The following is a 144179-nucleotide window of genomic DNA, read 5'->3' on the forward strand; positions in this document are numbered from 1 at the left end:
GGAACGATAAACAAAGTGCGAGTTACAGTGACATAATATACATAGATTGCAAAAATCTAGCTGCTCAGCTGGCTAGACTTTGCAGTAAAAATGGATACTTATTACTCCAGCTCTGGAAGTATTCGCTCTGACGAAACAAAATATTGTTTTATGTGGGTAAAGGATACAGAGTCCATAAGCGCTGAAAGCGACGACAAATAAATTTATGTGTTATGCAAAATTTTAAAATGTGTTACAAATACTAAACTTCAACATTAATGATTTGACGTGAACAATTTATGTTGATTACCTTTTATTTATTAACTATAATTAACCTTTGGTAAAGGCCATAATGAGGATGTTTTGGCATATACTTATATTTATGTATACATAAACATAAAACTGCGGATAGTTAGTGTAATAATTTCAGCTTTCGGTTCACCACTTCTCTGCTCGCTGCTCGCCAAGCGAAAAACTTATATGTGAAACCAGCAACAATTCGCATTAGCGATGACCAAGCGATTTTGGGTAAAGCTGTTCAGCTCAAGTATTAGTAGCCATATTCTTTTATTATATTTTGCATACTTTACATGCCATGCTTTGGGAAGCAATGGTTGTTGTTGTAGTTGTAGCATCATTAACATTTCCCATGCATTTACGGGGAATGCTGCTGGAGTGAGTCTTTGGCTGGATGTAAATTCGGGTTGTTCCGGTAACGTAGAACTGACTGTCGTGGGTCATATGGTCATTAAAATACATAGGTAGCCCTCACGTTCATATGGATAATTCAAAGGTTTTAGATTAATAATAACAGATTTTGTATGCGGTTTTTATTTCATAGATTAATATAACAAATATGTATAAATAACAATTCAAGGATTTTTTAAAACTTGAACAAGTGACAGTAGGAAAAACGGAAATATTCATGTGGTCAATAAAATATGTACGAAATACTATAGAAATAAATACGATACAAAAATAACTTAGTGATTTTATTAAAAATGCTGTTTAAATTAACTCTGTTTAATCAATAACCACTGTGTCCACCCTGATTGTCAATGACTTTTTGTATTCGATTTGGCATAGAATTAGTAATCCTACGCCACGTTTCTATGGAGTGGAATTACATAGTTCTTTGATTTTGCCATAAATTCCTTCTTTTTTTGAATATTTCTTTCCCGATTCGCTTCTTCAAATCCCCCAAAGATTTTCGATGGGCTTGGCTAATTATATTATTATTTTTTTTTGTGTAAAAATCATTCCCGTACGAACGTTTTGGGTCTTTATCTTGCATAAAAAGCCACCGAAGTATCATATTCTGTACCATAAAACGCATGTCTTTGTAAATAATCGTGTAAATTTTATTGATTATGAGGTGAATAGGTCCTACTCCATACCAAGATAAACATTCCAAACCATTATATTGTCGCCACCGTGCTTGACTGTTTTTCTTTGTGTACCGCGAGTAGAACTCTTGTTCTTCAGGGCGTCAGACACTTCCTCCAGCATTATTTCCTAATATTTTTTTTGTTTCATCGCCCAAAGTATATTACAAAATGTTTTCTCTTTCCTAAATTTATACCTTGCCATACGACATGTATAGTATATTTGTATATGTCCTGCACTGGATTATTTTTGTTTTGACACAACTTTTACAGTGAGTGTTTGAGAAGTCTGTCTATATTACGTCGGGTCCAGTGGTTATTTAATAAATACTCGTTAGAGTATTTTGAAGGAAATGAATTCTGATGTGCCTAGGAGGTTCGAAAATATGGGTGGTAAACGCTCGGGAAGCCCGTAGTCGAACTGTTAGATAATGCATTCACTGTTTCCATTATATGCCCAAACTTCAAAATAAGATCATGGGCAAACTACATGCGGTCAAGGGCCATTTGCAATGTGTGGGATGAATTATTGTGAGTCGATTCACATAACTTGGAAAATGTAAATTGACATTTTCATGTACTCACCAGTACTTTTTATTTATTTTAGCTCGCAATGGTTCATTGGACGCCACAATATACTGCGACAACTCGATGGACTTTGTCGGAGCAGAGAAAAAGCTGAGGGAGCTCCAGAAAGCCTTTTGGAGTAGAAGAAGATTCTTGATTATGCCACCGACGAAGGATTCACCTTTCCCTTCATACCTTCGTTCGCGAAGAAAACGTGTCACCTCAGCAGTGAATCCTGGGTCGAATATTATATACAACAATTTCCGGAGCGGACTGCAGAATTCGAAATAGGTCTAGAAAATTGAGACGACTTTTACACTAATTCGCTGTGCTGCCGGGGGAATGCAAAAATTGAAACTTTGAAACTTAGAAATCTAGGAAGTAAGAATTGGAGATCTCATTAAAATCTCGTAGTGTTCTTTCAATAGGAGCATTACGAGCATAATTTGTATTTGTAAATAAGTTATTAAGATAAAAAGGAAGAGTGTTACGAAGAATTCTTTGAGGTGTAAGAAAATCAACACTTTGAAGCATGGATGATTGCCTATTTGCCTATTAGTATATACAATTGAAAACAAACGAGAGAGCAAGAAACGAAATTCTACTTCAAGACATCTTTTAAAATTGAGGGCTTGATCAATAGCAAGCGGAATTTGTAAGATGGGATGGGATCAGCAAACTTTAATTTAGGAAATTTTAGTACTACAGGGCCCGCCATCTATCGTTACGGATTTGAACTAGGTATTATTTGAAGAATGGTAACACTTAGGGGGCGTCCATAAATTACGTGAGATGTTTAAGGGGGGGAGGGGGTCGAGTCAAATCTCATCTAATCTTACGTTGGAGAGAGGGGGGCTCTCGGCAAATATCACGCAATTTTTTTTCTGATTGAAACAAAAAAATTGTACATGCTTAAGATTTAATCTCAAGCGTAATCGTAGTATGATTAAGATCATTCACTAATTCGTTCGAAAGAAAATAATTTCATTCATACTTCGACGTTATACATTACTACTGTCAAACCACCATATTTGTTTTATACCAAATAGCTCAATTTAATCTAAATTTGCGGTACAGTGTAGCCCGTCGGTTGTTTTCGCGCCACTATGAGCCGAACGCCCTATCACTCAGGTTGACGTTTGACAATTCCGGACTTTAAAGAACATGACGGAAAATCATTTGCTCCATTTCTAATACGCGTACCGATTCAACCGCTGAATGCCTTCATCAGCACGCCTATTGATCTCTATTGCCCAAGTATACGTGATGATTTAGAGAAAATATGCTGCAGTACATGCGGTATTTACAACACAAGAGCTGCAGAGCACAGGAGAGCAGCTCACATTGCACCAGCTAAGCAAGCGCGTATGTACCGCAAAGTGCGACCCTCACGGATTGTCACAAGACGAGCTAATGAGTTACTGTGCGCAAGCGTCAACGGCTTAGAGTGGCTAGATTAGAACGAAGTTGAAGGAGCACATGATTTTACTGAAAATCATATGGACATGTTGGTTCCAATAGTCTCTCTTGAAACCGCGCATGATTCTCCATGGACTGAATTAGAGTAGATATTCTTTTTTTAATCGCAGTAGTTACGATTTAAGTCTTCTATTGTTAAATTTTTATTACACTTATAACTCTCAGCAATATTGATTACTAGTCTTAACTAGTCGTAAATAAAAGCACGAAGCAAATTTTTTTTCTTTTTACAATAACAATCCAATGCGTTTACATAAAAAACCCACATTTTGAAAAATCTCACGTGAGATTGGGGGATGGGGGAGGGGGGTTGAATGAAATCTCACGACATCTCACCATCAGAAAATTGAAAAAAACACCTCACGTAATTTATGGACGCCCCCTTAGCTGTCATCTGATTTGACAGAAAATTAGTTTTATTCTTCCGCTGAACGAAAATGGTTGTGTATACGCTCAAAGAACGACTTGGGATCGACTTGAAGAAGATGAAGACTTTTACCGAAAAATCATCTTTTCGGATGAAGCTCATTTCCATCTCGGCGGGTATGTTAACAAGCAAAATTGCCGCATTTGGGGCTCAGAAAACCCACACGCACTCGAAGAAAAGCCGATGCATTCACAACGTTTCACTGTTTGGTGCGGATTTTGGTCTAGAGGTCCATTTTTCTTCGAAATTGAGCGAGGAGTGGCCGTAACCGTCAATGGAGAGCGTTACCGGGCCATGTTGAACGAATTTTTGTTCCGAGAAATTGAAGAGGAGGATATTGGTGGCATTTGGTTCCAACAAGATGGCGCTACTTGCCACACAGCGAATGCTACGATCAATCTTTTGCGCACTGTCTTCGAAGATCGCATTATCAGCCGAAATTCTGATATCGTTTGGCCGCCTCGGAGCTGCGATTTGACGCCGTTGGATTATTATCTTTGGGGTGGTGTCAAAGACCAGTGTTATGCCAACAAACCAGCAACAATTGATGCACTGAAGACTAACATACGCGATGTCATAGCTGAAATACAGCCGCATACAATCGAAAATGTGTTGAAAAATTGGGCCGATGGTATGGGATGGTGCATGGCTAGCCGAGGCAGCCATATGAATGAAGTTGTGTTCCATCATTAACCGGAAGGATTGTACTTCAAAATAAAAAAAAAAACAGTTTAATTCCATAAAGTTATATGGCGGACCCTGTATTTCAGATAAATATTGCGCACACGTTCAATCCGATTAATTACAAATGTGCAGTATGGCATTCAAATAAATGCGGCATATTTCAATCTATATCGCACGAATAGGGTAAACAGGGTAAAAATAATTGGTGCTACTTCATTTGTTAGGTATTTGGCTGAGCTCCTCCTCCAATTTCTGGTGTATAACTTGATGTTATTTCACAAATCTAGAGACCTACAGCTTTAAACCGACTTCGGTTATTTCTGTGATTTTATTGATATTTTCGATATTATTGACATTTTCTTTAACGTCAAAAATGCCTAAAGGGAATCGACGAAGCCAAAATTGCACGTAATTTGCTGTTATAGTATCCGCATCATAAACACCATTCACAATTTCAGCGGTCTGACTTGCAATTTCCCCTTTATCAAAGGGGACCTCCATTGCTAACAGGCTGTAACTCACAACTGAATGGAACAAACAAAAAAACAGCAAAATAACTTTTTTAGTGTGAAATGCTACCTTGACGAGTTCGCAAAGAGCATAAACTTTAAATTGTCTGATCCATATTTTACGAGATATCGATTACTACAGGCATCTACCGAGAAAATAATGAATTTCTCTTCTCCTAAACTAATATAATATATATACAAACATACATATATATATATATATATATATATATATATCCTCCTCTTATTTGTGGTGTGTGTTTTGAAGTTTTTCCACAAATGGGGGGACCTACAGTCGGAGATTTGCTATTGCCTGTAGAGAGAGACGACCGCTATTAGAAAAAACCGTGTCTATCATTTGGTGTGCATGCACGGTGATTCGAAATTGTACACTTCTGATTAAAAGCACTTTTATTTTCTTGGCCGCAGCTGTAAGTGGGTGTGTGTGTATGCTTACAAATGCGAATATATACATACATACACACATGTGTGCACATCGTATACAAATATACAGTTTTAATAACTGAATAATGTGAACAAAGTAATAAACTGACGAACTCAACAATATAAAGAAAATACAACTTTTAATAATAAAAATTTCGATAATGTTGGACTCTCGACTCTTGAATCTACGTATGTACCTAATTGGCATTTTACTTGTTGTTTTCAATTTCATTACTGTTAACAGTTGTTGATCGACGATCGCCAACACTGGAACACCCCGCGCCCCATTTTTATTACTCTACTCCTACGAATGGCGCAAGCTTTTGTTCTATGACAGCTGTTACTATCAGCTGATAATATGCATACTCACATACATATAACGCGACGATTGGCACAAGAAGATGTGTGTGTGTGTTAATGAGCTTGCGTTTGTAGAACGCTTCCGCGGCCGCTGCCACCACTTTTACTGCTACAATAATTATGTTTGTGTTGCCGATCAGTTTTTGTTACTATTATTATTGTTGCTTAACCACTTTTGTTCAACTCAGTATTTGCCGATGTTGTTGTTCTTGCTTCCAACTTATTCACACTTGCTTGACAGCAATTCGATCGCTAAGCTGCTTCATCGCCTCATTGCCGCTTTGGTTCGACAAGAATAGCCAAAGTGTTAACTGCGCTCGATCGGAGTGGTTGAGTGTTTGAATTTTTGTTCGCTTTTCGATTTGTAATAAGGACAACAAACAAACGCGTTCGCTTGTATTGAGCAAATAAAACGTAATCGGGAATGTAAAGTGATATTAGAAAAGAAAGAAATAAGAATTTATTCTATCGGCTACATTACAAATGTAAGTCCAAAGAAATTAAAAATATTACAAAAATATACTTAAATATGTGAATATCTAAAACCGGGGAAAATCCATATGTACAAACTTATGTCTATGTTCGCACTCGCTCGTTGTTTGCTTTAAGCGATCTGTGTTTTTAATGTTTTGCAAGATTTTTTTGCAGTGTTTGAGCAGTTTATGCGAACGCATGCGCATTCTACAACTACTGAAATTGAAAGTTATTGCAATCTCTCACAGTTGTTATTTAAGTTGTAGTGAAACCCACGCTTAGTCTGTACTTATTTTACGTTACTTAACTTAACTTAATATTTTGCTCGACCTTTTACAAGGAAAGTTGTGTTAGTGGTTAATTAAAATTAAAAAAAAAAAATTAAAAAAAACAATTAATTCAATTTTATAATTCTTCAAAATAATTTATTTTGTATGCAACTAGAAATGGTTTTGAAAGTAACTTATTTGATGTGTTATTATAGCAGGCGAACTGTTAAACAGATGTACAAGTAATCGAAGACAAAAAACAACAAAAATATTGGCCTCGTGTGCACCCGTTTTCAAATTGTGTTTTTCTTAAGTCAAGTTAAGTGTACGCTAACTGAGATTTTATTCACTGTGATTGCAGCTGTGTTGAGGCTTGCAGGGCGAATTTACCAAATAGCAGCTTCCCGTGCAGTTTGCTTAACAATGCAAGAAGAAGTTGAAAAGCTATGCAGATATGTCTCTTGTCTGGTCTGTGGCCTGGGAGTATGTGCGAGTGTGGTGGATGTGATATATGTATTTCGCACAAATATTGCGCACATACGTACTTGCACACATACATGCCTATAAATGCTTCCTATACGCTTTCAAAATCACTGGTAGAAAAGAAGTTATGAACAAGTTTTCGTTGTACGGAGTAAAAGTGTTGTTATTGTTATTCTGTCCTCTTTTGGCAGTAAGCGAAATGTTGGCGAATAATTTTTTCTAGATCTACTGAGATTGATTTCTACCAGACACTTTTCGAAACTCCACCTGCCCCATTAAATTCGTGAATACTTCGATTGTTTATTTTTTTCTTCTTTATTTACATACGTATACATACATATGTATGCATTACTTGGTTTTTTCGCTTGTGAATACTAAACAAATACAAATTCTACACATCTCCGTAAATATGTACATTTGAACACATACACACATACGTGCATATATGAGATTAAATGCCGCGCTTTTTAACTGTAGTTTGCTTTATTTTGGTTTGCTTTAATTTTTGCTTTCATTCGTACTTATTTACATAAAAGCATATGTATGTAAGTAAAGAGTAAATTCATACATATGTATGTATGCATATATTTGTATTCAAATGTATTCGAGCTTTGCTATTAAAAAGAAAACCATTCAATTTTTTATTTAAACCGCTCAAATATTTATGTTACGCCCCCAAAGTCATCTCTATAGTAATAAATACACTTTATAAAGCTATATAAACCTCAAATAGTCGCGTCCGTGTATTGTCATGCTGAGGAATTCGCAATTTCAGCATATTCTTCTTACTTTTATTTTTTGCTGCTTTTTCTTCGCTCACTTAAATTCTATAGAGCTAGGGAGCGATCAACGAGAAAGTCACTAGATCTTCGGCCAATTGGAGAAAGAAAAGCGGGACGCCCGAGGAAACGGTGGCTAGAAGATGTGGAAGCTGATCTTAGGAAAACGCGAGTGCAATGTTGGAGGGAAGTGGCTGTAAATCGAGATCGATAGCAAGAAGCTGTGAAGGAAGCAATGGTTCACCAAGGACTGTGACGCTAAGAAGAAGAAGAAGGTTAGGTTGACAGTGCCCGTTAGTACCCCCATCGTGTTTCTCATATCCTGCCTCCTAAGATTCAGTAGCGATTTTGTGCGGCCGTGGTTTCATGCTGACCAAGTGTGCCTACTCATTTGGCAAAAAGGTGATTGACTCCAACGTGCATTCGCAACATTGATAGAGTGTCAATCTATTAATAATTTGCACGTAGCAAAGGAAATAGGTATCAATACATTATCTGGGTGAATGTTTAGTGTTGCACCTTTTCTTGCAAGGTCATCTGCTTTGCAATTACCTTCTGTGTTTCTATGGCCTGGCACCCAGATCAGGTTTATTTTTAAATATTGCGATACTTCGCGTAATAATTTGTAGTTTTGTGACTCTAACGATTTCTGAGCTGCCTGACTATTCGAGTAGATATATACATAAGTATACTCCCCTCGTAGTTAGGGGTCTCTTCTTTAAAAAGCAATAAGGCCTCTCTTAAGGCGATAACTTCCGCCTGAAAGACACTACAGTCACTAGGCAAGCGAAAGGATGTACTGGTGCTTAGCTTTTAAGAGTAAAATTCTCCACCAACCTGTTTATCAAGCTTAGATTTGTCCCAGTCCTCTTTTGAAGCGAATTTTGTGGTAAAGAGTTTATGAAAATAAAGCCTTACAGTGTTACAAAAAACTGTTGTAGCTGGAATAGTGGACAATTTTTTTAATATAGTCTCAGTATTGACTTGGCAGCTAGTTGTTTACCATATAAGTCATAATAAGTGGTTCTAAGAGCTCCACTTATACATCAGCTTGCTGCTCTGCTACAGAGCTATTCACAGAAAACCCTAAGCAATGGTATGGAAAGCGATTATGCAGAACTTATCTTATAAGTGATACGTAAGCAATTGGTAGATATACAAATTATAAAAAACATTTTTTGATTTTTGATTGCATTTAAATGAGAAATTCTGGGAAATTTTTGAACAGATATGACGCGATGATGAACAATTTCTATAACAACATTTTTTTGTCAGTCAGCCGGAAGCAAGACCACTTCATGCAAGGTGATGTTACTGGAGTAGCTGAGTTGTTTTTTTTTTTTTCTTTCGTTTTGGTGGTTTGAATTGCAAAGTGATATTTTGCGTTTGCTTCTGATTGAAATTCGTTCAATTCAAAAGTGATCAGCTGATGCTGACATTGAAACCACAAAATTGAATACATATAATTTTGATGTTATACTACTACTACCACCTTGTGCGAATTCGCCCTTGTCGGAAGAGTCGTGTTTATAATATAATTTTTTGTTCGGATTTTAAATTCACAAATGCACATTTTACGAGTATAAGTATTAAGGGTCTTTCAAAAGAGACGCCTAGATATCAGTAGTGAATAATTCATAGATGGTATCTTTTTTATGTCATCTTTGACATAAGATGTAAAATTTTATACGATAGAACAACGCGTTAAAATATTGAAACTTATTATGAAAATGGTCGATCTTTCAGAACAGCATACCGCAAAATTCGTGATTTATTTTGGTAGAAATAATCGACCGAATAAGTCAATTCTAAGGTTGATTCTATCGAGAATAGAAATAAAACTACCAGACCAGACTGCGGTGTTTTGAAAAGTAAATTCTATGTTAATAAGCCAACAACACATACTTTCATAGTTGTAAACAACCGGAGAAAAAGGAAACAATCTTCCATTTCCTCTGTGAATGCCCTGACCTATGGAAAGACAGAATGTTAACCCTGGGTAAACCGCTGTTCGAGAGTCTCGAGCAACTATCTGGCTTAGACTTCAACAACCTGATAAGGTTCCTGAACCCCACAGACTGGATATAGTCTTGCTGTAAATAACTGTTAAACAAGTTGGTAACAAGGATGTGGCAACAAAATGGTGCGGAAGCGCTAGGGGATTCTGAATGAATCACCACTCTAACCAACCAACCAACCAAAGCCAACAACAACTCCAGAACTGAAAAAGAGCATACAGATTGCAGTTCTCAATGCGATAATGGGTGAGCAAATTCTTGAAAACTTTAATTTTCGTATAACAGCCTGTAGACATGCACATGGAGGACATTTAAATGGCAAATTTTCACATTTAGCAATTCTAAGAGCCGTATTTTGAATAAAAATTGTGAGCCCTGAAAGAATCTATAATAAATTTTCACGATTTATTTTAAAACTAGGCATTAGGGCACGTTTTTGAAATACCATTTATTTCGTTTTTGGAATTCAGTAATTTGAATGTCAAAATTCCAATCAGAATGTAAGCAAACAAACAAACCAAAAATAGTAATATGACCTGGTATAGGTTCATCTGCGGCTGATATGGCCGAATGAGTTGATGCGTGATTACCATTCGGAAGTGCATAGATTCGACATCTAGGCACGAAACACCGACTGATACAAAATGTTTTTTCTAATAGCGGTCGCCCCTCGGCAGGCAATGGCAAGCTTCTGACTGTATATCTGCCATGAAAAAGCTCTTCTTAAAAACCATCTATGCGGAGGCGGCGTAAATCTTCTATTTGTGGAAAGGAATCAAGACGCACACCACAAATTGGAGGAGAAGTTCGAACATACACGCAAAAAGGGTTTAAGCGCCAATTGGTTTGTTTGGATGAATTCTTTCTTGACGAACGGCCTGACTGAAAGAAAGCGTTCTGCTAAGCCACTTGAGGTGGAAACAGAAAATTTTACATGAAGCCGACCTGCGAAATAATGCTTATTATTTCTAATAATTCCTAATTGGATTGTTTTTTCATTACCCTTATACAAACTCGCCTAGAACGACAGAACCTTGCATCACGACAACATGCAGGCACCTTCCTCATTCATTGATCAAGAGTTTTTTGATGAAAAACGGAATTTCCAAAGTTGATGCTCCATCCTACAACTCAAATGTCGATGTCTGGGTTTTTTCTTATTCTTCAACGATGAAGTTGTCTCTAAAGGGCACTCATCACGGCGGCGTGCAGCACATTAAGGAAATGTAAACGCGGTGCTGAATGCGTTAATTTCGAATGATTACCAAGGTTGTTTCCAATTATCGGAGCAATGGCAGAATGATTGTGTTGAGTTAGAATTAGAGCTTTAGAGAAAAGGTCGATAAAAAATCTTTGTTCGTAACTTAGTTTTTATTGACAATTCCTTCAAATGTTACTGCCAAGCCTAGTAGTGGATCAGCGCAAACACGTTATAATAAATAAGAAAAGTATATTCATTTCTATGTTTTTCAGATAATAATAGAGAACAATTAAATATAATCAAAAGTAATTAAGAATAATCAAATTAGATTACAGTTAATTGTTTTCTAATCTTAACTGAATAGGATATGCTTTTGTTTTTTATTGTAACGTTGTTTTCTTGTTTTTGTAAAATGTTAAAGATAATAAAAAAACTCTAGTAATATTTTTTTATTATTTCTAATTATAATCGAATACTATTCGTTGATTATTAAGAAAGAACATTCACTTATTATGATTAATAAAGCACCTTCAGCGTAATCTGAATTTAACAACTCCGGCATAAAGATTTATTTAGGTGCAACAGCTCGTCCAATAGTGTATTTAACTCTTTCATGTTCACTCGTACTCTGAAAAATATTTCATTCCCACACAATATAAATCTTTTGCGTCGCATTTATTCGTTTATCTAATCAAATTGACATCTGTACGACAAATGCGAGTACCGACACTATTTCGTGATTAATATTTCGAAGCTCATTTTCACATCGGTGGCTACGTCAATAAGCAAAATTGTCGGATTTGGGGCTCAGAAAATGCACTCGTTACTGTAGAGAAGCAAATGCGTCCACAACGGCATCATCTGGCCATTTTTTTTCGAAAATGAGCGAGAAGCCGCGGTTACAGTAAATGGCCAGCGTTACCGTGACATGCTCAACGAGTTGTTTCCAAAAATTGAAGAGGATGACCTGGACGACATTTGGTTTCAACAGGACGGTGCAACTTGTCATACTGCCAAAGTTACACTCGAACTTTTGGATACCGTTTTTGAAAACCGAATAATCAGCCGAAATTCCGATATCAATTGGACGCCTCGGAGCTGTGATTTAAGCCCGTTGGACTATTTTTTGTGGGGAGCCGTTAAGGACAAATGCTATGCGAACCATCCCGAGACGATTGATGCTTTAAAACACGAAATCGAAGATGCCATTCATGAAATTGGAGCCCAAACAATCGAAAATGCGCTTAAAAATTGGGTTGATCGAATGGCCTACTGTAAAGCCAGTCGTGACAGTCATTTGACGATATTATTTTTCATGCATAAATGACAAGTTCAATCTTCAAAATAAAAAAAAAAGTTTGAAAAAATAAAAATAATTTTGCGTCACCCTTTGTATGTATAATATGTATGCGTGTAGCTAGATACGTACGCATGTATTTAACTACAAACATCTTCTGACAGCCAGAGTAGTTTATTTCCGTTGAGCTCACTATGAAACGTGTCTCCCGAATTTCTTCTAAAAAATAATGATGGCGATTGTCGATGTCTACATCAAAACTTATTAATTAAAATACAGAACTGTAATTTGAAAAAAAACTTGTAAAATCTTCGAATACTTTTTTGATGGAGATGCTTAAGTATGAATTCATAAGATTTTGTAGTTTTACATGCATACACACATACATACATAATCTTTTCTATAATCTCATCTTATAATATTTTATTTTTTATTTTTTATATTTATTTAATATACCGAAAACAACAATAAATTATTATTTTAAAATAAAAGAAAAGCGATTATTTTTGGACTAGAAAACTTAAGTTAAAGCAGACAGTTTTTATTATTGTTATGATTGGTTGTTTGTGCACTGCGCTTGAAGAGATCTATTGTGCAGCCACGTGGCCTACTTAAACAGTTTTAGTGCTTAATTTCTAATAGGAGGTTTGGATTTGTAGCTCCATTTCCCAGGTAATTTAGTCTGCGTCGTGCTACTGCTGGGCAGTCGCATAGGAAATATTCTGTCGTTTCTTATGTCTCTTTGCAGAGTCTACAAGAATCGTTTTCTATCGCACCTATCTTTTTGTGATAATTAAGTTTACAGTGTCCTGTTAGTAGTTCAGTGTAAAGTTGTATGTCCTTTCTGCTTAGGTTAAGGATTGCTTCTGCCTTTATCCGTTCTGGATCTCCAGTAGTCGATTAGGCCTCGTTGTTTCTGCTCACGCATTATTTAAACCGCAGAAAGGTTCAGAGCCTATAAAGGGAGTGTTTGCCCCCTTTTTCGCTAAGGTGTCCGCAACTTCATTCCCTTCGTGCCCACTATGTCCCGGAACCCATATGAAGGAAACAAAGTTTCTGTGCCGGAGACACTTTCTGGCACACAGCTCTAAGGTGTGAACCTCCGCCTAGAAAATGGAAGTGGTTTTTCCTATTGTTGTTTTGAAACGTGGTCCGACAATTCCAGCCCCGGTACTACCGTCTTCCATTTTGAACCCATCAGTAAATCACACCTGTGCGCCCTGTTTTAAAGAAATTAAATCAGACAGTTAATTTTCTGGTAAAAGGCTACTAAGCCCTACCGACCCATCAATTAATAGAGAGCTTAGGTAATAGTGGAAGTAAATAGATATATAGATAGATTACTTTCCTTAAATATGTAAATATACATAAATATCTTAAAAACTATTTATAACGTCCCCGACTATTTGGGCCGGAAAAACACAATTATATTGATATTGAAAACCACATTTATACCAAATAAAATGTGGAAAGCTTAATTATATTGGTGAACTGTCTATATTTTAAAGCACTAGCGACAAACCAAACTAGATTATTCCATACATCTGAACCAATTCCATTCAATCTATTATTAACTTCATCTTGGCCTAAGTGGAATTGCCCAAAGTGCTGATATCTGATTTGTTTCAAAGTAGGGCAGATTCCTAAGAATTGTGTAACATATATAAAAAAAATATAAAAAAATTAATACACCCTTTTTAGGTGTATGGCCGAGCTGCTTCTCTTATTTGTGGTGGGAGCCTTGATGTGGTTCCACAAATGGAAGGACCTACATTTTCAAGCCGATTCCGAACGGCAGATATTTTTATGAGGACGTTTTTCATGGCAGAAATACACTCGGAGGTTTGCCATTGCCTACCGAGGGGCGACCGCTATTACAAAAAACTTTTTCTTAATTTTGGTGTTTCACTGAGATGCGAACCTATACATACTCGTATATCGTTCAAATAGCTTTTACCAATATTACGTTTTATAATTTTGTATATGCGAGTACTTTTCAAAGCTCTTTCCCACAATCTGTTTTTGTTCCTCTAGCTCACAGTTGAAAGAAGTATAAGTACATCTACTATATGTTAGTATAATATTTCACAGCCTCCTATCTGAAATGTCGCAGTCAGATATAGATTTAATTTTCTTTCTAAGCCCTGAACTGCTTTTGCCCAAAAGATTTGTCTTTGTAGGATAATTTTTGAGTATTTATGTGGCAATCCATTAGCATCATAGTCAAATAAGGTCTTACATATGTATGAATATTTCTTAGGTGAAATTGTAATGTATTATATATAAATGACAATTCGGAAAGCGAGTTTCTAAAAGGATGCAATGAAACGATGCATTTGGAGGCAAGTTCAAAATTCTTTTTAAAAAATACAACTGAGTTTTATTTACTTCATCAAATAGGTCAAGACCCCAAACTTGAGCGGCATAACTTTGTATTTTCTTGTTACTGCCAAAAAGATATTCTATTTTGTTGATAGTTTTATTTTGTCTTTGGCCAGAAAAGTTCGCCATGTAGCGTTTATACTATTTTTTGCATCTATTTAAAACATGGTTTTTAAAGCTTAACTTTGGAGTCAATTTCACACCTTGATAATTATATTCTGTCGATATTGGAATTTGTTCTTCTTTGAACGTCCATTTCTTACTCTTTGCTAGCCTTCCTTCTTGACGGAAACCCCTTACTAAATTTATTTGTAAATATATGCCATATGCTACAATACAATAATTTTCAAGATTATACGAGTAAATCATTTAAGTTAATGTAAGAAGTAAATTCATAGGATATACGGAAGCTTATTTATATACATACATAGATATTTAAGTAAAGAAACTTGTGGCTTAATTCAGTTTTCTCAGATCCGCTCTGATCAGTAACCAGTCATTTTTTAAATGCTATACTGGGAAGTAGTATTTCGTATTTCCGTTGGAAGATGGTTGTCGAAACTTATTTTCCTGAGATTGATAACTATACTAATCAATGGAAATACATACATAGGTACATACATATCGTCACATGAAATCAAAAAATCCCTAAGTTACATTTTAAAAATTTTACAGGAGAAGCAAAAAACCGTTTAAAATGAAAATGTTTTATTCACCGTCACCGTCACCGGCTTTTCGAATTTTGTTTATACCAACGTCATTATTGGTTGTTGGATTATAAAATTTTAAAGGAACATGTATAATGATACGGTGCATAATAATCAACTAAAAAGTCGATTTTGAATTTTTTGTAACTTAGGGCTTTTTTGAATTCATATGACGATATGTATGTAAAAAATATTCAGCCTTGTTTATATTTTGCCCAGATGAAACGATACGTTTTAAGGGCTCCATTAATTTACATACATATGTAAGTGCAACGTCCGCTTGGACTTTGGAATCCTATACTCGTCTCTGGCATAGGGGCTTAAAAATGCATGTGCAGAGCTTTTTATGGGTCTACCATATTATCTTATTACATATACGACATCTTGTCATACAAATATGTATGAGAACTTCCGTTTTATCAAAGCATTGGGCTTTCGAAAAAGGGCAGACGAACTTCTCTTTCGTATGTGTTAGAGCACACACACATAGGTACATATGTATGTATGAACATCCCCTTGCCACAATTCTGTTACTTCATTTCACTATCAAACGAATATATGTAGGAACATATGTACACATGTATGTATGTGGATATGTAGACATGTAGACTAAAGCCTACAAATTTTGAACAAATTTTTTTTTAAGAAATTAATTGCTTGCTGTCAAAACAAAGAAATATCAAAAATATAAAATAACGCATTAAAATTATTTACTTTTGTATTTACATACATACGTCCATATATGGGTATATGTATAAATGTAAATATAGTATTTACTCATATTATTTGTGCACATTAAAAATACATATGCACATACATACATACTCGTATTAGTCTTTCGTATGATATATGCACATACTATATGGTATATGTATGTAAATGTGTTCGACTAACAGAAAAACATTTAACACTTCAAAGTAGAAATACATACGTAAATTGATAACACGGAAAAAAATCTAAAATTTCACACTCAGCAAATTTGGACTTTGGCACTATGATTACGAAGCTAAAGAAGAAATAAATTATGCGCGCATATACAGTAGCACCCTATGAAATCCGGACACTTGTGTAGCGATCAATTATAGTTTAATTTTGACAGCGTCTAGTAGGTTAGGTACATATATCTGACTGATCTGAATAGATCTCACATAAACCACAGCAGCCCATAGTGTTACTAGTGTTGTTGGAGTCGTTTTAAACATGAGTTTTAATAAATAGTTGAAACTTTTGTCAGCAATACCCTTCAGAGATGAAAAGTATTCCAATACCAGGCTGTTGTAACGAGTTCTGCTTGGAGCAGGATAGTGGCAAAGGAGGTGTTCTAACGTACTCCTTTCTTCTTCGCATAAGTTACACGCGTCATTCTGGACCAATCCCATTTTAGCTGCTTGATATGGAGTCAGACAATGTCCCGTCAGTACTCGAATCAATGTTTTACATTCCTTTCGTGGTAGTAATGGAATACAATTTTCGTGTTGCAAGTTCGTAACATTATTTTGGCAATATTGTGGGACTGTATTTCCAGAGTTAGTTCCTCGTCTAGTTCCGTCTTCAAAACTCAGAATGAGGAATATATAAGTATATTATGTTCGATGTACCCATCCTAGGCAAGCGGGGGCCTGCCTTAGCAAGCTCGTCAACTTTCTCTCTATTCCCTTGAGCCCTGGTACTCAGTAAATTGTAACCCATCTTTTCTCGCTTCATTAGTATTGCACGCATTACGAGCTAGTCATTACAGCCTTTATTGATTAAATAGTAGCTTTACTATCGATGAAGATGTTTGTGCGAGTGTCGAGGAGAGTATATTCCAACGCTAATTGAGCTCCTGTGGTTACAGCATAGATCTCAGCTTGAAATATGCTACAGTGATTGGGAAGCCTGAAAGACTTTTGGATATCAAACTAGGGGCAGAAAACAGCCAATTCTACTTCTTCCGTAATTTTGGATCCATCAGCAAAGAAATTGTATGCGTGGTAATGGGATTCTAAACCCTTTTGCCAGCCATTCTGTTCTGTTACAAAACCAGGCCTTTTGACAAAGTTTACAGGTGGAATAACGTAGTCTGACCTTCCGCTTATGTCCTGTATGCTATTGTGACCAAAAGGCCTTTGTGAGAATTGTCCCGTCATTGTCAGTCTTAGTGCAGATCTTTTACCTGTGATTCTAACTACCAATTTGATTGGATGCCAGTCGAGAAATCTTTCTATTGCCGCTGTTGGAGTTGTGCGTGTAGTAGGTTTGGCATTTTTGTTGTTTGCCACTTAGTTTGCATATCTTTGTTTTATCATTATTTGAATGTGCGATTGTTAAGTTGTGAAAAAAGATAAAAATGCGGAACCATAAACATAACAGCAGCGAGTGTAATAAACCTAAAATTTCAACTCTCCATCGCGAAAATTACCGCCTACGCGAAATTAGTACTAAAGTTGGATTTAGTGAGATTATAATTTTTTCTCAAACTAATTTCAACTTTCAAATAGTAAAAATATTACTTTCAAAAATACTCGAATTGCTGGTTATTAAACACTTTGAAAATTCATTCAATTAATAAATTACAATTTTTCCACACGCTCTAATTTTTTTTTTTAATTTTTGTATTAAATCAGCGAAGGTATTTGTATAGATATCAATTTTTAACTTTTAACCCATTAATACCCGAATTAATACAGCATTGAAAAAAATTGTTTCACGATGGAAATTACTTTATTTAATATAATTATCAATAAGACATATCAAAAGAAAAATAATAGACAAGTTTTATATTTGGTTTTTTTTACGGAACTATATACAAAAACTAGTTCAAAGTATAGAAAACAGTTCAAAAGCGGAAAAAGTATTATCCGTATAGAAAGCTGAGTACATCGACTTCATGAAAATATTTTGTTTTTGTCATAAATTACTGTTTTTTTTTTGTCGGGACAGACTAGCAAGTGCAGCACTCAGACACAATTAAATCCATTGTACCGCACTCGGATTCCCTTTTTACTTTTCTTTAAATCTACTCAATATCCGAAGAAATCTGAGTAGATGGTGGAATGCCTAGGTGCGAAGGTGGTCGCTTCTTAACACATCAGTCCCAAAGACCTCAAGCCTGATTCGAGCGAAGGCGGAGCAGCCGCACAGAAAGTGGTTCGCCGTCTCATCCTCCCCTCTACATGCTGGGCAAAGTGCAAAGGGCATAAATTACTTACGTTTTACTCTGTTAACGTTTTCGGAAAATTAATCACTCGCACTTCAATTCTGCTTTTTCACGAACTTGTACAAAAGTGAGGTTAGTTTGAAATGTCATAAAATCTTAGACAATTTTTTTGCATTTTATTATTGATAAATATATATTGGATGCATTAAAATAGTTAGATTTTTTTTATAATATTTAATTTGGAAACAAAATTGATTCAAAACTATTGTACAATACCATATATGAGCCTATATGCGGCAAAGGGATAAAATTAACTTCAGCATAGGTTTGGGTTGTCAAAATATATTATATAAAATGAAAATTATGTTGATTTTCGGATGCCCGGATTTCAGTGTGCGCTACTGTATGTACTCAATGTAGATATTGTGAATGTACATAAGTATGTAGGTATGTATGTTGTTAAGCATAGTTGAATTGATCGCTGGCTAATGCAGAAAAGCAAAAGTACAACTTTAGCCATGAGTCATGTGCCGCGTGAGGCTTGATGATAGGGTGCAATATACGATATGTATGCATATATAAGCAACTCAGGAGCAAAGTAATATCACCCCTAGGTCTGTATATCTACATATATTATAGAGTCCAAAATTCGCAAATAAATAGTTTACAAGTCAATTTAACATTTACTACACACTGTTATGTGAAGTTCTCTACCTAACATATTTTAATGATACCTAATTCTCTCCGAATCTACATATGTATTTCCATAAGTTCAATTCATACATTTTGGAAGAGATCGGTGCTATATATATATATCTTTTGATAATACTGGAACTGTCGAGTATATTTGTAAACATATGTACGTACATATGTAGGTGTAATCACATGGAAATGCGCGCCTGGGTTCATTAGCAAAACTTGTTTTCCCACCATATTAATGAACCATAGAAATTCAAATTTTGTAACCGAAAATAGAAGAAATAATTTTAAAATGCTTTATTTTCGCCTCGCTCACCATAGATTAAGGCTGTCAAATGTTGCGATAATATTTTTCTTAGTTAAGCAAAAGTCCAATATACAACTGTAACTGTTTTTTGCGGGGCTTACAATTGTAAAATCTAAATGTATATATGTACATATGTATGTGTATGTAGGTGCATAAGCGAATATTACAGATATGCCGTACGTATAACCTGAACTAGTGAAACTCGTTCCTAGTTTGGTACCGATACTATTTCATCAATGGGGCCTGCTTTGCTACTCATGTAGCGGGTTCTGATGTAATAAGCTGCTGGCTCGAGTCGATATAAGAGATTATGTGCTTTTTTTTTAATTATGTAATAAATATGAGTTAATGTCCTCATTTAATTATAAAATATAAATGGTTAAACTTACAAGTATATATGCAATCAAATTAGAATGCTTACTCGTGGATATAATATAAGTACTAAACAAATATCGGGTGTTTTTTTAAGAGCTTGAGAGCATAAAATGATAATACAAAACATAAATATTGTTGGAATAAATTTTTGGTTTTATTATAATCTGGTAGATAATATAATGGCATTTATTTTTGGAACATGATATCCGGTACGACAATCGAGAAGTCAAATTCTTGACTGCTTTTTATCATAAATCTGACCGTATTGGGGCTTAAATATTGCAATATGTAAATCGATTGCTAAGCAGGCTGTATGGCAAGTTGTGTCGTCTTGTTGGAACCAAATGTCGTCGATGTTTAGCTGATTAATTTTTGGAAACAAAATTCAGTAAACATAATGTAACGGCAGCTTCACCCTTATTTTTATTCTTTCGAAAGAAATAAGGACCGATGATGCCGCCAGCATATAAACCGCACGTAAAGTGGATGAAGCGCTCTATGAACTTCGCGAACAGATGTATTTTTTTTTTTTTTTTCTATTTGGAGCGTTGTTCTGGCGTTAAAACCTTATTGAGCAGAGATATTAACACAGTTTGCCATTCTCAGCTGTCAAACCATAGTTATCGATATCAATAGTTCTCATGCAAACCATAAAACGCTCTAATTTGGGTTTAATGCGATTTAGGTGAACCAAAAGATAAAAACGAAGTACTTCATCTAATCCGATTTAACATTTTTAATGTATGAGGCTGCCTTTTATATTTTGCGACCAATAATAAAAACACAGTAAAACAATAATAAAAATGGTCTTATTGTTTTTGTTTAATATTTTCTTGAAAGTCAATATACTTCTGCATTCGCTAGGACCAATTTTCAAACTACTTTTGCCATTCAGAAGCGAATACCTCCAAAATGAGCTGTTTAAAAACTTCGACAGCTTCTTCAGGCGTTGAATTCGAAATTTAGTTTTGTAATTCGATCTTTGGTGTGCTCAAAAGCTCCCTTGTGTTAGCCGGTACGTAAAAGCTCCCATTGACATGGTGAAAGGTTATTTGTCTTCGGCGGTTGGTTTTCCTTAGTTATCCAAAAGCTTCTGGTAAACTTCAATCATTTGTTTGCACTCAGAATTGACTGTTTTTTGTTTCTCTAGTGGTACAGTTGCAACATGACTAGACTTTGTAAAGAAACAGGCGGTCATTTTACCATTTGCTATGAAGTGTTTCTTCCGCGAACAACTTTTGATTAAGCACTTCTTGGAACACCTATACTATCAATTGCTGTTTTGTTTCCAGCTCATATGCATAGATCCAGGATTCGTCATCTGTCACGATGTCATAGATTTGCTTTGAATCACCCCGGCTGAGTTTCTTCAACAATTCGTTACATCAAACGACACGATTCTTTGTTTGGGCAATTATCAAATTATGCGGTATCCAACGAGAACAAATCTCTTTGAAGACCAAATGGTCATGTAATATTGAATGTATGCAGGTCTCACTAATGCGCAAGGGTGTCTCTATCTCGCGCTAAGATCTAAGACGATCTTGTTAGCAATTGCCACACAGCACTGATTGTTTGTGGCACAGCAACCGTTTTTTCACAAAATTCATCCTGCAAAAATTGACGGCCACTTTTTAACTCCTTGTACCAGCATTTCACACTGGCTATGTGTGGTGCTTTAACGCCAAAAGTCGAAACAAGTTCATCAACTCCTATTAATCTCGATAATCTATGCCGAAAATCGTTATAAATCATCGCACAAAAATTTTCACGAGCTAATTCCATCTTTTGAGCGAGATAAATTTTTCAACTCACTGAAAAAAAGAACAAATAAAGCTTACAAGTGCTAAAACTACCAAACTTTTCGGTAAGAAAATTAAATTACATCTCTTCACACGTAATGTTGCAAATGTGTAAAATATAAAATACAACCCTGGTACATATAAAGGCGCCGAATAGATTGGTACACCGACAGTTTTTTTATTGTTCGTTCAATAAACTTTTTTCTTTTGGTCGCAAAATCAAACATGTTTTTTGCGGTAACACGTAAAAAATACTCCTACGACAATTGTTCCGCATGCAATGAAGTTCATTTCATGCAATAGTTCATCTCAAATGAAGACGTGAGGTTATATCTGCTGATCTTGAAAAAAATCTTCAACAAAATCTGCAGCCGTTCACAATTAGTATGAGAAGGTATAGAGTACAGAGCAATTTTTACTTTTTAGTATAGTCGAAGACATAAACGTCCTTGCTATTTATTTTTAGATTTGTTTTCAACTCATGAAAATAATGTTAATATTATTGCGGGCTTAATTGGTCTTTGTCGGTTATCAATAGCGATGATATGCGGTGCAGAGCTGCACAGCCCAAGGCATATCTACATATGTAAGTACATATGTATGTATGCTGTGTAATTTCAAAAGTAGGACACATTTTCTGAATTGTTATTTGTAATTAATTGTACGAATACGCAAGGGTATTTCTTTGCTGACTTAGTTTAAAAATCTTTATTTAATCTTCTAAATTTATGCGTTTCTTTCACTGTAAATTAAGCTAATGCCAAGGTTTTTCCCCCATTCTCAAAACACTTGTTAGTTCAAACGGTTTTCAAATCACGTGGCCATTCACCTTGAATATGCACTCGAAACGATGGTCCTGAAGGAGTTTTTTTTTAGTTTATTGAATAGTCAGAAGTCACACGTAGCCAGTCAGGAGATAGTAATTGGAACTGTATAGGCTGAAGTTTTAGTTAAATGATCACTAGCGTTGAATTAATTTTAATAGAACCAATTATCGGAATTTACCATTCGGAATTCAGAGAGAATGTATGTTCGAATCTCGCTGAAAGACCAAAATGAAGAAAACGTTTTTACTAACAGCGGTTGTCCCTCGGCAGGCAATGGCAAACCTCCGAGTCTATTTCTGCCATGAAAAAGTTCCTCATATAAATATCTACCGTTCGGAGTCGGCTTGAAACTGTAGGTCCCTCCGTTTGTGGAACAACATCAAGACGCATACCACAAATAGAAGGAGGAGCTCGGCCAAACATATTTATATATAATTATCGTAATATACAATAGATCCTTAAAAATCGTGAAAAACTCATATAATAAAAAATAAAAAAAAGTATCAAGCCTTCGATTAAATTTTGAACTCCTTTAGAAATTTATTATGCCTTTTTATTGCTTGTTCACTCAAAATTCTCACATCTTTTTGCCGACTTTGTCAAATGATTTTTTACAAAGTCGATAATATTAGAGCTATTTAGAACCCCAGTTGGGTCGACAATAAAAAAATGCTATTGACTTGTGTGCAAATTATTCGCAGTTACCAAACTGTAAATAGTAATGTGAAATAAATAATTGCCGTTATTTATCAACGAAAGGAACTTTAATATTTTAGAGAAATAATAAAGGGGTTTCCAATAACAGGTGTTATTTAGATTAGATTAGAGATGATTAACCATTTTTTATGGCCGGAATTGGTATTGATCTGGACAAAGTTTGTTTTCAACAAGACGGCGCTGCGTGTCACACAAAGTTTCCGGACCGTGTTATCTCCCTAAGATGTGATCACAATTTTCCACCGCGATCCTGTGATTTAACACCTTATGACCTTTTTCTTTGGGGCCACGTGAAAGAGAAGGTCTACGCCAACAGCCCAGGGTCGATTCAAGACAAGAACAAGATGGAATTCGTGAGGCTATCGAGGACATAGGGTATCCACTTTGCAATTCGGTTATGGAAAATTTCACGAAAAGGATATTGTCCTGTAAGGCCGTGATGGTAATTTGTCGGATGTTATTTTCCACTATTAACATACCTTCCTCTTTATAATGAAATAAACATCCGATCATTTATATTAAAAAATAGCATTTTTCTTTAAATATCAAAATAACACCTCTGTTTGTTATACCATCTCATCGATCAACTCTTGCGACTGATTTTTTGACTGGAAATCGCAGTCCTGTGACTTCCACCTATTCGGAAAATCGCATTTGGCCATGAAAGGAAAACGTTTTGCGCCCCTAGAGGCCATCCAAAGTCAATGACCTGAAAGACTCTTTGGAAAACTTTTAGATCGCGTATCGAGACCAGTATATCAAGGCCAGAGGGAACTATTTTGAATAAATAAACTCGAAGTTATCAGAACAACGCTTTTGTCGTTTCTATTTTAGCTCAGTCTTGCTTATTTTGGACTTCACCTTGTATGTACTACTATTTATTTGCTATCAGCGCACTTCTTTATGGCTTTGCTTCCCCTGCGCATACATTTGTACAGTCTGGCTAATAGAAGCGTGACCGGCAAAATTCTGAGTTAGAGTTCGTTATAAAAATATTTACATGCTGCTAAATAGGCGTATCCTTGTCGTAATGCGCTTTGTGCAATTTGTTAATTTTATGAGAAATTTAGAAAGCGAATGTTGTTTTTACAAAGTGAGTTCCGCGTATGAAAAACGATTTGAAGCAGTGTTCCTATGCATAGTGCACACCCTAAAAGTGTATTATATTAAAATTCTGCTTGACTTCGTCAAATAGCAGCCAAAATTTTCATTGATCATTAAAAATATCAAATTTTCGCGTTCTAGCCGTACATTTGAGAAGAATATCACTTCGAGTGATATCAATTCTTACAAATGTATTTGCCGACAAAAGGAAAGCGAACAACTTCTTAAATAAATAAATCGGATTTACAAAAAAATTTAACCGACTTCCATATCCCACGAACTGGCGAGTATATTTCACATATGTATAGTACATAAGTTTGTACTTTCATGTCAATCACTTTGATAACCCTAAATTTGTCGCACAGTTACAGTATTTCAAAGTTATGATTTGATACTTAAACAAATAAAAACTTATGGAGTGAGCTAAATGCACAAGGCAACTTAAATTCGAATCAATTAGCCGACATGAAAATGATGCTGCTTTCGATTACAAGTTCATAATATATTTAAATGTGGTCACAAGTAATAACGGCTTAAGTAGAAAATCATATTTTCGCGAAAAGCCTCTCTTTATGCCCATATGAAATACCGAGGCCTATACGTTAATCCAATATGTTTTTATTAATAACTTTTTAAAAGACATTACCAGAAAGGTAGCGATTTTACATAGATATGGAGTTTTGTTGCGACGAATGAGTTGGCAGCCGGTAGGGCTCGGGTTCGACACGCTCGGGGGGCACGCAACACCAAATGATGGAATAGTTTTTTTTCTAATAGCGTTCACGCTTCGGCAGGCAATGGGAAACCTCCGAGTGTATTTCTGGCTTAAAAAAGCTCTTCATAAGAAAACATTTGCCATTCGGAGGTGGCATAAAACTGTGTGCTAGTCAATTCCCCGCTGGAAATCTTGACAGTAAAGCATTATCGTATCTCCGCGGAATGACAAGAATCGCTTTACTCTTGAACAGCTTTGGGGAATATTTCCAACGTTTTTTTTAATATCAATATACCCAAAAGTGCGCTTGTTGAAAAGAAGTCAAAATCATCTTTTCCGTCGAAGCGAATTTTCATCTCGGCGACTCTGTTAGCAAGCAACACTACCGCATCGTGTGATGAAAAAACCGGCTCGTGGACATTGAAAAGCCAATGCTTTCTCAGAAGATGACAGTTTGCTGTGGATTTTGGAGCGTTGACAATATTGGCCCATTTGTTCTTTGAAAATGGTACTGGAAACGAACTTTCGGCCAACAGTGAACACTGCAGAGGTATGTTAAACGTTTTTCTCGTTTTCGCGGCCGAAAGTTGGAAATATGAACTTGGATGATCTGTGGCCTCAGCAGGAGGCCATGCGGCACATGTCCCAATTGATCTTTGCGAGCCATTTCGGTATTCGTGTAATCAGCCGTCTCGTCGATGTGAACTGGCCACCTCAGAGATACGATTTGACGTTGTTATACCTTCTTTGTAGGCTGCCATGAAGGACCGATATAACGTGAATCATCTTTAACGATTGAAGCCCTTGAGATGGATATCGAGCAAGCCATTTGTGATATAGAGTCAGAAACCGTCACCAAAGTCTTTGAAAATTGGGTTAACAGGAAGCGAGCCAATCAAGATAGCTACTTGAAGGAAATTGTGCTGCATAAACGAGGGGTGTGTTTGCTATTTCGAATAAGCTAACAATATATCGGGAAAATTATATTTTTGTTAGTTTTTTGGGATTTTAAAAAGAATCCACTACATAGACAACCCCGCAATTTTCTTTTCGAATAACTTTTTACTATATAAAAAAATCATTTTGAGTGATGGAAATCTTTGCTTGTCTGTTTGTATACTGCAGCTGTCCAATTCACAAGTGTCAACTATGATTGAGGTACGACGCCATTTGCAAAAATTATAACTCTTCCAATAAGGTTATTAGTTTTGCGCCACCTTGAACATATGCATAGAATTTTATTAGTAGAATCTGGTAGACGCAATTATTTCCTAAGTTAACTTAGGTGATTACTGCCTGCAGAATCAAATGTAATAAGGAGACAAAATGCTAGCGTTCGCAGAATTTCTATTGAAAAAATTTCATTTGAAGGCAGACACTGCAAAAAGTACGATCCTAACTAAATAAGCTGGCGATCTCTAACCTTAATGAAGGGTGTCAATGGACCCAGGCAGTTATCAGCACGAATTTGAAATTATTGAACTATTATATACATATATGTAATAGATATAATATATAAATTTAGAAATCTTAATGAATATGCCCACCAATGGTAATGCAATAAATGATCCTATCGCTTCACTTGTTCACAAATCGTAGATAGACAGTTTGCTTTTATAAATATAAATAAATTAGTTTGACGATCAGCTGACAAATTTTTATGGCTTTATGCTTCGCCAGCCGTGATAGTAGCTAATAAATTTCGTGTATTTTCAAATGCCATGTGAAGATCGTGTGATTCTGTCTATTATTTTGTTTTATTATGATAATAAAAAATCAGACTATTTTAATAGTCGCATTGTGGCTGACGTTCTCTTGCCGGTAGGTAATTTAATGCGCGAATTGATTGACTAAATGCTTCTTAAACAAATAAGTGTTCATGGGAATAGAATACTCGACTCATATTGAAATGCACATAATCATAAACATACATATACATTTTGGTTTAATAGAAAAAATCGAATTCTGGTAGCATAAGCAATGTTGGTACTGGTTAGAAGTGAAAAAGGAGTTTGGCTATTTGACCGCAAAAACAATAAATTTCGTAAAACAATATCATACAGGTTTTCACCTCGGTTCTTAAGCCTTCCGCACGCCGTTGAGCTTTCTTATAAAGGGTCGTTTTAGCTGCATAAGAACTAACGATATCGATAACTATAGCTCGACAGCTGAGAATGGCAAACTGTGTTGACCTTTCTGTTGAGTAAGGTTTGGCAAGTCATCATGAATCGTTTAACGTCAGCACAATGCTTCCAAATTGTCGAAGTATTGAAGAAAACGCCGTAATGTCGATTAGTTGTCGTTTTTAACTTGTCCTTCGATTACGTGGAAAATTTTATGTAAAGATTTTGGCGTACATGCCTATCGTGCAAGAATTGAAGCCAAATTACCATCGTTTGCGTCGCATTTTTGCTGACTGGATTCATTTGGATTTATCAGTAAGATTTATTGGAAAAAGTAGTCAAAAATTGGAATGGCAAGTCAAGCTCTTAGAAAACGCCCGATATAATTTTCGGACACTTTTCTTACTGGCGTCCATCTGTAGCTCTTCGAACACGTTTGCTTCGATTTCCCTTTTGTTCTTTCAGAAAACATAATTCGTTTTCTTTTTCAACTTCTGATCACGGTTGCCATTTTGGTCCGAATGCACCAAATTTAGGAACGGTCATGGGAACAAGTAAGCTTGATTAAGAATGTTCTACTTCCCTATTCTCTCCAGTTGATCTGCAACTACAAATAATTTTATGGATGAGTGGAATTACTTTTCTCCCCAGAAAGAGGGGAGGCATTGTTTTAGTGGCCACACCACTCAACGCAGTAGCTCTAATTGCGAAGGCATTTTGAATCCTACCTCACTCACCAAAACCACAAATTTTTAAAAACGGATATAAGAATGATTTGAGTAATTATAGGCCTATTTCTAAGCTTTCGACTACCTCTAAGTTATTTGAATGCATTGTGAAAGATGAGAAGTTGTTTACGGTTAAGCTCAATTTGCCCCAAACAGAGCGGCTTCATCCCTTGTAGATCGACTGTTTTCTCAGAAGATTGCATATCAGCTTTTCGGAAAGGGTTACAGGTTAATGTTGTATATAAGGATTTCTCTAAGGCTTTTGACAAATTTTCGCATTCAATTTTTGTTAAGAAATTAGCATGGCTTGGCTTCTATTACATATTTCTCCGTTAGTTGGAGTCCTACCTCTTGAATTGTAGATGTGTGGTTTCGTTGACAATCATCAGTAATTTTCTTTTATTGTATCAGTAGTATTTTGGGTCGGCGACCGCCGTAGCCGAACGAGTTGGTGCGTGATTACCATTCGGATTTCGGAGAGAACGTAGGTTCGAATCTCCGTGCATGAACATCACTCTATTTGTGGAACAACTTCAAGGCACACGCCACAAATAGTAGGAGGAGCTCGGCCAAACATCTAACAGAAGTATACCCGCCAAATATTTTAGTATTTTGGGTCTTATGAAAAACTTTACTTTATATGCCAAGATTTTGCTCAAGATTAAAATTATGCCAAGTTTCTGCTCAAGATTAAAACTAGAATTGATTGTATCCAAAAAGTTTATATTGGTTTTGCTCTACGTTGCCTTCTCTTTTATGACCCATTAAATTGAAATTGATATTTGAAAAAGGCGAGCCAAGAAGCCCCTAGAGAATAGGGCTAAAAAAAGCCCATTGTTTTCAAAGCTCGCTAAATTAGAAGTATCTACACTTCACGTCAAGGAGGGAAGGAGAGAAGTGACAGAGAGAAAGAGATAGGATAGATTAGAGACAGATCTAGCTAGTCCCGTGAGAATTTTCTGGATTCTTTGGTAAATCTGAAAATAACTTCCAGTTTGAGAGAACGAATTTGACTCATTCTCATGACATCGGAACCCACAATTCGTAGTCTTGCAAAGACAGGACACTCACAGAGAAAGTGCTCAGTGCTAAGCTCAACCTCACATATGGGCACTCAAGCATCCTCAGAAACGTTGAGTTCATCCCCTCGTCTACGGACCAGTGTGTGCCTTCGCTAAGTCCAAGCGGAACTTTCTCCACCTATATTCCACCAAGGGAGGAGTGGAGCGGAGGCAACACCTGGGGACAGGGCCTCGTTAACCTGTTCACGGATGGCTCGAAGTTGGATGGTAGGGTTGGAGGAGGAGTATTCTGCAAAGAGCTCCCCATCAAACTCAAATTCAGGCTACCGGATCACTGTAGTGTGTTCCAAGCAGAGGTGGCCGCAATTAAAGAAGCAGCTGACTGGCTACTTACTTGCGTAATAACTGCTAAAAAGGTAAATATTTACTCCGATAGCCAAGTGGCCATTAGGGCTCTAGGCTCTATTATGGTGCATTCGAAGCTGGTCAGGGAATGCCTGGTCTCACTCTCGATTGCATCAGAATTCTTCGATATTAAGATAATTTGGGTACCTGGTCACAGTGACATTGCAGGAAACTGCGAAGCCGACGAGCTGGCCAGACAGGGGACCTGTGAGGCAATGTGTCCGCGAAAGGAGAGGATCGGGATCCCCTTGACAACCTGCGCTCTACTCCTGGAAGGATGGGCTATGCACCAACTCAGCGAACGTTGGGCAAGTACACGAACGTGTAGGGTCGCGAAGTCCTTCTGGCCACGTTTGGATAGGAGGCGCTCGAGGGATATCCTGGGGATGACAAAATGTCATCTCTCAAATTTCGTGGGCATCATCACGGGGCACTGTCCGCGAGGTACACATGCCGGGAGACTCGGAATTACTTCGAGTCCTTTTTGCGTCAGCTGTATGGAGGATGAGGTGGAATCATCTCAGCACCTGCTCCTAAGCTGCCCAGCCTTCGCAGGACTAAGATTCAAATATCTTGGTTCTCACTTCTTTTCTGCGCCTGCTGATATAGCAGGTGTTGATAACAAAAATCTGATGAACTACATCAGCAGCATAATGAGGTTAACACAACCGCGGACTAGTCACCGTTCGTAGTCCACAAACACTCACCACTCCCCATCCCTTCCTTTCCTCCCCCCTCTTTGTCCTTCAATGGTATCACAAAGGACGAACCAAACTATTTCGTCCAAGTGGGCCCTACCCTCTGGGCAACCATTACAACCTACCTACCTACCTATCCGGCTCCTCTAAGCAAAAGGGTTCTCAATGATTCCAAAGGTGGTCATATGCTGACCCTCCCTTCTTGAGTGAAAATATCGAGTTTTTAAAAAGTTTTATTTTTCAAAAAGAATATTAAATTAATAGAGTTTCAGGAAATATTTGTTTTTCATGCATCAATATTGTTTCTTGTATATATGTACATATATATGTATTGACTTAGAGATAATTGTACATATGTAATTGAAATTACGCATGCGATTGTCGCACTTAAGGGGTCTGGGCGACAATAACAATTTACTCGTTATATTCGTGTGAAGGTAAACTACATTAGTAGTGAGCAGATTAAATGAGTTGCAGTATTTTATTTATTAATTTCTTATTATTGTAAAAGTTTTAAATAATGGAAATAGAATTTATTAAATAAAGGCATACAAATGTTTATACAGAATGTGCTCATGCACATTCATACATACATATGTATATATGTGTATTTACATTTGCCTCATTGTTTGCTGATTGACGCACTTCGATACTTTACTCTATATATTTATACTTTTTAAAAGTTCTCATTACAATCGTACTTTACAATCAATTATTGTTGTATAATAAATATTATCGTTAATAAACACATTACATGCACACATAGTACATAGACATAAACATGTTCACATACTAGACAACGTATTTGCTGATATTTATTACAAGTATTTAATTAATATATAATTTTTCATTACTTCAGTTCCAAAGTTGGCGAAGATCACTAGAATCTATCGGACGTATCAATTTAAGTGAAACGTGCATAAATGCTATCGGCTCGAGAACAGTTTTTCACGTCTTCCACTATGCCGACATCGGCATTGGGGCTGGGCATTGAAGTCGTTGATGAACAACGGACAACTCCTGTATATAACTCAACAACAGTGCCAATGGCCAATGTGAATGGTTGGAGAAATGGCGGAAGTGGGTTTGCTTCTACGGTTCCCACCAATACTGCCTCACAAACGCCCGAGACCCGTATGGAACAACACCAGATGAAATCGCTGCCGCCGAAAGGCAATAACAGTAATGGTTGTAATGGAATTGAGAAACACAGTGATGAACCTTTTTCGAATTTGCCTTCACGCCAGCCTGTCGATATAGAATTTAAAGAGCTCTCACTCACCGTACAAATGGGCTTCGGAAAAGGTAAAAGGGGGGAAAAACTAGATATTAAGTGTAAGTGAAACAGAAAACTGAAAGAAAAATCTCTTAAACAATATTTCTTTTGAAAGTGGAGTAGAGTGGTTCATTTACAAAATTTTTGTTAATATGCACATGAAAATCAATACATCGCGGAATATGTCTGTAGTGAAACACACCACGAAACTAAGAACATTTTGAGCAGAGAAGCGTTCGTATACTTCAGTGATTACTGTACTCTATATAAGAAATGTTGAAGGATCCATTTTTGGTACCTTTGTTTAAAAATGTATATAATAATTATTTAAATACGTCATACTAAAATATTTAAACTCCTTTTTTGAGTGTACCGTTCGCCCGATTTCAATGTAACATGCACCGATTTCAAAGAAACAACATCCTTTAGTGCAGAAATTTTAACCCCAATATGTAGGTGACATGGCATCTGACATCTGACACCAAAAGGTGAAAATCGATATAACTCTAAAACCAATTAAGCTAAGAATCTGAAACTTGGCACGAATGTATGAATTATGTGTATTTATATTGGAAAAAGGGGCGTGGAACATTCCATACAAAGTGAAATTTCCAAATCGCTTTTCTCCGGCACCACAGTCACGCAAATAATCAATACCTGTCTTATGGTCAAAAGTGACAGTTATTGGAGAAGGGGACGTAACACCCTCCATGGCAAGTGAAACCTTCATATATAATAGTGCATAGCTTTTCTCTGGTACTAAAATTGTATACAGTTACATAAATTACGAATGCTGTATTTAAGGCGAAAAGCATTAGGCATTGGAAAAGGGGGCGTATCACCTCCCATACAAGCTTAAATCTCTATAAAATAATTTAATCAAAGGAAATTTCAAAATCTTCAAACAATTTTATGGAAAAAATTTATATACATATTTTATAACAGGAAAAATTAGGAAAACGCGTTTTGAGCTTAGGAATATCAAACAAACTCTCTCCCATACCGAGTTTCTTGGTATTTGCCAAAATAATCATTATAATTACATAGTATAGTTCAATTGAAATTGGATAAAAAAACTACTACTTAGAGAATTATTATTAGTGAAATTTTGACCACGGGCGATACTAGTATATTTTACACATATGTATACTCAACGAAGCTAAAAAATTTGCAACTATTTTTTAAAATACCTTTTGAAATTTATCGGAATTTCCTAATGATCCAACATTCAAATATTCAAAAATAGCCCTAACAAATTATACATAAGTAACCCTTAAAGTGTAATAGAATGGCGATATTAAATTCATATTATTTCACGGCGAATTCATTAAAGGTAGTGACATTAGACCAACAACAATGTTTTTCACGTTACAATATCACGACAAACTTCTTCTTCTTAATTGGCGCGATAACCGCTTACGCGATTTTGGCCGAGTTCAACAAAGCGCGCCAGTCGTTTCTTTCTCGTGCTAACCGGCGCCAATTGGACACACCAAGTGAACCCAAGCCCTTCTCCACCTGATCTTTCCAACGCAGAGGAGGCCTTCCTCTACTACCACCAGCTGGTACCGCATCGAATACTTTCAGAGCCGGAGCGTTTGTATCCATTCGGACGACAAACGCAAATAGAAAATAGAAAGAATATTGGACAGCCGACATGCAGTTGGAGCTAGAAGCATACGACGATGGTGCGAATGGAACGGCTTTTCGTCATGCCATTTTGTGCTGACATCCTGGTGCCCGCGGAAAAAGAAATGAAGCAAATCAGTAAATCTTTTTTGTTTGTCACCCATCGTCACCTCAGTTTGACTTAACGATAAAACATCAAATTGAAGGAATAAAAAACGAAAAAATAGGAGAAGTGTGTATATTTATAGAAAACGTATCAAAATATATTACATTGTAAAATAAGTAGGCCAGTTGATTTGTTTTTTTTTTCTGTCGCCGTGTACATTCGGATGTCAGCACAAAACAATGACATGACGAAAAGCCGTTCCATTCGCACCATCGTCTATGCTTCTAGTACTTTGTAATTTGTAATTTGAAAATTCTAATTTTTTCATGCATTTAAATTCAAATTTTGTAGTGAAATTAAATTCAAAGGTTATTAAAAACATTTTATAATTTTTCCAACATGACAAATAAATTGATTTGTTTTCTACTTTGGTGTGACATTCCATCAAATGTTTTTATTGCCCTAGTGCCACCATCTTCAATGAACTTGCTTTGCCATTACATTTTTCATACAAAATTTAGTAATGCTGTGGTCAATTGAGACAAGAAACTGATGCATGTGAATAATACTCGCAATATGATTTTTTAATCTTTAGGGAATCATTGGTTATTTTTCATTTGAATATAATCGGTCGATTGCCAAGAATTCGAATTTTACCTTATAAAGCCATAAAATGTAATTTTTAAGAGTTAGTATTTTTTTATTGACTTCACAAACCCAAAGAGAAGAATTTCTAAAGAATGATTTACAAATTTCACAAAAGTAATAATGGCTTTGTTCTCCGAAACGGTTTTTATAAGTAGTGTGTTACAGCTTTTGAAAAAAAGGTACAAAACCCCAAATCTCTTGCACGCGCTCCACGATTTTGCATTTAATATTAGTATGATTACCGGATTTCTAGTGATTGTCCTTCGCTTCTGAGTAACATTCAATTTAATTATTATTCGGAGAATCTTCGACCGTATGAAACCTTGAAAATTGACTTCTTGAGAACCAATGTTGGAGTGAATGCTTTGATTTCTAGGGCATGTGCATCGTTTTTTCTTAGAATTTATTATACTATTACACCTTAGCTTATCATAGTCTGTAAGAATGTATCCATTCAAAGACCTTCTATACCAATCAAAAAATACATCTTATAATCTGTTTATAATGGCTATTGCAAAAATTTTAAAAGCAAACTTATCGAAAAGTGATTCTTCCATTTGTTGATACTTCGAATATTGAAAGGTTTCTTTTTCTATATTTTAGTCTTGTCTAAGCATTTACCTATGTTTTACAAGTTTCTACAATTCTCCAACTCCAATATTTGCTTCTCCACTTCCAAAAAATCATTAGAGCGTTTAAAATTAAAGTTTTTCCTGCATATGTCAGTGATACGGATATTGCACACATACATCCAAAATGCGAAAATTACTTTTGTATCAAATCACCCTGTATCAATCAAAAAGACTGATGGCTTATCAAATGATTTAACTCTTACTATAATAAGTGTGAAACTGAAAATTTCTATACTTTCTATAAAACCTGAAACTATTAAAAACTCGACGAAAATTGAGAGAATTTTCTTACCTTCAAATAATCTTAGAAAAATCTTTGAAATTTTGTTTTGTTGATTTGATTGTTTTGTATGTATTTGAAAATAACTTCAAATCTGAAACAAACTAGCAGCCGGGGCTTGAGCTATATTGCAAGTTGTAAGTCTCCAGCACATTAATAAGTTACATAAAACTCAATTGCAAAGCCACTACTGAAATCTCAGACAAGGTAGGTAGGTAGGTACGTAGAAGTGGCAGTCGTTACCGATCCATTGTGATATCACAGTAGCGGCTTACCTGCTATTCCTCGTTAAACCACTTTGAGTTAAGTGCAAACCCATTGACCTGGTTGACATTTACATCCCTAAAGTCATCAGAGCTAAAGTATCTAAAAGTAAACCTAGAGGCATGCCACGCAGGACAGTGACAGAGAAGATGTCTGACAGACTCCTCTTCCGCCTCATTATTGCAGCTTCTGTAATAGTCGAAATGAGGTTCACTTTTTGAGCATGTTGACCTAGAGACAGTGGTCTGTGATCAAAGTAACTAACTTAGAGACGTTTTTCCTAGACCGATTGAGGAGCGCATTTGAGCGCCTGATGTCCCATGCTGGCCAAATAATTTTTGTAGCATTACATGTTGGACTATCAATCCTTCTCTTGTTGTCTGAAGTATTTTGTAGTTGTATCACGCAGTTTGCCAGTTGAGAGGGCTAAGGACCATATTCATATCAAGAGGGAGGCGAGTGATAGTGCCCTCTCTAGCTAATGCGTCTGCCTTACAATTTCCTTGTTTGTTACTATGCCCTAGCATCCATATCAAATGGATGCGTAAATATTCTGCCATCTTGTTAAGAGATGTCAGGCATTTGCGAGCAATGATGGAAACAACTCCCCCAAGAGATTTAATCGCTGCTTGGCTATCAGAATAAATGTAGATTTCTTTAATGCTAGTCATACTTTTGACTAACTAGACATCTACCCCATTAATGGCAAGAATTACAGCCTGAAATACGCTGCAGTGATTAGGAAGTCGGCACGTCTTCAAACGCTTACTTTTAGCTTCTTACAGTAGACGACAAAGCCAACTTGATCGCCAAGCTTTGAGCCATCAGTAAAGAGCCGTAAGGAATTTTATCCGACCAGATATACTGTAAAGCTACTCACATCTAGCTGGAATTCTAGTACTAAATAACGGTTTAAAATATGTTCACCCAAACAAATCTCGAATAAACACGGCGATCTGATATAAACTTGGAAAAAAGAAAAGTCAATACATTCTTCAGTAAGAAGATGAAAGAGAAGAGTCGAAGCAGGTGGCTGAGAAAAAAGTTCACTGTTTATGAATCTAATATATCATAGTATGAAATGCAACACCAAAGCAGTGCCCCCAAAGATTCCCTTCTAACGGGTGATTTTTTAGCTATTATCTTTTTAAACAGTTGGCTTAAACAGCACGTTTCGTGTTTTGTTTCACTGTCAAATCTTGATAAAATCATCAAAATCGTAAAGTCGGACCGGCATGAGCGATTTCTTCTATTTGATCCTATTGGCAGTAGAAAGGTGAAAACATTCTATGCTAAATTTGTTGTTGTGCTTTTCACGTATTTAAAAGTGTTTGTGCATATTTGTATAAACATACGTACATATACTATATGCACTTAATTGAGCTCCAATAATAAAATATGAGCAAAGCTATAATTTTCAAAAACAATAAATTCAGGCACATAAACGTATGTGGGCAAATAAATATGAATTACATATGTTTATATGTATATATGGGGACCCGTACATACTTATTATCGCAGGTGAATACTTCATAACTTTGATGTGATCTGAACTTTGAAACCAATTAATCGCCTGTCTTACTATCCGTAAACTGCAAGATTTCGATTACTTACTTTAATGTATACTTTCGCTTGCAATTATTAAAATTTTTTCAAACGCAGCACTTATTTCTGAATGCAAGTGGTTGTATAGTTTATAAATACCTATGCAGTGAAAATCTGAACTAGGAAACCTGAAACTAAAAAACTAAATTTTAGTGACGCACTTTGAATATAAATACATACAAGTGGCTTAGATAGCTTCTTGCCATGGGATCTATTTATAATCTTATTTTTAAACTAACTTACAATTACAATTTGTTTTGTAAACTTGTTTGAAAATTTAATTCATCTGTTTATCGCTTCTGAACATAGAGGGGTATGTAAAACTTAGATTACACATGTCGACCTCGACGTTTAATTCCACATGGCCCTGTTAGAAATTTAAAAAAGTAAGACATTTATTTTATAACATTTATTTATACTTTATAGTTAACTTACATTCATAGTTATTGTTTTAAATCAATGAATTTTAAAAAATGGACCTTTGTTAGCAACTAGTCGTGGAAAAGAGGAGCAAATACCTCGCACGCTTTTTGGGTAAATTTCCTTAAGGCTGTTTCACCTTTTGTGTCCTCCAGCCATTATTGTAAAAATAACTTTTAAGTTCACCTAAAAAATCTGAAATTAGTCGGCATTGTGGTAAAGTTAGGTTAGATTAAAGCGGCTGTTCACTATGGACACACTCAGGCTCATAGCCCATTGTAATGCCGCGTGGTGAACTTCCCCTTAGCATTTCTAAAACCATTGGGTTTTTTTTCTAATTTAGAATATCGCTGATTTCCACAGTACCGAGATCTCCCAATTCATAAAAATGGTTTACCTAAAATGGTAAATCTACACCTGAATAGAGCAGGACAATGGCACAGGAGGTACGGGATCGTCTCTTCTTCTTTCTCATCTAGATAATCTCTGCAGAAGTGACTTAGTTGCAGGCCCATACTCTGAGCGTGTCTGCCTATTAGGTAGTGCTCTATTATAACGGAAATCAGTGTGCTAATACTGCTTGTTTTGGCTTAGCAAAGGTTCTGTGCGTATTAGCATTGAAAGTCGGCCACAATTATTGGGCGATTCTGCTTTCCTCAAAAATAATTTGCTTACAGACCTGTAAGGGTATGCTTATGCCCTTGTCTGCATACTGATGAGTCAACTTGGTGCCAAGCGAGACAGTTCATCGGTCCTGGAAATACCCTCAAAGTCACATTGGCCAGGAACCCATGTTACGTTTAGGCTAAATGACTCATTTCCAAATATTTCTAGTTAATTAAATGAGTACATTTCTTGATTTGTATATTTTTAGGAGAGAAAGAGATTTTACACAATGTTTGTGGAAAGTTTCCCGGCAGTCAGCTAATTGCGATTATGGGCCCCTCCGGTGCGGGAAAATCAACATTACTTGATGCATTATCCGGCTTTAAAACAACAGGCGTTGATGGTTCTATCCTCCTTAATGGCCGGCGTCGAGACTTGCGTAAGTAAACATTACAATTATCCATACTTTTTTCAACGAATCAATTACCTTCTTGTTCTTCAGCTTCATTTCGCCGTATGTCCTGTTATATTACACAAGATGATCGTCTGCAGCCGCTATTAACAGTGAATGAGAATATGCACATAGCGGCGGATTTGAAATTGGGCCCAAATGTAACCTATGAGCAGAAGGAAGGCAGGGTTAGTTGAGCGCAAAAAAAAAAATAAGAAGATTAAATATTTTTGTATATTTTATGAACTCTCATTTGCATACGTAGATCGAGGACATTTTGCTATTGCTCGGCTTGTATGAACATGACCAAACAATGACAATGCGACTCTCAGGTGGGCAGAAAAAGAGGCTCTCTATTGCAATGGAATTGATAAACAATCCGACAGTGATGTTCCTTGATGAACCTACAACGTAAGCGAAATACTTTACTGATGCAACGTGCATACTTATCTTTGTATTTTTTTTTTGTTTGTATAGTGGTTTGGACAGCAGTTCCTGTACAAAGGTGTTGGAGTTATGCAAGAAGTTGGCACAACAGGGAAGGACCATCATTTGTACAATCCATCAACCAACAGCCAAACTTTTCCAGATCTTCGATCAAGTTTACGTACTATCGGCTGGTAATTGCGTATACCAGGGAGGCGCAGAGAGATTAGTGCCATTTCTACAAAATGTTGACTTGCCATGCCCTGTATACCACAACCCCGCTGATTACAGTAAGTTTTGATTCACTTAATAAAAACACTGAACAGAATCACAGACTTATAACAAATACTGCCCAAAAAATTTGGAGTTCCCAATGCCGCACAAAGGGGGTTTTTACACAAATTTTGTACAAAATTCCTAGAATAAAAGTAAATGATTTATTTGGAAATCTAAGTACTTGCCGTGAAATTTCGTCAAACCTTTAATTTTCTTAGAGAAGTACGCCATCGTGACGCTACCACAAAAAACTTTACATACCCCGCGCAAATAATGCGTTCAGAAAAGAATAGCCTTCATTTAAAAAAATGAACACACCAACGAAATACTAAAAAACACAAATATTTATTCCGATAATAAAATTTAAAATTAAGTATTTTGAAGTTATATAAAAAATGAAAAAAGTATAGGAACACAGAAAATCACGCAAACTCTATAAAAGAAATTACTTAAAAATTACTTACAATTACTTTTTTATAATAAATTGAAATGATTCAGCTAGTCTCTGCTAGGGCCTTGCCTCTGCTATTGCCCTTAACTGATTTTGCATGAAAAAAATAGTTTTTGTGTAGTTTCGGTTGTTATTTGGTACCATTCGCGTTGCAGACCACACTTCAGTTCCTGTTTGTTGTTACACGCTATTTTGCATTTACGGCATTTTAATGCAGTACACCCTATAGAACTTTTATAGGGTTGAGGTCCGGTGATTGGACTGGCGAATAGAGCTCTATTGGCACTTTATAAAGCAAATATTCTTTTACTATATGGAATGTTTGCTTGTTATTCTCCTGTTGGAAATATAATTAGCCACTCAGGCTTAATTTGCTTGCTGATTATTGCAAATTTCTTTTCCCAATTCCCAGTCTATAGTTGTATCTACAAACTCCAATTACCCCATTCACACGTACCCCATTCGCTGATGTACAGCCCCATCTCTTTACCGAACCACCGCCTTGTTTGACAATTGGCATACAATTTTTCAGTTGCTGCGCTTCATTCGCTTTGCACGTTCGCGTTTTTCGATGAGGAGACAGCCACGTTTGTATTATTTTTAGTGCTGGAATCTGGTGCTGCAGACTACCATCTTTCAAGCTCCAGCGAAGTCGATCAGCCTTAGTCGGTTACGGAATGTTTCATTGTGCAGGCTGAATTTCCCGACTGTGGGACTAAAAGTCCCCTCCTTACCTTATTATTAGGCTAATATATCTTGAAGCGGCTCCAGGTTTGTCGGTATTATTAGCGAATTCGCAAACACTATAGTTACTTTACTGTTACTGTTAGTTTTCTGTCCATCTCCATTTTATCAAAAAATGTAATCAACTTCTGAGTCTTTAAGCAAAAATTACGTTAATAAACAATCATTTTTAGTTATTGAACTGGCTTGTGGCGAATATGGAAACGACAAAGTTGACATTCTTAAAACAGCGGTAGAGAACGGAAGTAGCCTAGCATGGTTTGAAGATCCCAGCTCCATTCTACGTGCCGAAGCGCTGATGCGCAAATACCCTATTCCAAAGAAATCGCAAAAACGTTCATTGGAGGATACGAGCTACATCAATCAATTATCCGTGTTGATGCGTCGCGGATATATAAAGGCGAGACGCGACACAACGTTAACACATTTACGTATCGCGGTTAACGTATTTGTGGCCATTATTCTGGGTTCATTATATACTGGTTCAGGCCGTGAGGGCTCCAGAGTCTTGGACAATTATAATTTGCTGTTTGCCATACTAATTCATCATTCAATGACAACGATGATGTTGACTGTATTAACATGTAAGTATATTTGTACATATGTATTTATATATTGAAAAAAAAAATAATAATAATGTTGATGTTTGCACTTTTCATTATTTCTATTCAGTCCCAATAGAGATGTCGATTTTGCTGAAAGAGCACTTCAATCGTTGGTATTCTCTAAAGGCTTATTATACGTCAATTACATTGATCGATCTGCCCATATCTGTAAGAAAAAGATTTTTTAATTAAAAAAGTTATGGCAATATTATTTAATTCCACCGCTTTTTTCAGATTATTGGTTGTCTGCTTTTTACCATTATAATATATTTATGGAGTTATCAACCAATGGAGTGGATGCGTTTTTGGATGTTCTTTGCTATGAGTTTGCTGACTGTTTTTGTTGGTCAAAGTTTTGGATTGATGATTGGTGCTTGGTTTAGTGTTGTGGTGAGTATAAGGCAATTATAGAAAGAGAGGGCTTTTAGCATTTTTCTACATTTTTGATGTCTCAACCGTAAAAGTCAAATATATTAAGGCCCATCAGCCCCTTTAAATTCAATTCCAATTCAAATGCAAGCAATTTTAAACCAATGCACTTCATTCGATAACCGATAGCTTGTAAAGGGTCTTTCAAAACTTGCGCATAGAAGTTGTTTTAAAATAGAACATGTAAAATTTAGATTCTTTCAGGTTTCCGCTTTTTTTGTTCAAGATGTGGCTCTGAACAATTTTACTTGAAACATTATTATTGTTTCCTATGGGAGAGAGAAACAAAGGGCCAAAACAAATACTTTCCATTCAGATTTGTTCTGCGCCAGTCTCTTAACTTCATTCCAGGCTAAATTCATGGTGCACGTTTCCAAATCCAACAATCGCTTCCAAATGTTCGTTGGCCTTTCTCGTCTATTGTGGGATTCCACTCAATAGCGGCTCTTGTTAAGTCGACATATTGTCTACGAAGGACCTGACCAATCCAACCCCATTTTTTTCTGCAAATCTCAAGGAGTATTGGGGTTTGCTGGGTTGTTCTCCACAGATCAGCATTCAAGATTGTGTTTAGCTAGAAGATTTTCAGGATTTTGCGCAGGCATCGATTAGTGAAAACTTGCAGAACATTTTTATCGGCCGCTATTGCATTCGACGCTTCACAGGCATAGAGTAAAGATGATCTGACATTAGCATCAAAGATCCTCAGCTTTGTGGCTGAAAAATTACATCATTTAAAAATCCACAGGTAAAATCCGCCAGTCGATTCTTAAAGCAGCAGCAATATTCTCAACAGAACGTCCAGGTGTTGGTCTGCCAGTTTCATGAAATTTTTCACCAATAAATGATTCGTCAACTCATTCGGAAGGCTATTTCCACCACAAAAATAATGAATTTTTCGATATGCTGTTCTGAAAGACCGACCATTTTCATTATAAGTTTCAATAATTTTAACGCGTTGTTCTATCGTGTAAAACTTTACATCTGTGTACTTGACAAATGTGAAAGATTATATAAAAAAAGCTACGGTCTAGGAATTATTCACTAATGGCATCTAAGCGTCACTTTTGAAATACCCTTTACATATAATTATCAAAAATTAGCACTTAGTACAAAATTAGTAGCACTTCATATTGATACATAAAAAGGGCGATATATACTTATATAAACTTAGCAGTACATCTTATCTCAAGACAAGCACTTCTAAGTTTCTTTAAGATAACTCCATTATTGTCGGGGTTCACGCTTATATAGCCGGAAGGACTATAATTTTAAATTCACATTAAAATTGCACCAAAAGAAATGCGTGTATAAATTTCAGGTATACGTTTTTGAAGTAAGTCCATATAAACAATTTCCCTAAAGTGACGGAAAACTCGAGAAGAGATAGCCACCTCAATTTCCAACACATTGCTTGCGCAACATCTTTCAAAGTAATGCCGCATAATTTTCGGACTAATAAAATAGTTTTGTTGTAAAATTTAAATAGGCGTTTATATACGATAATTCTCGTAAAAATGGAAAAAGTGAGATTCGTGTGCTCATTAACATTGTTTCTATCAAAGCGTCAAAAAGAAACCTTTCAAATTGTATCTTAATATTATTCTCTAACTGTGATCATATTCTCTCAATTCATATTTTGACTTTTTATATAAGAACTCTAAAATTTATTTGGCAGTATAATTTTCATTCAGCTGATGCTAGATTCGAATATATGTACGTACCTGAAATAAATATTTCTACCTCGGGGAGTCTTTTTGATACCTCAACGATTTTACAACATTTTCAAATTTTAAAAAACCTTAATATTGAAAGTACTGGCAGCACCATTTCGATTCCAACTTATAGACAAACTTACACTATAATTCTAGGAAAATAGGGCAATTTTCGTTAAGAAAATCGAGGAATTAATTAATATAATTTATATATTCGGTTGCTGTTTGCAATATTGCATTTTACTGCAGATCATTGATAAGTGATAAGTTCTTGAAATAATTGTATTAAGTAGTTTTTGAGTTTTGCTGTGTTTTCGCAGTGACTTCAATTCAGATACAGTTGTGTAGAATTTCTTGAAAGTATAATTTCAGGTGTGTAAATAGGAGTTGTAATTTATATCTAATCCCAAGCTTGTCCGGAATTTCAAAAATTAGGAAGCTTGTTTGCAGATTGATGAAGGCCCACAATCTGAAACAGATGATATGTCTGAGTTTACCGAAAGTGACCATGAAATTTATAGCGAATATAAAAATGAGTCGTCGAACATTGAACAAGTAGAGAAAAATATTTTGAATGCAAGTAGGAGGCGAAAAAGAATGAGGTTGATAACAGAAGTTTATTAAGTCAAAATTTTGCAATGGATATTTCCGCAGTTATTTGCATTCAAATTCAAAGGTGTCAAAAGACACGTTTTGGTTAAATACATTTTTTGCGGTCATTTTCAAACTAGTCTTTTATAAGACCAAATCCAATGCTCTATTTGATAAAGTGGTTTTGAGACGGTACCGCAAGCACTAGTGAAAATCGCATTAGTTGATTTCAATTTAAATTTTCGTTTTCTGGAAAGTGAGTGTTGGTTGAGATATCACAATTTTTGCTGGAGTTATCCTCAGATAATGAAAAGTTAAATGGTCAGACTGGCTAAACTCAATTCCACTCATTAATATGAATATATGCATGTATGCATGTCTAAATCGTTTCCGTTAGGCTTTTACAAATACGAATTAATGTAAACAAAATTATGATCACTTAGGTACGGATTTAGACGGTATTTTTCCAGCCCTCCTCTTACGAGGGATAGAAATACTAATAAAACCACTTGTTGCTATTTTTAGGAATAGCTTTAGTATGGAACACATACCAAACGTTTGGCGTAAGGTCAACGTGATATTTATTCAAAAAACGGGCAAGAGGTCCAGTGAACTTCCAAAGTCATATAGACCTATTAGTTTAACTTTGTTTCTCCTAAAAACAATGGAAAGATTGGTGGATCTTCACATTAGAGAAAATCTAGAAAAGAACACACCTTTGCATAAATCGCAATACGCATATAATAAAGGGAAATCTACAGAAGGAGCTCTTCACTTTCTCGTATCAAAGATAGAGAAAGCTCATTATTCTAAGGAAATCGCCTTATGCGCATTTTTAGATATCGAGGGTGCATTTGATAATACAGATTATCGCTCGATTGATAGAGCATTACAAAATAAAAACATTGACAAGCCGACAAGGGTGGGTAAAGGCAATGCTGGAAAGCAGAGAAATCAGCTCATCTCTAGGAGATGTATCAGTCTCAGTCAAAGCATTAAAAGGATGCCCCCAAGGTGGTGTTTTGTCACCTTTATTATGGTCCTTGGTTATTGACGACCTCCTAGTCAAACTAAGTGAGTTAGGCTTGGAGGTAATTGGCTATGCTGACGATATTGCAGTGATTATTCCTGGCAAATTCGACAGAACAATATCCAGCATTATGAATCAAACATTAAATTTCATTCTAAACTGGTGTCGTGCAGAAGGACTTTCTATAAATCCCAGCAAGACTATTATTGTACCTTTCACAAACAGATATAAGTTGGACCTTGGTCCAACTACTGTCGAAGGAACAAATATAAACTATTCCAAGGAGGTCAAATATTTAGGAGTTGTTCTGGATAAAAGATTAAATTGGAACTCTCACCTTAAATCGGTGATAGATAAAGCCACCAGAGCCATATGGGCATGTCGCAGTCTCCTGGGGAGAACATGGGGTATTGACTCCAAAATGATTCATTGGATGTATACAATGATGATTCGACCAATCATTACCTATGCGTCCCTTGTTTGGTGGCCCAAAACCACACAAGAAACAGCCAAGAAATTACTGGCAAGTCTTCAAAGGCAGGCCTGTTTGTCTATAACAGGTGCCATGCGAAGTTGTCCTACAACTGCAATTGAAGCGATAGTAGGATTATCCCCACTGCATATATTCATATGGAAATGTGCAGCTAGAAATGCACTAAAAATGCAAATCTTGTCAAATAAGGAATACAATGACTTTGGTCATATGAGTATTCTAAGAAAAATACCGGATAGGGATATTAGCTGTTCAGTAACAGACTACATGATTCCGAAACGGGTCTTCAATAGAAATTATGAGATAATTATCTCAGACCGTGATGAATGGGAAATTGGAGGACCTTGGGTTAACCCAAAAAGTCTGAAATGGTTCACTGATGGTTCAAAAACAAATACTGGAGTTGGTGCCGGGATCTTTGGACCCAACACAAAAATTTCAGAACCCATGGGCAAATGGCCCAGTGTCTTCCAGGCCGAAATCCAAGCGATTTCGATCTGTGCACTGACAAATCTAAAAAGGGGTATCAAAGGGGCCCACATAACTATATATTCGGACAGCCAAGCGGCACTGAAAGCACTAATGTCTCATTCTTTGGAGTCGAGACTAGTGGAAGAATGTGTAAACAATCTTCAAAAATTAAGTACAAAAAATACGGTTGTACTTTGCTGGGTTCCAGGTCACTCTGGAATCGAGGGTAACGAAATTGCTGATGAACTGGCAAGGGCTGGATCGACATCAGACCTTATAGGACCAGAACCATATTGTGGTATCAACTGGGCGGAAGCTAAATCTAGGGTAGACCAGTGGGAACATACTCTCAGAATAGCTTACTGGGAAGATAATCTGAAACTTCGTCAAGCCAAGAGGTTGGTTAGACCTTTTACCTACAAAAAGGAACTGATTAACTTACGGAAAGTAGATATCAGGAAAATAGTAGGCTTTCTTACGGGCCACTACTATCTAAACTATCATCTTAACAGAATTCAACTTCTCAGGGACACTGAGTGTAGACTCTGTTTTGAGGATGATGAAACAACGGAGCACTTATTGTGCGAGTGCGTTGCACTGGCTAGAACCAGAATGCAAACTTTCCACCGTGATCAACTGGATCCGGAAGAAATAAAGAAAGCTCCTATTACAGATATACTAAGGTTTATACGTATAGCAGAAAAATTGTTGGAAGAACATGGCTTTCAACCAACTCCTTTCCAAAGGCAGAGAACAACTAGGCAAACTAGAACCTGATGTAGTGGTCGGGTAACTTTCGCGGATGATCAGAAGGATCATCCATACTAAATTAGGTAGCTTGACACAAAAGATCTTTTAGGTCGCAGTGTCGGTCATTGGACCACCTACTAGGATAAATTATTATTAGGTACGGATTTATTTGAGAAAATATTTGCAAGTGGTACCGACTTCATTTTGGATTACTTGGAGTAGCATGCAAAAACAGTACATTTAACATAAGAATTAATTTATTTCTAAAATATTAAAATATTAGAGATATTAGTGATTGGTGCATATTAAATATTGTCTAAACTCAAATTACGTCTTAGACACGTCAACCACTACTAGGGCAAATAGGTAAATTCATGACGTGTCTCAGGCGTCAAATGTACCCAAGGTGATAATAAGGTAAAAATATAGCGTTTTGAAAAGTTACGGGTAAACTAGGCCACCTAATGGTACTTCAAGCGACTATACCACATGCCGAATACCTTCATTTGTTTTCATGTTGATACTCAACACTTATCATGTTGATACTCAATACTTTTCTCCGTAGAATGGCACTTTCCTGGCACCTGTACTCACTATTCCCATGATGATGTTCGCCGGATTCGGAGTTACTCTTCGTGATTTACCCAGCTATTTGAAATGGGGCAGTCATATCTCCTATCTGCGATATGGTCTGGAAGGGTTTGTTGGCGCAATTTATGGAGAAGGCCGCGGTGTATTAGATTGCAATGAAGCTCCCTATTGCCATTATAGGTAAGTACTCTATTACATTAATGCAAGTGTACAATCCATTCTAAATGACGTTTATATTTTTCTGCAGATATCCAAAGAAATTCCTTGAAGAAATTACAATGCGTGGTGATCAATTCTGGAACGATTTTATTGCTCTGTGTGTTATTACTTTTGTTTTTAGAATAGTGGCTTTTGTCGTCCTTAAAGCGAAGATACATTCTGTAAAATAAGATTGTTTTTTTCCACATTGTTGTTTTTATTCCTTTTATATATAGTATTTAATTTCATAAGTAAGAAAAAAATACGAGAACGAAAGTATTTCAAAAAAATACGACTATGTTTTACAGTAAACATTTTGACTATTGTTTGTATTCCTGAAATATTGTATGTGAATATGTGTGTTATCATAAGACTTTTTAAGCGATCAAATATCATACATTTTATTTAAAACGGTAATTAGCTCTAGAAGAGTAATTGAATAGGTGATTTAAATGCCATTTTGTAGTTTTAAAATAAAAAATTTTAAAAATCATCAAAGTCAGAAAAAATGTTTCCTTATGGCGGCGCCCTACGTAAGCAAGCAATGATAACTTGCAGAGTGTATTTCTGCCTTCTTATGAGAACCATTTGCTCTGCAGAAGCTTTTTAATGCTATTGGGACAGAGCAACTTATTTATGTGTGCACTTTATAATATATTAGAACGAATAATGTATTTTTCTAATAAGTGTAAGATGATTGCGATTAAACTTTTTTAAAACTGCTCGCTTAGTTGCCAAAGCAAGCCTGACACAATGTTGCAAGTACTGCTTGATGTGGCAAAGAAACTGCTTTCAACAAAGTAATAAAGCTGCGAATTTCGAAGTACTTTTAGCTAGTAACTTTTTATTTTCAAAATTGCTTTGAGGTTTAATTTTCTGAAACTATTTTTTGACTGTTCACATTGGGATAAAATCATGAATCAATAAGTATTATAAAGGTGATGTAAGGTGTGTTCACCCTGTGTCGGCCATCTTGAGCTACTTAATAAATAAAACAATGCCCTCTTGGAAAAACTTTATTTGGGAGCAAGTTCTAAAGAAAAAGTACCCAAAAGCAGGAAAATGAAAACTTTTGGTAAAAAACTTAGCAGCCAATACTGTTTTTGTTGTGCTACAAAACGTGGGCAAAAGAGGGCGTTAAGTTTTTTGTCATTGAAACCAGGCGAAAGCCTCGCGTGTATCGCTTTTCGGCAATGAATCTGGAGGTCAGGCCAGATCGGAAGAGGGCGAAATTGTCTAGTGAAGTTATAGAAATTTTGCATGAACCCGAGACGGAACATCCCTCGATTGACACAATTCTTTGTCAAGCTACGAGATTTTGTATTTAGGATATTCATCTTTCTAAAGCCTGAAAAAAGCATAGCAAATTTCGAAACATTACTAAATCAAAGCTTTATAAACAAAAATACCATTAAATATAGTATATAAATAGCTTGGTAACTAGGCATGCATTGTCAATATACAGTCACTCAGACCTATTTTGATACAGTTACGATGTTCGTATTGGCTTCGTGCTATAACACATGGGCTGAAAAGTCCCGGGCCTAACACATAGATGCCACTAGTTTTATTGCATTCACCTCTTTTTCAGTTAGTACAAACCTTAAAACGACATCTGTTAAAATTTCAAGATTTCTATTCATTAGTTTGTTGAATTATTGTGTTAAGAGTGACGCTATTTTTGTTATTTTCACAACAATGGATCAAAAAGAATTTCGAGTTTTAATTTTGCACTGCTTCTAGATGGGGAAAAATATCGTTCAGGCGAAGCAATGGCTTGAAAAGTGTTATGGGGACTCCGCTCCATCAGAAACAACAATAAAACGATGGTTTGCTGACTTCAAACGTCGTCGTAGAGACAAACGAGGCGGTAAAACCAGAAAACATAAAAAACTCCACAAAATCGTTTTGAATGATCGAAAAGTGAAGTTGCGTGATGCCTGCTACGTAAAGATATCAAAAGAACGTGTTGGTTTTATATTGCATGAAAACATTTGGCTATGAGAAAGCTCTGTTCAAAGTGGGTGCCGCGTTTGCTCACTTTCAAGACTACGCACCGTGTCACAAGCCAATCAAAACAATGGCAAAACGACTTCGACTTGCTCACACATCCATCGTATTCGCCAGATTTGACTCCCAGGGACTACTGGCTGTTCGCACGCCTAAAAAAATGCCGGTAAGTAATTTCGTTCGAATGAAGAGATTATCGCTCAACCTGAGGCGTATTTCGAGGCAAAAGATAAATTGTTCTACAAAAGTGGTATTGAAATATGAGAGTGGAGTTGGAATGGTTTCGTTTCTTTTATGGAAATTGCATTGACAAATAAAGCTAATTTTGCACAAAAAAAGGTGTTTTCTTCATTAGGCTCGTGAGTTTTCAGCCCATATGTTCTGAAAGATCTGTCATCTGGTCCAAATAAGTTAATTTGTACCTCGTCTGCAACAAGTGCGGTCCTCCAAAATACTGGGGCTCCTTCTATTTAGATGATCACGCGCAAACTGTAATCTTTTACTTCTATTCCTTAATAATAATAATAATTGGCGCGTACACCCTTTTTTGGGTGTTTGGCCGAGCTCCTCCTATTTGTGGCGTGCGTCTTGATGTTGTTCCACAAATGGAGGGACCTACATTTTCAAGCCAACTCCGAACGGCAGATATTTTTTTCGAAAAAATATCCTCATAAAAATGTCTGCCTTTCGGAGTCGGCTTGAAACTGTAGATCCCTCCATTTGTGGAACAACATCAAGACGCACACCACAAATAGGAGGAGGAGCTCGGCTAAACACCCAAAAAGGGTGTACGCGCCAAAAAAATGGATATATATATAACTGTAAATTTCTAAAGTATTATATAATAAGTACCATTTGTGATAAAATACTTACACGTTTTAATTTTTATGACAAGCAACACGCTATTAATTTTGCCGTTTCTAAAGCAATATCAATTTTTTAAATGTTTAGTAGAGTCGTTAAAAAGCTAAACTAAAGTTACGAATTTGTTTAAAGATGATTTGGTTAAAGGTGGGGTTCTTGGTGATAAATTTCTTGTTTCATTTCATTCATTTATTTAACAGTTCATTATAAACTGAACTTTTATGGATTACGAGAAATTATCTTTCACAAAATCGGCTCGCTTGAATAATCTGATTGTACCTAAATAATAGGTCTATTTATAAGTTCGTGCGGTTTTACAACAGATGGCGTAACTTGATTATTATTCCATCGATCCACATTTCCAAACATTCATTGGAGAGCTACTGTCGTAAGGCACAAACGTCAGTATAAGTTTTTTATTTGAAGCGTAAACAACAATATTTTTACCACACTTGAAAATGTCGAATTTCGTGCCAAATAATGTGTTTTTGCGGGGAATTCTTCTTCATTATTTTAATATGAAGAAAAAAGCAGCCGAAAGTCATCGTATCTTGGTGGAAGTTTATGGTGAGCATGCTCTATCTGAGCGAACGTGCCAGAAGTGGTTTGCACGCTTTAAAAGTGGTGATTTTGGCTTGGAAGACGAAGAACGCGAGGGTGCGCCGCCAAAGTTCATGGATACCGAATTGGAGGAATTGCTCGATCAAGATCCGGCTCAAACGCAAGAAGAGGTTGCAAAAACTTTGGGAGTTGATCAATCAACCATTTCCAAACGTTTAAAAGCCATGGGAATGATCCGAAAGGTAGGCCATTGGGTGCCGTATGAATTGAAGCCAAGAGACGTTGAACGCCGTTTTATGGCATGCGAACAACTGCTTCAACGGCACAAAAGAAAGGGTTTTTTGCATCGAATTGTGACTGGCGATGAAAAGTGGGTCCATTACGACAATCCAAAACGTCGGGCAACGTATGGATACCCTGGCCATGCTTCAACATCGACGTCGGCGCAGAATATTCATGGCCTGAAGGTTATGCTGTGTATCTGGTGGGACCAGCTGGGTGTTGTGTATTATGAGCTACTGAAACCGAATGAAACGATTACGGGGGATGTCTACCGACGACAATTGATGCGTTTGAGCCGAGCACTGCGAGAAAAACGGCCGCAATACGCCGATAGACACGACAAAGTTATTTTGCAACATGACAATGCTCGGCCACATGTTGCACAAGTGGTCAAAACATACTTAGAAACGCTCAAATGGGATGTCCTACCCCACCCGCCGTATAGTCCAGACCTTGCGCCATCCGATTACTATCTCTTCCGATCGATGCAACATGGCCTGGCTGACCAGCACTTCCGTAATTACGATGAAGTCAAAAAATGGATCGATTCGTGGATTGCGGCAAAACCGACCGAATTTTTCACAAAGGGAATCCGTGAATTGCCAGAAAGATGGGAAAAAGTAGTAGTAAGCGATGGACAATATTTTGAATATTAAATTTGTAACCATTTTACGTCAATAAAGTTTCAAATTTCGAAAAAAAACCGCACGAACTTGTTCATAGTCCATTACAAATAAGTATTTATCCTCTGCAATAAAACAACTTCAACTGTTCTATTAATGCATACTTTCGTTAGCTCATACATTGTATTGTACTACCACTACATACTTAAATATGTCCTAGTCTACGAGTAGTATGCAACCATTATTTGCTTGCTATTGTTTTCACTTGCATTCGCGTACAAATGCGTGTCGAATTTTATAAAAAGATGCATAGAGTGAGATCTGTGGTTTGCACTACAGATTCGTTGAATTGTAAGTTTTTGAATTGTTACGGTGGTCATGTTGTTACAGCAGGTGATATGTTACTATATTGCAGTTTTGACTGAAATCATAGTAAACCATTTTTAGAGGTCTAAGTGAGATCTGTTTACAGATCAGCCAGCACTACCGAAGCCATTTTTAGTGTGGGCAAAGAAAAAACTTCTCAATAATACGCATGATGTATTGAATACAAAGGTAGGTATTGAATACGCCACCCCGTATCGCTATTCACATCCCAGTGCATTTATTATACCGAAAATACAATAGAATACCAGAAATATTTCGAGAGCTGAATCAAACGCTGACAAAAGTGCGTGGCAGTTAATGGGGAGTACTTTGAATGCAATAATATTGAGGAATAAACTTGTATTTCGAATTTTCTGAATATAATCCGGGAACTTTTTGTTCAGGGTAATATATATACATATATATATGAATATATGTGAATACAAATATGCACGTGTGAATGTATATGAATATATATGCAAATATATTTGTATGTATCCACATTTTTGATACTGCTAATTTTTTGTATACACATATTTATGATGAACTCGTATCAAGGCAGACGCTGATAAGCGCAGTTGAACAATGTTCGAATGATACGTCCATATACTTGTTTATTAAGTATACTCTTATACAAAGGGTCTTCAATTTAAAGGTATCGGATTTTATATTAAAAAAAACAACGAAAACTCAAATTTACTGGGCAAACTTTATTATTTTTGAGTAGAACCATTCATGGCATTTATTTTTTAAAGATAATCGCTTTCTAATGTTGGCCGCAACTGCGTAGCCATCCGTAGGCACTAATGTTGAATAGCTCGCTGGAGGACTTTGGCCGGTATCTCATGAATAACTTTAAAAATGTTGGCTTCCAATTCCTTAATCGATGCCACAAAGCAATCAGACTTTACATACCTCCACAAATAAAAGTCCAAAGCTGTGATATCACACGATCTTGGTCAACGAAACGACGACGCAATAAATAGTAGCACATACATTGTTTCACGGCCTGTATAACAAGTAGCCCCGTCATGATGGAATAAAATATTGTGGAGATCACGGGCTTCAATTTCCTGCAGTACCAAACGGTTGTTTTCAATGGATGTAATGGCGACCGCCATAGCCGAATGGGTTAGTGCGCGACTACCATTCGGAATTCAGAGAGAACGTAGGTTCAAATTTCGGTGAAAGACCAAAATGAAGAAAACGTTTTTTCTAATAGCGGTTGCCCCTCGGCAGGCTATGGCAAACCTCCGAGTGTATTTCTGTTATGAAAAAGCTCCTCATAAAAAACAATATCTGGCTTGAAACTGTAGGTCCCTCCATTTGTGGAACAACATCAAGACGTACACAACAAACAGAAGGAGGAGTTCGGTCAAACCCCCAAAAAGGGTGTACGGGCGCATGCTTTTTGAACCACCTATTTTTTTGAGAATGGTAACTCAAATTACATGTCAAATGTGTTCATAATTTACTTAAAGGTTTGACATTTACGAAATGGGACGCTATACGCTTCAACCAAATTGGGAAATATTGAAAACCTATTTCTAAAGTGGTGAGTCTTCTTCTTCTTCCGCGGTTACAGTAAATGGCGAGCGTTGCCGTGACATGCTCAACGAGACGGTGCAACTTGTCACACTGCTAAAGTTACACTCGAACTTTTGGCTACCGTTTTTGAATTCCGATATCGATTGGCCGCCTCGGAGCTGTGATTTAAGCCCGTTGGACTATTTTTTTTGGGAAGCCGTTAAGGACAAATGCTATGCGGACCATCCAGAGACGATTGATGCTTTAAAACACGAAATAGAAGTTGCCATTCAAGAAATTGGAAATGTGCTTAAAAATTGAGTTGATCGAATGGCCTACTGTAAAGCCAGTCGTGGCAGTCATTTGAACGATATTATTTTTCATTCATAAATGACAATGTTCAATCTTCAAAATAAAAAAAAAGTTTGAAAAAATATTGATTAGTTTTTTTTATAGCCGATTTAAAAAGCAAATTTTACATGGCCCACCCTATATATATATACATATAATGGCTATTCTTAAATGGCCTCGGGTTGCTCTTCAGCCCAAATACGGCAATTTTACAATTTTGACGTGGCCATTAGCCAAAAATGGTCTCATCGTTGTACACCATAACACTTTTCACAGAGCGTCAATTTTCGTAATATTACAATTGTACGATTTGTAAACGTTGTTGAGGCGTAAGCTTTTCCATAATGAAATGTCAATGAATACTGAAAAAAATTACATATTTAGTTTGACAATAGTCACGCGTAAACCGTCAAAAGAACTCTATAGGAAAAAGTTCCTCCAATTTGATCACCCTTTGCATGGCTTGATTTCGGCGAGTCATAATAGATTAACGACGATCATAAAAAATACAATGTTGGCTAAATTCGCTCATTACTTAAAATATTGATCAGCATTGCCACTGATAGATGTATTTATGTCCAACCGTTTTTTTCGTTTACGTACCACCGTTTATTTCTTAGAAAATTTAAATATATAGGAATGTATTTTAATTTCAATACAAGAATTTTAAATAAAATAAAGAAATCCCACAAATCCTCTCTCTCCAAACGAAAATATATGTCGATAAATGGTTTTAGAAAATCCGAAAATTAGAAAACCCCACATCTGCCACCACTGCTCTTTTATTGCCTTGTGTAACCGAACAGTTTTTAACGTTGCTTCTTTTTCCTAGTCTGTTTCCGAAGCTCATAATGTCTTTTTATCTCGTGTTTGAGATTTCGATTCATCCATCATATTCGAAAGAATATGAGAATTTAAATCGATTCAACTCTCGCTGAAATGCTTGAACAATGTGTGAAAATGTTTAGAATGATGTGAAAATGGTAGAACGAAGATTGGAGGTTCACAACGAATACAAATCATTGCAACTATCGCCACTATTTTAATTTTAAAAGTAAAAATTTATCGGTGTCAAAATGCTGATGTTGACGTTCTTAAAAATCTAAATGAATACTGAAACTGATTTCAGCCAAGAGCTGTCATTGCTTGCATGAATTTATTTATTTACATATATGGAAGTAGGGCTCCTTATACGAGTATACACTTGTGTTCACATAATTAAGTCTCTTAAGCATTTTACAATACTCACCATATTTTTCATGTCAATCATTTTCATTAATGTTTTATAAAAATAAATTTTATTGCACAATAAAAATCTTATATAATAAATTAACGTTCCGATAAATTTAAATAAGAATTTTTATAAAACTTTTAGACATGCAGTTTTGTAAGCCATTAAATTTCAGTATATTAAGATGAAAGTTTGAAGTCACTGAAAAAATGCGTTCATTTTTGACAATTTTTTTGCCATACAATGTTGATTATTTTCATCCGAATGGTGGCAATGGAATTGGTGCGAAAATTCTCAAACTTTGTTCTTTGAGTTAAATCCGCGAAGAATGTAAGTAGGTAGTAAATGGGTTAATAGAAGATGTACATGGTGAAGCAGTACATTTGATGTGAAAATATAATTCTTAGAATAAATCAGCAACATTAAATTTAATTAGGGAATTCAAACCTGATTATGTTATGTTACGAAGCAGGTAAACCGCAAATGTGTCTCTGGAGATAGTGACCACAGGAGTAGTGGCTCAATTCTGGATCGGCAATATTTATTTTGAAGCTGTACGATCACAAAAAATAGGAAATCTACCGGTACTGACAATATTCTAGCTGTGTGCCTAAATGCTTATGCGAATACCGCAGCTGAAATATTATACTCCCTTGTTTGAGGCATCCGAAATTCGGAAATAATCTCACCCGAACGGAAGGAAGCGATATTGGTAAAGTTGCCCAAAAAGGGTAACTTGTCGGATTACAACTGGAAGGGTATTGCACTGTTGCCGGAAATTGCTACGTAAGCTACGTAAACAACATGCTGAATTCCGGCAAAACCTCTTTTGCATTGATAACATCAACACTATGCGAGTGATTATTGAGCAGGGCATTGAACATAATACTTCCCGATATACTTTACAACATTCGTTGACTAAGAAAAATCATTTTTCTCTGTCAAAATAGAATGCATATGGGAAGCCTTAGAGAGAATGGATATTCCGAGGAAAATCATAAATTTAATTAGAAATAATAATTATATAAATAATTAGAAATGGCGCGAATTGTAGAGTTTTTTACAATGGAAAGCTCAGTGAAGCGTTTGTCTCCACTACTGGACTCCGACAAGGATATGTCTTGCCCCTTCTGTTATTTATCATTTAAGTGGACTGTTAATCGTAGAATTATATTTAGAATGAACACCAGTCCCGAAAATCTGGAGTATGCAGATGCACATTGCAGGTGAAATTAAACTTGTTTTATCAAGAGTCCACAAAAGCAGTGCTCAAAATTAATATTAAAAAGACGGAATTTATGCGTAACAAACCTAACAACGCCGCGCTGTTAACAATTGATGAAGAAACCATTGCTGACCATTTGCTATTCGGCATGTATCATCTCCATAGAAGGTGGCTCAAAAAGTGACCTTCATAACCAATATTTGGCGCTTCAACATCAAAACTTGCACAAAGCCTAAAATTTTTAAAACATGCGTTAAATCCGATATGGTGGCCAAGAGTAATAACAAACGTAGAGCCCTGGAGAATTACATGCTAAAATAGCATCAACAACGAAAAAAAAGAAGAAAAAATATGGAGGGATATCTGATGCCGCATGCCGCCTTGACTTGGAACTCGTAAGGAACGAGAAGAAGAGGCAGACCTCTGATGACTTGGCAATAAAATTCGAAAATCGTTTAACTCTCAAATAAAAATGTTTGGATAACTTTTATTGAATCCTTAAGCTCCTAAAGGAGTATGGAAAAAATAATAATAATAGTAATAATATATACTTTAATTTATCTGGATTTCAATGGCACTTGGGGCGTCTATTCTGTAAAATTATTATTATTGTTTATTATTTTTTGTATATCCGAATAGGAATTAAGCTGAATCTGCTTCTGCGCCACTTAGCGGGTCTACTTTTTGTAAAAAATTATTGAAGTTCATAAATTTGGAATATGACCCAAATCGGATCACAAATACGATTTTAATAAATATCTAGCACATTCAAGTAAGCTTACAAACCATCCCTGAATGAATGGTGTAGCAATGCACAAAGAGCAAACAGACATACATATGTATACTTGGTTTAATTAGGTATTATAATGGTTCTACGGAAATACAAAAATTCCCAATTGCATTTGGCAAATAATTTTAAAATTATAATATGAACCTTTTTTGGCATTATTTCAATTTGGACTAAAAATATGTACTTGCACATACTAAATATATTATAGAGTTTTGATGAGAATGATTTTAGAATTCTTATGGTTTCATATGAAGTACATATTTAAGGTTTATCTGTGAAACTGCAGTGTTTTCCAGGCGGATGTAACTGCGACCAAAGAAGCGGTCGATTGACTGCGGGGAAACTGTCGGGCTTATGAGTTGGGAAGGTTACGTTTAGGTCAGACTCGTAATTTATAAAGATGATAACATATGTCCATTCAATAAGTAGACGTGTTTAATATTTTATTTTATTAATTTTAATTATTTTGATTTAAAAAAATATTTAAATAATATCGTGTCGAAGCCGCGGACGGCCGGGGCCTGCTACTACAAATAAAAATTTGCAAAACAAAATGCCAAACGACCGGCACTTGAGTGAACGAAGACTTTATGCAGCGTTAGTCCATTTTTTTACACATTCGCGCAAAGTGGTATACTTCTTAGCATGAGCGGCATGCCATATACTCGTATGTACATATTTAGTTATGTATAAATGCATAGATGCTGTATGTTGTCGGAGGTAAACAAGTTCTAAATATCAAATAGGAGTTGTTAACTAATTCGTGGGCATAATTGCAACTTGCAAAGTTATCGCAATTTTTGTACATAAAAACCAAAAATAAAAACAAAAAAAGCCAAACTACGAAATAAAGTGCGCCGCACCGTAGTTTTATTTAAATATACAAACATATTTTTAAAGGTGAAATTAGTTGTTTTGTCGTGTACCGAATTTTAATTTCAAAATTGTTTGATAAAAGTACAAACCTATCGAAGTGCTCAATATTTGAATACATCCACAACAAACAAACGTACAGAACGTGCTGGCAAGAGTAAGATACATACACACATACATACATACATATGTACATACAAATGCTTGAATTGTTTATTATAAATTTTTAACTATGCGATTTAGATTTTTAAAAAGCAATGCATGATCACATTGAAAATTCAGCAGCTTTTGTATCAAAAAGTTTGCAAGAAATTGCCTTGAATGCCGCCCAAGAGGAGTATAATTTAGTACCTGAGCCCGTCAGTATAGAATTCGAAGACTTATCATATACAGTTGTTTGGGGAAGCATCAGGAAAAGTTAGTGCAATATATAATAAAATATAATAAAGGGTCTTTCAAAATGACGTCCAGATGCTAGTAGTGAATAATTCCTAGGCGGTACCTTTTTTTTAAGTCATCTTTGACACTTGTCAAGCAGATATGTAGATGTACAATTTTAGTATGATATTCACACGATACGCGCTTTAAAATTAATTCGTTTTATTATGAAAATGGTCGATCTCTAAGAATAAAAAAATTCGCGATTTTTTAGTGGAAATAATCGTCCGAATGCGAGTCGACAATTCAGAGGCTGGTGAAAAAAATTCAAGAAACTGGCTCTGTCGACGCTAGGAAAAAGACTGGCAGAGCAAAAACTGTACTTTCTGCTGAGAATATTGCTGCTGTAGCGCAAAGTGTTGCTGAACAAACTTACCTGTAGGCGTCCACCTATTATGGTGGACATTTAAACGATGCCATTTTCCACATATAATTGCTAAGAGCCGCATCTTGAATAAAAATAGTGAAACTGAAAAATAGTGAAGAATTTAACTGTTTTATTATAAAACAACATCCAGGCGTGCATTTTGAAAGACCCTTAACAGATTAAATAATATTGTAACAAATAAAGCAATACGTCGCTTGTTTTTATAGAACGCAAAGAAATTCTTCATGGATTAAGCGGAAAAATACCAAGCAGTCAATTAGTTGGCATTATGGGGCCATCAGGTGCTGGAAAGTCAAGGCTTATAGATGTGATTTCCGGGTTTACAACTAAAGGCATAACTGGATCTATTTTAGTGAATGGCACATTGCGTAACTCAGGTATTCAAATTATTTATTGTGCATTTAATTTCTTTCAAACTTCAATTTTATACCACCTCCTTAATTTAAACGTTCGTGCGACAGTCAAGTCAATGACAGTCGATTGTCACTCTTAGTGTTACAAAAACAACAAAATAATGATGTTTATGCGTTATTCATGCATAGCTTCGGTACATCAAACTATATTTTTCCACAGCAGATGTCAAATAAAAGGGCGCGGCCCAACGTTATTACCACAGCAATTTGTATCGTACCGGCTTTATTGAAACTGAGTGACATTCGAAAGGAGGTGCAAGTTTGTTAGAAAAAACTTTTTCTAATATTGCAAATTTTGATATTTCAATCGCCTCGCGGTAGAAATGCCCCATCTTTCTTTCCTCTCAAATATTTTCACTCCAGCAGCATTTCACCAACATTTTTAGGGAATATTTTGCGTTCATCCAATGATAACGTGAGTAGGCGTATTATCCGATATTACTGAAATTACAAATCGTATTGAAATTTTTTACATTACCTGAAAATGTAATCGCTTTAGTTGGTTGGCTGATTTAAGAGGTAGTTCATTCAGAATCCAACTAGCGCTTATGTACCATTTTGTTGCCACATTCCGCTACCAACTTGTTTATCGGTTAATCCCAGCATAACTACCATATGTATATCCAGTCTGTGCTGTTTGAGAACCTTATTAGGCTGTTGACATCTAAGCCAGACAGTTGTTCGAGACTTTCGAACAGTGGTTTGCCCAGGGTTGACATTCTCCCATTCCATTTCGTTTTCTCCGGTTGTTTACAACTCTGCCAGTGTGTGTTGTGAGAGATGCCCATTTTGGCTGCTTATTCTCCGATAGACCAAAAGCCTGTTATGACTGGCATTAGTCTCCAGGCGACCCGTCGATCCACGTTGATGAGTATTAACGTTTATGATTCGCGATTTGTAGATATTTTAAGGAGATGGAAAGTAGGTGGCGAAATTGCTGTAGAATGTCATCGTTGGGATGATGTAATCAGTCCTCTCCGAGGTGAACTGAGCTTGTCGCAATAATAGACTGGCATATCCATAAGTTGTTTCCCTCCAGCGACCCGCTTCATTTAACCTAAATGCACTCATGGTAGCCATCTTCTTGATATGGAGATCTATGGAATAACATGTGTCCGTGCATTGAGAGCCTCCCTAGGACATGATGTATATGCACCGACCGTAATTGCATAGGCTGATCTTTGTATTCTGCTAAATAGCTTGATATTGTAATCTCAAGCCGCGATCAAGGCTCTGACGACACCATGGTGCAGAACGAAACTAGTAAACTCCTGTAAGGAGGAGATCAAATCTCTTGGGAATGCAGGTAACATTTCTCTGATCTGGATTCCAGGACATAGGAACAAAGAAGGAAATGAAATTGCTGATGAGCTTGCCAGGAAGGGGACTGAATGGGTTTTAACCCTCGAGAACACGCGCCTCGTAAGATAGCACGGATTCTTGCGCATGAGCATTTTGCTCACTTCGTGTAAGCATGTAACTTTTTAATGGATTACGATTTTTAAACATTTCCTTTTTAACATAGTTATAATACCAAGTCATTTTTTTGCAATTATGTGTTTATTTAAGAAATTCACACTGTAAAATTATATAGATTCATTCAATCAAGACATAACCAAAAATTTTACATTCATACTTTAGTATATTAACAAAAAAAACTCCTTGTAACAAAATAAATAAATAAAAGACAAAAATCAGTCTTCGGTAAGATTGACATTTACGTTGCTTTCGAAGCAAGATGGGCACATATACTTAACGTGTTCCGTGCGAAGTAATTTTCCACATAAAGTGCAGCCTTTTTTCGAACGTCTGTTTTTACTCCTGGGGCAAAGCTCGCAAAAGCCCGGTTGTAGGTGTTGGCTTTCAGGTTCTTTTGCTGGTACAATGCGATCCATAGTATTTCTTAAATCACGAGGTAAAGTTTTTATGGCTTGCCGATTAGAAATATGTGGCTTTATTAGCTCCAGGGCAATTTCCTTTAGAAACGTCCTCCTCTGGGTTAAATTGCCTGTATTTGATTTGTAAATAATTTGTGCGTTTATGCCAGTAATGTCAATAAGCGTGAAAAAGAGGCGCATTGGCCACCTGCAGGTTATCCTGGAAACTGAATATGTGCCTTTCATTTGATCAACAGGGTCTACACCCCCTTTCGTCTGGTTGTAAAAGGTTATTACTTCGAGTTTGTTCTCAGATGTTTCATCATTAGCTTGGCCATAGGCATGAAGTGATGATAGCATAAGTACAACTTTTTTCGTTTTTTTCACTGGAATGTAAGAGACAAGAACCTTGTTTTGCGGCCTTTCTTTTGCTGAAATAAATTGAGGTGGAATTTCCTTTTTATTTTTTCTTATTGTACCCACAATGGTCGTTTCTATATTGTTTGTATAGTTCATCTGCTAAAGGTATTGAAGTAAAATAATTATCCATGGTAATGTTTCTGCCACTATTCAAAATTGGGGCAGCAACCTTTTTCACAACCCGAGGTTTTCAACAAAAAAGATAAATCAAGAAATACTTACATTGTTTCTCGCGCAATGAGCAAAATGCCGCTCTTCAAAATCAACCGTGTGCCTACACGTCCGATCGTGCACTAATCGAAAGAAATGCTCGTCAAAGTACGATGCACAACTACTAGCGAAGGTACTTACCACAATTAGTGCCAGAATTATATAGAATATAAAAATTTCGCGAAATGAAAATTTGCTTGAGCAAAATGCTCATAGCGCGTGTTCTCGAGGGTTAAAGACCTCCTACCTGAACGTAGACATTCCCCCTGACATTTGCTAAAGGGGAACTGCACAAATTATTTCTCAGTAAAGCACAGAAAAGATGAAGCTCCATTTCTTTGGCCCCAGTACAATATACGGAGGACTCAGAAAGTCTTTTGGACTCCTCGCCCATAAATTTCCAAGCTCGTAGCTGTGTTTACCGGTCACTGGGCGATCGGCACACACGCGGAAAAGCTGGGGTTACCATTTAACTCCCATCGCAGAAGATGTGGGGACCTTTCAGAGAAAGACACTATTGAGCTTTTTCTCTGTAAATGTCCGGGTTTGGCAGCTAGATGATTAAGGTCAGTGAGTGCTCCTTTCTTCGACAGCGTGGGACAGTGCGCCAACCTAAATCCCATCAATCTCCATTATATCAACAAGTCTGGCTGGCTGTAGATATCTGCCTGTTGGAGGTCTCATAATGGTATCAAAACTAAAGCGCCGTTTCGCCGCACTTCAACCATTTCACCTACCTACCTACCTACCTAACATATGAAGATACATAAATTAATACAATATTTTTTTCGAAAGTAGCGAATTTTGTGCAACTATCAAACTCCGAATCGCGGATTGTAAATGGAGAGACCTCAAACAAATATCAACATTGATAAACTTAAAACGACGAACCTAGAGACTCATTGGCTTTTGGTCTATCGGGAAACAAGCAGCCAAAATGGGCATCGCTCTCAGCAGTCACTGTCACAGTTGTAAACGACCAGAGAAAAAGGAAACGAATTTTCTACTTTTAATACAAAAACTCTATTGGGAACAAATTTCAAATTTACGTCTACTATCTTTATCAGACATATCTGCGCAAATTATGTAGTCAATTTCGCGAGGTTGAACTTTGGTTGTTTGTCCTAAAAGTAAAATGGCAATGTGGTAAGCCCTATTTTTGCCACTCTATCGAGAGACTGGTGACTTTAACTTCGCTGAAAATGCTTTTTTTTGTAACTATGTGCATAAGTCTTTTCATTTGATTTTAATTTCCTGCCCATCGGGATTGCAAGTAAATATTCTAAATGAATCCGGGTAACCGCAATCGTCCACATAATTCATAGCATCCTGAGTTTTTTCTTGCATATATCGATGATCTAAAACAAGTTGCAGGACACAAAAGGCCTTTTAGGTAGAAGTGTCGGCCCTTGGGCACACTACAGGTATTAAATTATTAATTAATTGATTATCGAAGTATAATCTTTCGTCCAAAGTTTTCAGCATTTTTGTTGCAGTCGTGGCTTAATGCCTTTGCTTAAACCGGATGTAATTTAATCTTTTGGTTATCATCTTTGGCATATATCAACGAAATATTCATTGAGCAAACTTTTAATGAAGTGAAGATGATTCAAACTGTATCGCATACACACATTTTTTGGCTGATTGCGATTAGACATTGTTTTGTGTGCAATATTAAGGTGATATCCGTTATCTTCTGATGGAAACATTAAGGATTGTGCGCGCGATGTAATTCAGGAATTCGTTTAAAGTCACCACTGTTATACTGTCCGATTTCATCATTATTGGTTGGGCGATCAGCGTTTATAATCAAATGAAAGTCATCAGTTTCATTTAAAACTTGAAACCCGAAATGTGTCGAGCCTGATTGTTCAATACTTCTATAACTGATTCGATAAATTCTGCCCTCAGGATAGGTATCATCCGTAGTCGCGTCGAGAGTTGATCGGCCTCCGAAACAAAATAAAATTGCGAAAACTTGAGTCAATTATCATTGTGGTTGAATTTTAAATGTGGGCATAAAATTTCCTTCAACTATTTCATTTGCTTCAAAGGAGGCCATTTTACAATAAGGCACTTTATTATACAATATTTCCTAACGCTGCCTGGGAAATGCTTTGACAATTGTGCGATCCAAGAATCAAAGATATTATTCTTGTCAAAAAATAAAAAGAGAGGTTCGGTATATGAAAGTAACGAGTTGCAAGAAAATATAAGAACAAAGAAAGAACCCAATCATTACTTTTATGCAAAATATGGCACAGCCTTGCAGAATTTGCCACTCATTAATTGGCTTGCATCACTTGGATGTAATAAGAAATCATATTAAGTAGTATTCCACTGGCTCTGTTCACTTTCCTTAATTTGAAATATTTTTATACATTTACAAATAATGATAAAGAAATACATTTACCTCAGGAAGCGAAAAGCTTAGTTAATATTAAAGCATCTTAAGAGCATAGAAAAAATCAAAGCAAACGCATCAGCATATCTCTCTTGCATACATACATATACAACATATCTATAACTAAACACATAGGTACATACACGTATACACTGATTGGAAGTTAGCAGTTCAGTTAACATCAGATTATTATTTCTGTTATTGACAAAACTGTAATTTTGTTGATTACTAAGCTAGCGATGCTGTATGCATACAAGCAGGTAATGCAAAGTAAAAGAAAGTGAGTGCATGCGCATACATGCATATGTTTGGATGTGCATGCCTATATACGCATAATAATGTGCTTAGATGAATATATGCCCATAATACATAAATTCATAAGCAATTATAAATTAGCAATTTCAAGGCCAAGGTCATTGCGCTTATATTTTACCATATGTATACAACATACATAAGTGCCGGGTAGGGGTACAGTGGAGCGAAATACCTGCTAATTGCAGAACAGCGAAAGCGACGTAGGCAGAACGCATGCACTCGATAGCTTAGATTTAAGCAAGAAGTATTTGTCAATTTTAGTTTTTTGGAAGAACTCGAAACTTCGACAGCCACAGCTGTTGCTGCAACACATAACTAATGAATCAAAAATAGATTTGTTTTACTTATAAAGTGACACAAAATTAGTCATCGGTGATTTAAGCAAATATCTAATATCGGAAGATTTATACTAGGTTGTTCAATAAGTTTTGCGATTCAATAATAAAAACTCAATTTTATGCTTGGAAATACACTTTATTATTCAATATGGTCTCCCTGAACATCAATACATTTAATGAAAAACGCTTTCCATGCATTCATTTTTTTAGGTCTTGAAACAGATGAAAGCCGCCGGAGGCCAAATCTGGAGAATACGGCGGAGGCTCCAACAATTGGAACTTTAATTAATGGATTTCAGCCATTGTCAAAATGCTGGATGATTAATTTTGCGCCACTTTGTATATATAATTAGTCTCAGCTACGTTCAACAAATTTAGAGAACGGGTTCTTGTCCCTGAGTACCACGATAATTTTCAAATCACAACTAAACGAGACCAAAAGACCCGATCACCAAATTTTATTTTAAAGATCAACTTTCGTTGAGATATTTCAACTTTTGCTCTGGTTATTGCGTCCTCGTACAAACGGATGGCTAGAAATCAAAATTTTTTATATGGCAGAAGTGTGAAATGGGGCAATAATTTATAAGACATAGGCCCTTATTATGAGCAACATTCGATCTTCGACTGTAGTCGAAAGTGCTGATCGAACGAATTTTCATTTGGTATTATGGTGCTCATTCGTTGAAGAATAGGACTATTGTGAATTTCGATCGCTCGACGCATTTACAACAGATAATTTTTTCTCAACTGATACAGCAAATCAAAATAAAAGAAAAACCGATTGTGTTGAAATTCTTTGCTAACAACATTTTTAAAAGTAAAAAAAAAGTATTTTTTGTGAAAATGAGTACAACGGAGTTGTGGTTCGACGATTTATCGGGCGATGAAAGATTAGTGGAACTAGCTAGAAGTAGAAAACAGTTGAGGGGCGCATCCAACCCCCTAGAAATGGCTTAAACTGAGTACGTTTAGAATTTTCAAAATGTGTTAACGTACTTAATATTACATAAATTTCCTTACAGATTTTTAAAGAACTTTAGATTATCTAAAGAGGCGTTTATGAACCTACAGTCCAGTACAGAAAACCAGTTGCAGCAGTGCACCCGAGCCAAATCCATTCCAAATATTTTAAAGCTAGCCACAGTTATGCGATTTTATGCTCAGGAATCGTACCAATTGAGTATTGGTAATAAAGGTTTGCTAGGACTTGCTCAACCCACTGTGTCTGTTGTGCTATCGGAAATAATAGATGTCCTGGAAAATTATATTTGCCAAAGATGGATACAATTTAGTAGTACAGAGGCTGATCTGCAACAAAGAAAAGCACATTTTTATAGCAAATACAGCATAAGGGTGCGACCAGAGTGAGCGCTGAAAGCCGAGCCGAGATTGTCAGTGCGATAAAGATTGTCAGTGCGACAAAACTGATTACATACAAGTCAATACAAATAAGCTTGTGTATAACACAGTGAACGCCGACAAGAGCAGAGAGCAAAGCCGATGAGTGCGAGAAAACAGTTTCAAAGCGTTTCGCTCGCTTTTTTGGATTGTTGATGTTTACTTTTTAGAGTGCAGTTGTGTTTTTAACACACTTTTATTAGGTCGGGTTGTATGTATGTATGTATGTATGTATGTATGTAACGGAATCTTTGAGCTTAATTTTCACTGTCTTCTAAAAATCTGATCTACTTGAAATTTTGCACACCTATCAAGGACCGATGACAATGCAATAATTTGAAAAAAGTTTTCCATTGTCCTTATTAGGATTGCCAGGATTAATATTTTCTTTTTTTACCTGTGGGCAAAAAGTAAGATGAATTTGGTTGTAAAATGAAAAATCTTTAGTGTAATTGGATGTTTTCCAAACTCTTTTGTGCTAATAATTGCATTAATCACACTTCTCTTCTTCTTAATTGGCGCGATAACCGCTTACGCGATTTTGGCCGAGATTAACAAAGCGCGCCAGTCGTTTCTCTCTCGTGCTAACCGGCGCCAATTGGACACACCAAGTGAAGCCAAGTCCTTCTCCACCTGATCTTTCCAACGCAGAGGAGGCCTTCCTCTTCCTCTGCTACCACCAGCTGGTACCGCATCGAATACTTTCAAAGCCGGAGCGTTTGTATCCATTCGGACGACATGACCCAGCCAACGAAGCCGCTGGATCTTTATTCGCTGCGCTATGTCTATGTCGTCGTAAAGCTCATACAGCTCATCGTTCCATCGTCTACGATATTCGCCGTTGCCAACGTGCAAAGGTCCAAAAATCTTACGCAGAATCTTTCTCTCGAACACTCCAAGCGTCGCTTCATCGGATGTTGTCATCGTCCAAGCTTCTGCGCCATACGTTAGGACGGGCATGATGAGAGTCTTGTAGAGTGTTAGTTTTGTTCGTCGAGAGAGGACTTTACTGCTCAATTGCCTACTTAGTCCAAAGTAGCACTTGTTGGCAAGAGAGATTCTACGTTGGATTTCAAGGCTGACATTGTTATCGGTGTTAATGCTGGTTCCTAAATACACGAAGTCTTTTACAACCTCAAAATTATAACTGTCAACAGTGACGTGGGTGCCGATACGCGAGTGCGCCGACTGTTTGTTTGAAGACAGGAGGTACTTCGTTTTGTCCTCGTTCACCACCAAACCCATTCGCTTTGCCTCTTTATCCAGTTTGGAGAAGGCAGAACTAACAGCGCGGTTGTTAAGGCCGATGATGTCAATATCATCGGCATACGCCAGCAATTGTACGCTCACACTAGGAGAAGCAAAATACTCTTCATCAGATGAATCCATTACCGTGTACAGCAATTTTATAAACACAAATGAACAACAAAATTAAATGACATAAGAGTAAAACACATGGAATAAACAGAATTTCAGCGCTGATTCTCGCATTCACTGTGTTATATACAAATTTTCTTCTCGCATGAAAATAAGCGTCAATAAGCTCGGCTCGGCTCCGCTCGGCATCAGCGTTCACTCTGGTCGCACCCTAAGAAATGAAATTCTTAGAATATTATAGAAAAATCTAAAAAGTATTAAATAGAAACCTTTACGCCACACCTCTGTTTTATTTTTGTTATAAATTTTCTTTATTCAATTATTCGTCATTCGAAAAAAATATGTATTTCAGTTCCTCTACGTATTTCAGCCCATACCTGCCAAGGGAAAATAAAAATGTATTTCTATAAACATCACAAAGAAAAAAACCATTATTAACCTTAATCCATTTTGCTGCCGTTCAAACGGTGGTTCCAAGCAATTCAGCTCCGTTGTAAATTCTTCCCATTTTTTTGCTGCTTGAACTTTGGTGCAAATCCCTTTTGCGAATTGTGGATTCTCTTCCATTAATGAAACTAGCCTTTCTAATTGCTGTTTGGTACTCACGACTTTCGACCTGCATAAAATTAACAGAATTAGTATGTATTTATTATTTGGTTACTATAAAACCATAAATAATCGCAAACAACTTACATTTTAACAAGTTTTCCCACAATACGCTACACAATCGAAAGCAAAATTGCATTCGACTCTAAATTCGGTATACAGCGAAAATTTCGACAGGGCTGCACCGCTCATAATACCAAATTGACATTCGATTTTCGATCTTCGGCAACCAACGAATTTCGATGATCGAATCTAACTCATAATAGGGGCCATAATTTTCACATATTGGTGTATCTTTCTTTAAGATCATCCTGTTAACCGATTCACCCTTTTTAATAGCTTCCCTATGAAAGAATTAACGACGGACAGATAGAAATTAATCGATTTTGATAATGAATATTTTATTTATTTTACACATTTAATTTATTACCTGAATACTTGAATATCCCACATTGTAACATAATTTTCAGCACGTTTCAGATCCATGTCCTGTTACATAACACAAGATGACAGACTGCAAGAATTGCTGACTTTAGAAGAAAATATGAGTATTGCTGCTGAACTAAAGTTGGGGAAATCAAAAGGAGAAAAGCAAAAAAAATATATCGTAAGAACTTTTTTCTATACATCGAATGCTGGTAAAAATCAATTAGCTAGGAGTATTCACTTGCACGAAGATACTTTCAGGAAAATGTCGAGCTTATCATTCGAAGCACTAGCAATATTGGCTTTCTTTAAAGTTTTTGCTTTCCTTTTAGATCGACGAGATTACAAATGCACTGGGTTTATCGGAGCAACGCCACACAAAAACATCTGAATTGTCAGGTGGACAGCGGAAAAGACTCTCGATCGCTTTGGAGCTGCTCAACAACCCCACTATAATGTTCCTCGATGAACCAACCACGTAAATGCGATTTACAGATTTCATTTTTAAATCTTTGTGGCTTCTGAATTTGCATCAAACATATTTAATTATGTGAATAGTTAACGTTCAATACTTTATTTTAGCGGCTTGGACAACAGTTCATGTACAAAAGTGTTGGAGTTATGCAAACACTTGGCACAGCAAGGTCGAACTATTATTTGCACGATTCACCAGCCGAGTGCAAGACTTTTCCAGCTATTTGATCAGGTGTATATATTGGGGTCTGGAAAATGTGTGTACCAGGGCTGTCCAAATAAGTTAATGCCATTTCTAGAGTCCGTCAATTTACCATGCCCACTATATCACAATCCAGCCGATTTCAGTAAGTTATTTGAAAATTTGAACTATTGTACATACATAAATATGTCCATACTTATTTATTACACAATTATACATAGTTATCGAATTAGTGGTGGGGGAAAATAGCAAAGAAAACATTGATTACTTGAATTCGAACATTCAAAATGGCAAATGTACTGATTGGCTTCGAAATTGCTGCACGGATTCCTTTACATCAGTTGACAATCTACATAAGACGAGTGTTTCAGACGTCGAACCACCGAGAACTGAAATCGGCTATTACTATCAGTTACAGGTTCTTTTACGACGCGATCTAATCAAAATGAAACGAAATAAAATGCTGACGCACCTACGAATAGCCGCGAACGTTTTTGTTAGTATAATTTTGGGCGCTATATTTGTCAATGTGGGCAGCGAAGCTTCACGAATGCACCAAAATTTTAACTGCTTAGTTGTTGTAATGTTAAATAACGTAATGGGCACGGCACTATTGACCTCCGTAACATGTGAGTATCTATCAATATTCGTGCGTATGTGTGTATTTATTTAAGGTATGTTTGTGTGATCGGAATCTTCGTATTACTGCACTGAATTTAATTATTCAAACACCATTTTGAAACACTTTAAACATTGCACTCTGTACGAGTAATACAAGAAAGCAAAGCTTGAAGATGGCAGAACTGCGTCAACTTATCTGAGCTGAAGTAGAAATTTATGTGGCTTATACATATTTGAAATATGGAACTTCAGCTACTTTTTTTCGGTCATTCACAAACGAACATACTTACTGGTTGTAAGTTGGTCTGCTTGCCGCGGGGATGAGGCTTAAGTGTTGGTTTAACCCCAATATTAAAGGGTTAACTCACCTCGAACTAAGAGAGAAACATCATATGGGTATTGGCTAGCCACCCATCCGCAAAACGGCAACGGCCGCCAGTCAATCACCATGTGAAGATTACCGTACCGACAACGATCCCACTGTTACTCCCTAGCCTGGTATGACATCATCTTTTCTCCTAGGCCTCCTAATCCAGGTGGGACCTTGCCATAGTAGAAGGGACTGCCAATAAGAAAAACCACTCATGCAAGCGGAGTGGAACCTGTGGCTAAGCCAGGGCCTAATATCTCTCGCTCCGTCCCTTTAGTGACTGTCTCTACGGCAGCAAGGCGTTTTACTGGTAACAATTCCAACCCTGTCATAAGACAAGTTGGAGACGACATTCCCTCTACGTCTGGTGCCAGTAGTAGACCCCCCTCGCAGCTAGACTCTTGGGAAGCAAGAGCTACCGTGTCAGAAGACAAGCAGATCTTGCTGCCCCCGTCACTTCAGGTGGCACGGGAACTCCGGAAGGAGAAGCACCCATAGCAATGGCTCCTGGTGTTTGCCCTTATGGCACTATCACTGCCCCGGGTAGCACCCACCTCGGGAAGCATATAAGTGCTTAAGAAAGGTACTATCGTACCAAGCGATCGACTGTCAGAATCCTGAAGATACTGAAGGTCATTAGAGAAGAGGATCTGACGGAGAAACAGTCAGACTCCAAGGCGTAGGCTGAAGCCTTCATCACCGAACACCGGAAGAAGGCCAAAATAGACTCCGAGGCAAGCGCAAACGATCGAGAGAAGGGACATGGGCTGAAGCCAAAAGAACTACGGTGTCCGCCACTCAGACGACTAATGTCACGGTAAAGAAGTCTTTTACGGAAATAGCGAAAGAAAGGGCGGTGATTAATTAGAGAGCGTAGTAAAGCATATAAGAAATGGAAAAATGATAGAAACACTCACTTGTGGCAAAAATATCGTGTAGCAAGAAATAAAGTAACTGCAATCACTAGAGATGCCAAAAGGGCATATCTACAATGGAAGCTCAATGATAGTTTACCTCCGAAAGTCCTATGGAAAAACCTTAAAACCTTAGGTGTCTCAGGAGAGAATAAGCCCGTGTGCAGTTTGGACCCAGAAATCTTAAATACTCACTTTCTAGCATCTAACAGGCTCCACTCGACATACCTGTAAAAGTTCCTCTACGAGAGCATGTTGATGACGGTGAGTTTGAATTTGTGTCTGCAACAGAGATGGATTTGATACAGTGTATACATACTGTCAAATCCAATGCTATAGGGACCGACGGCATTTGCCTTAAATTTCTTAAAATTATTCTACCATTTGTAATACCATCACTTACGCACATAATTAACTTTTCAATCACCTCATCTACATTTCCATATCTTTGGAAGACAGCAAATATAATACCTGTGCCAAAAACAAAATGCTCTACCGCTCCTCAGCACTTCAGACCAATAAGCATTTTACCTGCCCTATCGAAAGTATTTGAAAAATTTTTGGCGCGACAAATTACCTGCTACTTGGACAAGAATAATCTGCTGAGTAATTTCCAGTCGGGTTTCAGAAGTCTGCATAGTTGCTCCACAGCTATGCTTAAAATTTTTGAAGATGTTCGCTCTGCTTATGATAAAAACTACCTAGCAGTGCTAGTATTACTCGATTTTTCAAAAGCATTTGATACTATTGATCACAACATTTTACTGAAAAAATTGTGCTATCACTATAAGTTTGGAGCATTTTCTCTGCAACTAATATAATAAAAAGTTACCTCTCGAATCGGCTACAACAAGTTAAGTGTGGCGATAACTACTCAAGTCTAAAACCAATTACGTCAGGTGTGCCGCAGGGCTCTATTTTAGGTCCAATTTTATTTTGCATTTTCATTAATGATATTGTTGAGTGTTGCCAAAATTCGTCGATTCACCTCTATGCTGATGACACCCAGATCTACCTGTCAAGGCCAATAGGTCTTATTGAAGATTTGATAGCAAGGCTTAATGAAGACCTCACACGTATTTCTAACTGGTCCAAATCTAACAACTTAAAATTAAATGAGTCAAAGACGAAGGCGATTGCTATTTCTCATTCAAAGTATGACCTTAGCTCTTTGCCGCGAATATTACTTAATGAAGTAAATATTAACTTTGATGACATAGTAACTAACCCGGGTTTCAGAATAAATTCAAGACTATCATGCGTTGACCATGTAAACTTTGTTGTAAACAAGGTATATATTATTCTTAGAAAGCTATATTGTACTGCCTACTTACTGCCACGGCAAACTAAATTAAAACTTGTTAGATCACTCATTGTTCCTCATGTATCATACGCTGAATTAGTATATTGCAGGCTTGATAATAATTCGAAACAAAAATTGCAAATCGCTTTAAATAATGCAGCGCGTTTCGTGTTTGAAAAAAGGAAATATGACCATATATCTGTCTACTCAAAACAGATTCTCGATCATAACCTCGACTCGTATCTCAAAATACGCTCTGTTTTGTTCCTGCATAAACTAATATACACACAAAAACCATTGTACCTGTATAAAAACATTAAACAATGCCAGTGCACCCGAACATTGAATCTAATTGTTCCGACTTACACTTACTTGGAATCAGAACGCATGTTCTTTGTCAGTGCCATTAAACTATGGAATTCTATACCAACTACAATAAAGCTTATAAAACAAGCGAGGTGTTTTAATACCCCTTTCCTTCTCTCATTCCCACCATCTTTCTCTTCTTCTCACTTACTACTCTAAGTTTTAGTCTATAAGTTTAATAGTTAAAATATTTTTAAATCTAAGTAGAATTTCTATGTATACCATCCTCGTATTCTAGAATTATAAGAAGATGTACTACCACAAGACTCTGTCTTACTATGTACAAAACAAATCAAATAAATTGAATTGAATTGAATTGAATTAATCGCTGTTCCCACGATGGAGCGATCCCGTAAACAAACTGGGATCTGATAATCAGGAGTCTTTGGAAAGTATACAGGGATATCCTGAAAGAAAATCCACGACCTCCCCCTAGTTGCTCGGATGCGGCATGCTTTCAATCCCGAGTTAAGCTAATAAGGTGCGCTGATCAATGATCTTTACAGCCTGGCGATTAATCCCATAGGAGAACTTTGGCCGAGGCCACGTTGTCGAAGGACAAAGGCCAACAAGTTGGTAACGACGACGAATTGACCTTTCGGAGTGGGGATACGGTACACTAGACAGGACTAGTTTACTGGGGCGGCAGCCATTGGTCGGGAAAAACACCAATCATTCCGGCAATGTAGAACTGGCTGTCATGGGAATGCAATGGGGCTTTTCGGAGTCTCCTTCAACAGTTCGCTCTATGAACTTCGTGAACATATTTTTTTTTTCAAAACAAATTTTCACAACTTGGAAGTGTTGTTCTTGCGTTACACTATTCATGATAACTTACCAAACCTTACTGCACAGAAATGTCAACACAGTTTGCCTTTCTCAGATGTCAAGCCATAGTTACCGGTATCGATATTTTTATGTATGTATCAAAACCGATATCAACACCGATAACAATGTCAGCCTTGAAATCAACATAGAATCTCTCTTGCCAACAAATGCTACTTTGAACTAAGTAGACAATTGAGTAGTAAAGTCCTCTCTCGACGAACAAAACTAACACTCTACAAGGCCCTCATCATGCCCGTCCTAACGTATGGCGCAGAAGCGTGGACGATGACAACATCCGATGAAGCGATGCTTGAAGTGCTTGAGAGAAAGATTCTGTGTAAGATTTTTGGACCTTTGCACGTTGGCAACGACGAATATCGCAGGCGATGGAACGATCGACGACATAGACATAGCGCAGCGAATAAAGATCCAGCGGCTACGTTGGCTGGATCATGTCGTCCGAATGGATACAAACGCTCCGGCTTTGGAAGTGTTCGATGCGGTACCAGCTGGGGGTATCAGAGGAAGAGGAAGGCCTCCTCTGCGTTGGAAAAATCAGGTGGAGAAGGACTTGGCTTCACTTGGTGTGTCCAATTAGCGCCGGTTAGCACGAGAAAGCAACGACTGGCGCGCTTTGTTAAACTCGGCCAAAATCGCGTAAGCGGTTATCGCGCCAATTAAGAAGAAGATGTATCAAAATTGTCAGAAAGATATTAGTAATCGGAGAAGATGTTGCATTTATTTGTGTTATTTATAAATTATTGAAATCGGACAGCACTCCACGCCAACTTTTAAGAGATAGAAAATATCATAATTCCCATTTTGCTCTAAATGCACTACATACATACACATGTAAAATTCGATTTCACACGAATGTACATGCGCCCATCTGTACATAGTACATACCTATAATATATTAACTTTTTTAAATATCTTTTTCAGTTCCACTTGAAATGTCTGTTTTACTTAAAGAACACTTTAATCGGTGGTATTCACTGAAAGCTTACTACACCGCCATTACATTGATGGATCTTCCAATAACGGTGAGTTCGGATTCGTTCGCAAATACGGTTATTTAGTGCACTGCCCCTTTAGCGTAGTGCAATAACAATGCGTTTGCGAACGAATCCCTTAATGTGCATACATATGTGCAAATGCACATATATATTTTATACAAACTAACAAATCATATAGTTTATTTGTTGCCTTTTGTTTTCCGTAATCGTCTATGTTTGGACTTGCCAACCAATGGAACTATCACGTTTTTCTATGTTCATGGCGGTGAACTTCTTATCGATTGTTGTTGGTCAAAGCTGTGGACTGCTATTGGGTGCATGGTTCAATGTGACTGTAAGCGAAAACATACCGATCGTTTGCTGGAAGAACGTCATTACTTACAAACAAAAACAAAAACACGGTTTCAAAGTTGGTTTTAGTTTACTAAGCCTCGTTAAAAATGACACTCTTGCGGCAAATAAGCGATGCATATTTATACATAAAATACTTTATTTAATTGTTTTATATAAATATTTTCAGAATGCTTTCTTCTTAACAACAAAACTGATGATAATAGCGCTAATATTTTGTGGTCAAAGCATTGTCCGTCGCGATATGCCTCCAATATTCCGCTGGGGTACAAGTCTTTCGTACTTTCGCTACTCCTTGGAAGGACTTATAAATTCTGTTTACGGACAAAATCGACACCGATTAAGTTGTAACGGGGCATTTTATTGTCACTATAAGTAAATAAGCCGATTGTGGGTTTTTCGTTACAATAATTACAATCTTTTAGATATCCAAAACAATTTATGGAGGTAATGGATATACCTGATCGATACTGGACTGATATTGCTGCACTATGTTTAATCTCTATGATTTTTAGGATAGCTGCATATTTTGTTTTAAAAGTTAAAATACAATCAACAAGATAAAACCTCGGGTAATAAATTATGGTGGATTGAATTAACTTTTTTTTTTGAACGTGTGTTGTAGCAGCATTATACAAGAGAACATTGATTTTATAGAGAAGGTTCGGGAACGAATGAGCATGTATCATAAATACCAAATGCTAACAAAACGCGGCAACGAAGTTTTTGTAATTCCAACACCTGAGAATATTAATGGTGAGAAATCGTCCATTAACATTCTCTGCTAACACGATTGGGAAAAAGTTAGCATACTGAGCATAATCAAGAGAATTATAGATGGTGCTTGCATTGAAATGTAAAATGCCGTGATTTGGTGTTAGGTGAAATAAAATAATGGCAGTTTAACATTTTAACTTCCTTTTTTCTAAATAAATATAACTCAAGTGCATTCAAACAGCAGAGAAGTGCATGTATCTCCGCAACTTCCAGCAGCAGAAATCGAGAAAGCCCATCGCGCAATATGCAAGTTGGTACAACGAGGACATTGCGGAAACGAACTCGCAGATTTGTCTGCGTCACGTAAGTTCACGAAGAAAAGTTCATTGTAAAGAGTGATCAATTTAGAGGTACTAGATTTTAAATTGAAATAAAGCAACGAAAATTCAATTTAATCAAGCAATCATTATTATTTTTGTGAAGATAAAGACAATCCCTTTCAATCCCTTTGGTCTCAACCGCGCCATAATTCAGCCATCCGTAAACACCAATTTTGAATGACTCGTTGGAGGACTTCGGTCGGTATCTCGTAAATACCTTTAGTAAAGTTGGTTTTCTATCCTTCAATCGAAGCTGGTTTGTCCAGAAATCAGTTAGACTTTACATATCCCCACAAATAAAAGCCCAAAGGTGTGATATCAAACGATCTTGGTGGCCAATCCACTGGTTCGAGACCAGAGATAAATTGCTCACCCATAGGCCGCACCAAACGGTCGTTTTCAATGGATGTAATGGCTGTTCTTGAAGAGCTTCGGATTGCTCTTCAGCCTAAAAACGGTGATTTTGAGGCCCAAAAATGGGCCCCATCGTTGTACATCATAAGGTGGCCTGAGCGCGGAATGGACACTTTTCACAGAGCGTCGGTTTTAGTAATACAATTGTACCATTTAGGGATATTAAGGAAGGCGTACAGAGAAAAGATGGGGCGTATTATTTACTCACGTGGTACTCCGGTGAGGATAAGAAGCGGCAATGGTACTAATTTTATCGGCGCTGAAAGGGAACTGGCAACACCTTCTGTGGTCTGTATCCGCACTGCCACAAAGCATCATATCGTGTGGATATGCAACTGTCCAGCAAAGCCAAGTTCCAGTGTTGCATCGCTTGATAAGAATAGTTAAATCGCTTAACAAAACCAGAAAGTAGTGAATGGGAGCACACATTACGCGTCCTTAAACTGACCTGCCTATATCACATGAGGAAGACGAACCGCTCACGCCGAACCTCTTTGTAATATAATAGAGTAGGTTAATTCTTCGGCATTGGCATAACTCGCTGTTATCCGTTTTAAAATAAAGGATTTTTCAATTGGCGCGGGTCGATTTTGGCGCCCTGTGGCTGCCATTTTGTTTTGGTGACATCTGTCAAATCTTTTGTGTATTATTCAGTTGTTTATGCCAAATCATCATGGCAAGTTACACGATTGAACAGCACGTTCAAATGATAAAACTTTATTATCAAAATGAGGTTCATTAACGCAAACGTCGCGCGCATTGCGGCCATTTTTCTGTAGACGTGGTGGCCCTTCCAATTTCTTATGGCCTATATTGAACCATATGGACCTAGACGACATGTGGTTCCAGCAGGACGGCGCTAGGTGCCACACAACAAACGCCATTTTATTTCATTTCAACATCTACCCGCCCTTATTGAAAAACCCTATATAAAGCCTCATGTTACGAAAAACGTTTGTATTAGATTTGCCGGCGTGCCAAAACAACATTCAACAAGCAAAAGTGTAAAATCAACCGGGTTAACATTAAAGTTGCATTTACTAATACCTGATCAAATTCACCGTTTTTATTTGACCAACAGTTTAAATCAACACGGCTGTTACTGCACATACGTTCAGCCTTCGGATGCCAAACTTTTAATATTGAAGAAATCTCTGAAGCATGTGTGAGTTGTATTCACAAACAGTAGTTTTCATTACAACAGGGACCAAAGCCGCAAATCGTTAAACCAAAATTCTTCACTCAACATGCACATTTTATTTCTAGAGTGACATGACTACATAATTTTCCTCTTAAATATTAAAATTTATAAATATATCAAATAATTATTGCGATATTGCAAACTGCAGGCCAATTTCCAAATTATCTGCTGTATCTAAACTTTTTGAATGTGTTGTCAAAGACAAGTTATATCTATTTTAGCGTTAAAGTCTGATTAGTCCTTGACAGAATGGTTTTGTAGTTGAGCATTTGATAGTTGTAGTTTGTAGCCTTTGATAAACTCCCTTAATATCTCTTATCATATCAATTATACATATCTTGCTTCGTTCGATGCAATAAAAGATTTAGGGGTTTTCTTTGATACAAATCTTAATTTTATCACGCACTTAAATTTTGCCTTTTCCAATTCACTTGCTATGTTCGCTTTTGTTAGACGTCACTCATCGCACCTCACTGACCCTTATATTCCTAAGATATTATACTCTGCGTTTGTTCGGTCCAAATTAGATTATTCTGCTTTTTTTTAGAGATCTTATCATGCAGTCCATATAAATCGAGTGGAGAGGGTTCAAAAAATGTATGTGCGTTACGCACTGCATTCAATCAATTTCTCAGACCCGAAACCATCATACAAGTCCCCCTGTCGTTTGATGAGTCTCTTTCCATTAAGCGACAGAGGTACTTTTCAGTGACTTTACTTTTTATCTTTGATCTCATTAAAGGCAAAATTGACTGCCCGGTCCTTCTAGAAAGAGTACAGTTTCATGTTCCTTGCAGAAATTTTCGCTGTTGAAGGATTTTTCGGGCATTATATAGTGTCAATTAGAACGTCAGACAATTATGTCTCCACCCTTTTGGATTTAGACTTTTCTAGAGCCAAACAACTATTTCAAATGCAATTAAAAAATTACTTTCTATGTAAGAAATCAAAATAATGCCTAATATATTTGTTATTTTAGTTTCATAATTATTAAATTCGTTACAATTCAATTGTAACTTGTATATATTTTTAGCAATTTAATGGTTTCTTATGTTGATAATCTAATTTTACTACACTTTTTTATTTTAAATATTGTTAATTTGTAATTTCATTCTGAATATATATCTTAAATGTCTGTTCTGAATTTTGTTAAACATGAATAAATAAATAAATAAATTATATACTACTTCATAGAAAACACCTAAAAAGCTGTACAAGTAAATTATAAAAAAAATGTTCTTGACGCTTAATGATTCACACTTTTGGGCACAATGTTGTAGGTATGAATGTGCGCTGGATTCCCTGAGCTTTTTTAGCGAATAGCCATATTGTTGGTGTGGCAAGTGCGCGCTGTCCCATGTGTGCCATATGCCATCTTGCTGTGTCTATGAAAATATTAATTTGATTTGTTTCTAACACAAATCAGGCTAATTATGGAATTGGCAAATTTATTTATTATTTAAATTTATGCTAATGCCCATTAGTGAAATGTATTGTAATATTTTTTTATTTATTTTTATTATTGTCATGAGATAAAAATTTCCTGAAATGAAATAAAAAATAAATAGAAACAAATTAAATAAATGTATATAATAAAAAAATGGTTTTTAAGCTCGAATTGCGAAATTGACTCCCATTCAATGACAATTTCTCACACGACTTCGATATTGACATCGATTACGTCAATGTAATTTACCTGATTTTTTAAACACTTCTCAATCCATCACCATTAAATGCAAAGCCAAGTGTTTTAAAAATCTAGGCTCAGGTAAATAAATACATAGTATATAAACCATAAAAAAAAAGTTGGTTTCACTTACCCTAAGGAACTGTGCACCCCCGTCACTGTTGATAGTTACGATTTCGAGGTTGTAAGACACTTCGTGTATCTAGGAACCAGCCAATGTCAGCCATGAAATCCAACGGAGAATATCTCTTGCCAGCAAATGCTACTTTGGATTAAGTAGGTAATTGAGTAGTAAAGTCCTCTCTCGACGAACACAACTAGCACTCTACAAGGCTCTCTTCATGCCTATCCTAACGTATGGCGAAGAAGCTTGGACGATGACAATATCTGATAAGGGGCCCCTTGTAGTGTTTGAGAGAACGTTTCTGAGGAAGATTTTCAGACCTTTACACGGTCGGTGAGTATCGCACGCGATGAAACAATGGGCCAAATGAGCTTTACGACGACGTAGACTGAGCGCAGCGAATAAAAATCCAACGGCTTCACTTGCTGGGTCTTATCATCCGAATGGATACAAACGTTCCGGCTCTAAAAGTATTCGATGCGGTACCAGCTGGTGGTAGCAGAGGAAGAGGAAGGTCTCCTCTGCGTAGGCTTCAATTGGTACGTCCAACTGGCGCCGGTTAGCACGAGAAAGAAATGACTGGCGCACATTGTTAAACTCGGCCAAAATCGCGTTAATCAAGAAGAAGAAGAAGTCGAAGGAACCGGGTTTCTCACTTTGTTGGACCCTGGCCTACAACATACGGCAACTTTTTTAATTTATCTTCACATTCCTGACACCTAACTTGGTTTTTTTCTTGTCGTAATAGCCATTTTGCATATTCGAAGAGAAGTACTTATATTAAACAGTCGAGTGGCTTTATGCGATGATCTTAACACTCGTCAGATATTGCAATTGGGGTTCTTGCTTTATAATTGGCAACATTACATTGCGAGTACTACCAGTATGAGCATATCTTGCGAAAAGCGGACGGTAACATATCACCTGAATGCGACACCCTGAATTCAGGTTCACAAGTCTGACGATTTGTCAGGTAAACAAAACCCTAAATCGTCGCGCATAAAAGAATATGCTTTAGGGGATATATAGTTTAATTGTTGTGCTAATGCCTTTTCGTCCTCATTATACCAATCTTTTTCGGTACTGACAATCATTTCCGCAAAAGTTAGCGCATCGCTGCTGCAACTTTCTCCCGCAATTATCGCACGTTTCAACAAATCTGAATATTTATTTTTAAGGTCATTATTTTCCTTTTCAAGTTCTTCTATTCGTTTATTTAATTTAGCCGTGTTGCTGTGATAGGGAGTAGACTGAGCAAATCCTTCGGTAGGGCTTGTGGATTCAAATTCCCGGCAGATCTCAATCCTATAACTAACCTGACTTTTTTCCTCTAATGTGGAACATTGTTCAAACTCTTCTAGATCCAAATCTTCTTCCTTAGCTACCGTACTATATGTTTCGGTGATGGGTGGGCTAACCCAATCAGAGCCAGCACTAGCTGACCGACTCCTATTAACTGGATCTAATCTTAAACAAGGAAAAGCCCCTTTCAAAAGTTTATATTTTCTTACTAATTTGGGTTCAAAATGGCGTTGACAAACAAAAACCCTGTCAGTTTTTGACACTTTCACGTTGCAAGCCAAGGCCCAACGCTTACGAGCATCTTCGTTCTTAGGAAACGCATACAGAATAGCTTTCTCCTTGGAAACGCAGCTCTCAATACAGCAGCTCCGTTTCTTTTTTTTCTCTGTCCACATGTTTGGGGGATCATCATCGTACCCTAATAAAAAATTTTTGTTTTATTTTTACAAAAAATATTTGTGTCAATTACTAAAGATCGCATATATGTACACATATACAATCAAAGCAGATTTATTAAAGGTGGCAGCAGTAGGCCAACTGATTTATTTTTTTCGTTCGCCGTGTCCATTCGAATGGCGCCACAAATTGTTTGAGATAAATAAATCACTTCTCTGTTTTCTATTTTGACGTGAAATTCTAATTGAATCCAACATCCATGCACACGAACATCAGCTTATGCATGTACATATATGCAGACGCAATAGCAAATGTATTTACTTACCCAAGTTACGGGTGGGAATTGCTCCTTTTTTTAGATATTTTGGACCCACAGCGTTATCCTCGAAGTGCTTAATACATAGAAATGCATTATGCACCGGCATGTGCGTTGAAGGCGGGATCCTCAAATTGTCCCTCCACAATTGCAATAATCGCGCATTTTTCGGGAAAGAGAAATAACGAACATTCACATCACTTAAACAACCGCGAGCGCGACACCTGGTAGCTTTTGGCATTTTTTTTTTAATAATTCAAACCTTTTCTTCCTTTTAAATTAATTCGTATTTCGCACACTCGTAATCGACACAATTTTCTCTCCGCATTCAAATTCAGTTCGATTGCATACGCACAATCGAGGCGAATTGAATACTGGAGGGGGCGTCTTCCCAAAAGAGTTACTAAAATTGCAATCCTTTATAATAAAACAAGGTGAAATAACAAAACAAACAAACAAAATTTCTACTTACATTCGCTATTATTTTATATTATATATAAGCCAAAACTGGCAACGGTAGTGATACTGTTGCTGTTTCTATTCAAGTTGAAGTGGAAAGTGAAAATGAAATGTTAGTGTTAAAGTACGTTCACATATGCATTAATCCCCTATAAATCCACCAAATTAATCAACCCGTTCACATATGACAGATTTACTGCAAAATTGACAATCAACTGTCAATACTGTGTTGAGAGGTTTCTCTTCATAGAAATTATTTTGGTGGAATATTTCGGTGTTTTTGGTTTCTTTAATTATTATTAACGATATGAAGAAAATACAACGAGGAGGAATAGTTTAATTAATTGCGCAATTGGCTGCTAATAATATACAGTTGGAGGAAATCCGTATGCGACGTTTACTGAGGTTACAAAAAATTATGGCAGCAATACACATGGGAAATTTTATATTACATTTTATAATAAGAGGACAAAACGTTTATGGACACGCGCTTTTTTCTGTAAAATGAATCCGTAATTAATAATATTTAACAAATATTTTTTTAGAATTATGTTGAAAGACCTGTTTTCTTTGCCGGCATCTATTTCACTTAGTTTTTATTTTGATGTTTGTCCTTACATTCGTAATAATAATTATCGATAACACAGAAACACATGGTTGTATGTCAAAAAGTATCGTTATTATCTAGGATTATTTTATAATCTCAGCTTTTGGGAGAGAAATGTTGTATGTGAAATCGCACTTTTTAATTAATTAATTATTTGAGTTAAGCGCGAAAAAGTAGATCATCTACTTATATGTGAACGTATTATTAGTCTGTCTTTTTTTATATTTTTATTTTCCAGTGCTGAAACTGCTAGCAAAATTGTAGTAAAACGAAAGTTTAAGGAGAAGTAGCTTCATATCTTCAATTGGCTGAAATAAACTAATGTCAATGCATATTGTACAGCTTGTGAGCGGAAAATTACTAATAATTTAAATCCATGATTCCAAGGGAAACGAGCTAGGTGCTACCGCCCAATATGCCTGCTAGACATACTAGGAAAGTTATTTGAGATAATCGTCTGCAACTTACGTCATTCGCTGAAGACAAGGGTATTCTCCTACCAACATACCAGTTTGATTTCATAAAGTCCCATTCAACAATAGACGTTTTTAGAGTGCATTGTAGACCTAGCATCAGAAGCTGTTGAGAATAAAAGATGGTGCGGTGGGAAAAAGAGTACTGCGCAGTAGCACATTTTGTCAAAAAAGAATTCTACTTTCATAAAATTAAATGCGCCACGCTACATCATCAGAATAGTTCAGAGCTACTTTACGGATCGCAGCTTATATTTAAAAAGTTTAAGCAGGCGTACCTCAAGGATCCAAAGTAGGCCTTCCCACACTGTCCACTGAGCATATTATGTTCGACGGTTATGTTCCCGCTATACTAAGGAGAAAACATTAGGTTCACAAGTTTTAGTCGATTCATAATTGATCTAAGTATTATTCCGGTAATAAGAACCGACTGTCGTGGGAACAAAATATTTAGTACGCAGGTGCAGCGGTATAACAGTAACAGTGTTCCTTCTTGACGGGCATCATACCAAAACCCGAAAAAGTCTATAACAATCGCTTCTGATAATGGAACAAATCTCGCTTCTGTAAAATTAAAAATTTTTCAGTCAGTGTTAATATCACAAATACTCAGCTGTGTATAATCTAGCAAACAACAGCCAAGCAGAGGACATCCTACACACAAACCGTGTTTCAATGGTCAATGATTGGGATCCTAAAGAATTATAGATTACAAGGTTTGGTCCTACGAAGCAAAACTGTAAGAGTAACTTCTGCTCCCACGTCAGAAGGGATTCGTCAACTGAATTGTTCCCGCTCATGCACACGTTTTCTTTTTCTCTCTTCAAATCAGTCGTGGTTCAGATCATAAACAAAATGCGAATCTTTTATGCTCGTTTTTGAAGAAATATATAAAATATTGCAATTTTTGAATATAAGAAAAAAAGGGTAATAAAACCAATTTGCAAAGCAACAAATAGAATTATTTAAAAAATAAAGATGAACATGAGAAAGAAATAATTTCACGCCTCTATTAGAATGTCTTGCACCAAGTTGCAAGTAACTCCTTGATAAAGTTCATCAGATTGTTCCAAAGCTTGAAAGCTACTATTTTCTTTCTATACTTCCACAATAGATATTCTGACTTGACTGAGGTCCGCCTGCAGAAAAAAAAAACTATTTAATACTTTTTTAATAAACAGTAAATTATACTCAAATCTATTTTAGTATTTATTTTCCATATTTACAATTACAATACCTATATGTACACATATTTCTCTGAGTGTTAAGCAACACATGAACATCACAAAATCGTTTAGCGTTTACACTTTTATTGATTGAGCCTTGGGAACATCATCGGCCTCGACATTGGATAACAAATATTCTAAATTATTTTCGTCATAGTCATCTGCTGCCAACTACATATAAAGAAACAGAATTTAAAAAAGATTATTGTATATTGCCCATACATATATACGTATACATATAAGAATAAATGCTTTTTCATACTTCAAATTTGTAACTACTTACGGTAGTAACCTTGTATCCCATCGCTTTTAATAAACGAATCTTAAGTCGCATTAGCCCAACGGGAGATTTGCTAAATTTCAGCTCTTGGTCTTCGGAAAGAAATTCAACAAACATCTTTGTATTAGCTGGTTCCTTATAACTCACTAATATGCTAGGTATGTTTATTCCATTAATAGGGCAAACAAGTTTAGCAAAATCAACAATAGGGGATTCGCCAATTTTGTTTGTTATTTTCTCCAAATCGCTACGGTTCTTTAGTAAATACGACGGTGCGGGTGTATCGAAGTTTTGTAATGTAGGTGTTTTCAAATTTTTAAACCTCCACGTCGGTTCCTCTATGGCAATAGATGTAAGAAGAACTTGAAAACGACTTTCGACTTTAGGCAGATCCCTTTGGTAATTCTTATTACTAAATTGTGATCGCAATTTTATGTTCACAGCTGCCTCAATTAGATCGAACGACTTGTGTCCTAATATCCACAACGAAAGACAGCTTTCCACCAATTGGTCCACAAAATATCTAAACTCGTTCTGATCGACTTTATCCAGGAGGATTGACTCAATCCGTTTAAGATCACTAGCTGGTATTTTGCAGTTAAGTTGTGCGCAACACCATAAAAATTTAGCAAGATCTTTGCCACGCATGTGCTCACTAACCATATCGAACTTTTGCGATGGGACCAGGCGTCGTAAACAATGTTTCACCAATGGTTCTATAGTGCATTGCTCATCCCAAAGATTATCGGCAAAATAGGCAAACAAATGAGTACAGCCACGGGTTTGTAGCTTTGCAATGATATCTTCACTACAGTATTCTTTCAAATATTCAAAAACTTCTTCCGAATATACGCGCTGTAGACGCAATGCTTTGACTAAAGTTACTAGAAGTGCGTCGTTGCTGGGTTCATTGGGGGAGAGTTTAAGTACTTCTTCTATTAAGCGTTGGTTATATGCATTGCTTTCTATACGAGTAGATGTTTTGAAAGCGGCATTGGCAACCATAACCAAATCTAGTGTACTTAATACAGGAAGATATGCATCTAAACGCGTATTTAGCAATTTATAAAATAATTCGCCATTTTGTGCTCCACGGTTTTTCTCTAAACCCAAATAGAAGCATATTTGAACAAATCGTTCCTTAGACAAGTTCTCGGAAATTTCCTTTGCCAGTATACGCTCCATCGCCGCGTTATAAAAATCAATTCGCACTATCCAATTAGGCATGAGATAGAGGAAGGCATATAAAGTTCTTAATATGGTGTCAAGATCCATTTTAGGAAGTAATTTTATTGCTGTGGCATCCAACTCATTCAGTAAAGTAGCGTATTTATTAGGATCAGCGCTGGGTCGATATGTGAATGCGAAAACAATTAATGCTGGTAATTGGTCTGGTGATATTCCAGTCAATTCCTTCTGCAAGTAGCGCGTGTCAGTTATAGGAAAATAATCGGCATACCTTATCACTGTGGGAACAATTGGAGCATGGTTTTGCAATTCCAACGCAACATGCTTCGCGAAACGTGTGAGTAAAGTACCGGCCTCATCGGAGGTTTCTTGCAAGATGTGTCGTGCCGTAAAAGAGGCTAACCGATGTACAACTCTTTCGATCTGAGAGATCTGGCGTTCTTTTAACAAAGAAACGCATTTTGAACGTAGGAATGTGTTTATCATAATTAATAAAACCTTTATTTTTCTGTTTTATGTAATTCCGTAAATAACTTAACAAACCGAACACGCGCAAGAAGTAACTTTGGGCGAATTCATCTTAAGGATTCGCTCTGCAGTCATATGTTGCACAGGGCAACCCAAAGAAATGTTTTTATAAATAGTTTTTAGCGCAGACCTTCACTTGCATAAAGTGCTCACATGCTTGAAAAGAGATCAAAATCTTCCTCGTGCAGCCAACTAAATTGTACGAATTATGTTTTCTGTATATGACAGACATCGCACTGCTAATCGGAGTAGGTGACGCAAAAATTATATATATGAAAGACCGAGACTAGGATCTAAATAATGTTTATGTCAGATCTAACGGAAGACAATCTAATGTGTACCAGGTTTGGACGAGATTTATTAAGTCAACGAAATACACGGATTTATGCTAACTAAAAGTGGTCGTGTCAGCATCCATTTCCTCAAAACTTAGCTTGCGTTGAATGTATGAATTTTCACTCCATTTACAGCACTTGAAAATTACCATTAAGTGTGTACTGATATTACTTAATGACTTTGCGTCATTATAATGAAGGTGTGGTGATAACACCGATTTCCTAACTATTACCAACGATCTAAATTTTATTATTTCAATTATCATTATGATGGTATTTTATGTAATAATAATAAGTTTTCTAATGATTTATATTATGCTAATTTTTTTGGAGAATACAAAAATGCTTACACAAACTCGGTTACTTTGTCTTCTTCTATCAGTTTTTACAAGTGAACACAAACGTTTCGTTCACTTACTTTGTTACTTACAGCTCATTAAGAAAGAGTTTTCACTTACGCTCTGGATTTACATTGATGGCTAATTTTATTATTGAATACAACTATGTGTGGTACGCGAACATAGCTATTACAAAATATTCCGAACGAACTCTTATTGGGCAATCAGCTGTTCTTGTTTACGTTTTCTTGCCGCTGTATTTCCCAAAACATTCACTTTTACAATTTCCATTTTGACCACTTAACCATTCCAATGGCTAGACGTGCTGCAGGCTTGGTAATATTTCGGCGGGTTGCTCAACAGATTGAGTATCTGTTATTACGCGCATCTTATGGCGATTTCCATTGGAGTTCACCTAAGGGTCACGTCGATCCAGGCGAAGACGACTTAACAACAGCTTTACGGGAGACTAAAGAAGAAGCCGGGCAAGTGCTCTATGATATATTTTTAGCTATAATAATAATTGAACATACATATATATTTATTGGCTTTTTGCAGATATTCAGAGGAAGATTTAATAATTTTTAAGAATAAATCTAAAGTACTGAACTACACAGTAAAAGGGAAGCCAAAAGTAGTTGTCTATTGGCTAGCTCAATTAAAAAATCCCGCCCAAGAACCGAAATTATCCGATGAGCACACTGAAATGATGTGGCTACCGAAAGATGCCGCAAAAGATATTATTGGTTATAAAGAAAACCAGGAAATGATTGAAGAGTTTCACGAATTCATACTAGGGCTATAAAAATTTCCTCGATTTGACTGTTGTATGTATTTTATAGGCCTAAAGCAAAGCAAAATACAATATGTAACAGAAATACCCTATAAGCGATTAGCACGAACCCTCCAAAACAGTTTTTTATTTTAATTTTTTTTCCGGCCAGATTGACACGAAGGTTTTTTAGAATTTTACAAATACTAAAAACCTTCCAAATTTTTAATATTTCTGTATATAGGTATTGCGACTTGAGAAAAATATACATCGCCCTGGATAGTAAATATCAATATTTTGTGTGTAAATATGGAAATATTGCAACTTGAGAAAATATTTAATCTTGCATTTTACTACAGTAGAAACTCGATACTTACGATACAACTTTTTTTTCATTTTAGTACTTGCGACATGAGAAAATTTTTACCTCTTGCAACATTTTTTGTTTTGTATTTTTCTTTGCCTCTTTTTATGTAATATTTTTTAAAGTAAAGCTCGGGGAGGCCATTTTTTTAATTGAATCAGCTGAATGAATTTAGGGGAATTAGACGGTATAATTCATTTGCTGACGAAATGACAGTATTGCGTGGTGTGCCCTCATAATGGCAAAGAGAAAATTTACGCTGCTACAGCCCATGGATCAAAATGTTATAAGACTTACTAAATTGAATTATAATATAAAAAATTCCTCTTATGTCGCACTATTGCTTGTGGAGAAACTTTCGATGAGTCTCTGAGAAATATTGATCTGAAAAACTCAATATGCTTTTGAAATAGTGCATGGGATGTGTTACTGCAACTTCAATTCAGTCATCGTTTCAAAAACTGTTTGAAAAACGTTTCACTGGGTTTGGGACGATATCATTCCTCTTTCGGAGTTATGATTACAGATTGCTGATGGTGCAATGCAACTTTGTGCGGTAAGTAGAACCATTGCAGCAAGTCTCCCAATCTGAAATCGGGCAGTGGATTATTAAACCTGATTCCGAACGCACAACTGCAAATGAAGAATACTGAGAAGAATAGAAAAAAAAACGGATCAGTCGTCGAAGGAACTAACATCTTGATACTAAATGGGAATAAAATTGCATCGGAAGAGGCAATATATGCTTGGATTGGGCAGAGCAAAACAATGCTTGCTTAAACGTGCTCTAGGTTAACATTTGCTAATATATTTTTTCAACCTTTTGTGGTGACATCGTGGGTACCGCAAGATTGCATTCTAGGACGATTATTATTTGTTTTGTTGATGACTTTGGGTCCTGCTTTTTCTCTTCAAAAATTCTTTAAAACACAGTTAACCTTAAGATATACTCTGATATAAGCCATTTTGGAGACTCTGTAGCGGTTTAGTCTGAGTTTGAAAAATTTCATTCTTAGTGTACTCGGATACGTGTCTTTTTAAGTAATGAAAGGTATTATCATGGTACTTTCACTAGATAACTATGTATAGTGGGCTCACATATTGATTGTTGGGTATTTGGCCGAGCTGCTCCTCCAAATTGCTTCTCCATGGCATAAATTCACTCGGAGCTTAGTCAATACCAGCCGAGGAAGGACCGCTATTAGAAAAAACCTTGTCTATCATTTGTTGCTTCATGCCTACAGGGGATTTCGGACCAGGGCCCAATCGTATGGGACGCACAAACAAATCTATTCAATAGGGGCAACCGCAATTCCATAAACAAGTACTAAACAATTCAATTTTTCGCACTCAAAAAAGAGAAGCCTGGCGGAGCGGATAGATTGTTCAAAGTGATACAAGTCCAATGGCGTTTGCAACATTTTTTGCCACCGCGATATTTATTCTTATTTCATGATAACCTGTAAAATTGTGAATTGTTAATAACTATGAAATTGTTAAAATTTCAGTGGCAACTTTGGTAACCATCATAACTTTGGTTTGAAATTGGTTAAGCCGGCAGCACTGCTTAGGAGATGTAAACAAAACGTACCACGAAGCAATCACCGTCCGAATGAGCTATTGATTTCCTGTCATATATTTTCTTGAAATGGTATTGAAAATATCCTAAAAGTTCGAGTGTAAAATAAATAAAAATGCTGAGACAAGAAAATTTAGCTGCTAATTTTTGTGGTCTCTTGGCAGCGCAAGGATTCAAAGGTATGTCAATGTAGATATCCATTACATATCTCAACCACTAAATTGAAAAATGTTTAGAAAAAGCAGTTGAATGGCGCATACTTGGACAGGAACGCGATGGGTCTATGCTAACTTCTTGGATTTTTGAGGATTTAAATGTTGAAGTGCGGGAGTCATGCATTGGACTTTTTAACGCTAATGCAAAGACGTTGCGCATATTACATCGTTTTGAGAAAGTATGTCTCGAAATAATACAGGCTACCACCAATAGCAGTGGTACTTTATTGGTATATGTTGAGAAAAAACCGTGTTCTGTGGACAATGGAGAGATCCGTCCACTTTACCAAGCCCACATTGTTGAAACACGGTCCACCAATGGTTCTGCTAAGCCTTTACTCGATATCCCAACATATAGGCAAGTAATGGCGCAATTTTTATGGCGAACAGAAAAAGTTGCGGAAAAGCAACCTAGTCAAGAGAAGTTTCTGCTACTTATTCATGAGACTTGTAAGTATTGGTGAACAATTTTTGAAGGTTATAACTTACCAACATTTATTCTCAACAGCAATTAAGCAATTTGTCTGCAACCTAAAACAGCGTGAAGTTAGTGAAGCAAATCAAAACAGTTCAATGGAAGGTGAACTTTTAGATAACTGGTATTTGGACACCAGCATGCTTGTTTCAGAGACTATTGCTAAGAATTTCAGTTGGTCTCAGTGGGACTCGGATAACCAGGCATTATATTATATTCACCTAAAGCCTAAAGCAAAAAGTTTGAGCCTTATGGAACGCGATGAAACTGAGAAAACCAAAGAAAATGAATTAAGTCCCACACTATCGGCTTTTCAGTTTAATGAGAAATTACCCACAGAGACGGTGGTATGTTCTACAATTTTTAAATATTTAAATTATGTTCTTTATTTGCTTTCATTTATTCCAGCTTAATATCCCACTAAATTTGCCAAAATTGCCCCAAGGCTCATTCGAGGGTGAACCTGTTTATGAAGACGATGCGGTTCCCTTAAGAGTGCACGATTCCTCGCTGAATCTAATTATATTGACTAATGGCTCCGGTATGCTTTTTGTGTGCCACTATTACCTGTATCAACCTATACAGCCGAAAAATGTAGACGACACACCTGCAGATGGTGCGGATACCTCTCAAAAGGTTAATGTGCACTTCGCCTATTCAGTAACACTTCTACATCATGGATGCGTTGTACACTGTGTAATGCCCGGTGTACCGTGGGAAAAGGCTCGTCTACTGAAACCAACATTCGCGTTACATGGTTCCCATCATTTGCTAGTTTTTCAGCCGGACTTGTTCGTACATTTGCTTGATGTGGGTTCGACCCACGAGCCATGTTGCCATATAGTCTGTCCGGCGCATAATCGCAATCCACTGACTCAACTCGTATCGTGCCAGAAATGGGGTTCTTTGGCATATGATGTTGCTACGCTCGACTTGGTCTCACTCAATGTACCTCGAGTACATTTGATTGAAGCTTTTCGCAACGACACATCCGTCGATAACCGTCTCAGTATTATTCATTACTTTCTTCTGCATTCCAATGATATGGATGTGCTCGCGGAATTGCTTAGTATCATAATGGAAAGACCGCTATCTTTGGATACAGTAGCTTTGCTCAAAGAAGCTTTGGTGGCGGGCAGTTATGCTGCCACCCTGCGTGGTCTGTCGGCTGACGCTGCATCGCTTGCCCGATTTCTACCCCTTACCACAGCTGATCCGTCACGCCCAATTCAGGCTCGGGTGGCAGATATTAACGTAGGCTTGTCGCATGAAAGTCTATATAACACGAGCATGATGCTATTATCTCCGCATCAGCGTTTATCACCGTATCATTCAGATATTTGGACACGCTTGTGGGAGCATTTGAACGAAGCTGGCCAAAAGGAAAAACGCCGCTTCAATTCAGAGCAGGTGAGCGAGAAACTTATGTTTTCGCTGTCATGCTATCAACCAGAAGCGCTATCGCGTTGCACAACACCACTAACGCCTAGTGGAATTGGAGGCAACAGTCTTAGCGATTTTTCTACATCTAATAGACGTAGCTGCAACGAAGTTCTACCTTTTATTGAGATCGAGACGTGCACTGCTACAAAACAGGAACATGTTATATCCGTGGCAAGTGCTTGCTTCAGCTATAAATATTATTCATACATACATATATTTTATTAACCTATTTTTGGTTTACAGAATATGCGTGAGTTAAGCGTACATTTGGTCAAACATTCAGCTAAGCCCAATACGGGATTTCGTTGGCTAAAAGAAACATTTTTTGAGCGTTCGCAGGCTCCTGCTCACGTACACGCCGTCGCCACGCAATACGTGAGCTCTCAGCTAGAATTGTCACGCGCACTTTGCTCACTTGTATGTCGCGCGGCGGGTCTGGATGCGCGCAATGAAACAGCGCGTGGTTTTCAATTAATGTAAGTGCCATTTGCGTTTAGTTTAACACATGAAATCACGTTTTCCTTTAATATTTAGTGACCAAATGACCAACGGTCAACAATATTCACTATTCCTAATTCTGGAGCGCTATTGTTTAGCGGTGGATTCCATAGCTTTCCCATTGCCACAAGGCTTCGCTTCATTCTTTACTTACCTGGGTTATCGCGCTTTAACATTTGAGATGTTTTTGCAGTATGTGGAGAATCACGTATTTGAATTGCAGGTCGATGTCATGAAAACAATTGTTAACGGTAAATAAACATTTAGAAACATTAGAAATCAAATATTTATTATAGTCTTACTTGCTATAAAACAATTTACTTAATAGGTATTGACGATACCGTAGACGGAGTTGAAAAGAAACTTTCCTTGCTATCCGCGCTTCCAAAATCTCGAGCTCAGCGTTTACTGAAGAACTGGTCACATCCCGAGAGTTTGATGATACGTGGACGCGAGCATGCAGCTAATATATTATCTGGGCAGCCAGTGCAACAGCGTGCCACCAGCACTGGTGTAAATGTCAACACGCAGAACCGCACATCATTGAGAAGTGGTTAGTTCCTAAAGCGTTTCAAAATAATAACAAAGCACTCAATTTTATTAGACATTCATTTATTTAATTAGTCTTACTATCATTTATTTAATTAGTTTTACTTTCATTTATTTAATTAGTTTTACTGTCATTTATTTTTATTCATTCTTTCATTTTGCTCATTCCTCTGCCAGACTTTCATAACGAAAAGGCTCTCTCATTTTCGGGGTTCAATATGGTTTTTGCATCAATCCTTGCTTTAATAATTATCATTGGTTTATTGTTGTTGGGCTTCACATATTTAAAACCTTAAACTTATTATATAAACAATCAGGGTAAGCATAAAGGGTACGGGTTAATAGAATCCAATGCACATATTTTTGTTTGTGTCTTAAAAGTTGAACTGTTTGTTTTATTATAGAATAAACTTTGTTCTTGTGTTTTTGTGAAAAAGATCTCACTGTCAAAGTAATTATCGCATGATACTTTTATTACATTTTAGATGTCGCTGCCGATACGTTGTCGCCATTAGATTCATTTTTGGATCTACTTACCGCCAAAGCCAACCTTAACGAGCTGGACTACAATTTACTAATAGAAACCACGATCTCCTCAATGGAAAGAATTAATACTAAAGAGTAGTGCGTTCCATTTAATATGTGTATGAGTATTTGAGGCTTACTACATCTTTTTGTACCGGAAAAGCATTCAGGCATGTGCCATAGAACTTAAGTATAAAGCCAATAGTTTAAAATGAGGCTTAAAAATTGTATTGAATTATGTACGAGTATTTCATTTCAATTACCAGTATTTTGTATATATATGTTTGTATGTTTTTGTTGTTACACCATACCAGTTAGATATGTAAGGTAATTTGTATTGAAGAATAATTTGTTTGTGTATTATTGAAATCCTTTTGTATAAGGGGTTGGGGTAGTCAGAGGTCCGAAAAAATGATGATTTTCAATAAATTGTTTTGTTAGTCAATTGCTTTATTTTAAAAAATAAAAACATAGCATTAATAAATCATATTTCGACTTGGCTATAGCAAAACTTCAAAAAAAAAAATTAATTATTAATTGTTGTTGTTGTTGTAGCAGTACCTTTGCCCAGTCAGTGTAGCGTAATCATCGGTCGTCTTCGTCTAGCTCTAATAATGTTTGTGTGGAGCCCATTTCTCCAGAAGTCTCTTGCGGTGATCATCACAAGTCTTTGGAGATTCATCTAAAATCAACCGGACAAGAGAAATTATAGAAATTTATTAATAGATAATCTTGAGCCTGATCGAAGCTTTTTTTTTGTCAAAATTAACAATATAGCGGCCTCAGGAAATATTTTTCAGATTTTCGCGAAAAAAACCGACAATTAATTGTTTGAAAAAATCGAAATTTTTGGAAAAAAATATCCTTCGATCAGGCACGATTTTTTATGTTTTTCAAAAGCAGTATAAATTTTATTGAAATCTACCAAGTGGTTTTTAAGTTACAGTGATCACCAGTTCAAAAAATATAGATTTGAGAAAACGCATTTAAAATTTTGCCCGAGCCCGAGCGCCCTTTGTTAATCGTTGAATAACTCGAAAAGTATTTGTCGGATTCACTTCAAATTTTCACACAATATTTTTAAGATATTATACTTTAAGAAAATGCAAAAAAATCTAATTTTTCGACAATTCTGACTACCCTAAACCCTATAAATTATATTGAATAACACCGTGTGACTAAAATCAACCATTTGTTATCCAGGAAAAACTTCATATGCACGGGTTGCATGCTCAGTACTCAAAGTACTTTAAGGTTTCAAAGGACTGATCTTAACAAACATTTTTTTTTGAATATCACACTCCATGATATTCATATCGATATCAAACAAGAGAGAATATACCTAACTATTTACTCTTTGCCAGGACAGATTCAGATTTATCGTGATATCTGTTGGGTATACTTTATTTCATTGGAAAAAAGTTCAACTACTTATTTTTAAATTGTATAAAACAGCAAGAAGAACTAAGTAGAAAAGTAAGCACACATTTTTTTAATAGCTGGATATTATATTGAAACTTTGTAGTCCTTAAAAAAATTAAATTCATTAATAATGTATTACATTTTTTTCTATTTATTTTTCACTTAATTTTCAAATCTTGTTAAATTACTTCATATCTCGTTACTTATTTAATAAAATCTAAAAATGACATTACAAGAATATACTCGTATTCTAAATTAGTATCAACTTATAAAGGTCAAATCTTGCAAATAAAGGGTAATTTCAAGGGCCGATGTTGAATGTGAACCACACCTAAACGTCAACTTTTTTTCTACATTTCATTTGACATTTTTCAATTTCAGACTAACTCAATTCGAATCATGGAAAGATACACAATCGAGCAACGCGTTGAAGTTATTCAGGCTTATTATGAAAACGGGCGTTCAAATCAAAATGCATATCGCGCACTTCGTGAAGAAAATCATCTTCAGTGATGAGGCACATTTTCACCTCAGTGGATTCGTTAATAAGCAGAATTACCGCATTTGGCCGCAATTTTATTCAAAATCAACACCGGCCCCTCAAACTTAACCACTCTTTATATATGATCCAATCATTATTTCATATATACAACTGTTCGAAATAATAGCAGTGGTCTATGAAAATTTTAGTCATAATTTTTTTACACTTAAATTGCACTTATTATTTAAATAAGTTGATGATTCAGTTGTCACATTCATGAAGTCCCTTTAGCTGTTGTGCTACACAGTTGCTTTTTACTATGATTAAAAATAGCGTGAAATTGAAGTAGTCATTCTTTTTGAAGTGACGTGAGTGAAGCGTGAACATTTTTACTAATTTCAAATGGTATTATCTGTATTTATATAAATTAATAATTTTTGATAAAATAATTTGCAAAAATGGGACGTGCTAAACACTGTTCGAAAGAAAATCGAGAACTCATTAAAAAGTTATTCGCCGCAGGCAAACCTTACAAGTTTACCGAGGATTTTCTCGGATGTTCAGCCAAAATGATAGCGAATGGCAAAAAATGGACACCAAATACCGAAACAAGAAGACGAAAGGAAGCTGTTTCAAGGGCAGAGTTAAGGAAAGTTGTGGCTTTAGCTCGAGAGAAGCTTTTTTATACCTAAAAAAAAAAAATTAAGGATGAGTTAAACCTTAGTAGAAAGAAGTTGATCGCAGCTAAACTTTTCGGCAGAAACCCAAACAGGGTGACTTTACTCCAACCCCGGCATGTGCAAGCCAGAATTAAATTTGCCGAAGAGCGCATGCACTGGCCAGTCGAAAAATAGCGTTATATTTTATGATCCGATGAAAGAAGAATTGTTTTATTTGGTTCGAGAGGATGCTGAGAGTATTTATTAAGGCCAGAAAATGCTTCTTTTGATCCCAGATATTTTTCTCGAACGATCTAACATGGAGGTGGCATAATCAATGTGTGGGAATGCTTCTCTTACTATGGCAGAGGACCACTATCTGCGGATCAAAGAGAACATGGATGCCAAATTGTACGCAGAAATAATGGAGTCGACTATGCTACCACACGCAGAATGGAAGATGCCACCGAAATGGGCCTATCAACAAGACAACGACCCTAAGCATACCAGCAAGTTGGCAAACAATTGGTTTGTTGCAAATGGAGTTGAGGTCATGGACTGTCCGGCTCAGTCCCCTGATCTTAACCCCATTGGGCAGAGGTCTAGGAAGTAGTAGTGAAAGAAAATGCTTCAAATACGAAGCAGTTGTGGAGTGTTGGGAAGAAAGCATGGAAATCCATTCCTCCCGAGAAATGCAAGCGTTTGGTTGATTCTATGCCGAGGAGAGGCGCAGCTGTCATTCGACAAAGTATTAAAAATTTAAGCCATTAATTGTTACATTGTAATGAATTAATTTCCTATAGTTGTTAATACTAAATACTGCTATTAATTGTCACAGCTGAAACTTTTAATTTCACACATTTTTATTATTTTGAAGGAAACATTAACTTTATTACCAAACTTACTCATACTCTTTGCAAGCTGGAATATGGACGAATTAAACAAAATAAAGAATAAAACTAAAAATGACCTACACCGTTTTTTTTTCTTCGATTGAAATCCAACTTACGTGCCACTGTTATTATTTCGAACACAGTTGAATAAATCAATATATACAAATTTGAAATTGAAGTGAATTAAATTATTCAGATATTAAAATCCAAAACATCACAGGAGAAATTTTTCTCAACACTGTAAACATATCAGTACATACAGCCGTTGAAAAATATTTAAGAACAAAGAGTTGGCAACCATACGAGTATATGCGAGTACGGAGCCGTAACGGTACTGGCGCTTGAATATGTTTGCTGTGATCAGATTTAATAAAATGCGCGCTCATTTATCTCTTTTTCCTCGAAGGCTTCGCATTGATTTTTTGAGTTTTAGTAGGAGTCAAGGCGAATCTATTAAAGGTGGTGTTGGTAAATCAACTGATTTGTTTTTTTCTCTCGCTGTGCCCATGTGGCTGCCAGCACAGAATAAAACAAGGCGAATTAATTTTTCGTTTTCTACTTTTCCAATACTTTGCCGTGACAATCAAACGCACAAAATATTATTGTTGGTCTAGTGCCACCACCTTTAATAAATGCGCTTTGGTAGGAGCACTGATATTTGTAAAAGCATATTTTTTAACAATTCGGGCTTCGTCAAAACTTTTGTGAATTGTTTTTCGATTTATATTGTAACTGGTAAGTAATTAGAAAATAAAGTGTCTGGGGTATTCCTACAGTAATTTACTTTAGTTGAAACGATTCAATAACGTCGAAAGGGAAAAATTGCGCCTCAGCTCTTCGAAAAGCACTCATAGAATTGCAAGATACCAGATTATTCTACACTGCTATTTCAATACAATTAAACGTTTCAAAAACGATGGTTTTTAATGCTTTGAAATATTTGAGTGTAAAACAGCAGACAACTTTCCCAGAAAAAAGAAAGCGCGAAAGAGTACTAGGCAGGTTGATAGGATGATCGTTAGATTGTCAAAACAGGATAACAGAAAGCGTGCTGCTGACATCCATCGAGAAGTTTTCGTTCACCTGGAAAGGACAATAACGGAAAGAACAGTTGCGCTTTGATTGGCAGAAGGAAGGCTTCATGGTCAATTGGCACGGAAAAGGCCATTGATAATAGCATCGCAACGACACCGCCGAATTGTGTTTGGCCGTGAGCACATATTCTGGACTCAAAATTATTTGGCGGCCGCCGTAGCCGAATGGGTTGGTGCGTGATTACCATTCGGAATCCACAGAGAGAACGTTGGTTCAATCTCGGTGAAAGCAAAATTAATAAAAAAAAAAACATTTTTCTAATAGCGGTCGCCCCTCGTCAGGCAATGGCAAACCGCCGGGTGTATTTCTGCCATAAAAAAGCTCCTCATAAAAATATCTGCCGTTTGGAGTCGGCCCACCACAAATAGGAGGAGGAGCTCGGCCAAACTCCCAAAAAAGGGTGTACGCGCCATCAGCGATGAAACGAAAATAAATAGAGTTAATCGAGATACGTGCAGGGGCCAAAAGTGCAGCATTCGAGCCAAAGTTCGTCCAATCAATCACAAAGCACGTTGAAGTCTCAATAATGATATGGGGCTGCTTTTCCTGCAAGGGTGTCGAGCCAATTCATCATATTGAAGGTGATATGGATGCGGTAAAGTACGTTCGGATACTTTAAAATGTATTCCTACTTTATGCGGAAGAGAATTTACCGGTACGTCTGAGATCTTTTCAAATTTGAGCTGTGCGTCTTGATATTGTTCCTCAAGCGGAGGGAACTACAGTTTTGTGCTGACTCCAAATGCCAAAGGGCTTTTATGGTAGGGTTTGTCATGGTAGAGATGCACTCGGAGATTTGCCTGCCTAGTTACATCTCACAGCCTTTATACGCTAGCGCTTTAGCGAAAATACTTACCCATAAAAATAATTTTCACGGCCACAGTAGCCCAGTTTGAGCTCTGGTTCGAAGCGAAAAAAAATGATATTGGGTTGGTGATATACAAAAAAAATCAACACAGTCCTCACTCATATTACTTCGTTGCCGTCTGAACAACAACTTATTGGATGAGTGTGTGAATACGTGTGAAATGAGCGGTCAGAATTTTGCTGTCGAGGCAGCCGAATTTACTACCAAGTTACGAAGTTAGTTAAGGTTTTAGCATGGCTTAGATGGCGCCATGCCGCACTCGGTCAAAGAGATCATGGCGATACTGTGTGATTTATTTCCGCACAAACTGACAAGTCGTTTCGGTGACATATCCTGGCCCCCTGGCCGCCCGATCATACCCTTATGGACTTTTTTCTGTAAAAAAAAAACCCAACGACCATCTTCTCATCACTAACAGAAAATATCGTTGGCGAGGCTAATAGCATCCCGCATGACTTCTCTAGCGAGTGGCACGGCGTACGGAGGCAAGATTCTAAGAGTGTACCCCACGTAACAAGTAACATTTAGAGGAAATATTAGTAATTATTTTTTATTTTAACTTTTAGTACCTACTTCAGCCATCGGACACACTGTATTACATTTTATATTGTTATATATGTATGTGCATTCATTTATGTATGTAAGGAAAAACCACACTAATTATTTTTCAGCACTTTATTAAAACTTATCCTCGTCGCACGTATAGACATCACACAGATTTGCTTCACAATGCAGTCGCAGAAATCAAAGCACCGCGTCGATATCCCCTCTATTGTATGACTCAATATCAATTCACCATTTTTTTTATTTATTTTTCCGCCATCTTTTATTTATTTTCCTTATTTTATTTTATTTTACTTTATTTTATTTTATTTTATTTTATTTTATTTTATTTTATTTTATTTTTTTAATGCAATCGAAAAAAAAATTGTGTAATATTTTTTTTGTATTCGCTTATCATTTCAAAAATAAGAAAATAGTAAAAAATTTAATAGATGAAATCTTGAGGTGAGTGATGTGTGGTATTTTGAAATTTTTGTGGATGAAAACTCAGTGTGGTGTCTGTATTGTCGATGTTCTAAAATCCGTTATTAGCAAACCTTTCAATGTACTAAAAATGTTAACAGTAACATTTGCGCCTTCTCATTTCATTCACTTCCCTGCTGAGAGTTATCAGTTTGTTTTCTTCTTCCGACAGATGGCGCCAAGCATACGCAATCCACACTGTGAGCGCCATTGCAAACGCCATCACATCCTCTATAGTGGTGGTGCAACCAGAGAATTTATTTAATATTCTCTGCTGTCACTTTTCCTGTCTTTACCATTGTTGTTGGTGCCGTTGTTAACCCGCGATGCAGAGTATACAAAGGTGGCCCCGGCAGAGTCACTGCTGTCGCTTGTGCTGCGTACGTTCTGCCGTTGCAAGTAGGTCCAATGCGATTTGTTTGTTTATCCAGTTGACAGTTCCTGGAAAATCGTCACGGTGAACGTATCTTAAGTATTTGTGCGGACAAAAAAAAAAAAAAAAATAATTCGGTGATGCTGCGTGTTTAAACGAAAGTGCGGAATTAGACACACGTACACCTAATCACGTGAATCTATGTAACAGGCAAACACTTAGTGAACTTTGATATACTCATTTCGAGAAATTCGTATATATGATACAACAACATATGTACATACATATTTACATATGTTAAAACAAAAATGTGCAAGTGAGCGCGCAAATTTTCAAATTAGTTGCAGTGCCTTTCCGGCAAAGATACCGCTTCAAATATTGAGAAAAGAAATCAATAATAGAAAAAATGAATAAATGCTGATAAAAGAGTGCAAAATTTAAAAAAAAGTAGTCCACCAGTATATGTGCGAATGTATGTAAACATACATTTACAAATGAGCAGTTATTTGTAAATAAATACATCAGGCATCAAGTGACGTACATCCCCATTTAGAAGTGTTCGGTTATCATTTGATTGATATTAAAATGCCGGTGTGTTCAGCGAATTTAACATTTGCCTTTGGATTATTTATAATCTACGGAGCATTGGTGCAATGCCACTTAAACGTTTACCTGAATCTGCATGAGGTGATGCGATTAATCGGTAAGTGTGCGCCTTATTAGATTCCCTTGAGGAATGTAAAATTTAAACAAACTAAATGGAGATAAACAAAATAAATAAATATCATCCTGGTAGCTAGCGCTGTAACCTATTATTTAATTTTATAATTTTGTATAAATTTAATTCAATAAATAAATAATAATAATATTAAAATGAAGTAGAAAATAAGGTAAAATGAAAAAAATAAAGTTAATTAAAAAAAATGTAATAAAGTAAAAAAGTTATGTACTTTGTGGAGCGCTTGGAAAAAGGGATTAAAAAAAGTTGAGGGTGACTCCCATCGAGGCTTATTAGCCCCAGTATAATTAATCTTAAGGGGCGGAATGATTTTTTCCCCGTTTAAAAGTTATTTACAAAAACACTTGTATGATGTTAATGTATATGAAAGTAAATACACTTAGGAGCCAAACTTCACTTTTTCTTTGCGTGTGGTAATATATTTTCAGTGGGTTTACGAAAACACTAAATATTGTTAATAAAAATGTATAAAATGTTTGAGTGTCGAACGAAAAATTAACCAAATGATGCTCGTTATTAGGGGCACTCACTCCAATTGAGGTACTTTGGCGGTTTGTTAGTGGGCAGTTCGGCAAATGTGTTATATGTAACCGTTTATTTGGTCATGGATTTTGCGCCAGCCGAATCACTTGCGAATTGTCTTCTTTTCATCCGCTGGAAGAAAATATTCTTGAAACATAAAATTTATAAATAATAAATGCGGCCGTCGTAGCCGAATGGGTTGGTGCGCGACTACCTTTCGGGATTCACAGAGAGAACGTCGGTTCGAATCTCGGTGAAACACCAAAATTAAGGAAAACATTTTTCTAATAGCGGTCGCCCCTCGGCAGGCCATGGCAAACCTCCGAGTGTAATTCTGCCATGAAAAAGCTCGTCTTAAAATTCCGCGCCTGACCATGAAATGCCAACAGCTGATTGTGCCAACTACCGATTAAATTGCCAAGCTTGTCACTGCAACGCTTCATTACTTGGATCAGGAGCTTTATGGTGCTGCAAAGCAGGACCTTTCGTTGCCATTGCAAACACAAAATAACATAAAACTGCCAAGGAACAAAGAAGCAACGAGCTCGGTAAGAAGATCTGTGAGACCTGTATTGATATCTATAAGCCTATGGGCTTAACTTCTTTTCGATAGCAAAATTAGCCATCAATCCAAATCAATGCAAAAATTATCTCCCAATGACCGAAGAAGCTAAAAAGTTAACGAACGCAAAATATATCATCATTTGCAAAAACCGATAGAACAAGAGATATCAGCTGAGATTGTTTAAAAATTATTCTGATGCTTAGAAAAATTACCTACATTCTTCATATACTCACGTTTTTTGTTAAATTTGCCATTTTACCGTTTCTGACTATAAACTACAACCTTCAGACCGGCACAAGTCATAAGTACATAAAAGGTTTGATTCCACATAAAATAAATTAGTTTGTTTCAATCATGTGCTTACGATTCTTTGTGCTTTAAGAAATTTTAACCAGCAAAAATTATCCGGCACAAAACGAAGGTTTTGCATCGAACTGCAAATTTTTACATAATAGATAATTTGTTGGCCTTATCGAACCCCTACTTGCAAAAATTAGGAAAACTATTACAAACACATTAGTAAACACAGTAATTTGTGGATGTAAATGGCTTTAGTTTATTTTTTTAAAATTCTACTAATAAAAAATAACTAATAAAAAATAATATTCTACTTGATTATGTGATTCACTTCTTCAGCTTCTGCCGACCAAAGACGTTGTTCACACGTTTGTCTTTGCTGCGCGGGAACAAGAAGAAGTTATTGGGTGCCGAATCTGAAATTTATAAGCCCGAAAGAATGCCATGTCGTAAATAAAATGACAGCCGGACTGATTGTATGTATTTAGAGAGTGCCAAATTCATACTGCAAGTCTTGCCGGAACGGACTAATAGCTTAAACAGAGGGGGCCGTTAATCTGGATTAACGACTTGATTTGAAATTATCTTAGGAAAAGTGCAACAAGTGCGGATTGACAACTAGACTTAATTCTCATAATTTAAGCGGTTAGGAGAATTTTCGATACCAAAATTGCCGGAAAATGCCAGCTAATATTTATTGTGAATGACAGTTACATACTTTTTTAAAGAGAAGGACTGGAAGCAATGGAAGTTTGCGCTAACAAGGTTGGGCATTCTTGCACTGCCACTGAATTGCACTCCACTGTCTATTCAGTGATAGTTCAAAAGTAAAATCCATTATCACTGAAAATTTAGTGATATTGAAAACAAAAAAATTAACTATCAATAAACTTTTAGTGATAGTGAAAAAAATGAACTATCACTAAAGGTTTAGTGATAATAAAAACAATTAACTTTCACTAAAGGTTTAGTGATAATGCAATTTTTTTTCACTATCACTAAATTTTCCGGGAAATATGATCTTTAACTAAATACACTTTAATTTATATTTTATGTCCAATATTAATTAGCAATTATTTTGTTGACAAAAAGTACATCTTGATATATAGGCCGTGTAATTAAAGGATGTCATTAAGGGGTCGGTGGTCTAGAGCTTTTTTTACAATAAAAAATTAAAAACTATATTTAATTTTTTTAGGCTTTTTATTTAAATTCTTTTACATACAAAAATGATTGAATTTAAAAAATGGCGCTGGACGGTGTTGTCTATTTTGGCTCTTCTAATTATCTGAAACACAAAACCGAAAAAAATTAGTAATCAGTATGACTGTAGCTATATCCCGTATTAGAGTCAAAAATTTTTTTTGACAAAATGGGGAGGTTTTGAATTTTACACTCTTAAAATCGGGGTTTTTTCAGTTTTTAAGAAATAATTGAAATAAGAATATCATTCTAGTACAGGCGATAGCCATTGATGTTGTGAACGACATATTAACATTTCCGAATTGTCTGAAATTGAATAGTTTTGTTTTTTTGACAACACCAGGCCGAAAAAAGTCGTTTCGAGATAAATGAGTTTAAAGTTTGAGTCCAGGAGCGCGCGGACCGCTTAGTTGATGGGCTGTACAAGCTATAATATTGGGAATTTCCGCATGAAAATTTCACAGTATATTCCTAAGATACTAGACTTTCGAAAAATCGAAAAAACAAAAAATCGATTTTTTGAAATTTCTAGACCACCGGGTCCCCTTAAGTCGATCTGTGGAAATAAATCACGACATCTTCGTGTCAATAGCAATTGGCACTCTCGAAATTGTAGAAGTCAAAAAAAGGTTAAGTGAACTATGCTACAAGCCGGAAGTTTATATTTTCAATGAGGAAAAAATTGAATTTTTGGAAAAATTTGAAAGAGTAATGCAACCCATCGCGGAAGCGATATACACTCATAGACTCCTATGGTGGGCCGAAGTAATTTTGTACTTGAAGAACGGTAATAAATGAAGTTTGTCCCGCTTTAGTGCGGTGTATTTAGAAGCTTCTACTCAAATTATGATTTATTCTTTCACTGACAAAACTATCCGATAATTAAAACAGCGGTTCACTAATCCGCAGAGCAACCGTCTGCCACACTACAATTTTAATCTAACTGCGGCGGCAGTCCCTAGTAGCACCGTCGTCTGTCTAGGCGTCTACTTTTCGGCATAACAACAATACAGAATAACTGATTTCTTTGCATACGGCAATACTTTCATTGTGGCCTCCCTCTGTATTTTATATGAATGGTGAGCCAAACTCATTGGCGGAACCAATGCGACGAACGCATTTCGGCGAGGCTATTGTTGTGGATAATGTACTATTTCAGTGTTTTGAGCGCTTATAAAGTGACTAATGCAAATAGAATTTGCAAGGTTGCCCAGTTTCGCTAAACTGTTGGCAAACAAGTGGTAAATAACTACACATTCAAAGTTGGCCTTTCTTCGTTGCATTTTTGCGTAAAAACGCACGGCTTCTTTCAAAGCATTTCGAGCGCGAACTTTTTGAATGTCCAATATAGTCCTGGCTTCCCTGTTACGATAACAATTTTTTTCGCAATCGGTCTTCTGGTTGAACTGCATGTTCAATCTCACAGTATGTGTACGGCGATCTTGGATTATCACTATTGCCTTCTGGTAAAACAATTAATTTAGGAAATTCACCGCTTTTATAGTTGTTTTATCAAGTTGCACAGTGATAAAGAGGGGTGCTTCGACTAATGGCTCTACGTTACGCGAACGACTTGGACTTAAATTCGGCCAAGAACTGTCACTTTAGCAATATTTCGAACAAAAAATAAAGCAACAATGGTGCTTTATCGTGAAACACGGAAGTAATCTTATAGTGTTAATTTTGTTCTTCTTTCCTACACAACTTTAACCTAACCTAATGAGGTGATGACCAAAAATGCCAGCTAGCCCATTGGGGATAGCAAGTTTGTATGTATGTATGTATGACTGCATGAAAATATATACATATAAGCAGCATCAAATCGCTTTACTTTTCAAGAAAAAAACTGGTATGGCTGAACTTAATTTGAGATAGTTTAAATTATCCGATCTTTCACATTTTGACATGGCACTAAAGCGCCGATTTGATACCATTTTGAGACCACCAACAAGTAGATATCTACAGCCAGCCAGAGCTGTTGATGTAATGGGATTTAGGATGGCGCACTGCCCCAGGCAGTCGAAGAAAGGAGCACCCAGTGACCACAATCACCTAGCTGCCAAACTCGGACATTTACAAAAAAAGTGCTCAACAGTCTCCGTCTTTGAAAGGTTCCCACAGCTTCTGCAAAGGGGGTTGATTGCTGAACTTAGCTTTTCCGCGTGTGTGCCGATCGTTTAATGATCGGTAAATACAGCTACGAATTTGGAAATTGAATGGCGTGGAATTCTCAAGATTTTCTGAGTCCTCCGGCTATTTCTCTGGGGCCAAAGGGTTTCGGAAATAGCGCATAAAGAAAGGAAGCTCTATCTTTTCTGCGATTTCTTGAGAAATAATTTGTGCAGTTCCCCTTTAACAACTGTCAGGGTGTGCCGATGACCGAGTGGAAGGGGGCTGAATTGGTCTCAGACAAGCCCAAGCCTGGCAAGCCCAACAGCAGTTCCCCTCTATGTTCTCCTATGTCCCGAAATCCAGATCAGTATAGAAGTTGACTAGTTAGGATCTGCACCATGGCGTCGTCAGAGCCTTGATCGCAACTTGACTATCGGAAAAAATGTTAATATCTTTAGCCTTTAGCATGCCTGCAGGATCACAAAGACTTCTGCCTGAAAAACACTAGCAGTATTTGACAATTTTAAGAAAATAGATAAATTGGCTGTTTTAGAGAAACCCCCTGCTCCGATTCCCGAATCCATCTTGGAGCCGTCAGTGAAGACAGAGGTAACAGCTTCGGTGCGGGTTTTCCTCTCTTTCCAATCCCGCCTACTACGAAATATTGCACTGGATCGAAGCATACTAATAAGAAATTATCATTTGGTAATTTAATTGGTTTTAAGAAGCATTTTACAATTTAATCGCTATTCGCTCTTCATAAGGTCTGCTACCGTTGTGCGTTTTAATCGTCTTCGAGAAGAATTCAGCCGAAGTAAGCTGGATGCATCCTCGGTGCCATGATTTTTTAGTCGCTGTTTGTGAGCTATGACAAATTGCTTCGCTATTTCAGTCCCAGTTGGTACGCCAAGTTCACGATGAAGTTCGCGAATCCTTAAATAGCATGGCGCGTTTACTATGCTCCGCAGGATTTTGTTTTGCAGATATTGAATAAAGGTGATGTACTTTTGACTAGTGCATCCCCAAAATTGTATGCCGTAAGTCCCATCCGGTCTTAGTATTTGTTTGTAAATTAGTAATTTGTTGCGGATTGCTAAGCTTCGGCACTTACTTATGATATAATTTAGCTTATTTAATTTCAAGTCGAGCTCTTCTCGCTTTCCAGCGCAGCTTGATATCTACTGCTGACTTGCGTTTGTTTGGCTGCATTCTCCATTCCTTAGCTCAAGTAACAATAAGGTTAACAGCATCTTGTAGCTCATTCGTTACGTTTTCGACAGTTCTATTGACTGCAACTATGGCGGTGTCATTCACAAATGTTGCAGTTATTTGCTGATGTGCTGAAAGTAGGTTTTGGGTAAACAGGAGATATAGCAGAGGACCCAAAATGCTTCCCCGCTTCCGTTTTTAGTTTTTGGAGCTGCTCTTCGTGTCATACTTTGCCGAAAGCTTGCGATACATCAAGAAAAACGGCTGAACACACTTGATGCCTTTCCATAGCGCTTTCTTTCTATGGCGGTTACAATTCTATGTACATATTTGATCGAGCGTTGAATAATGTTTTCTGAAACCGAAGTGGTGAATGGGAATCAGGCGTTTATTTTCAATGAGTGACTGCAGACGTTTTAAAAGTATATTTCATTTTTAAGTTTCGAAATAACTGGTAACAGAAATATTGACCTTCGTTGGGTGATTTATCAGGCTTACTCATCATGGGAACTTCGGCGAATTTCCAATATGAAGGTATGTATGTACCTAACGCTTAGGGCCTTGTTAAATAAACTGGACAAAAAGGCAATGCAATTTTTTGGCAGATTACGAATGACTTCACCCATGACTAAATCAAATTCAGGAAAACTTTTTAAACTGCATTTTATTTATCTCATTTCCAAATTTCTTGCGATGTAACTGGAATAATATTATCATCGTATTCAGGGCAGTTTTCAATAGGTTCTGCTTCATCAGTGCCAAGGCAGATTCGTTAAGGGGGGCCTCTACTGTAAAACTTAAAAAAAATCGATTTTTTACTTTTTGTTGAAACATACTCAGAAACAACTCCAGAATGTTCCATGAAAATCTTAAAAAGAAATCTTGAATAGTTTTCAAGTTATAAAAGTTTTAGCAAAGCAGGTATAAACTGAGCGCTCGAGCGGTTTACGGTCATATGCGCTTGATAATGCGCTTGTTTAAGCGTGTTTTTCTCGAAACCACGTTTTCAAAATTGCCCACATCACAGCTCCGTGAAAAATTAACATATCAAGCTCAAACTTTGATAGTATATTTTTAACAATATTTACTAGTTTTTAAACCTATGGTGGGAAAAAATTTATTATTTATAACCCCTTTTTTAATAACAAAATGACAACAAAAAAATGTCGATTTTAAAAAAAACTTCAAAAATTTTACAAAAAAAATTTTTTTTTGCAAGTAATAGGCTTAACAACTAAAAATAATGATATATAATAAAAAAAAATTGGTTTTTTTCATTTCAGATTTTTTTTAAATGCGCGACAGTGTGGGCAGATTTCAAAAGGCGTTTCGGGGGAGCGGCTGTACAGCTGCCATTTTGAAATGAAAATAAATTTAAAAAATTTTTTTGTACACTCAAGACCTGTGTTTATGTAACCCTAAACTTTTTTTTACTAATTAAATTAATACAAGTATGAAAACAAAATCCATGAAAATTTGATTTTTACAGTAGAATCCTCCCTTAAAGGTGGTGACAATAGGCCACCAACAACGTTTTGTACATTTGATTGTCATGGCAAAGTAGGAAACAAAGAATGAATTCTGAATTCATACTTTACATGGACACGGTGAAAGAAAAAAAAAACTAATCAGCTGATTTACCGATACCATCTTTAATATAGGGTTTTTCAGTAAGAGCGCTTCAACTTTTGAACTTTTTTGAATAAAACACAAACGGTTTCACTTTTTTAACTATTTTTTTTTATTATTGAGTTTGAACATATACATTTAAGTATGAAATTCGATTTCTTTTGCATGACCACCGCGTGCACGTTTTACGAAGTCCAATCGTTGAACCCAATTTTCGACCACTATTTTGCATAAATCGGCTGAAATTCCAGCAATTTCGAGTTCAATATTGGCTCTGAGCTCACAAATCGTCGCCGGCTTGTTACTGTAGACCAATGACTTCACATAACCCCAAAACGGGACGGCTTGTTAAATGGACCGTAAAATGGCCGTAATGCTCTTAAAGTAGCAGCAACAGAACGATTATTTTCATAAAAAATTTGCACGATTTGCAATCGTTGCTCAAGTGTGTAGCGTTCCATGATGAAATGTATACTAATGAAGTTTACAAATGACAAGCGAAAAATAAAAAATATTGCGTCGTTCGCCCTCCCTATCGGAAAAAAGTTGAAGCGCACCTATTGAATAACCCTATATATTATATTAACCTTGATCAGTGTCTTCGGGCTAAAGGGTTTTCCAAATGTTCAGCAAGCAGATTTGCTTTCTACTCGATTGTTTTAGCCCAGTTTCTCTCGTAAATTTTAACAGGAACGCTGTGCTCAATTTGTTGATGCGCCGGAAAAAGGTTGTCGTAGCTTTGTAGAACGAACTTCTGTCTACTCAGCTCTTACGAGTTCTTCCAGAGGCAAATAGTGCAAACTGCGATGTAAATGGCTTCCTTTAAGATATTTGCTAGAATTGGTGCTCCGAATATTAAGAAATACTTAAACAGCTATTGGAAAAATAGATTACGCAATGGAAAAGAAAATTAACAGAATTAGTTAAATAATCTTAAAATTGCTTGTAGTCGTTGGGAAAATGGACGACGGACTGGAACAGAAAATTAACATAATTAATTTAATAATCTTAAAATTGTTTGTGTGCTACTATGGGATGCTCCTTTTCGGTTAGCATTTGCCGCCTACTACGGACAGTTTAGCACCTTTACAAAAAAGCTACTACTGCTTTTGTCTTGAGGCAGTCCGATTTAATGCAGCTAAGGGACCTGAGTGCATAAATGCATAAATATTCATACTCGTACATACATATGTAAGTATATATTAAATAATCTGTTGTCTACCTACATACAAATGTGGGCACATCATTTACAAATGAGCGATCACGCGTCCCTACAAACATTTTAATTTAATTTAATATAATTTATTCCTTTGAGCGGTGTGGCATTCATCATTGCTATGGAATGCAGTATGCAGATATAAATATATAATGTATATATGTATGTATATATGGTCATGTGTACATGCCAGTGGTAAAGCGCTTGACAAGGTAGGAGCTAAAAAAGAAATGAGGTGGAGTTGTGTGGCCACAAAAGTGGCGTTGTTGGTGGTGCGACCACCTGCTGCTATTTATTTTCATTGTTCCTGTTGTTTTTGTTGTTGTTGTTTATTGCTGCTTCAAGCAAATGCACTTGACGGGCGTGAAGCATTAAGCGACCATCGACCGTCGTTTAATGGTGCGGTTAAAATAAATCGTGATAATTTGCGCAGCTGATGGATGAAACGGAAGTGCGGGTTGAATAAGGTCGTGCTGTGACATGTCATAAATATAAATATGACAGATCTATAGAAGAGCTAACCAGGCAATCGGCCAAGCGACGGATAGACAAGCGGTTGAATGATTGATCGATGGATCTACATACATATAGAAGTGCAACAGATGTGTGTGGGTTAAAAGTGATGCAGTGAAAGGAAAACAATCAGCTAACTACGTACCAATGTATGTATGTGTGAATATTTATACAATATTTTTATGTACATGCATGCATACACATGCACATATTCAATTATATGTATTTAAATAGCGGCATACATTCATTCAGACATATCTACATACTAAGTACAAATGCTTATCGTCGAATGTGTGTGATTATGCATAGTGTAAGGCCATATGCATATATGTATGTATGTGTCGGTATTTCGAAACTATGAAATTGAAAAGAGTGACAACTTTAATAAAATACGACATCTGCGATTGTATGCATGTCACAATGTAGTCAACACGTCACATCAATTTACAAAAACAAACATTCACATGTATTTTGACTGTTCAATGATGTATTCGTATGGATAACAGCGACGTCTATGATGGGGAAAGAGAGTAGCGCCACTGCGGTCACTCAATTAGTTGCATTCTACCAATGCTGTAATAAAATATGAATGCACAAATAAAAATATGTGTACGCATATGTATGTATGTATGATGAGCATTAGAGCGGGTCGCAAATAAGTTGAAAAAGCTGTGGGATTTGCTGCAAAATTAAAAGTTTTTAATCGAATTATAAAATATTTTAATTGAATTATAACATTTTAAAGCTGTTGACGAATAATAATATGCATCTTTTTAGACACAATTTACATACATATGCACATTTAAATTAAATTTCGAAAAGTTGGTTGGTTGGTTAAAGTGGTGGCTCATTCAGAATCCAACTGGCGCTTCTGCACCATTTTATTGCCACATCCTCGCTACAGTAATTACAGCATGACTATATCCAGTCCGTGGGGCTTATGAACCTTATTAGATTGTTGACGTCTAAGCTAGACAGTCGCTCGAGACGCTCGAACAGTGGCTTGCCCAGGGTTGACATTCTCACATTCCATAAAACAGGGCATTCACCGAGGAAATGGAAAATCGTTTCGTTTTTCTCCGGTTGTTTACAACTATGACAGTGTGTGTTGTGAGAGATGCCCATTTTGGCTGCTTGTTCTCCGATAGACCAGAAGCCAGTAATCACTGCCGTGAGTCTGCAGGCACTCCTTTGTTTCATATTAATCAGTATTGACGTTTGTTTGTGGTTTTAGGTGGTCCATAGAGTTAGAATGTTATTCATGACAGATCCCGCTCTTGCTAGGTCGTCCGCTTTTTTGTTTCCTTCAATGTTGCGGTGTCTGTGTCCTGTGACTTTATGGTTTACACTCAAGTTTGTAAAGCTATTTCTGCTTTATTCCACCAGTCTAGAGGTTTTGGTAACTGGCACTGGATGCCTGGATTGCATCTTGGCTATCCGAAAGAATAGCGATATTGCCTTTAAAAGGGAAATCTGCGATTAGTAACTTGAGAGCTTCACTAATTATCAGTACTTCCGCCTGATAAAATGATAATACAAATTAGAAATTACCTGCTCTATGAACTACGCGAACAGATTTATTACTTTCAAAGTAAATATCCACAATTTGGAAGCGTTGTTCTGGCGTTAAACAATTCATAATGACTTGCCAAACCTTACTAAGCAGAAATGCCAATAGTTAGGAAAATGCTGCTTTCAGCTGTCAAAACACCGCTAAAAAACCCCCCTAGCAGAGGAAAATTGCAGTACTTCTTTCAATCCCAAATCGCTTGTCTTCATTTCATTGTGACTGGCTGTAGATTAAAAACTAATAATTACAAGGTGTGTGAACATGACGGGAACACCCACCAAAAGAGGATTCGCAAAGATGAAGCAACAAAAGTTTCCTTGTATGGACGCGGTCTAATGAAACCTGCCAAATATCAGAAAAGAGAACGACATAAAATATGGAATTTATCAGTATTATAACTATTTACGCTGGCGGCGAATCTTGCTCGATAACTTTATTGTTGCAAATTTTTCGTTAAGCGAGCAGAGCTTAAGTTGAGTTTTTTGAACTATTCCGATTGGATTTACTTAGGAAAGATTTCTACACGGATCCTTTTATTATAATTATATTTCTTTCTGCGCATTGTGGCCCTAATGAGTTCAGTGCTATCGGCTATCAAAATCTGCAACCGAGTGAGAAAAGAACGATTCTAGCAAGTTGAAATATTATATATTGAAAAATATGGAATAAAAATGTATTTCAGTCTTATGTATTTTTAAAAATTTCCAAATATCTCCACAGATCCTAAAAAAACAAATCTGCCATTCGGAGTCGGCTTAAAACTGTAATTCCATCGATTTGTGGAACACCGCTAAAATGCACACCACAAATAGAAGGAGTAGCTCAGCCAAACACCTAACAGAAGTATACGAGCCAATTACTTATTTATTTTATTTTTTTAGCTTAGAAAACGCTATGATTTTGTGTCTGGAAATAGAAAAATGGCGAGAAATTCAGCTTTAAAAAAAACACTTAGAGAGGTCATCTGCATCTCTGCGTAAATGTGTCCATTTTTCTGTTGGTTACGCAGATTTACTCACTGTGACGACAAATCAAGGAAAGTCACCGTATTTTCCTCAGTTTTTCATAACTTTTTTTACTTATATATTTATATAATTGGCGCGAACACCTTTTCTGGGTGTTTGGCCGAGCTTCTCCTCCTATTTGTGGCGTGCGTTTTGATGATGTTCCACAAATGGGGGACCTACTCGGAGGTTTGCCATTGCCTGCCGAGTGGCGACCGCTATTAGAAAAATGTTTTTCTTAATTTTGGTGTTTCACAGAGATTCGAACCTACGTTCTCTCTGTGAATTCCGAATGGTAGTCACACACCAACCCATTCGGCTACGGCGGCCACCGTACTCAAGATAACTTCTTCTTTCCGTTTGTTTCCTCGTTTTTGTTTTTGTTTTCGTGACATTGCGCTTTCTCATTAAACATTCTGCACAGTTTTGCATCAGGAATGTGACTCAATTTATGCGCAATTAAATCTTAATCGCAAATAGATTAATTAAGTTTTCGTAGGGCAAATTGAGCTCAATTAAAGGCCCAGTTATCTATCTCTCATAATTGCATGTCTGAACCCTAAATGTTCCATTATTATAAAAAAAAAAAATCGTTGTAACTTGCAAAACGATGAAAAATAAAATTGTTTTTATTATTTTCACTATTATCAGCTGCCAGATTTTATTTTTGTTAGCTGGCTAGCAGCGAACCGGCAGTTCATCTTCCGATAAACTTTATCAGAAGTTGACTGATGAGATGTTCGCTAACCAGACATTAGGAAATTTCTTTTTAGTCATTTAGTGATATATTCTGATATTGAGAAAACCTCCCCAAAAGTTCTTTTGCCGCTTGTAGCAGAAAAATGCAGCTAAAGGAAATATTGTGTGGAGTTTTAAGATTACCGACCCATCTTAATGTGCACAACTTTGTAGTCAACTTCAATAGTATACTCTCGAATGCATGTACATACATACATATGTGCGTATATATGTATGCATGCATATTTCTATTTTAAACCAATAAAGAAATCATTTGGGATTAAACCTGAATGAAAGTAAAGTGATTCCGATTTATGATGGCACTGGTGATTGCGGGAAGAGAGTCGGCAGTAGATAATTTATTATAAGTGTGTAAATGACGAATGTACGTAAGTATGTATGTATGACCATTTGAAGTAGTTATGTGCATTTTTATGTAAATAATAAATTACCAAAAAACATATGTTGGCAAGCGCTGATAAAGCCGCAAATGCAAACAAACCGACAGTCGAACCACTGAGCAGTCAATTATGCGACCAGTCGATCAACCAAAGCGCAAACAAAACTTGTAAACAAATGTTACAACAAATATAGTACGAACAACAGTAAACTGCATAGAAACAACTCATATCTTCGAACAAATGAGTGTACGTATGTATGTGCGCTGCGGGTAGTTGGCGCTGTTTGTCTTCGAGTAAATACACTGATAAGGCGCAGCGCCATAGAATCATGTCAGCAACTGCACATTTTCTGGAATATCGGGTAATACATGCATATGTACATATACGCACACACACACACATACATATATGTGTAAGCACATATCTTTGAATCATCATTAGCTTACCTGTCAAACTGTCTGTGGCAGAAAAGGTGGCCAGTATTTGGGTTTATCTTCAATTTATGCCACTGTTTAATTAGGTCTTACCATTTTTAGTATTACATGTATATGTACATACATACATACAAATATCTATAGGTACATATGTACATACATATGTATGTAGGTGTTTTGGATAGTTTGTTGGATTAGAAAAAAAAGTGCCGTACATTACGGCAAACTAGTGCAACACTAAGGCTTTTCAATTGAGGATCACCTTTCAATTGGGCAATAAATAAAATCCGGTTGTGGCATATTTATCAGTTTTTTGTTACTTTATTTGCACTTCCATATCTACATACATATGTGTGTACGTATGTACATATTTACATATGTTTGTAAATATTTGCGATTTGCGGTTAGCAGCTATAAATGTCTCTTGTTCATAGGTGCTACATTTGCTGGATCAGAGTTACCTTAATCTAGCGCTTTTTAATGTAGCGATGTCTTAAGCACTAAGCATTTACATACATACATATGTATGTACAGTGGTGGTCACGATTTTAGCACACTATACACAACCTTGACACTGTCCCACTTTCCTCTTTGCTTTTCGACAATTCACTACGAATATTTTTCTCTGGGTGTTGTTTACAATTAAAATAACAAGAACCGTTATAATCCGTAGCATTTGTTTTGCAATTTTTTTCTTAAAATTCAGTTGAGTGCAAGAGCTGCTTGTTTGAGCTGGACACGAAGTTAGCACATATTAATAAATAATTCCTCCCACTAAATTTTTTCTAAGTATTTGAACTTTATGGTAAGTTTTTATATTTTAGCTATTATGTTGATTGTAATTAATGTGAAAAAAATATGTTAGACATGGCGAAAGGTTCTTGGTGCTCCGAAGCGCAGCGGGAAGTAATTCAACGTACGAATTCTTCTGGGAGCTCTGTGTCTGAGATATCCCGACTTCTAAGGTGTTCACGCAAAATGATTTATAATGCTCTTGCTCATATTAAGCGCTATAAGACATTTAAGAAGGTAAAACAACGCCCACGACGCCGAAAGACAACAGCTAGGGAGGATTTACTAATATGCAAAGCCTCGCGAACAGACCCTTTTAAGAGTTCTAATGCCATGAAATCGCAATATTATCGGAATATGGAATAAATGTTTCTTCCAAAACCATTAGAAGGCGTTTAAATGAAAAGGGGTTGCGTGGGTGCATAGCTCAACACAAACCTTTGGTGTCAAAAAAAAATTTGGAGGCCAGGCTGAACTTTGCAAGGGAACATATCCATAAACCAATAAATTTCTGGAAATATATTTTATGGAGCGATGAATCGAAGTTCTGTCGTCTCGGATCTGACGGGAAATAATATGTTTGGAGACCGCAAAATAAGGAACATGATCCTCGCTACACATGAAAAACGGTGAAGCATGGTGGTGGAAGCGTCATGGTTTGGGCATCATTTTCCTGGCGAGGTGTTGGACCCATACACAAAATAGATTCGCGTATGGATCAATATGTTTACAAAAACATACTAACTGATGTCATGATTCCTTATGCGGAGGAAAATATGCCCTTAATATGGCGTTTCATGCATGACAATGATCCTAAGCACACTTCACGATTGGTGAAGAGTTGCTTGGAGGATCACAAAATTAGTGTTTTGAAGTGGCCAGCTCAATCACCGGATCTCAATCCGATTGAGAATTTATGGAATGATGTCGAGAAGCATATTCGAGCCGTGCAACCGAGGAATTTGAACGATTTGTGGTCGGAGATTAAGACTGCTTGGTATGGAATACCCCAGACGAGATGTGCTGCCCTAGTGGAAAGTCTACCACGCCGATGCGATGCTGTTCTCAAGAGTGGTGGATATCCAACTAAATATTAAGTTTTTCTTTCACTAATGTGTTGTTCTTTGAAAATAAATGAGAATTATCCATATGTGTGCTAAATTCGTGTCCTCCATTATTATAGGGTGCTTGTATTTAAACCAGTTTTAATAAGTAAGGAGAAAAAAACAAGGTTCTGGTTATAAGGCCCCTCTTTCTCCTTTCTACAAAGACCCGCCAGGGATAAATATTGCCGCTAGATTATTTGAATATAAGCAATAAACGCAAAATGAATGTTACTGCATTATAGTGTGCTAAAATCGTGACCACCACTGTATATATGTATATACCTACCATACACATATGTACGTACTCGTAGTACTCGGGTTGAGGTTAATTTTCTCCACTGTTGCTACTGGAAATCACGTTTTCCCATGGGCTGTAAAGTAAAGATTTTCGTCATTCAAAATATTTATTTAATAAGAAAGTTATTCAAAAACAAAATCGCTTGATTAATTTTGCGCCATCTGCTATATAACTCGTGGGCTGAAAAGTCCCGGGCGCAACAAAGAAAATCAGTTTTCTCATTTTCAAAATCAAGGCGAATCTATAGAAGGTGGTGTTGGTAAATTAGCTGATTTGTTTTTTTTTCGCTGTGTCCATGTAGCTGTCAGCACAGAATAAAACAAGGCGAATTATTTATTTGTTTTCTACTTCGCCGTGACAATCAAGCGTACAAAACGTTGTTGTTGGTCTAGTGCCACCATCTTCAATAAATGCGCCTTGACCAAAATTGAACATTTTTACACTACGCATTCCATGAAAATTGTTTGGCAGTTACTTTTTTCAAAAGGCACATGTTTTCTGTCAGGTTCTGAGGACAAAATTGACACCTACGCTTTGTTCGTTTTAGTTCTGGCATATTTTCTTGAAAACACTGAATGAGAAACCGCTTCGAAAAGCAAGGTGAATTCGAATTAGGGAAAATGCCAAAGACTTAATAAAATCCTTGCGTTTTATATTCCGCTCCATATGAAAAGTATTAAATTTTATATATGTACGTATGTATATGTATGTACATACTTATATGCATGTATGATCATTTATACTATCAATATAGAGCAGGTGGCCACCTGGAGCAAGAGCAAGAGAATAGTTAGATTTCAGACTATCGACAAGGTCAGCACCACCTTTATTAAGATTGCAAAACTCTAATTTCCGGAAGATTTTTATGCGACGATGTGTTCACAACATTGTTGACAAAGTATTTACGCAAAGTTGAGAGTAGCAGTCTGGGAACCTTCACAGCCAGTTTCTACAGATAAAATTATGAAATACCTTCAATTGTTTATCATTCTTTGTACCATTGCCACATCATCGTATTCATCTTCTAACCAACGCAAATTGCAAGTTTCTTGTTCCCAATACAGTAGTAGGTCACGAAGGAGCGATGCAACATAAACAGTCGCGCGGGGCGAAAAAATACCCTACGACTCCCACACAGAATGTCATCAGCATGGCATTAGCTATAGGCTGGCCCGTAAGTTGCATTTCATTTAGCAGGGGTATGTTGCCGACTGACAGACTACAGATTTTGACGTTAAAACAACTCTAAATCAAGAAGGGAACTTATCACTTTGTGCCATACAAAAATATAGTACTTTCTCCACTTGTTTTTTATGTGGACTCACTTTCTTCTACTGCTCTTTTTTAGGCTCCTTTTTACTGTTTACAATTTTCTAATATTCAGTCCTATTCACTGATTGCAAAAATTTATCGGATAATGCAAATAAAATTGTTGTCTTTTTATTTTATTTTTATTTTGTTTGCTTTTCTCTTTTAATCTTCATGGTCACAGTTTTATTGCTGTTTGCTATTCCTGGTTTTGTTGCAACACATTGATGCAAGCGGTTTTGGTTGTGCGAAGCGGTTTCACCCAAAACGCCCATGTGTCTGCCACAGATGTCTCCATGCGGCAGCATCAGTAGCAGCAGCTGTAGAAGCAACATAACCTGCAATATTGCATGGCATTACGTGGGCATACGTATACACATACATATGTATGTATATAAATTTTTACATACAAATGTACAGTGTTAAGTGGCGACCAACAATGAAATGACTGAAGTTAATCAATCCAACAAAATTGGAAATCAGACTGGTAGAAATTACTTCAATTAATAAATATCACAGAGCTTTTCCCAAAAAAAGATGCTATTGATTTATTTTCAACTCACTACAGCCGTGTCAGATTTTAACTAAGGCGATATCAGCAAACATTTTTATTTGTTTGAAAACTTAACTTTTTTATGGAAATGTACTAAAAATTCGTTTATGACAATTATGGGACTTTCTTTTAATGATAGTAATGCTTTTTTTTAATTTTGATCAATAACTGTTACGTTTTAAAAAACGATAAAAAAAAAAAAAAAACGTTTGGCTGTGGAATGCATCTTGGTGTTTTTCTACAAACAGAGGTCTCTGAACGGCGAATGGTTTTTAAGATCTTTATCTTTTCATTTATGAAATAGACTCGGAAGTTTTCCACTGTCTGTCTAGTAGAAAAAAATTTTGCTGCTAGTTGGTATTTCGGGTCCGGTGTTTCGAGCCAATGCACTTCCGACGGCCACTTTCATAAAGAACTACAAAGTATTGTCATCTTTTTCCAGCACATAATTTCTTATTCTAGTTAAGACTTAGTATGCACATTCAAAAAATATAATTCTTTTTGTGCCAGTAAGTACTAGCCTTCGAGGCTTTGTTTTCATTTTCATTGGGGAGGTATTTTTACGTGGCGGGCCCCAAACACAGCGCACAACCAGATATTCTGAGTTAAGTTAGGTTAGCCTGATTAGCATTACGCCACGCATAGACCTTTTGGTCCCTAGCGATACCAGATGGAGAGATATTCTGAGTTGCTTCGTCTTCTTACATTAGCTCTCACTCAAACAGATGTTCGGGAACTACTCAGAGGATACTTGGGCGAAGCCCGGCAGTTGTGAACTAATTGGACCATATGCAGAAGAATTGTTCTGGCCACTTCCAAGTGAATGGCAATAAGTGAATTTCCCCACTTGTGTGGACTTCTTCACATGGAACCATCCTCCAGAAGCTTGGACGCTGACAACATCCCTTGGAGAGAGAAAGATTCTGCGAAAGATTTTTGAACCTTTACACGTTAGCGACGGCGAGTTTCTCAAAGTATTCGATGTGGTACCCGGTGATAGTAGCAAAGGAAGAGGACAGGCTTATCTAACTTGAAAAGATCAGATGGAGAAGGACTTGGTTTTACTTGGTGTGCCTAACAAGCGCGGGTTAGCACGAGAAAGAAACGACTAGCGCACTTTTTTGAAGTCGGCCAAAATCGCGTAAGCGGTTATCGCGCCAATCAAGAAGAAGTGCTAGCCTTCAATTCGTGATGTATTTTGTAACGGAAGGTGTGTTGAAAAGAGTTGTAACTTATGTAACATATTATGGTACGTACATAGATACATACATATATGAAATGAAAGGTATTTTCTTACTCTATTACGTTGATGTAATTTTAATTACACATTTTTACAAGAAAAAAAAAACATTTATATAGAATTTTTTATTCAAAAAACTTGTATGTAACTACTCCTCTTATTATAATATATTCTAACAACAGTTCTCAATAAAGTAGTCCATGAGTGTAAAATTGTAAAATATTTAGACTTTCCATTGGAAGCCTTTCCGAATATGCTTTAAAAGCATGGCGAAAAGAGTATAGGAAATATCAAAAAAATTTCACGAAAAGCATGCAATGATGAAATTTTTTTGCACTTAATCATGTCTTCCGATCCAAATAGGAAAAACACTACAATGACATTAACACCTTTGTAATAATACATGAAGAGTAAATTTTAACAGATAAGATATACATTTTATCAGAAATTGATTTTTCGAATATTAATTTTAACGACTTTTCGTCAGAGGAGGTTTTTTAAGAGCTTAAAATGATAATACAACAGAAATATTATTACAATAAACTTTTTTTTATTTTAATCTTGCTGATAATTTCATGGCATTTCTTTTTTTAGTATGATATCCGCCATATGTATATCCACCGCGTCTACAAGTTATATGGTTCATTTGATCAGTCCAATTTTTGACTACTTTTTCCAATAAATCTAAATAATAAATTTAAATGGGTCCAATCAGCTAAAATGCGACTCAAACGATGGTCATTTGACTTCAAATTTTGCACGAGCTGTATTTCATAGGTATATAAGCCAAGATCCTTACTTAAAATGGTCCACGTAGTCGAAGGACAAAGGCCAGTAGGTTGAGAACGACAACGTATTGCGGCGTTTTATTCAACACTTCCTTTTATGAACTTCGCGAACAGATAGATTTTTACACAAATTTTTTCAAATTTACACAATTTGGAAGCGTTGTTCTGGCGTTAAACGATTCATGATGATTCTCCAAACCTTACCGATCAGAAGTGTCAATACAGTTTGCCATTCTCGCTATTAAATCATAGTTATCGAAAGCGATACAGCCCAAAAAGCCCCCTTTTATTTATACCTATATGCTATGGAGATATAGATTTTTTTTGTATTATGGTAGCTCAAATATGATTAAAGTTGGAAACAATTTAATTTCTTGCATATACGGAAAGTCGGTAAACGTATTTAGTAAATTTTTTTAGTATTTCTATATATTTTATTACTTATTAACTACTCAAAATTTCATTGCTTTGCGATGGCTCATTCCATTTCTGGCGGCAATATATATGGAAACGCCACACTGTGCGACGTATTGTTAAATCCTCTTTTGAATGTTATGTATATATGTATGTATGCATACATACATATATATGAATGTATATTTGCATGCCACAAAATGATTGGTGCATAAATATCAATACCACAAAATTTAATTGAAATGCTAGTGAATTTGAATGCTCTTGTAATAAGTATCACATAGTTTATATGTATGTGTGTGCTTATGTATGATAATATGGCATATATGTGTGTACATATGTATAAGTTTTGTAGTACTGTGCCCAGCTGATGTACCCTGTAGGGAAATCCACTAGTATCAAACAAGGCAATTTAGGACCATCACTAGTTTACTTTTCATCTTCTTTACATGGTGAATGTTTTGGAGATTGTGCATTATACATTACATTATACATTAGTTCGACTCTATTGCCCAAAAACCATTGTTTTGTCAAAGCTGAAGGAGATATGTATGTTTTCGGTCGCTGTCTAGCTGGTATGGCCATTTTAAAGGCCTTTCCCAAAGGCAGAAAAGGGTAGCATTAAACCTCCTAAAGTATTTGAATATAAAGATGCTTGCCCATATCATACCAGGAAAATCATCCCTAAACCATAATACTACCACCTCTATGTTTACATTTTTGAGTGGTATCAACGTCAATTTTTTATTTCAAGTGATATCAACGGTTTTTTTTTTTGGACACCTTACAAAGGGATTTCCATCTTTTTCAACTAAATTTATTTTGTTATTGTCCGGCCAAGCGCAGTTCGGCACTTATTTGGAATAATGGCAAATACGAACCTTCTAACCTGGGTTTTTGCGAACAACATTTGTTTAGAAGTCAGCGTCTTCACCTTTCGCGAAGAGCTTCGATACAATTCTTCTTTTTTACAATTAATCTTCGTCTAACACTACGAGATGCGCTGCGCGAACTTCGTCAGCCGATAGGTCGATGCCAAAAATAATGGAGTTTTCTTTTCTCGCAATAATGTCGTATTCATTCCGCCCTGCGCCCAAACTGTCAAATTTTCGTTTTCTTTTCCCAAACTGTCTTATAGGGAAATCGGGCGTTTAATGACCAGAACTCATTCTACAGTGCAATGCATAATTAGAAGATACAAAAGAGACTCTTTGATTGTAAATAAAAGCCATCTAGACCAAGAGAAGAAACTTAACGATCGTGAAGAACTCATGATTTTAAACGAAGTTAAAAAAATTTCTTTATGTCTGCCGTAGAATTTAATAAATATTTTTAGGAAAAAAAAAAACAAAATGGTTACAATGAAAGTGTTATGTATGCGGAAAGCCCAATACTGAATTTGAGCCAAAGAATAATAAGATTACTGGATTCTGCGGTGTGTTCAATGTGTCGGAAATATAAATAAATTTTAATACCTGCGCCTCCCTAAAGCTAATGTTAGGCAAAGTAACGAACGGTTGTGTATATGGTATTGCACAGTTTTGCTTTCTAGCAGGAGAATGACCCGAAGCACACTTCCAAACATTCTCTCGATTGCCTGGTTTCGATACAATCGAGCATGTTTGGGAGGCATTCTCCAGAAAACTAAAAATAAAGTTTTTCGAAAAGCAAACGATTTGAAGGAAGCTCGGAACTTGAATGGTACAAGATTTTGCCAGACATTCGTAAAAACTTGGTGGAATCCATTCCGATAGTTTTAAGAGACGAAGGATTGGTAACTAAATAGTGATTAGGGACTTTCGTAAAATATTTCAAGGATATACAATTTTGTACGATTAAGCGTTTGAACATGAATTCTATAATTTTGTTGACGTTTATATTCATATTCCAGTATAAAAATGTTGAATGTAAATAAAACTTTTTTATGTGAACAAATAGAGTAGACCAAAGCGACTCTATTTAAGGTGACATCGGTAAATCAGCTGATTTGTGCTGTTTTTTCACCGTGTACATGTGGCGGTCAAACCAGAATGAAACAAGGCGAATTCATTCTTTGTTGCCATTACTTTGCTTTGACAATCAAACGTACAATACATTGTTGTTGGTCTTGTGCTACTACCTTTAATGAATGCGCCTTGGAGTAGACTCTAAATAAAGTACAAATATGCTTTTTTCGAAATTTAATTAATTTGAGTTTCAAAATTCCGTTTTAAAGTTGAACTATGGATATATACGATTAAGTGTCGAGTTTTCCTTTTTCTATTCTCATATGAAATACGAAACATTTTCACAGATTTGATTCTGTTTATACTTGTGGATTGAGATACGCAGATCAAGAGCTCACCAATGCAAACACAAATTGCTTACCGCAACTCAGCCAAGTGTTACCCAGTTACTGAAAAAATAGGACTAAGTTTTATCCGAAACCGTTTGAAGTTATTCTGCTGGAATGTACCCCTACATATTATGGGATTTTAAACTAAATTTGAAATTTCGAAAATCAGATTCAATTAAAAATAATATATACTATTACACGTTCACCTCTAGAATGCTATTTTTTAATATAAATGATCGGATGTTTATTTCATTATAAAGAGGAAGGTATGCCGTTAATAGTGGAAAATAACATCAGGCAAATGACCACCCCGACCACGCTTACAGGACAATATCCTTTTCATGAAATTTTCCATAACCGAATTGCAAAGTGGCTGCCCTATGTCCGCGATAGCCTCACGAATTCCATCTTTGAGGTGTTGAATCGACCCTGGGCTGTTGGCGTAGACCTTTTCTTTCAAGTGGCCCCAAAGAAAAAAGTCACAAAGTGTTAAATCACAAGATCTCGGTGGCCAATTGTGATCACCTCTTCGAGAGATAACACGGTCCGGAAACTTTTCCCGTAAAAAATCAATGGTTTCGTTGCTTGTGTGGCACGTAGCGCCGTCGTGTTGAAAATAAACGTTCAGATTAATACCATCCAATTCCGGCCATAAAAAATCGTTAATCATCTCTCGATAACGCAATCCATTCATTCATAACAGCTGTTATTGGAAAACTCTCTAGTTAATTTAGTTAAAAATTAGTTCTTACCAGGTGAAAGTAGTTTTTTAAAACTCATAACCCCTTAGATTACTGATTCTATGAAAAAAAGGATTGAAATATTATATTATATGTTTTGATGATTCTGAGCCAAGCCTAACATTTCTAGCCGGAAGTCAAAGTGTACTTTTACATGCTCATACTTACGTACATACGTACATTTATGCTTATACACATGCGCATCGGTAAATTCTCTAGTTATTACGGCATTTTGTTATAATTAGCTATTTGCAATCAGCAATTTGTGCAAACATCGGTGTTTATTACCTCTACAACTGTAATTGTTATAATTACACATCGGCCAGTTTTGCCTTAAAAATTCCCTTCACATTTTTATTAGTGCATCTCATGAGTTGAAGTACGTTCACATATGCAGTGATTAGCAATAAATCCACAAATTTAACCTACCCGTTCACATATAGCAGATTAGCTGGAAAATTGACAATCAGCTTTCAAGACTGTTTTGGATTTTGGTTTTTGGAATATTTCAGTGGTTTTGGTTTTTTTGATTATTATTAACGAAATGAAGAAAAGGCTTAGTTAAGAGAAGCAATAGTTAATTTAATTGCGCAATTTGCTGCCAGTAATAGACAGTTTGAGGAGATCCGTGAACGACGTCTACTGAAGCTGCAAAAAATTATGCCAGCAAATTATTATTATTTCATTTCATTCTAAATTTCTTTCTTTCCTATTGGAGTATAGAGCGTCTAAACTCGATATTCATCATCATCATTGTTGGCTGGACAACCCTGGTCTTCGTCTGCTGTAGTATATGCCTCCAATTGTCTCGGTTTTGTGTCTGCGTCTTTTTCTAGATAATACATTTCATAATAAGCAATAACAGGCCAAAGCGCCTAGGGACGCACGCATTTTTTGTAATACGAATGCATAACAAAAATTTTATTAGAATTATAGGCCTGTTCATGAAGCAAATAGTTTGTAAGAATCGTTATAAATTATCACCTTTTGTGACCTAGTGGAAAATGAGAGATCAAAATGACATTTCGTTTTGAGGGGAAGTTGCAAGTTCTTACTGTATAAATTTTTACTTGTAAGAATTTGCAAGTGAGAACAACAGCTGATCGCAAAGTAAAAATAAACACGAATTCAAATTTGCGAATTGCAATTGCTAATGGAATGTTCTCCATCTGTCAGTGATGATGAAATGGCACAAATTATTGTGGACAAAATGAAATCATGTGATTCGAAGTTTGTTATTTGCATTTTCTTTGTTTTTTTTTTTTTAATTTAATATGAAGTAGCTCACAGATTGTGAACCCTGGGCAAACCACTGTTCGAGAGTCTCGAATAACTGTCTGACTTAGACGTCAACAACCTAATAAGGTTCATAAACCGTACACTCTGGATATAGTTATGCTGTGATTAACCGGTAAACAAGTTGGTAACGAAGATATGGCAACAAAATTGTGCAGTAGCTCTAGTTGGATTCTGGATGAATCACCCCTCTAGCCAAGCAACCAATCAAAGGTAGCTCAAGTGAATTTGTGATTTTTCCTGCCAACAATTTAAGCAGCTATTCGTAAAACTTGCAAATTGTTACTGGTTTTGCTTTCATGTACCTATTTTTGATATTTGTCTCTCTGAGAGAGAGAGAGAGAGAGAGAGAGTTCACGGCAGATTAAATTACTGGCAAGTTATTAGATAATTTTTACATGAACAGACCTTATGTCTACGAACTTCTTTAATTTGTCGGCGCCCATTTTATTTAGTTTTTACTTTGACGTTTCTCCTAATAATAATTACCGATAACACAGAAAACACAGGTTAGTACTGAAAAAAAATTTTTTTATAATCTAATCGTATTTTGTGATCTCGGGTTTTGGAAGAAAAACTTTTTATGGGAAATCTCGCTTTTCAATTAATTTAGAGAGAGTTAAGATCGAAAAAGTTGATAATCTAGTTATATGTGAACCTATTATTAGCATTGTGGGGAGTGATTTATTAATTATTAGGTGCGCAACTAAGTTTCCGCTATTTGTCAATAGATGCCGCCAACAGTGTGTGCTAGTCGGTTCTAACATAACCTAAACGTCATAAACCAAGCTTAGACATATGGTAAATAAACTGCTTCGACACATTAGTGATTTTGTTTTGGTATCATATACTCTTGTTTTTGTGAAAATGTCTGATTTTGTGTCGAATAATCGTCATTTGCGGGAAGTGTTGATTTTTCTCTTGCATTCGAAAAAAAGGCGGCTGAAGCGCATCGAGAGCTACCAAAAGTTTATGGAGATGCTGCTTTAAGTGAGACAATGTGCCGAGATTGTTTCCGTCGCTTCAAAGACGGTGATTTTAATGTTGACGACCGTCCGCGTGAAGGAAGGCCAAAAACCTTCGAAGACGCTGAATTGGAGGCATTGCTCAATGAGGATACGTGTCAAACGCAAGAAGAGCTTGGGAGAGAGTATTAGGAGTTACCCCCCAATCCATTTCCAAGCGATCGCATGTTTTGGGAACGATTCCGAAACAGGGGACTTGGGATCCTTATGAGTTAAAACCAAAGGATGTTGAACGTCGTTTTTTCGCCTGTGAGCAACTGCTCCAGCGGCAAAAAGGAAGGGTGACCGGTAATGAAAAATGGATTCATTACAGCAATCCAAAGAAAAGAAAGTGATGGGGACTGCCCGGTCATGCTTCTACGTCGTCGCCTCGGACGAATATTCACGCTGCGAAGGTTTCGCTATGTATTTGGTGCGACCAAGTTGGTGTTATTTATTATGAACTGTTAAAACCAAGCGAAACCGTCACTTCATTCTACAGCATGACAACGCTCGGCCTCACGTTACCAAATGCGTTGAAACCTACCTGGAAACACTGAAATGGGAAATCCTACCCCATCCGCCATATTTTCCAGATATTGCGCCATTCGATTATCATCTGTTCCGATCGATGGCACATGGTCTAGCTGACCAGCAGTTCCATTCATATGAAGACATCAAAAAATGGCTTGATTCGTGGATAGCCTCAAAAGATGAAGAGTTTTACGAGATCTACCAGAAAGATGGGGGAAAAGTAGTAGCGATGGACAATACTTTCATTGATTCACTTTTTTCAGAATAAAGTTGTATTTGCATAAAAAAACAGGGAGAACTTAGTTGCGTACCTAATACTTTGTTCAATTACAATTCCTTAAATTTTAATTTATTTTTGAATGGTCGAATTTTGATATATTTTTATATTTTATGTTCTGTTCATACTTTGTACTTATATAATTTTTATATTGTGTGCTAGATGTTGGCCGTGGAGGTGTTGGAGCTAACAAATTTTCTTTCTAATGTACATTTCCCAAACAGCATGAATTTAATTCTTATTTGGTCTATAATTTATGCCCTCTTTAACCATTGAGTAAGTAATAACCTAGAGTCACAATCACACAAAAATTATTTTGTATGTGAGGTGGCCAAAATAGTTACTTTATTTTTCGCAATTTTGACAAGTCTGACGTCAGTTCTCTTTCCAATACAAAACAAACGAACAGTAAGATAAATTACATGTTTGTGAAAATTCATCGAATGGCTTGGTAATATTGTGATTTGTTTGATTTAAACTAAGCAAACTAATGCAAACGAAGTGCCGTGTGTTGAATTGTTGAATGCACAAATTAATATAAAGCCTCCAAATGCAGTTTGTATGCGGAAGACGGCGTGGCAAGGAGGTGTGTGTGTGTATGCGTATAATTTCTTGTGTTTGGTTGTTTCCATTGCTTTCGCCTACTCTTCCTCTTAACAAACAAGTAATTTCCCTTTTCTTGTTGCTTTATTCATGGCCTCTTACCTTAAGACACAACGAAATCGGAAGGCGCAACCGTGTACTCTTCCATCTTACTGCAAGGCCTCCCGTGGTTCCACTCTGTTCGAGTCGAGCAGCTGAGCGTCAGAAAGTTTGCCCAGTTGCCGCGACATAAGATAATTTGAGTTTGAGAAAATTAGAAGTTGAGTATGCAGCATTACCGTATAAAATCTATAGCTTCCTGCGCATATGCAATTTTTCCTATATAATTTTTGCAGTCGCGCGTGTAATAATTCGCAAGACATTTTAAATTTTTATAAGTTTGCGGAACTTTTATTACCTCTGACGACAGCCGAATGCCTTTGTTGCTAAGTAATTATTTGTTAAAAAATTTATTATTGTGCCAATCTTTATAAAACAAAAATAAATAAAAATAAATATTGTGTCTCGGCGCAATCGGGCTCAAGGGGTGCAATCAGAGTCAAAGCGCATTCGGTTAAAGCCGTTGATATTCTCATTGAATGATATCATTTTTTAATATTATCTGTGTAGTTGTATGTATTAACAAATGTAGAACTACAATTTGTTGCTGGCTTCACAAGTCTTTCCATTTTATGGCGCCACCTCCACATGGCAGATGGTTTTCATGAGAAGCTTTTTCATGGTACAAATCCGTTCGGAGGTTTGCAATTTGCATGCGCTGCCGAAGTGTTTTGCAACTGAAATTTCGTTAAATAACGGAATGACTGACTAAATGTCAGCTTGTCTTCTTGTTGTTCAAGCAAATGCTAGCAGATTCGGTCGTTGATGGATTGGGAGATGTTAAGCGAGAAGTGAGCAATGATCTTCCGCTGCTTAATCAAGAAATCGTTTTCATTCATATTTAAATTGGATTTAGACGATTATGAAGTTAGAAATCGGGCGTGATTGTAATGATAATTTTACGCAACTTGTAAATTAGAAATAAAGTTATGAAGTCAAAACACAGACTCACAGGCACGCAGATGAACAGTAGAAGACGAAGGGAGTAGTGGGGAGAAGGAATGGGTCACAGTGGAAACTTCGTAGATTTGGTGACATTGGTTGTACAAGAGGCTGAGGTGGCAAGGAAATGCGAAAACTTTTTAGTAACGCGCTCAAGCACGTTTGTGACACGTACACATTCCCACAACGCATGCACAGAGATGTGTAGGTAAATGTGTGTGAATATTACCTACAAATAAACGTTAAATAAGCACATATGGGAGGGGTTTGTGGGAGGACGAAGCAAACAAGGAAGACATTTCAAAGTTTTGATTTTGTTTTACCGTTGGATTCAGCAGTTGTGAAATTGACTGAATGTTGTGAAGTGTGCTTTGTTGGCAGTCGGCACGCCTGAGGACAACTGATGTGGACGAATCACTAGCAACTACATAGGGACAGTGGAAATTAGTTGTAGGTAAAATGCCGACACGCCCTACCGCCACGCCATGTACTTGTAATAAAAATTATTTTATTGTGTGTATTACGCTACTGGAATACTTAAGTACGTTTATTTGATTTCGTCAGTCTTGGAGATGCCACTGTTTATATTTCTTTAACGAATGCCTATTTCTTTATTATTTTTAATTAATTTTTTTTTTGGACATATTAAAAGATCCACTGAGTCATTGTTCCGAAGTGCAAGTAGTGCATTGTTTTTTTTTTATCATGTGAGATATGTCCGCAAAGCTCAATGCGCGAGTAGCCTGTTTTGTTGAACCATCACGTCGGTGATGTGTCGAAAACACATTATGCGTTTCAGTCGATAATTTATAAATAAGTGGAAAAATGGGCAACTAGAGAGAAGGACATTGAATTTTCCTTGGCGTTATTTTGCTTCTCGCACAGTTGGAAACCCTGCTCTTGGATAAAGCGATTGTATACTTTATTTGAGCCGGATTTCATGGGTTGCTGTACTACGAAAAAAAGTTAGCGCTTGGAGAGTACTTTATCACCAACGTGGTAAGGTCATTAGAAGATAGCGTAAAAAAAACATCAAGACGCATATAGGAGCAGGAGCTTGGCTACACACCCGAAAAGCGTGTAGGCGCAAATTAAAAAAAGACCCGAGTTTTACATGCGAAAACATTAACATTTACTTTTTATGCTTGTTAAGATTTTCACCGATTTCTACACCAATTTACAACTACCGCATAGACTGGATATAGTCATGCTATAAATATCCGGTAAACAAATTGGTAACGAGGATATGGCAACAAAATGGTGCGGAAGCGCTAGTTGGATTCTGTATGAATTACCCTTCTAACCAACCAACCAGTCAATGTCAGTTCTCATGGTGGACAATTAAATGATGTAACTTTCAACATTTAAATGTTGAGTACAGTATTTTGAATAAAAATAGTGAACGCTGGAGGAATCTAAATTGTACAGGTTCTATTTTAAAACAACATCTAAGCGCGTCTTTTGAAAGGCTCTTTACTTAAAGGTAGCTATGGGAGCTGAATGTCGCAATCAGATCTTTTACCTTCGAAACGCAATTCCTAATATACAGAAAAATGAAATTTTTATATTAAATAACTCTAGAATTCGCACCATTATACATATTTCTGCACATATCTGAATCTACGCACATATCTAACCTCATACATACATATGTATGTATGTATAGGTACATATGTATGTGAAAATAAAATTTGTCTTTTTAATTAATAAAATATGTGATTGAATAAATTATTCTATATTTTATGCATACATCTGATTTCAAATACATACAAACATACGCATGTACATACATATGTATTTAGCGTGGATTTATTTCACATGCAATTTAATATTTTGTTAACTTTTTTTTTTGCATTGTTAAATACCGGCCGTACAAATTTATGTGTGTATTTTGCTTTGTGGTCGCCAACGACTGTCTGCGGTTGTACGCCGGCCTTTCCCGCCTCGGGTGCGCCACGTTCTGATTTCGAAATATGTGTGTATGTGCATACATTATTTACTCTGTTTTTTTGGTATTTGGCGAAAAATTCCACAATATGGTATGTTCGACACAGCTACAGCTGAAATCCAAATACATCCAAAAGCAATCGCCTTCCGCCCAGCAGCATCACTTATGTATGTGCACATCTACTCCACACATACATTGAGGCGTAAGTACGAATGTTGTGCCGATTCGCTGTTGCTATATTGACTCACTGACGATGTCTCTCAAAAGTAAACGAAAGCAAACATTTACGTTACGTTATTTTCATTCCGACATACTCATTGTGATGAACCTGTCTTTTTGCATTATCAACTCATCCGTATACGGAAAATAATTACCTTATCTACTATTCTACTCGCTAATAGCTGGAAGCGTGATGCCCTCAGTGATAGTGATATGGCCATCGCATTATTTTTAGTTATACATTTATTTAGTTAATTTTTTCTTTTTAAACAATAAATTTTTTACTATTGTAAAAAAAATATATGAATTTTAACATAGTATGGCCCATCCATCGCATTAGGGTCGCCGTAGACGCCCCACCAATATGTTTCTAATAGCGGTCGCCCCTCGGGAATGGCAAACCTCCGAGTGGATTCTGCTATAAAAAAAGATCCTCATGAAAAACTATTTGTCGTTCGGAGTTGGCTTAAAACTGTAGGACTCTGCATTTCAAGACGCACGCCACAAATAGCAGGAGGAGCTCGGTCAAACACCTAACAGAAGTGTACGTGCAAATTATTTATATATTTATTTTCTTGAGAATGATACAGATATTGTGGAGAACAGTTTTCTTGAATGCTTTGAGAGACTTTGAGACTTGTCATACTTGTTTTACATTCTTCATATTTCTGCGGCATACAGAAGAACGGACACGCATTTAATAGATACTGAAAGAGAAGTTTGTCTTAAAAATTCAAGTTTTTACCGCAGAGTATTCACTTGGATCAATTTGTATGAAGCACATATGTTTTTATAACCCAGGATGGCCACTTTATCGTTTCTTTGACTTTTTACGCCGAATATCTGTGAAGGTCTTAATGCACGACGCATAAACGCTAGAGAGGAAGTGCAGCAATCCAAATGAGCAGCGAAACAGCGGCTTGAATATGAGGCGACGGACATAAGCAATTGAAAATGATTAAATTAATGAAGAAAAATTAAAAAGAAAAACTTTAATTTTGGCGGCTTATCAGAAGGTTGAACCGCAGGGGAGCTGCCCATATATGCAGATTTGGTTGTTTGTTAATAAGAACTCGTACTCGTACTCTGCTCTACTTCAAAATAAAAACAGTGCGCATACGAACGTACACTTCTGCTCACACAATTAAGTTATCAAGTAGTGAAATTACAATAATCAAAATAACATAGCCACCCTAAATACAACAGCTTACATTTTTTTTGATAAAAATAACTGTGCGATGAGTTAAATAATGCCGCGTGCGATAATTTTTATTTTTGTTGGTTATTTTTTATGGTGAAAGCGCATTGTTTGGCGGTAAGTCAGTACTTAGTTGCTCATATAATTAAGTCATCTCTCTTAATTGCGGGAAATTTGCGCTTTCTTTAAAATATCTAACTCTCACTTATTTATTACCATTTGTGTAACGAATTTTTAGCAAGTGCTTACCCATTTAATTTAATGGACAACAGGAGCTCTGATCCTTCTGATAGGGCAATCATATGGGATTGCTTCATTTAACCATACGTTGGACACCTTGTTTAAAACCTTCGTTTGGGCACCCGTGTCTGGCCTATTTTCGTCCTGTCCGAGTATCCTTTTTAAAGTTATATCCATAAATCGATAGAAAATTAAGTTTTAGGAAGCTATCTGGAAGCTCAAGTCGTTTTCTGTAGTAGAAGTATGTTAAATTCACGTCCAAAGTCGAAAAAGCCAGTCTGGCCAGACTCGGGGGCCGTACGAAGAGTTAAGTCACTGGCGAAAGTAGCAGAGGTTTTAGGAATGAGCATTTGTGAATGATGTAAAACTACAAAACCGGCGCCACTGCAAGATGTGGTCCCACTACAAATGTGGGATGTTTTACATCATTTGGTGCTGGTCACATTGTGCAAAGAAGTTTTGGAAAAACATTTAATTGAAGATTACACTGATAACTAGCCTCTGGCTTGAGTATTTCAACGGTATAATGACTTTAAGAACTGACCTCAGCTTGCAAAAGGGTGGAGTAGTGCTAACTAAAGGGTTTTCCAATAAGAGGTGTTATTCCCGTAAAAGATCAATAGTTTTGTTGCTTGTGTGGCACGTAGCGCCGTCTTATTTAAAATAAACGTTGTCCAGATCAATACCATCCAATTCCGGTCATAAAAAATCGTTAATCATCTCTTGATAGCGCAATCCATTCACCGTAACTGTTGCTCCAGCTTCATTTTCGAAAAAGTACGGTCCAATGACTCCGCCGGACCATAAACCGCACCAAACAGTCACACGTTAAGGATGGAGAGGCCTTTCAACAATAACACTTGGATTTTCTGAGCCCCAGATCCGACAATTTTGCTTGTTGACGAAGCCACCGAGGTGGATGAGGCTCATCACTCAAGATGATTTTTCGATGGAATTCCGGATCATTTTCATGCATTTCAACGACCCAATCAGCAAAGACACGACGTTGTTGATGATCGGCCGGTTTGAGTTCCTATGTTTACTAGACTTTATAAGCCTTAAGACCCAAATCGTTATTCAAAATACGATGTAATGACGGTTGTGGAATGCCTAATTCCAAAGAACTGCGAGGAATGAACAAACCTGGGTTTTCTTCAACAGCAATATTTTCGGCTGTTCTTGAGCGACGTGCTCGGGTTTTATTCTTCACATCACTAACTTGATAATTTAATAATTAATAATTTCAATGTGTTGTTTAAGCGTGTATCGTTCCGTTTTTATCAATGGCGTAGTTTCTACTTGTGAAATATCAAAAAATTATAGCTTCAAAAGAGACATCTACCGAAATAGCGGACTATTCAAAATAAACCTGTTATTGAAAAACCCTTTACTGTAAATCTTTTAAGTGGCTGGCACAAAGTCCAGGGTACTTTCGAAAGTTGCATTTTATACTTTGCGCACAATAATGAAAATACAGTAAAAGAATAATGAAAATGGCTTTACTGCGGAAATGAAAATGGCTTAAGTGACTTCTGGGTTCGTTTAAAATCAACTTTCAAATCACTTTTGGCGACTTATAAGTGGATACCTCCAAAACGAGCTGTAAACAGCTTCTTCACGCATTGAAAAACGTTGACCCCGCATTTAATTTTTGATGTTCGGTAACAAAAAGAAATAATTAGGTGACAAATCAAGGCTGTAAGGTGAATAACTCATTATTTTGATCTTTTGGTTGCTCAAAAACTCTCTTGCGTGAGCCGATACGCAAGACCTGGCTTTACCTTGGTGAAGGAGATGATCCGCCTTCGATGGTTGGTTTTCCTTATTTCTCCAACAACTTCAAACAAACAAATGGTTGTGTACCATTCAGAATTGACTGTTTTCAGTTTCTCTAATAGTACAGTTTCGATATATTCAGATTTTCCGAAAGAATAGGCAAATGGTTCACCATTTGTTTTGAGGCGCTTCTGCCGCGAACAACTTTTGTTGGATTAAGCTCGACTTGGAACACCCATACTATCGATTACTGTATTGTTTCTGGCTCAAATTCATATATCAGCGATTCGTTGTTGGCTGTAGACTAAAAACTAACAATTGCAAGGTGTGTGAACACGACTAGTAACACCAAAAGAGAAAGAGATTCGGCAGCATTCAAAATAGTGAGTTATACCACTTTTATGAGGTATAACCCAAGAATGATAGATAACCAGGTGGGCCATCCCCTATGGTGAAAAACAAAATTGTGGAAGTAACTTAGGCTGCCACTTCACATGGGACTCTGCAACAAAATTCTGCCCACTCATTTCTCACGTATTCACACACTCGTCCAATCAGTTGTTCTTCAGTTAGCAACAAAGTAACTTGAGCAATGGCTGTGTTGATTTTTGTGTATTTCACTAACATAATATCAGTTTTTTTCGCAAACAAACCGCTGATATGACCCACGTCAAGTCAGCTAATCAGCTGACTTCTTCAAAATCACTGAGAGTCAGTTAACGGTCTGATGTAGGCCACACCTTTATAAATCATTTCACCATACTCGCTAGCGGCGAATCTTGCGCGATAGCTTTGTTGTTGCTTTCACATGCAAATTTTTGGTAAAGCGAGCAGAGCTCAAATAAAGCGAGCACAGAAGTGACGAATCGAAGGCGGTTTTAGTCAAAATTTTATGTCTTGCACTGTGCAATTCAATTCTGCGTACACATATGTATACCTACACGGATATTAGCCAACATTGTGAAATTTTATTGGGAAGAATACAAACCTTTCAAATTCATTTTCTTCAAGCACTTATTTTGGAACATCACAAATACAATCGATACATCGAATATTCTAAGGGAAAACTTCTTCAAACGAATTGATTTCCACACCTAATATAGTTTTTGGATTCTTTGGGACTTACCACATTTTCGGTGACTTTTGACTACGTAGCGTTGCTTATCACTGATTAGAAATGGTTAGAAATAAAAAAGGTAGTTTGATATTTTAGAAAACGATGCATTTTTTAATGTTTCTTGTATTTTTGATTAAAATAAACGTTTTTAGAAAAAGTGGACTTAGCAACTTTTCACTCTCAGTTAGCTGGTATGTAGGCATGCACGCTGTACAGAAGGTGTCGCCTTCCTAAAACCGCTACTTTAGTTTTTGCGATTTTGAAAACCAATGACGTAATTTTTTCAACTAAACCAACAAAAACAAAATAAGTTACTTTTTTATTTGCCGCGTGTTAAATTGTAAAGCGTGAATTATACTTTTCTGATTCACAAACAACTAATTTTTCTTCCTTATGTTTATTTATTTTGAGTGACGTCACAGCGAATTCGGAAGGCGCAATCTTGGTAGGTAGGCAAGTATTTCAGAACAGCTCCAACGATGACTCCCAAGTATAATTTATTTGTGTCGTTCGTCTTTTGATTGTTGTTGTACTCGTGTTTGCTTTTATGTTTCCTCTTCTTTGGTTACGATTGTCTTTCGCGTTTCTTCTTTTTAGTTACGCGCTCCGAGTATTGTTGTTTTAATTGTAATTGCCACTACCGCCGCACTTTATGTTTTTGCCGAATTTCTTGCCTTTTGTGAAAAACATTTTGCGCCTAATTTGATTGCGTCTGGTAAAGAAGCAAATTGAATCGAATTATGCCGCGCACTTAATTTTGCATCCCTGCCCACTTCACCGTAAGCTTCATCATCTTTCAACTGCTATTTTTTCGCATTTGTATGCGTAGTGCTCATTTCTCTCCTTTACATGTAAATAATATTTCTTCTCTCAATAGCATTGAAACGAGGGGGCCGACGTGGCACCAGCGATATGCCGCGTGTTGCACAATTTAATTAAACCGAAAGAAATGGCAAAGCTTCAAAGTGGCAAAGGAGTGGCTGATTGAGTGGGCGGCAAGGCAGTGTGCAACGTGGGTAATGATTCAATGATTACCGGGTGGGAAACGCACAACATACACACAATGGCGAATCCTTTATCAGGCGACCCATATGGCGAGTGTTGCTAGCCGTAGTAGCTGTTCTTGACCGTTGCGCGTTGTAAGCCTGCCAGCTATCGCGCATTTGCTTTCGCAATATTGTCGGCTTTACCGCTTTGTCGCTTCATTGCCGTGCGGCACGTGCGGCTCGTTTAATGTGTTGCACACTGTCTTGTGGCCAGCTGGCTATTGCAATTACATACGATCAACATTGTAGCGGCTTACTGAATGCCTTAAAGCTGTTTTGCAATGTTGCGAAAATGTGGCAACAGCGGCCGATGACGTGTGGCAGCCTGCCGACCTCTGTAGTGTGACAGGCAACACCCAGCACCCGCCCTCTTAATTAAACGAAATGACGTATTGCGCGTTCGGAATTCAACTGCTGCGAATGTACGCCGCGCACTCCCGCTTCTCGCCGCACCATCAGGAACTGCAACGGCGTTGTTGCATGGCTGCCTTAATGGCGCCCGACATGTCTGTTAGCTGGGTAATGCGTGAGTGTTTTGTTGGCGGTCGGAAGTTGAGTTGTTTACATTGCCGTCAACTAAAAACTGAAATGACTACGTTGCGCTTGCCACACTCATACATTCACCAACGCCAACAGGCGTCGATGTGCAATGCCACACATTGGCAGTGGTCGCGGGTGTAGACTTAATGGCCATAATTAACTTTCACTGTAGGTATTCGCTTTGAGCGGCGGTGGTAGTGGTGTAGTGGAGTGGGTATATGCCACCTTGTTGCACTTGCACACCACAGAGGATAGGATGCATCTATCGTCCCTCGAGTCATATAAAACTTGCATTTGCAAAAATGGAAAGGGAAAATGAGAATTTAAGTGAGAATAGTCAGTTACAAAAGAAGAGTGAGGAACAACATTATAAAGGCGAATTGGTGTCACTATCTGGTTGCATTTGCTACTTGCGGCATGTTAAAATTGTGCCGAACTCAAACGAACACAAACACACATACACACAAATGCTGTGTTATAATATTCACCGTAAAATCGCAATTTCATTTCTGTAATTGCAGTCGGCGTTCGGGGTGCTGTTCTGTCGCCTGCCTACTTGCACTCGTTCGCGGCAGAAGCGGGTTAAGTGTGCGCGTGTACGCGTCATTGGCGGTTCAAGTTGCACTGGGGATGGTAACGTTTGCTGAGGCATAGGCAGGGCGGCGGGCGATAACGACTAGTATTGTCGTCGTATCTAATGCACTTTGTGCGTCACATCTTCCACCGTTCGCGTATTTGTGTGCGTTTGTGTGATGCGTTTGATGCGATGTGCGGTTAATTAATGGAGTGCAAGAAGCTACTGTTGCATGCCTTATTGTTGTTGTTGCGAGTGTTGTTGTCATCTTCTCTAATTAAATATGTGCTCACTTAAGTGCATGAAAGTGAATCCACTGATTCGACTGAATGGCAACTCAAGAGCTTTTAAACGCGTAGGCGATATTGCCTGAGTACATACCGAGCAACAACAAGTTACTAATCATGTCTACCTAACTACTTATTAGTATTAAATGCAACTGCGACAAGTAACTGCACTTACATATGCACATTATGTACATATATATAGTTTACGTTTACACCCTTTATTGAGTGCTGGGCCGAGCTCCTCCTCCGAATTGAGGTGTGCGTTATGATGTTTTTTTACAGTTTTAAGCCAACTCCGAACGGCAGATGGCAGAAATACACTCGGAGGTTTGGCATTACCTGCGGAGTCGCGACCGCTGTTAGAAAACACTTTTTCTATCATTCGATTTTTCATGCCCGAAGATTCGAACCTGTGACTCTCGAATGTTAGTCCCGTACCAACCCATTCGGCTAGGGTTACCTCCACTTACCGCCGCAATAAAGAGGTCTGTAAAGTTAGAGGTTAGTTGCGAAAACAGCATTAAATTTTGTGAAAAAAAATTTATTCTCGGCTTTCCAGTCCAAAGCAACTAAAAATTGGGGAAAACATGTAAAATTTTATTGAGTGGCGAAAATATAAGTTAGGCCTTCTTCTCTAAATATATGTATAACAATGATCTTTTGAAAAATGATAGCGCACAGCGTTGCCTTAAAAATGTATGCCACACGAAAAAGTATCAATCGTCATATGAATTCAAAAAAGCCCTAAGTTACAAAAAATTCAAAATTGACTTTTTAGTTGATTATCATGTACCGTATCATAATACATTCTCCTTTAAAATTTTATAATCCAACAACCAATAATGACGTTGGTATAAACAAAATTCGAAAAGCCCTAAGTGCAAGCGTAACAAATTTGCCAACCAAAACTGCAACTTACGCCTTAGAGAAATAATAAACAAAAAAAAAAAAAAACTAATTGTAGAAGGCGTAAGTTTCTTATATCTGTAAGTAATATGAAAAGTAATATTTTTTCTTCAAATACTTATTTTTTTATGAAAAATAATCTTAACTTGAGAAAATATTGAAAAATTTTCCCTTATTTTTCATTTTAAAAGGTTTTTTGCTTCTCCTGTAAAATTTTTAAAATGTAACTTAGGGCTTTTTTGACTTCATGTGACGCAATGCACTGTAGCTAAAGGTATTGTAATAAAAAAAATCGAGTAAAATAGTACATATTTCTTGTACCTACTTATTTATACTAAAAAGTATGAAGTATTTACCTGCGAAATGAGAAATTTGTACAAGGTGGTGCAAAACTATTTTATAATCCTTGCAAATGTCATCGGACGTCAATCAAATTTCCATCACTCAAAATATTTTTTTTAATTTAGTAAAAAAGTTATTCAAATATATAAAGGTTGATTATTTTTTTTGTGCAAGGATCAAGGATTCGATAATAGCATTCGCCTCATAGCATCTCAGAATGGGTAATGAACCACTCAGACACATTAATGTATTAGGTTGGGGAATAAGTTCGTAGCGATTTTTTCGAAGACTTGCGACGGATGCGGAAGGACCTCCCATACGAGTTCTTGGAGTAGGGCTTTGACAGCATGGGGCTTGACGTTGTCGGGAAGGAGCGTGGTTTGACAATGTCAATCAGGTATTTTCAGTTGAATAACCTCATTCACGCGGTGTAGCTGGGCAATGTAGAGCTCCTTGTTGACCGCGGTATTCTTTACGAGCATTTCCCTGTGCACCATGTCCTCCCAGTCCCTACAAACACATATAATGATCTTCTTTGGATGAAGATCCGGCTTGACTTTCAGCTTTGGCGTATCTCTTGCAGCCAGCCACTCCTTTATTTGCTTCATATTGATGTATAGGCACCATTTCTCATCTCCCGTGACGATTCGGTACAATCTGCTGTTTATGAGCGCGTGTTGCTCGATGGCGGACGAGATGCTGGGAAGCAATCTAAAGGCGACTTTCTTTGTCTCGTGAGCTCGTGAGGCACGCAGGCTCCCAATTTGTTGGTAAATCCAATTGAATGAAGGTGATTGAGAATCGCTTTAAGATTGCATTTAATTTTTTCCGCCAATTCACGACCGGCTTGGCGACGGTTCTCCTTCAAAAGTGATTTGAGACGCCTTTTCCATACACCGCACAAATATCCTGGGCTGCTTCGGCAGCTATTTGACCTAGATGAAAAGCAAAGAAGAGCAGGTGTCGCAAATGTTGATTTTTGCCTCCTGGGTATTCCATTTGTAAGCCTCAAAACTAATAAAAAATTTAAATAAATAATAAAAAAATAAATAAAGCAAACAAATCGTTGTAAAATAAAAGGAAATATAAAAACACTATGAACATATTTCCCAACCCAATACTTTTCTGCAACATTAACGTTTGCCTCTCGTTTTGTCGTTCTCTCTGTACTCTTACTGTAGCCAAAGAGGCGCAAACATTTGGATATAAGCTTCTAGGCGTTCGCAGTCCGGTCTGCGATATCATCTCACTATATTTAATTTGATTATGTGCTCTTCCCGGCACTCGCAGTGGGCATTCAAAGTGCCTTAGAGTGGAACGATGAGATTTTGCCCATGAACTTTCACTAGAGGATGATAGTCAATTTTTAATCCAAAACTACGAGTTATTTATATCGATAGACTTTCAGAGGAATTGTAGGTGGGTTAAGGGCCAACATTTTTCCTTGTATTCCATTTTAAGATCTCGAATTTGTGTATCAACACACATGCATATATACGCGTATATGGAGCCACTCAATTACCGACTGAGTTATGGCAACCATTTTTCCAGTTTGAATTAGTGCAGGAAAATTTATGTATAGATTCACCGTAGTTCGCCAATTTCCACATCGAAAATTTGCCGGTGTAAGCATTTCTTCATTTAAATAAGAACTGAAACTACCGGCGATAAATTTTGAGCACAAACGAAAAAAGTGCATAAATATGCGCATACAAATACATATATACGTGCGTATGGCTGTTTGTGCAACGAAAAATTGGCAACGACGGGAATGTCTTGCATGAGTGGAATTTATGCAACATACGAGCTAGTCCTACATATTGCTTTCGCACACACTCAACTGCATGCATACATAAATATGAATGCACATACAAACATACATACATATACTTGCATATGTATATTAAAAGGAAAAAAGTAAATAAAAAATGCACAAAATCAAGCCACACGCGCTCCCATTCTTGAGCTTGTGCGTGCTCATACGCTATTCTGAGGATGCGCTGTGCCACAAACGAATATCCCACGCAACAGCGCACCACACTATAGTGCAACATGGTGGCGAAGCAATCAATGGGTTAATGCTGAAATAATTTATAGTCTCGTTACGCATTTGCATTGTGCTGCGCTGCATTGCAGCAATAAATTGCAGCAACATATCCGTGCGCATCGGCGGCGGTCGTCGTCACTCGGAGCAGACACACACGTAGTCTCCGCGGCTTTGCCAGCGTGCGGAACGTGAGATGCGCTACAAACTACAACACTAAACGAACTTGCCGTGCTCTTCCAGTGCACACAAGCACTCGAACTCGTACGCTTCAAACTCATTGTGTACGGTTCTGCAATTGTTGCATGTGCAACTTGTAACCAACGGTTCTTTGAGTGCGCATCTATTTATAATATGTAGCACTCGAGTGTATCCTTTTTGAAAAGGATATCATTGAAAGCAAAATGGAATTTCGAAAAATGTGTAAAAGCGCCCATTGGACTCGTGCAGCGCTTCCTGTTTTCATGCGGCCCGTGTGCTTGTTTACACGACCCTTTGCCCTTTCATTGGATGTACGTTGGTAGAGCGCGTTAGAGTTCTCAGGTCCTATTCGGTGTATACTTCAGTACACCATTACGACTAGTGAATCTACGCAGGTCGCGCCACGACGCCATCCATTCGTGCTCCTCGTTGGCTGGCCCGCTTATTTCAACCCTGCACCCGGATGCGCTAGTACTCATCGTATTGTCATTGCAACAGTTATTCCTGTTTTTCTCATACTCACGATTGGTTTTTACGAGTATGTCATTGCGCTTGTTATTTTTGTTTTTGTGGTAAATTTCTATTACTTGCTGTATATCCGCATCCCCGTTTGTTTGCATCTGGATTTCTGGTCGATTAAGCAGGACGAGCGCCTGCCAGACGTGGATGACTTTTCCCACCAACCATTCCAGCCGTTACGGTCGTACCGCTCTTGGTCACGTGTTTACTGAATTACAATTACATTTTCAATATTCTTTTTGCATTTTTTATGGTTTTCCACCCGGTCGGCTGCTGCGTTTGTATTTACCCGAGAAGTTATTATTTATTTATAGATTTTTTCGAGCTGTCACATTGCAGTATGGTTGGGCAGAAAGGCGAGTGGCGGCGCGCGGCCCATTAAGTTATGACAGCCGCGAGGGCCGAGTTAATTACGAGAATGCTTTCTTCATAGTTGGAGTCTAATTGAAGTGGCAACGGCAATGATAGAAATTACTTCTGCTAGAGAGTTTTTGGTTGTTTAGATTACTTTTGCAAAGTTTTCAATATAAGAGCGCTAAATGCGTACTCATACACTGTCGATACATACATACAAAAGTGTGAGAAACCTGCGCTGGCTTAAAAACTATCCGCTACCGCAACCTCACAACAATTGCAAATTTTATGTCGCATAACTTCAGCGCCGTTGAATAACTTAGTGGAAAGATTAATGATGCGTGGCACTTAGTCTGGTCAAAGCTTTGTTTACAAAGCGACTAACTGTTCTTTGAATGCTGTCGCAACTAGTGCCGTATCCTAACGGTAAATATGTCTCTATGCGTAAAAATGCCCGGCCGTCACCCAACCCACCTTAGCACAAACTTTTTCATCTTAAATTTAAGGGAAACTTCATCTCAGTCAGACATTTATTGTAATGTCTAGGGCTAATCGCTCCACGAATTGTTGAATGAGCCGTTTTTGTAACGAACTAAAATCCAAATGAGATATGTATATATGTAAATAATTTGAGGAGCTTAGAAATTTCGCTCCTATCATAAATCAGGATATTTAATGAGATTGAATGAATAAAATGTTGTAAATAAAAGGTAATTATTTTCAAACGAATTTTGCCTTTGACTTTGAAGAATTCAGTTGAAAACTATTCCTAACTGCAGACCTAATTTTTTCCAATAATCTCATTAATGTGACTTTTAACCTACAATTCCTACAAAGGAAAATTTTCAAGCCCCAAACTTCAGAGCTGGGCAAAAATAGTTGCATATCTTCTGAACGCTTCTTCTTGATAAACTGATTCATTACCTCGAAAGAAAATAGCAATGGAGCGTTTGTAGGTATATTTCAACTAATTGTATATACAAATAATTTAAATATCTGCAAATTTTCATATGTGATCATTTTATTTGGAATATAACTTGAGTCTAAGTTCTTATCGGTTTGTGTTAACCATGGCACGGGCGACATCCTCCGCCACCTTTTCCATATCCTCCACCACCGCCGCCACCAGTTCCAACAGGCACCGGTTTAACGACTATTGGTTGTATAACCAAAGTTGGCTGGATAACTTTAGGTTGCTGTGGAGCCGGTTGAACGTAGACTGGCTGTGGAGCAGGATGAACTGGGCGTGGTGGAGGTGGAGCGGGATGCACTGGACGTGGTCGTGGGCGTGCAGGTGGATGTGCTGGATACGTTTGTACAGGTACAATAATGATTTGTGGTGGTTGCTGTGGTGGGGGGTGCGGTGGTGGTGGTGGAGGCGGCGGGCGAGGTGCAGGTGCTGGATGATAAACTGGAGCTGGCGCTGGATGATAAACTGGAGCTGGCGCAGGATGATAAACTGGAGCTGGCGCTGGATGATAAACTGGAGCTGGCGCAGGATAGTAAACTGGTGCTGGCGCTGGCTGATAATAAACTGGTTGCTGTGGCGCGGGCGGCAGGAATGGATTTTTCTTGAAGGTTGCGTTTACACTTCCAACTGCCAATGTGACTACTACAATGCACATCACATTGCGCCTGTGAAACATTATTGCAGTTGTCTCGACCCGTTTGCTGCTTGGACTGCTGGTTAGCTCACATTGAGACAAAGTAGCTAATAACTTTGTATTTATACACAGAAATTCAGCTTTAGTTGAAGTTGAAGAGGATTAATTGTTGATTGTCTTATTAATGTAATTTGTTTCAAAGAAAATTTAGTTTTTGAAATTAAAATGTGTGAGTTATCGGGTACATTTTTAATGAAACAAAATTTAATTGGCTGCAATAGTTGTGGAAACATTTGGTGGGAGTCCCCAATACGAGCACTCGATAATTGGTAGTAAGTAGCGATGTCTCAAATTGCACAAATTATATTCCAGTATTGATCACAACTACGTCAAATATGGCATATAATTAAATTACAAACCCTTTAACCTTCAATGGTACTCTGTGCAAATTCTATACAATTTCGAGCTTCACAATAAAGTGAATTTCATTGCAAAAATCTGCTTCTTCATCTGCGCGCTTGGTGGATTTATACAGGTGAAGTAATAAAATCAGTAGGAAATTTTTGGCACTGCCTTATTGGAAGAGATAAGGCAGAATTATAACAAAACTTTACTACATTCGATTATTAAAAAGCGAATTACTTGAATTTTTCTTGTAATACAAATAAAATAAAAAATTATTTTGGAGATACTCCCCATAGTAAGCAATAGTTTTTTTTTATTTAGAAGTAAACTAATTACAAAATAGTTATTGCACTTAATAGTTAAAGTACTGGCAACTGTGGCCTTCGGTTTCCATGAAAATTAATTAACTCATACAAATTAACTAATTTTAAAAAGTATAAATGGAACTAAAGGCACCTTCGACTCGCCAAGCAAGTGGCGAATAAATGAAGCAACTGACGTAAATAAATATATGTTGGCTGCACTGGAAAGCAGCTGTCAAACATTACATTTGTTTGGAAGCGCTTAATGAGTGTTAGTAAGACCGCTCGCTTACAGGAAAACATTTGTTGCCTTAA

The 144179-nt window shown here is 36.8% G+C and overlaps 7 protein-coding genes across 12 annotated transcripts; 4 read left to right on the plus strand and 3 right to left on the minus strand.

Annotated features, from left to right (window-relative positions):
* The first annotated feature begins 6099 nt into the window (after window positions 1–6099).
* LOC128863134 (ATP-binding cassette sub-family G member 4) lies at window positions 6100–47000 on the plus strand. Its single transcript, XM_054102097.1, has 11 exons — window positions 6100–6319; window positions 30965–31410; window positions 37840–38010; window positions 38074–38210; window positions 38288–38433; window positions 38500–38738; window positions 40093–40503; window positions 40592–40692; window positions 40759–40914; window positions 46569–46774; window positions 46842–47000. Exons 2-11 carry the CDS (start codon window positions 31029–31031, stop codon window positions 46981–46983), a joined length of 2091 nt encoding a protein of 696 aa, XP_053958072.1. The 5' UTR covers window positions 6100–6319; window positions 30965–31028; the 3' UTR covers window positions 46984–47000.
* Window positions 47001–57236: 10236 nt separating this feature from the next.
* Window positions 57237–76174, plus strand: LOC128864109 (ATP-binding cassette sub-family G member 4-like). Of its 4 annotated transcripts, none has more exons than XM_054103613.1 (11): window positions 57237–57289; window positions 57739–57912; window positions 58528–58698; window positions 68153–68289; window positions 68441–68586; window positions 68691–68929; window positions 69006–69413; window positions 74129–74229; window positions 74381–74536; window positions 74723–74928; window positions 74979–76170. In XM_054103613.1, exons 2-11 carry the CDS (start codon window positions 57753–57755, stop codon window positions 75115–75117), a joined length of 1863 nt encoding a protein of 620 aa, XP_053959588.1. In that variant the 5' UTR covers window positions 57237–57289; window positions 57739–57752; the 3' UTR covers window positions 75118–76170. The 4 variants fall into 4 exon arrangements, with proteins under 4 accessions (XP_053959588.1, XP_053959587.1, XP_053959589.1 ...); XM_054103612.1 differs by having other exon boundaries at window positions 57246–57652; XM_054103614.1 differs by having other exon boundaries at window positions 57246–57652; window positions 75001–75084.
* Window positions 76175–79887: 3713 nt separating this feature from the next.
* LOC128864285 (uncharacterized) lies at window positions 79888–81492 on the minus strand. Its single transcript, XM_054103881.1, has 2 exons — window positions 81100–81492; window positions 79888–80796 (listed from the first exon to the last, which is right to left on the minus strand). The coding sequence occupies exons 1-2, from the start codon at window positions 81329–81331 to the stop codon at window positions 80027–80029; spliced, it is 1002 nt and encodes a 333-aa protein (XP_053959856.1). The 5' UTR covers window positions 81332–81492; the 3' UTR covers window positions 79888–80026.
* Window positions 81493–83473: 1981 nt separating this feature from the next.
* LOC128863874 (uncharacterized) lies at window positions 83474–85904 on the minus strand. Its single transcript, XM_054103254.1, has 3 exons — window positions 84139–85904; window positions 83867–84026; window positions 83474–83768 (listed from the first exon to the last, which is right to left on the minus strand). Exons 1-2 carry the CDS (start codon window positions 85807–85809, stop codon window positions 83931–83933), a joined length of 1767 nt encoding a protein of 588 aa, XP_053959229.1. The 5' UTR covers window positions 85810–85904; the 3' UTR covers window positions 83474–83768; window positions 83867–83930.
* Window positions 85905–86749: 845 nt separating this feature from the next.
* On the plus strand, window positions 86750–87436 carry LOC128863411 (bis(5'-nucleosyl)-tetraphosphatase [asymmetrical]). Its single transcript, XM_054102545.1, has 2 exons — window positions 86750–87009; window positions 87083–87436. The coding sequence occupies exons 1-2, from the start codon at window positions 86837–86839 to the stop codon at window positions 87327–87329; spliced, it is 420 nt and encodes a 139-aa protein (XP_053958520.1). The 5' UTR covers window positions 86750–86836; the 3' UTR covers window positions 87330–87436.
* A 1792-nt stretch (window positions 87437–89228) lies between these two features.
* Window positions 89229–94604, plus strand: LOC128863569 (protein pigeon). Of its 3 annotated transcripts, none has more exons than XR_008454614.1 (9): window positions 89229–89418; window positions 89476–89904; window positions 89963–90276; window positions 90338–91543; window positions 91616–91848; window positions 91907–92121; window positions 92199–92423; window positions 92905–93114; window positions 94148–94604. XR_008454614.1 is itself a non-coding variant. In XM_054102792.1 (9 exons), exons 1-8 carry the CDS (start codon window positions 89355–89357, stop codon window positions 92713–92715), a joined length of 2805 nt encoding a protein of 934 aa, XP_053958767.1. In that variant the 5' UTR covers window positions 89229–89354; the 3' UTR covers window positions 92716–92737; window positions 92905–92995. The 3 variants fall into 3 exon arrangements, 2 of the variants coding, with proteins under 2 accessions (XP_053958767.1, XP_053958766.1); XM_054102792.1 differs by lacking the exon at window positions 94148–94604 and adding an exon at window positions 92597–92737 and having other exon boundaries at window positions 92905–92995; XM_054102791.1 differs by having other exon boundaries at window positions 92905–94604.
* A 47897-nt stretch (window positions 94605–142501) lies between these two features.
* On the minus strand, window positions 142502–143848 carry LOC128862822 (uncharacterized). The gene has a single exon (XM_054101579.1). It carries the CDS (start codon window positions 143197–143199, stop codon window positions 142618–142620), a length of 582 nt encoding a protein of 193 aa, XP_053957554.1. The 5' UTR covers window positions 143200–143848; the 3' UTR covers window positions 142502–142617.
* Between the last annotated feature and the right edge of the window lie 331 nt (window positions 143849–144179).

This window comes from Anastrepha ludens, chromosome 5, assembly GCF_028408465.1.
Source record: "Anastrepha ludens isolate Willacy chromosome 5, idAnaLude1.1, whole genome shotgun sequence".
Lineage (NCBI taxonomy): Eukaryota > Metazoa > Arthropoda > Insecta > Diptera > Tephritidae > Anastrepha > Anastrepha ludens.

Bases quoted from the DNA above. Each gene is read 5' to 3' on its own strand.
- LOC128863569 (XM_054102791.1), top strand. From the start codon at position 89,355: ATGCTGAGACAAGAAAATTTAGCTGCTAATTTTTGTGGTCTCTTGGCA. The intron at 91,544-91,615 runs GCAAGTGCTTGC...TTTGGTTTACAG, and splicing joins AGGAACATGTTATATCCGTG to AATATGCGTGAGTTAAGCGT. The intron at 92,122-92,198 runs GTAAATAAACAT...TTTACTTAATAG, and splicing joins CATGAAAACAATTGTTAACG to GTATTGACGATACCGTAGAC.
- LOC128862822 (XM_054101579.1), bottom strand. From the start codon at position 143,199: ATGTTTCACAGGCGCAATGTGATGTGCATTGTAGTAGTCACATTGGCA.
- LOC128863874 (XM_054103254.1), bottom strand. From the start codon at position 85,809: ATGATAAACACATTCCTACGTTCAAAATGCGTTTCTTTGTTAAAAGAA. The intron at 84,027-84,138 runs GTAAGTAGTTAC...CTTTATATGTAG, and splicing joins TGGGATACAAGGTTACTACC to TTGGCAGCAGATGACTATGA.
- LOC128863134 (XM_054102097.1), top strand. From the start codon at position 31,029: ATGCTATCGGCTCGAGAACAGTTTTTCACGTCTTCCACTATGCCGACA. The intron at 38,434-38,499 runs GTAAGCGAAATA...TTGTTTGTATAG, and splicing joins TTCCTTGATGAACCTACAAC to TGGTTTGGACAGCAGTTCCT. The intron at 40,504-40,591 runs GTAAGTATATTT...ATTTCTATTCAG, and splicing joins GATGTTGACTGTATTAACAT to TCCCAATAGAGATGTCGATT.
- LOC128863411 (XM_054102545.1), top strand. From the start codon at position 86,837: ATGGCTAGACGTGCTGCAGGCTTGGTAATATTTCGGCGGGTTGCTCAA. The intron at 87,010-87,082 runs GCAAGTGCTCTA...GGCTTTTTGCAG, and splicing joins GAGACTAAAGAAGAAGCCGG to ATATTCAGAGGAAGATTTAA.
- LOC128864285 (XM_054103881.1), bottom strand. From the start codon at position 81,331: ATGCCAAAAGCTACCAGGTGTCGCGCTCGCGGTTGTTTAAGTGATGTG. The intron at 80,797-81,099 runs GTAAGTAAATAC...ATTTTTTATTAG, and splicing joins AATTCCCACCCGTAACTTGG to GGTACGATGATGATCCCCCA.
- LOC128864109 (XM_054103613.1), top strand. From the start codon at position 57,753: ATGCATGATCACATTGAAAATTCAGCAGCTTTTGTATCAAAAAGTTTG. The intron at 74,537-74,722 runs GTAAGCGAAAAC...AAATATTTTCAG, and splicing joins GTGCATGGTTCAATGTGACT to AATGCTTTCTTCTTAACAAC. The intron at 74,929-74,978 runs GTAAATAAGCCG...ACAATCTTTTAG, and splicing joins GCATTTTATTGTCACTATAA to ATATCCAAAACAATTTATGG.